Raw genomic sequence first — 143,005 nt, 5'->3', positions numbered from 1 at the left:
TGAAAAATGTCAACACGACAAATTTTCGCGATTTCAAAAGTAAACAACATATGTCGAAGTGCTGAAGTTGGTTTTTAAAGGTTGCTTCTGAAAAAGGTTTTAAAGGCTGGAGAAATATTTACAAATTTTTTAACATTATGTCATGTAATTACTGTAAATAAGATAAAAATTTATACTTTTTAAAAAATGAATTAATTAATTTGTCATGTTTACAAAAATATTGATTTGACAAAAATGCGAATATAAATTTAATATAATTTATTCAACAATAATTTTTCATTAATTTGCCTAATTCTTAATTAAAATTTGTTGACAATAAATAAATATATTAACATTTTTCCACATATAAAAATATGTTGAAATTCATGATGTTTTATCAGTAACGTTATTTGTAATTTCCCATATATTTAATAGCCAATAGACGCAGTTTTTTATGTATAAAAAAATATGTAATTAAAAACATTGTACTTTGGCAACATTGTTTTGTTATTTCCAAAAATATTTTGATACTAATATATTAACATTATATAATTTATTATTAAACAAAATGATTAAGTGAAGCCCCAGTGTATATATATACATACATATATATAAATAAATAAATATATAAACAAATAGATATTATAAAAGCATATATTTTACTTAATTGTTAATTTTACATCTCTATATTTATATTTGCAAAAATTTTAATTTTTATTTCAATTTTTTTTTAACTTTATTTTATTTATTTTTTTTTTTTTTTACATTTTTTTGTCAAAATTTTTGGACGAATCTTTACAGATGTAAAAAACCCAATGGCGGATTAAGTCGTTTACCTTCTACCACATCTTCTACTTTATCTTCTTCTTCTTGTTTAACAATGTCGCTTAGTAATTCTTCTTCACAAATTGCAGCGACAAATATTACTACTACTGTTTCATCTTTAAATCAAACATTGCAGTCTTCTTCAAATAATAATGATAACAAAAATAATAATAAGAATAATAATAATCAAAAATATCTTTCAAATTTAAATAAATGTACTTCTTCTTTAGCAAGTACTATATATCAAATAAATTCACATTCAATTGCGAACAACAGTAACACTAATAATAATATAAATTGTTACAATACTAGTAGTAGTAATATTGTTAACAATAGTAGTGGTAGCAATTACAAAAATATTATTAATCATTCTAATAATAATAATAATAGTAATAATAATAATAATAATAATAATAATAATAATAATAATAATAATAATAATAATAATAATAATAATAATAATAATAATAATAATAATAATAATAATAACAATAGTAATAATGTATTCAAACATGATCTTAATAAAAATTACCGATTTCATCGTATTCCATTTCATAAACGTGCAAACTATTTTAATATTAAACATAATATGAGTTATAAACGTAATATAAATAAAGATAATATGAATAATGATGGTAATAATCAACAAAATCGTCAAATAATACTACAAAAACAACATCATCAACAACAACAACAAAAACTGCAAGAACAACAGCAAGATTTTAATAAATATTATTCAAATAATAATAATAATAACAATTGTCAAGCAATATCAAATAAAGTAGTTATTGCAACCAATTTCAATCAATCAAATATGATTGTATCGAATATCAAAATTACTGGCAAAAACTCAAATTCTCTATCTTCTGATTTAAATCAATTGCAAATCAGGTTTGTTATCAAAAAAAACAAAATAAAAAAAGCAAAAAAAAAACTGCTTTAATATAAGTTTTTAAACACTATTTATGGATTTAATGTATTTCAAATTAAAATTTGATTATATATAAATAGTTCAATGTTCGAATATTGATTTATTTGTATTTATACATATATGTATATGTAAAACATATGCGACATACATATATTTGTTATATCTACATTATTATGTTTCTACGGCATTAAAATTAAGATTTAATTTTCTTTTGTTTTTTTTTTGTTTTGTTTAATTTTTTGATTATTTTTCAATTTATTTGGGCTTGAAGGTTCTTTTTTTTTTAACTTATATTTATTTATTGATAAATTAATATTACCAAAGAAATTCTTTAAATTTTTTATAATAATGTATGTAAACAATGTGTAAACACTGATTTATTTTAGAAATAGGTATGATAAAATAGCTTTAATTCAATTAAATGCTTAATTGAGACAGTCAAATAAAGATGTCACTGTACCAAATCATTTCTGTATTAAATTATACATGCTTTTTTTGTTTAGTTTACCCAATGACAATAATAAGATATTATTTAATAAAAAAATTGAAATTATTTTAAATTCTTTTTTATTTTGCAAATTTTTTCTAGAAATGCAAAATAAATACAAAATTGATGGTATTTCCATTATAGTATAGCACAAACTTTTTATTCTTATACAATTTCGCTATGTACATTATGTAGGCCTAAGAAACGAAACAAATATACGTATGTACATACTTTAATGTAGATGTTTTGAATAAAATGAAATAGAATTTTTTGGTAATTTTTATACAATTTTCTAAATAAATATAAAATTTTTAATTAAAACCTTAAAAACTTTGTATATACATATATATATATATATATATATATATATCATGTACTGTCATTTTTTTCATATTTTCAATATTGAACTATTTCATGATGTAATACATAGTTATGTTTATGCAATATAATACACAATATATGAAAAAAAATGTAGTATATCAAATATAAAATGGAATACCATAAAGCAATTGAACTACCATTTAAATTTTATTTTCTAAAACAATTTGAGCAGTTCTGGTGGATATTACATATAAACATATTATTTATTATAATAATCGAAGCTTATTTATTTTGAGCTCATTAATGGTTAATTGAACACATGATTTATTATTATTCATTATAATTTTTTTTTTTCATTTAATAATACGATTTAATCATTTCTAAAAATTGAAATAAAAAATATTTATGTAGTAGAAATATTTTTTCTTTACATTTATTATTGATTATATTGGATCAAAAGTATTATATAACACTTGGGTTTCAGAAATATTTGTTTTTTTTTTGTTTTTTTTTTTTTATACAAGTAATCGTTTTCTGTCATTTTTAATTGAACATTTTATAATTATGCATGATTGGTTGCCTTTCATTTAAAAGATTTTTAAGAACAAAATCATAAAATCATTTTGTGATTGTGGTTGTATTCAATTTTCATTTCTTTTCTTTAATTTTTTTTTACCTCTAATATATTTATATTTACATATAAGTTAATATTATAAGTTAATATTTGATCCTAGCAATTAAAATTTCAAAAAAATATATTTACTTAAAATATTAAAAAAATATTTGTGTGTTAACATTTTATAGATTATCAAATCAAGATTCTTTGGTTGATACTGGTGGAACATCAAGTTATTCCAGAAACTCAATCGGTGATTCAATGCCCATACCATCTGTTGGTTCTCCTTGTAGTGCAGCAATGTCACCACATCTCTCTAGTTCGCAACCAACATCTGTTCCACCGCCCGAGGTAAAAAAAAAATATTTTTTTGTTTTCTCTGAAAATTAATTTTATTAAAAATATGTAAATATTTTACAGTTGATGTCTGCTATATCACCAAGAGGACCAACATCCGTACCAAATTTACAGCCAAATACTCCACTCGAACATCATATAGATAAAAATACTCCGGCTCCAACACCAACAGATCAACATGATAATAAAAGCATAACTGCTTCACCATATATTCAACCGGCATCTAGTGTAGAACCACCATCATCTGTTGATAACATGTTATGTAGTACTAATGGGAATAATAATAATGGTAAGAGAGTAAAATAATCTAATTAAAAATATTATGCCGAATATATCTTTTTATATATACATACATACATATATGAATCATTATAAAAATATATAAACAACTTATGATATTTGTAATGTTTCAGATGATTGTAATAATCAAAACGTATCCAATAATAACAAAATTAAAAAACAGTTGCAGAATAACTTTATAAATAGTCTAAAAGCTGAATTCAATAATTGCGCTATTAATAATACCGTTAATAAAGCATCTGATGAGGAAAGCTTTTATTCTTTATTTAAACGACCAAAATTAACCATTAAAGAATTTGATAGTTCTCTAGATGATGATTACACTCATCAATTACTTTACGATTATACAACACTGAATGCATGGTATGTATATTTTATTAAAATTCAAGTTTAAAACTTTATTATATATTAAAATTTTTTTTGTTCAAAATTATTTTTAGGATGGATCATCCAGTAAAACGTTTTCGACCAAATTCAGATGATACTAAACCTAATAGAAAAAGAGGTCGGAACTTGTATGAATCACATACACATCAGCAACCGCCGCCAATGCTATCACCAAATTCATTATCTTATAATTACATTGCGAAAAATATTAAAAAGGAGATTACGAATGATTATGAAAACACCAACATGCATAACTATTCTGAAACTGAATCATTTTCAAATAATTTAATAGCATCGGGTAATTTACATCATCATCATGACACCAAAAAGAAAGGAATGACAGATTCAGTTGGAAAGAGCAAAAACTCTTCAACAGGAAATTTATATACTGAACAAGGACTTCAAGTTTCACCTGGTGACTTAGATGATTTATTTGATAACCCTGAAGATATTTCTGGAGAAAATTCAGGAATTGAAAACTCTGGGGAAAATTCAAATGATGAGACAACAATTCAAGTACATACTCCACCCGATTCTAATGCCTCAATGAATGGGTGCAACAATACTGAAGATATTAAACGTTCTTTGAATTCAAATACTGGTGCAGGAATCTTAAGACCGGAGGAACTTTCCAAAATGTTTCCTACCCCACCAAGCCACGAACATCATCCAAATTCTAGTCCTATGAGTGGTGGTGGTTTGATGGACATTCCTATAACAGATATAAACGATTCTGGACTTATTAACAATATGGTAGCTAATGTAACACTTTTAAGTACTATGATAACAACTACTGGTACGACCGGAAATTCTAGTATAATTCAGGGACAACAAAATTTAAGTATTAAGGTTAAACAAGATATATACTCGGATTTGGGTAGCCCAGCTGAAGAGCCAATTGAAGATTGGTCGTACGTATATATGCCTGATACTTTTTGTAAAATTGTTGGATCAACAAAATATGCGCCTTTAACAAATTTACCCAGTCAATCACTGCCTCCAATAAGCTCGTCAAATATTGTTTATAAACCATCTTGGTCACAACAACAAGCGCAAAGGCAACAACAACAAATGCACTTGCAACAACAGATGCAACAACAACAACAACAGCAGCAACAGTCCCAGCAAATTCAACAACAACAGCCACAACAACAGCCTCCGCTCCAACAAAACTTACAAACGCAACCACAAACAGATCATTTAGCGCAAGCTTTACAACAGCCTCGGACTCCGACGAACAGTATTATTGCAAGTGGTCAAATTAATAATCCAAATCCCAGCGTAAATTCATTGAATAATCTAAATCAAATAACTGATCCAAATCTATCTTCACCGGGAAAACTGACCCCAATACATCAAACCTCTAATGCTGTCGCCGCAAACCCTTTACTAGTGAATCAATTGAATTATAGACCTCCAACTCCAGTTAATATGCTCCGACCAGGAATGTCACCTATATCACCTGCTCCGCCAGGTGTACCTGCTAACTTTATATCAAATAGCCCGATGAGTCAACGTAGAACACCTATTCATCCCCCTCCACCATATGATGTAGCGATAGCCAGTCCTGCAACATCTACTTCATCTTATAAACAATTTAACTCACAAGAACCAAGAACTCCTATGTCACAAATGGAATGTGGTGGACCCACAATAGGTGGTGCTAATGAAAATGGTTTTAACAATAATTCAAACAACTCACCCGAGGCTAATTCTCTGTTAATAAATGTACTTTTGTACGACACTGCTTTAAATGTTTTTCGCGATCATAACTTTGATAGTTGCACACTTTGTGTTTGTAATGCAACTCAACAATGTGTTGGAAATATTCGTGGTTCTGATTCTGGAATATATGTAGCTCTTCCGGGATCGTCGTTTAATCCAGCAGCCGTTAATGGTGGAAATTCTTTAAGTGCAATTCTGAATTTAATGTCATCAAATAAATTACTTTTGGGAGCAATTAGTGGAAAAGGTTCTAATAATGATAATACTAAAACAAATGCATTGACAAGAAGTAGCAATAACTTAAGTGCCTTCGGTATTGATTCACCTTCATGTGGAACCAACAGCCAATCAAGTACCAATAGTAACAGCAGTGGAAACAATCAACATTTAACTGGTTATATAGACGAAGATCAAATAAGGTGTTCGTGTGGTTTTAGCGCCATAGTAAATCGACGTCTTGCTTATAGATCAGGTCTTTTTTATGAAGATGAAATGGAAATTACTGGATTAGCAGAAGATCCAATTAAATACAAAAAGAAATCTATTTTAAAATTATTTATCCAAAGTGGTACCAAAGAAAGTTCAGAAACTGCAATTAAAAAAGAAAATCCTAAAATACTGGAAATTTTACCGCAAACTGTTATGGATTTATTACGTGATCAGTGCTCTATTATACCTACTTCAACAAGTTCAATACAGCGTGCCCTACAAAGATGTTCACAAGAACAATATGTGCGGCGTAAAAAACAAGCAGTTAACAGAACCGATACTGGCACGGAAATAACAGATGCATTAAATATTTTGGAATTCGTTGATGCAAATGATGTTTGTTGTTTAGCTGTTGAACAAGGTCGGATGTTTTTCGAAAATTCAAATAGTGAAGGCAGTAATATGCTAGAACAATATCAATTAAGGCGCACAAGTGTTTTACAGAAAACCTCTATTACCGTTCATAAATGGCCTTACATTCTAGCGAATAGTTCAAAAAATAATCAAGATATTGTCCGTCTAATGAAATCTATGCAACCGTTACTACAAAATGCATTCCATAATTCAAAATGCCGCCCTAGAAGGGAAGCTGCTACTTATACGGTGAAAGGTCCATTGACATGGCGACAATTCCATCGATTAGCAGGGAGAGGAACCGGACAATGTGAACCACAACCGATTCCATCAATAGTAGTTGGACATGAAAAGGATTGGCTTGCTGTTGCTCCATATGCTATTCACTATTGGGATAAACTATTACTAGAACCATATTCATATTCAAGAGATGTTGTATATTTAGTTATAGCACCAGAGAACGATTTTATTTTCAATAAAACAAAAATTTGGTTTAAGGAATTGAGCACTACGTACGAAATGTGTAGATTAGGGCGGCATACGCCAATCAAAGGTAAATACGCAATACTTATATTATATAACAATTTTTTACATTGCTTTAAAATTTTTAGGCTGGGACGGAATTTTGCAAGTTGGCCAAAAAACACGAAATGAGAATTTTTCAAACACTTCGAACACTAATGCTTCAATAGAGGAATGGTTACAATCAATGTCTGATGTAAAATTGGCAGACCGTATTAGAATGTATTCACATGCATTGCAGAATTTAGTTGGACCATATTTACAAAGGGTTCCTGCTGATAAAACTCTTCTGGATCCACCAGAAAACGAAAGACACTCTCATACGCACAATCAAAGAGATCGACCCATGTCAAATCCAATGCCGCCACCGAATATGATAGATCCTGTACAATCGAGTACTAATTTAACTATGCAACCGTTAGCTCACCATGGGAGTAATATATCAGTGGATAGAGCATCAAATATTAAATTAGAAGAGTGTGATAGTACAAACAGTTCTTCTAACACTAATTTACCTTTAAGTGATCCACTTCGACATAGTTCATCATACAAGGCTGATGAAGATATTAATCCTCCAGTTATTGTTTTATATATTGTTGAACCTTTCACTTCTGGCAATGACTCTACAGATTTACAGCGCATAGCATGTCTAACACTTTTGCGTATTTATTCTGAGCTATTAAATACTTTACCTGAATCGATTAGACACAATATAAGTTTACAAATCGTTTCACTAGAAGCTATTTTAGAACTGGGAAGAAATCGAAATCGTTTAAAACTAAGTGATGAAATAAAAAATTTCGCCTTAAGTGTGTTTTCTCAATGCAAAAGATTCTTGCAACATTCAAATACAGCCAAAAGTTTAACGGGTTTTGGCACTGCTGCTAACATGGAAATATTTTTGAAAACGAAAGATGAAAGAAATAGAATTCCATACAAGATGTATACACCGCCATATGTATTGGCGTCAACACATGAAAAATCAGAAAAGTCTGATTCTTTTCGGTCCAAACAAACTGATCAGCAATATTCAGTTATGTATTGTAATTACTGTATATCAGAAGACCAATGCTGGCTATTAGCCACAGCAACAGATGATCGTGGAGAGTTGCTTGAAACTATAACTATTAATATTGACATTCCCAATAGAACGAAAAGAAAACGGGGAATAGAATCCGCAAGAAGATTGGGTTTGAAAAAATTAATGGACTTCATTGTGGGTGTTGTGTCGCAGACTACTATACCGTGGCGGCTTGTTATAGGGCGAATTGGTCGCATAGGTCATGGTGAACTGAAATCATGGTCGTGGTTGTTAAGCAAACAAAACTTACAAAAAGTATCAAAACAATTAAAAGATTTATGTAAGCAATGTAGTCTCATGTATCCGAATGCAGTTGCAAGTATTTTGAGTGCTTGTTTAGTTACATTGGAACCAGACTCGAAATTAAGAATAATGCCTGATCAATTTACCCCAGACGAACGTTTTAGTCAAATATCTATGCAAAATCCGTTATCTACTCCACAAGATGTAACTTGTACACATATATTGGTATTTCCGACAAGCGCCGTTTGTCAGGTAAACATTTTTTTTACAAATGCATATACATTATAATAAGAAATATGTTATTATCTTTTTTAACATTTTAGTCATTTCAAAAAGCATTTAATGAATTGAATGAATCTGAGGCTTTTGACAATGACAACAATTTTATTTTTGATTTTGGTGATGATCCGCAAGAAGATTTAGGTGAATTAGGTGGAGATTTCATGGACTGGGATCGTAAGTTTTTTTTATTTCTTAACATTTTAATATTTCTGTATCAACATTGTTGTAGTAGTATAAATTAATACTTAACTTTTATTTTGTAATAGAACTTCCTGAGAGAAACTCAAATCACGGAAGTCCTGGACGTATCGAAGATAATCGTAGTAGGCAGAGTCCAAGTGGTAACATGTTTAATTCTAATTGTAATATATTAGATGCACAAGACATGGAAGAGGTAATGCTTTTTATCGTGAAACTTTTTTTTTAATACTTATTAAATTAATAATTGTTAAAATTTTAGGTTGGTGCCGTGCTTCAACAACCCCTTGCAGTAGGTTATTTTGTATCAACAGCACCAACTGGACGTATGCCATCGTGGTTTTGGTCATCTTGTCCACATTTAGAAGATGTATGTCCAGTATTCTTAAAAACAGCTTTGCATTTACATGTTCCAAACGTACAAAACAATACAGAAGATCCATTAACACAAAATCATACTTCAGCAAACGACCATCCATTAGATTCAGGATTAACCGCTGATGTATTACGATATGTGCTAGAGGGTTATAATGTTCTATCTTGGCTAGCAATAGATTCAAATACACATGATAGATTATCATGTTTGCCCATACATGTGCAAGTTTTAATGCAATTATATCATATGACAGCTGCTTTAACTTAAACGTTTTCTGTAAAATGTAAAAGTTTTAAAAAAATTAAAATTTAAGAAAAATTCTTTTATATTTAATTGTTTTGTAAGGGGTTAATGAAAATGCTCAAAAATTTTATATTTAAAATATTATAAAAACAAATAATAGGCGCCAAATATAAATGAAATCGTTTATTTGCAATATTTATATATGTATATAGAAGATAAAATAACGTCATTTAAAAAATACAATAGAAACCTATATCGAAATAAAACTCTAAACTCTACCATGTCTGTGATATTAGAATTTGTACGTAAAATGTAAAAGATAAATATAAGAAATCAAAAATAACTAACTTTTTTTTAATAAATTAAAAGATGTTTTGTATATAAATAAAAAGTTTAAATTATTATTAGAGAATTATCAATAATTTAAATAGATCTATAAAACATAATAAAAACATTGAGATTAAAGAGCAACTTTTATATAAAATACATAGATGTATTAAAAAAAAAATATTATCAGATTTAAAAGGTTAAAAACTTTGTAGAAAAATAGAAGAATATAAAAGTTTTCCGTTGAATAGTAACGTTACATTAACAAAATATTGTAAATAATGTTTTGCTTAAGCACATTATGTAATTGTATTAAAAAAAAATCAGTTAAATAAAATACTTGTAAAGTTTTTTTTAGATTAGATTTTAAGCAAAATCAAAAAGATATTAAAATTTTCAAACTACGAGAATGAATATTCCCATTAAATTATACCACTTAAAATTTTTATTTAATTTTTTTTTTTCTTTTTTTTTTTCGTTGGACACGCATTTTATCAAAAAAAGAATTTCGTGTTATTACAAATTCAATATACACATTGAATAAAAGTTATTTTCTTTTTTTTTTATTGCTTTAAATATATCTAGTTCAAAATAATTATATTTCGTTTCATATATAATCGAATTTTCAAACATTCTTAAATAATTTCATATTAAATTTAATTAGATACTACAAAATTTTAAATTATTTTTTCATAATTTTTTTTTTTTTATTGCAAATCCAAATTAATTAAAAATAAAAGTAAACAAAAGTTTAAAAAGCTCAAAGAAAAAAAAAAGTACATAAAAATAAATCTAGTAAGTAAAATAGAATATTTGTTCTTACACATTTTTATCATTAAAATAAATTACATATAATATTATTATTTAATTTTAAATTGATATAATTTTATCTATATATATATATATATATATATATAAATTTAAAATCATACATAAACAATTTTTCATTACGTATTATGGAAAACAATTTAGTTCAATTAATTAGATAAAAATCTTTGTGTGTTTGTATAAATAAAAAAAACATAAATATTATAAACTTACAAAAAGTAAGTAAAAAATAACTTTTGATTGTTTGTACATTAGAATACAATTCACAAAAATAATACATATTTATATATATTTATATATATATATACCAAAATGTACATAGACAAATATTTATAAATATACAATATCATAATATTATATTTCTATACAAATAACATGTGTATATTATTATTTGAAACTAAATTACATAATAATAACTGAATTATCATATAATAGATAATAGTGAAAGAAAAAATAAATAAATAAAAATTTTCACAACTATAAATTATTTATATTTAAAAAAAAAATTTTTTTTTTTTAATTATTTCTCCTTCTTTATTGTAGTAGGACTTTTACACGTAAAACTAGAATTAAGAATAATTATGTAGATATAAATTAAATATATATATAAAAAATAAATTAGTAAATTATATATTAAATCTAAAATAAAATACAGCAGAAAGTTCATTAAGTATAATATTTATAAATTCATATATAAAATTAGTATTTTTAAAAGTATATATAAAAACAAAACAGTAATGATAAAAATAAAAAAAAAAAATAAAAAAAAAAAAAGTATCATAAGATGTTAGTATTTTTCCTGCAACTACAAAAATTCATAATTGTAAAAAAAGTATGCCCTGTATCAAGTGTTTGAGAAACTTCAAACAACAATTACAATCTTATGTACTTACATGCAAGTACTAAAACAAAAAAAAAATGTGCGAGCATAAAATGTTCAACATCAATTTGATAACAAGATTTTTATATCTTAAAAAAAAAAAAACAGGAGCTCAAAAATCAAAACAGCAAAAAAATAAACAAAACCCCATTTTATCATTATTGTATTATTATAATAATATAATGTACAAAATGTAAGAAGTGAACACACATTTAATTTATTTTATATTTCAAAATATACTTTTTTTTTTTTTTATATATACATACATATATTTCTTGACACATATACATATAATATATACATATACTTTTTTTTAAGATTATTTTTATTTTAATTAAAAAATTTTTGGTATTTGATAATTTGATTTGATATAATAATAAATTGATTCATTTCAAAATATTAATATAAATGATTATGCATATATACGTCTTTGTCAGTAACAAATTTATATATATAAAAACTATATAAATTATATTTTAATACAAGTATTATATAAGATTCGTTTTTTTTTTTTTAAATTTTATAGCAATATTTTTTTATTGGCTTTCATTATGCTCAAAATATTTGAAACCCTTAACATTTTAAAGTATAAAATTATATTTGGAAAATTATGCAAGGGCTAAAGCAATCATTTGTTATTATTATTAAATTGTTAGAAGAAAAAATATAATATTAGAAACAATTAAGTATATACAAAAAATTTGATTGAAACAAATTAAAAAAATTTTTATTATGAGAGTTATGATAAAATATAACAAAAACATTTATTTTTCTGAAATTAAACAAGTAATTCAAAACAAGAAAGATCAATACAAACAATAATTATAAAATTCAAAATAATAATATCGTTAATTATGTATAATAATTTCTAAAATACTTTCAGCAGACTCTTTTTTGAGATTATTCAAATATATAAGTTCCATTTATAAATTGAGCATTAATTTAATTATACATTAATAATATTATTATTATGCATAATATATAAAAAAATTTAATTTAATCCTAATTAAATGTATATAAACAATATATGCAAATATTTCTCTTTTTTTAAATCGTATATGTATATATATATATATATATATATATAATATCTTATGTATACATTAAAATCTGAAATTACCAAGTACCAAAGGTTTTTATTTTAAATTTAATTAATATTATACTTTAATTTTATAATAATTTAAGTAATCACATTCATGTAATATTTTAAGTTTAAAAAGAATATATAAAAATATATTATTTATTTAATTATTAATTATGCGATCAGAAATAATTATATAAAATATTATACACATATAAAAAAAAAAACAATATTTTTTTTTAGCAAAAATATTTTAAAATTGATTTTATTTCATATTTATAAGTATGTTATATAATATATTTTTGTGGCTTTATCATTTAGAATTCAATAAAAGTATATCATCATTTTAATTGGAATATATTATATATTTCTTACAAAACAAAAGTTTTTTTTTTTATATAAGTATATTTTGTACAAAGTTAATATGAGAAATTATTTTTTTTATCAAAATTATATATATTAAAATATAAATACAATTAATAGGTGATTACTATAATTTTATTATTAATTTAAAATGATTATTACTTTTTTGTATTATTTTTAATAAATTTATTATATAATTTAGTTTAATTTTTTTTTTCATTTTAAATAAGTAATAATAATAATAATAATAATAATAATAATAATTAAAAATGTATTGTATAATTATTATGTTACACATATAATATAAAATGATCTGTATTTGTTTTAATGTTAAATTAATATTTTTTTATTTTTGTAATAGTTTATTTAATAATATTATTTTATTTTTCCTAAATTATGTTATTTAAAATTTTTAAGGGTGTTTTAAGTTGTTGCAAGAAAAACTTTTTTCATTTTTTTTTTTTAGTTAAGTCGATTAGAGCTTATTTTAAAAAAATATTATTATAAATAATTGTATGATATAAATTAATAAAAAAAAAATTATCATTTTGAAAATATTGAGTTTTTATTTTTATTATTGTTTTTTAATACTTTTTTTATTTATTTTTTTTTTTGTTTTTAACTTTCTGTATTGGTATAGAAAATTATTTATTAGTATACGTCTATATGCATCTGAAATTTCATCCTTATTTCGTTATTTATGTAGATATTAAAAAATATACAATAATTCTTTACATAAAATTTCATTCGAGGTTTGTTTTAAAGTGGTTACGGGTTTCGGGTTCCGGTCGGCTTTTACTCCGAATTAGAATGAGACTTCGTCATTCTGTTTTTTTAACTCCCACGATCAATTTAATTTTCTAATTTTATTCTATTTTATTATATAGTGTGACTTGTAATTTATAATTTTATATTAATTTTTTTTATTTTGTGGTTATTATTTATATTATATTAATAATTACAAATACTAAAATATTATTATGCAATACTAATCACTAATTTAATTGTAACTATGTACTACATAATTCTAAATGAATTAAAACACTACAAATAAAAAAAAAATTAGTAACAATTCACAATTGATTTTAAATCAAAGATTCTCTTAATACTTTTTTTTTTATAGATTTAATAAATTTTAAGAATTAAGTATTTGACGGAAACAAAGGGAAGAGTTTCAAATCTTTTCTATTTACAACAAAATAATTAAGTCCCTATTTCAAAGAAGATATATTCATATTATTAATTAGAAAACCAAAAAAAAATCAAATGCAAAGTAAATTAGCGATGCTGTAGTGTCTTATAAAACATATTAGTCAAATACTTAAAATAAGTAATCCTCCATTAAATAAAAAATAAAAAAGTAAAATTAACTTTATACAAAATAAGTAATTTATCCTTGGAACAATTAACGATCTATGGTTTAAATAGATCCGGAAAACGAAATGTTTAAATTTTTAAATCTAACAAGATTTTTATTTTATTAAACCACAGGGTGTAAAAAAATATGATCTAAAAAAAAACAAAAAAAAAGTTATTATGTTATCTAGAAAATATGTCGCTAAAACTAATTTATACATTGTATATAAAATTCGTACATAATTATAATAATGTTTATAATAAATAGAAATATATATGTATAATTATTATATTATAATTATAATATAATATTGTTACAAATAAATTTGTATTACTTAGGTTATTATACTTATATAATATAAAATTTAATGTCTAAATTATTTATAAAAAAAAACAACACATAAGAAAATTCAATTAAATTGAAAATATATACTTATAAAAAAAAAAATAGTTTGATAAGAATAACCATGAAAATTTTTTAATTTCATACAAAAATAAAAAGTTTTTTTTTTGTAATTTTTCTTTTTTTTTTAAGACATTTAATTACTTAAAATCAGTTAGTAAATTAAAATTAGAAAAACCACTAAAAATGTTAATTTACTAAATAAATGTGGTAATAAAAAAAAAAGAAAAATAAATAGGGTTTCTACTAAAAAAAAAAAAAACAAGTAATAATAAATGAAATATTATTAATTTTGTCAAATTTTTACAATTTAATAAATTAAAATATAAAAAATTATCATCTAAAAATTATAAGTTTTAAAAAAAAAATTAAAATTCATTTAGAAAACCTATTCATATTTCAAAAAAAACAAAAAAATTATAATGTAAAAAATTTATATCAAGTTTTAATTTTCGGAAATGAAATTGTAAAAGAAAATTATAAATACATATATAAATAATGTAAAAAAAAAAATATTAATATTAATTTGCATAAAATTCATATATACAGAATATTTTGTAGAAATAGATAAAGTTATACAATATAACAAACTGATTCAAAAAATTATTCATATATGTATGTATTTAATATTAATTTTAAAAAATAAGAAATCATTATTATTTTGCACATATTATTAATAATAGGTATTATTATTATATAATCAAAATTAATTTAATTTTAATTATTAGAATTGTTATTAATAATTATTATTATGAAAATCAACCTAAATCATAAAATATGAATACAAATAAATGAAATATTTTGTCTTATTTATTAAAAATTATCAATTTGAATCATTTTGGAAGATTATATAAAAAATTAATTTGTATTTATCAATAATTTTTCTATTTCATTCAAATTATTTTCTATAACTTAAATTTTATTTTGAATACCTTATAGAACTATTAAAAATATAATAATTCAAAAAATTATTTATTTTTTTATCTATACAAAATAAGCATTAAATTTCATTAATCTTACTATTTTTTCATTAAAAGAAAAAAATTAATTTTTAACATTAAGTTATTTTTTTTTTGTATTAAAAATTTATTATTGAATTAATTGTAAAATCATATTTATGTAAAATACATGTGAAAGTCCGTTTACTATTTAAGAATATTTAAAAAAGGAAAGAACAAAAACAAAGCTAAATTTATAATAATTTTTAATATATAAAATACAAAAAAAAAAAAAAATAAAAAAATATTTTTTGTTTTTCTACCTTCATAAGACAAAAAATTTATAAATATTTAAAATGAAAATAATAATAAAAAAAAAAAAATTATTTGAATTTTTTAATTTAATTTTATTCAATGTAAAATTAGAATTCGTAAAATTCAAAATTGAAGATGAAAAAAAAAAAAAAATAAAAAAATAAAAAATTAAAATTTATATAAAATGAAAAAACATAAATGCATACATATATTAAATACATTAAATCATAAATAATTATATTCTCACTATGGACCCAGCAAAAAAAAAAAAAACAAAAATTAAAATAAAAATATTTGGAAATATTTTACATAACTAATATTTAAGAGTTTTTAAATTAAGAAACCAAAAAAAAAAACAAAAACAAATTATATACTTAAATATTAATTGATAAAAAAAAAAAATATTATATTATAAAATTATAAGTAACTATATAGATATAAGGGTTAATTTTTATGTTAATACAAAACAAAAACAAAAAAAAAAACTTAAAAAAATCGAAAAAAAAAAATTAGTATTATTGCAAAATTATTGAGGACAAATTTTATGTATATTTTAAAAAAATAAATATATATATATATATATATATCTATATATAAATAAAATTTTAATTATACATATATAATAGATATGTATATTAAAAAGAAAACAAAATTAAAAATGAAATCACAATACAAAAAAAAAAAAAAAATAAATATGATAATTCAAATAATGTTGAATTATACAAGAGAAAATTATTTATAAAATTAAAAGTAAGTAGTCTACATTATATAATATAATAATGTTTATATAAAATATTTACATATTTATTTGTTTGTACAGAATGTCAAGAATTATTAAAAATATTTCATAAAAATTTATTTTACTTTAAAATAAAAAAAAAAATTCCTTAATAAGCGTTCTTGCATAATTAAATTTTGCGTTTTTGAATATTTTAGTGTTTTAAAAAATTTTCTTATTTAAAAAGCAAAGAACGCCTAATTCGCTTTTATCAGGATCAAATACATATACATATAACTAAAACTTTCCGAAACAAAAAAAAACTTCCATATAAGCCTTCCGATTTTATCAGAAACTAAAATACATATATCATATATTTTAATAAATTTATTTTATTTTTGATTAAGTGAGATTATTTATTATTTTTTGTATTTTTTTTTAATTAAACAATTTAAAATCAATTAAATAAAATATATAAAATTTCATTTTTGTTTTTTTTAATGGCATCCTGTATAAATGATACAAATTATAAATATTAATATAAAATTATATGTGTATATGAATGTATATATATTATATATGTAAATATATAAAAATTATAGATTGGCAATAAGTATGCATAATATATTTAATTATACAATAATATATATTATTACATTTATACATACAACATACATTTAAAATGTATGTATGTAAAATATACTTTCATATAAGAATAATAATATTATTATATATTAAGTACAATATATGATTCATATTATTTTATAATTTAATGAAATTGTAATTAATATACTTACTTATCTATATATGTATATAAATTTGTATATATATATATATATATATATATATAAAAGTCATATAATATATATACAAATATATACATGTTATATACATAAATGTATTAATTTGATAAGTTATATTATATAAATATTACAAAAAAAAAAAAAAAAAAAATAAAAAAAAAATAAAAATAAAACAAAATGAGAAAAATAGGCCAAATTGTCAAAAAAAAAGGTAAACAAAAAAAAAAATTACTATATAAAGAGAAAACATTTAAAATATTGCAAAAAAAAAAAAATATTTGATTGTAAAAAAAAAAATTTATTGTAAGAAATAAAAGCAGCAACAAAAACAAAAAAAAAAAACAGAATGAAATATAATGAAACAAAGATAAAATGTTGTTTACTATTTATTTTTATTTTTTAAGAAATAAATTTAATTTTTCTTTTTAATATTTCAGACTCTTTTCCTGTGTAAATTTTCACTTTATTAGAGGCGCACAGAACTTTATTAGCAGTGTTTGGTGTCACTCAAATTCAAATAATGACAAATTTATTTTATGAATTTGGATCCTCTTATTAAAATCTACTTGGTAAATAAATTAAATTTATGAAATTTCAAAATCATATCTCTTGTGCGTTGCAATAGTGACATAACTTATTACTTAAAATGCAGTCTCCGAGTTATTTATTACAGAAATAAACACTGAAAACATTTCTTTTTTTGTGCAAAAGCACCATTTATTTAGCTTGAAAATTGTAGCTTACCATACGCAGCGAGAAAATATAATATATTAACACCAAAAAACTTCAGTTTTCTCAACGGTGCAAATTTTGAGTTATGTTAGTGCTTCAGTAAGAAACAGTTTCTATTTAATTGGACGTCAGAAATGTTGATTTTACTGAATACTGATTGACTTTTTTTTGTATATTTCTCTGTTTATAAATTGAAATGAAATGATTATCGCAAGAAGAATCGCAAGAAGAAAATAAATTTTCGTTTAAAACATTTTTAAGAATTTGAATCCTTTATCATAGCATAACGAGTTATAATTAACGAGCTTGTTTTGAGTATTTTAATTAAATTAAAAATTATTCTGTAAAGTCAAAACAGTTTATACGATTTTACCTAAGTTCATACTAGCAATATTTTTGAACCAATTATAGGTTACCAGCATTTCTCTATGAACATGAATATAACGCAGTTTTCACCATGCGTTTGTGAAAAGTCCTATTAAACTTACAAAAATAATTAAAAAACATAATTTTCCCTTATATCCTTTTCCTTATAAATAAGGTCCAATACATACAATCTTTTTTTTTTGAATTGAGCTTTAGCTGAAATACTTGTGTGAATAAGTATATAAAAAAAAAAATGCAAAAAAAAGGCACACGTGATTTTTTACATTTGCCGCCGTAAAAATAACTGAATTTTTTATGGAGAGGAGAGTTTAAGGTTTGGATGGGCACTATGCAAAAATTTTCGAGAAATTTCGAGTTTTGTAAAAAAAAATTTCAAAAAAAAAAAACCTAAAAATTCTGACCTTGTCGAGCTGTATCTTAAAAGCTATGGCTCAAATTAAATTAAATTTAAGACCAAAAATAAAGAAGAATCAAACACCTGTAAGACAAGCTTCTAATAATAACTCTATGTTGTATAATTCTGAAGTTATAAGCCATATTTTTTCCATTATACCATTTTTTTTCAACAGGTTGTAGCTTGAAAGCGAGTATATCTGCACCTTCCCTACCCATACAATTTTTTGCTGGAAATTGATCAAAGAATCATCTCTAAAATTATTTACCATCTTGTGCGAAACACCCTGTACACATACATACATAATGTAATTTTAATCATCCTATAATTATGCAAAACGTTATAAGGTTTCCTTAATACATTCATACATACGAGTACGTTCACATATTATAGTCATAATGCTTTGAAATTTTTAAAGGAAATTAGAGTTCAAGGATACAAAAACAGTGCTTAAAGTACCTATATATAAATTTGAGAAAAAAAAATTAAAGTCAATTTACAAATTTATTTATATTAAATTTAATATAAAAAATTTACTTATATTAAAATTTCAAAATCATTTTACTAACTGCTCCCTGAACTATAAAGAGGGTTCAATAATGGAATATTAAAATATTATTTCTTTTTTTATTGCAAATATAATTAAATTTTTAATAAAAAGTTTCGTGCAACTAATTACTATAAACTCTTAAATTGATTTGATAAAAACTTTCAACAAGGTTTTTGTTTTTTCCCTTTTTTTATTTTTTATTATTAAGCCAAATAAGACCACGCAAATAAAATATTTAATATACTTAGTCTGGATTCGTTTTGTGTTTCATTTTAGTTTTCGTTTGTAAAGGGTTAAAAACCTTTTAATTATTGTTTTCTTCTTATATAAATATATTATAATTTTGAATTATAAATTAGAGTTGATTTGAGTTAATCGGATAAAATGTGATGTATAACACTTTGCTGGATAATTATGCATATTTTGAACAATACTCGTAGTAATTTAATAGAATTTTTAGAACTGCAAAAAATTTAATAAAAATTTTCAAAAATTTAATTTCGTAATTTATTTCTTTTAGCAAATTTTATTAAATTTCATAGTTTGAGCGAAAAACTTTTTTAATAATTTCTTAAATTATGAAAATTTTATTCAATCCTATAATATTGTTGATTTTACAGTTCAATTATTAATATTGAATAAAAACTTTTACATATTTAAAATTCCCTATTGTTATTTGCCTCGATTGAACAATTCTCGATTAAAAATTTTAAGATAGTTGTGAATGCTAATTAGAGAATGTATTTTTTTTTTTTTTTTTTTATTGGTGTGAAAAGAAAACTTCCTTTTTAACAACTAAGGAAACACAATATTCGGACATCGGAAACCATTAGTAAATATCAACTTGGGAGTTTGTTAAATTCGGCTAAGGATAAATTGAAGATACATGAAAGATGCGGTGTGTACAAAATCAATTGTAATAATTGCGATAAATTTTACATAGGACAAACGAAGAGACCCGTTACAACAAGACTTAAGGAACATTTAAGTGAAATAAAACGTGCAAGGAGAGTAGGATCTAACCGGATTTTCGATTCTATGGTTGCAAAACACATTTATGAAACGGACCACACAATCACGAAAGATAACTTAAAGGTAATAAAAGAGGTAAAAGGAAAACACAGGAGAGAAGTTCATGAAAGCATGCAGATATACAAATCAAACAAGGACTGCCTACTAAACGCGGACGAAGGTAACGCGGCTACTTGGCTCTTTAAATTAATTATTTGACCAGTTTTAAGGTTTAAAACAGGTATAAATTTAGTTTGTAAATAATAAAAAAAAAAAAAAAAAAAAAAAAATAAATAATCAAATTCTAGATTAAGTCAGGTAGATTATATTAAGTCAGGTATAATATTCCTAATTTTAATAGATTTCAATTTTTATTGTTTGTTGTCTTAATTAGAAGAAAATCAGCTTTGATAAAGTGCGTATGTAGCGCACGAAATATATTAGCGAAAAATAAAAGTATTTTATTCCGAATAAAAGGAAGTTTTCTTTTCACACCAATAAAAAAAAAAAAAAAAAAATTATATTTCGGAAAAATTATCAACCATTGAAAAAAAAAAATTTTTGAATAGAGAATGTATATTGAATAGCTTAACAGAATTAACTTGAACCTGATTGTGTATGAATAATGTTTGATGCAAAATCATTTTCGAATTTGTGCTTTAAAGTTTGTGCTATTACTAAAAACTAATCACTTATGTTTATTTTTGTAGATAGAATTATAAATTTTGAAATTGATTTAATTCTAAAAATTATAAGATTTTTAAAATATTCCCGTTAAATAATGGTACAGAATTAGTAGAATACATATAATAATATTTAGAATCACGATACTCAATGCCTAGTGGAAATAAGGTTTAAGTGAGCTATTTGAGAAAATTTAATTTTCTGAACTATTAATGTGCCCTTTGTATTGATTATAGTATATAAGGATTCCGCGTAGAAAAGGTTACTCTAATTTTTCTTTGATGTTTTTTTTTTTCAAAAAGTTTATAGAATATAGAGTTATATAAGAAAATTTTCACTGCCATATCAAAGGGCATTTGAATTTTAAGTCATTTGAATTTTAAAAATATCTAAAAAAAATTTTTATATAAATAAATTTTGGAGTTTTATTTTGATATTTACAAAAAGAAATTGCAAAAGCCCTGAAGTTTTCTTAAAAACACGTTTCCTAAAACGTATAGTGTTTGCCTATGAAATCTATTAAATTTTTGTTATACATATATATATATGTATATAGCTGTACTTTTTAAATATATTTAAAGTACAGCTGGAACTAAAGAAGTATTGATTTCTTCTTAGGAAAACATAAAAATTAATTCAAAAATTTTAAATTATAGCAAAGGTTTTAGGAAAATATTATAAATCTAATAGTTAAAATTCATATAATTGCGTGACTTTTTTTCGATATTCTTATCAATAGACCTTGATCTATATTATTGCAGCATAGACTCATCATAATTGAGGCTTATACGTATTCAAAAATATGATTTTTTTCAATAGAAAATTAGTATAGTGGAACTTAAATTGGTCGTGTCCTCTAAATCAAAAATTTTATTAATAATTTTTTATATTTATAAAAGTATAACAATATTAAATTGGAATTGTTATTTTTCTTATTAGTTTTAATGAAATCAACATTTAGAGTTTTATTAAAAAAATAACAATTTTTATTTTTTACAATTCTCTATTATATTAAAATATATATATATGTATATATATTTCAATTAACCTTTATAAAAATATTTCGTGTAATATAAAATATAGTTTAAAAATAATATAAAAAAAAAGGATATTAAATAAAAAAACAGAAAAATAACAAACATAAAAACAAAGAAAGCATTAAAAATAATTGTTACTTCTAAACTAACTGAAATTTAAATGGTTGGTTATAAAGGTAAGTAATTTTTATTTTCATTTATATACAAAAATAATATAACAATATTATGTATATTGTATATATATATAGTTATATTTGTGTATATATGTATATGTATCAATATTTTTTTATATTTGCGTTTAAATAAATTTGAAATTAATCTTTATTTTTATTGTTATATTTTCTTATCGTTTTTCTTTTTTTTTGCTAATTTTTTGAGTAAGACATTTAATGTCCTTGTACTTATTGGTCAGTTTGCGAGAACACTTCATTCAATAACGCGCACGTTTAAAAAATACTTTTATAATATTTATATTTAAAGAATGAATTTTATATAATTTAAAAAATAAATAAAAAAAAAATTATTATTTTAAAAACTATGTGAAAAATATTAATTAAATTGTAAAATTTAAAATACTCATAAATTTAGAAATCCAAGTTAAAAATGTTGTATTATTAAAAAAGTTTTTGGTATTGATAAAAAAAAAAAAATTAAATAAATAACAATATGGGATGTGCAAGTAGTTCGCCATTTATTACTACTGTTGATAGTGATAAAGCTGTTGGTAAAATAAAAGAATCATTATCAAGTGATTTAAAACAGGAAGAAATCAATGGTAAACAGTGTTATTTTTTTAATTTAACATAATTGCATTCCAATTTGTAAATGGCCATTATAAACTAAAAGATTTGACTGTATGTATGGTTCTTATACGGATATTAGAAGCATCTATAGCTTTAATATTAGTTCAGTATAACAAATATTTTCTGAGATATAGCTAAATAACTATTGAAGTTGTACGGGAACTACCCAGAAGGAGCTAAGTAATTTCAACGACTTTTATCAAGCAAATTGACCCTACTAATATATTCGTTTGTCTGAAATTTCAATACCATATGTTCTATAGTATCTGAGATATAGCAAAATAAATTTGGTAGTTGTATGGCAGGTATCTGAACCAGTACCACGATCACAACCAATTTAAATAGGATTCCGGCATTTACTATAATAAATCATTTATGAAAATTTGGTGAACTTAGCTCAATTGGTTTTTGAGTTATTGTTGGAACGGGCTGACGGACGGATAGACAGACAGACAGAGTTACATCGACTCAAAATTCGACACTGATCAAACACATATACTTGTGTCTAAATCTGAGACCATTTTTTCTTAGCGTTACAAACGGTAAGTCAAATTTAGTATATTTTTCGAACATATCCGTTCGTACGGATATAAAAACAAAAATTCGCTATTACGATATAGCACTTGATATTTTACAAGATCTAAGCAAGATCTAATTTTATATTTAATTACATTAGATATAGTAAACGACTGCAATTAAATTGATCAATATAAATTAGTACATATAACTGAGAGGTGTACGGATTAGAATTAAAATAATTAAGAATAAACGAGAAATTACAAATTCTTTATAATAGTATAGTGGGACAATTAACGAAAATAATTGTTAATAGAATTTTTTTAGGATGTTGATGTTGTTTGTAAGTTTATTGATCGTGTTAAGTTTAAGTTTACGACAACACTTCAGCTCTTATGAGATTTATAAAAAAAAAAAAATATTTAAGGAAATTTTATTAGAATATCTGCCTTATTACCACACTCGTTTATTCAACATTTAAATACTATAAGCTTTAATGAGTGATTAACTGATAGTTGTATGGCAGTTACTCGAACTATCGATAAAAAAATTCAATTCTTCCGCTATAGGAGATACGCTAATTAAAAAACATATAAGTAGTTATGTCTATATTTTAAATTGTCAAATCTGAGCTTCAAAAAGGGAACGATAAATTCATAATAAAACCCTTCGAACATTCATTATCGTGCAAGTACATAAAAATCCAAAAAAAAATGTAAACATTAAATAATTTCAGTACTGAAACTGGGTTTAAATAAACATAAAACTAATTGAAAATTCTTACTAAAACTAATAAAATTAAAAAATTCATTTCAAAATTTATAGAAATCTCGTTAAACCTTTAACAACGTACCCTATATGTGCGTATAATTTATGTCTAAGTTGCTGTTGCTTTTATAATTGGGGTCAAGTTTACAAGTTTATAAAGGCGTGCGTGCATCTTAAATCCGTTATTTTCAATTACGCATTTTTTTATATATTTTTTAAAGAAATATATGAAAAAATAATTAATATTATTTCTAAATATAAAATGAAGGTAAAACAAATTATTTACATGATAAAAAAAAGAAAACAAATTATTAAGAAATAATTATATTTATAAATATAGTTAAAAAATAAAAACAAATATTTATGATTGTACAACTATATTATTATTGGAGAGTCATTTTATTTTTTGATATAATCAACTTAAACAATTCAATTACTAAACATAAATGTAATAGCTGATTGCTTAAGAGTTTGTTTTAAGAAATAAAAAAAAAGAAAATCACAGAATAGTTTGTAAATTTCCGTATAATTTTTATTTTATTTGAAAAAATCTAAGAAGATGGATTTTTTTTTTTAAATTATATGAATAATTTCCAGTTAACATTGGCAACAGTTACGTTTCAGATATTTTTTTAAAATTTCTAATTTTGAGTAAGTTCTTTGTATATTTTGATGGAGTCTATATCGTTATTTCGAGCGTATGAGCACCAATCATTGCCGAGTATAGTTGATATAAGCAGGAGTTTTCAAATACTTTTAAACAAAATAATCTAGAGGCATCTAGAGCTCGTAATGTTGTACAAAACGGGATATTTTCTCAGAAGAGACCCGCTCAACTAATATTTCTTATAAAACGAACTAGACAAGACAAGAAGTAATTACTCGTTATATGTATGTACATGCACAAACGCTTAAAACGTTGAGTAATTTAAGGTAACATTTTGTTAATTTTCTAGTTCATTTCTTAAATGAAAAAATCATTTCTCACGTATTTTACCATTATAAACCCACTATATTTTTTTATGTATATATGTTTAAATAAATAAGTATTACAAGTTTTATTTTTGATAAAAATAATATAATCGCAAAAGTAAATCGAAAATATGTAGCTTAAAGTTAGGGTATAAAAATTTGCATAAATCCATTAATAATAATAATGGTGCCAGGAATGGTGAAGTGGGGGTATTCTAATTTTATACTTATATTTGTTTTGGACACGCTATATCCTTTTTTATAATTACATAAAATTGTTATATGACATTTTTCTTTTTTTCTATTTGTGCATAATACAAATAAATGATGTATTTGTTTATTTGTTTTGGCACAAAATCTTTATTTCATACCCTCATTTATTGTCCAAACTGATTTTTTATTTGTTACTTAAGTATAGTAAAGTGTCAAGTGTAGATTATGTTCTATATAATTATGCTCTAGCATAGTCTTCCACTTTTTTTGAATCAAAATTTGTAATAATTTAAAGTAAACTTGAAAACCTTAATTTTTGCATTATTCAATTCATTTACTAGTTGGAAATTTGCTCTGTATAGAGTCTGGACCAATATATGTGCATAAGCGCTGTAGGCCAGATACTATGTTTATCTTTCATATTAAGTTTTTGTTTTATTGTTTTTAATATTTTGCAACAATTGAATATTTTTCGCCTTTTCAAAGATTTTGCTGTTTTCTACACTATTAAAATTTAAAAATTTTATTGTTGAAACTTATATATTTTATATGGGGTATAAATGTTCCTTCATTTTAGTGCCAATTTAGAATTTTCTTGATTTCTACTTGATTTAAAATTTTTTTATCTCTTACAGATATAAATACCAAAATTAAAAAATTTCTAAAATCTAATATTTAATTACAGATATAAAAGCTCCTTTTGATAATAAAATTGATTATGCTAGAGAAACAATTTTGGATTCAACACAAAATGTTAGCGAAGTAATTGGTAATTCATTAAATTTAACAAAAAAGGAAATTTATGAAAATGGAAAAATAGCTGATGAAAAAATTATGAATGAAACTGATTGTAAAATAATTCCATTAAAAGATCCAAATGATAAATTAATTGAAGATGCATTAGATGAATTAGCTAGTACAATGGATGAAACAACAGCTGAAATGAAAGATGAATCAGATAAAATAACTGAAATTAATAAAGAAATTAATAAAGATAATGAAAATAAAATTATATCAAAAAATATAATAAGTAGTGATAATACTGATAATCAATCAATTGATAGTTTAAAAACAACATCACCTGAACCAGAAATTGAACGTGCATTTGCAAATGATTTAGAAAGTAATCCACCGACGCCAAAACCTACTTTCTTAGAATTAGAAAAATTACGTAATATGGAAATAAAAACTGGTGCCGATTTAGATCATCGAACACTTAAAGAAATGACAGATAATTTTACTAAAAATTTATCTAAAAATGTACTAAAGAATAATGAGTGAGTACTTGGAAAATTTTTTTTTGCCAGATTATTTTTGGCATATTATCTAAATCTTATTTTGAATAATAATGTCGTAAGTATTTTATCAGCATGATAGCATGATAATATTTATTATTGCATCCGAAACAAGAAGATTAAGAAATGGAATGTGTATAAAATTATAAAAAAGTTAATATTATGTGCATATGAAATTTTTTTAAATTATTTTTACAATAATTGTCATTTCACAATTTTCGTACATTTTTTATTATAATTTTTTTTTTAACCTGGAATATTAATCTATTTTTCCTCCGTTAAAACTAAAGATTATAGTCGTTAACATGCTCTTTATATTGCAGAAAATAAAATTCGTATATATGATTTTTATTTTTGAAAATCAGGAAGAAAAACGTAAGGAAAACACAATTTTTTATAACTAATATTAAAATTTATTGGTTTATCCAAAATTTTTAATTTAAAAAATATGATTAACTGCCACTTATATTATACAAGTATATATACAATAACTATGAAAATTAGCGAGGCTTTAATAGAAATGAGTTGTATTTTGTTGACAATGAAGCTTACGCCCGCATTTCTAACTGACAACTAATTTAAGAGTAAAAATATTACTCATACTTTCAAGTATTTAGTTATCAGTTTACTGCTGTAGGTTTTCGAGAAATTTACTCTTAAATTTTTATGAATTTTCAAAAAACGTCCTATATTTTAAGATTAATTTATATTGTTATAATGAGCTAGACAAAAAACATATAAAAGAAAATTTAACGTGTTAGATTCTTAATATAAATTATTAAATTCTTAATATAAGAAATTTTATTTTATCATATTCAGAAAATCTATATTTCATCCCACTACAATTATATACCCACTCTAATTTGAATTTTTGAAATTTTCTATTTTAAATTTTATTTCATCTGAATTTCAAATAGAATAATATATATTTTATTATTAATATTAATCAATGCAGAAATGAATAAATATTTAATTATAATCTATTGTATTAATTATTAGAATCTATAGATTATTCTATAGTGTTTGTTTAGAACATTTATTTTTTAAATTAAGATTTTTTATTTTTGACAAATTTCAAAATATATTTAAAATTAATGGCACAAAAAACATTATTCTTAATAATATTAATTAATTTTTAAATTAATAGGCTATAATATCAAATAAAATTATAAAATTATTTAATAATTAAATATGCATATACTGTTAAAATTAATTGTTATATTTTGTATACGTGCTCATATAGACGCATTATTTAAGAAATGTAATACGAATATTAAGCAAATGAATTGTGATTGAAAACTGAAAAGTATGTACATATATTATGTAATTAAAATATTCATTTATATTATTTTGATAATAAATTTTTATAAAAATATAATTATAATTTTTTTTTATTGTATAAAATTTAATTATTATCAATTTTTGTTAAAAAAACATTTATGTATTTGGTTAAATGAAAATCTCACATTTCAAAATCTTCCAAATCTATTTAATATAAGAAGTTGATTTAAAACTAGTATTATCAATACATCTGCATAATTTTCGTTCGTTGTATACATACATACATATAAAAAATAATCGATAATTATTTCATAACATGTAAAACAAATTTATTGATTTTTAAAAGAATGCTGGCAATACAATTTAAGTCTTTTCGTTCGTTCTTCCGTTTATGCGTTTCTTTTCAGAAATCCGAAATGGAATGCAAAAATTTTACAATTTAAATATATAGATCATACTTTAAAAATAATTTTTCTAGAACAATATTTTCTCGATCAATTTTGCATCACTCAAAATTTATAAATAACCTTTAATTTATAACATCAGTTTATTCTGCTAAAACCATGTACGTATACGTTAAACGAATATTTGAAATCTCTTTTTTCACCTCTTGTATCTGAAAGAAATGTCAATTTACAACAAGCAGTCTGGCAACAATTATATATGATATTATTTTTTTTATTATAAAAGGAAAATTAAATTAAGGCACAACAAACTGCTTCATTTCGTCATTCCTTCCAGATTTATATGCAATACCGCTGAGAGCATTATTATAAAATTTTATTCGATAATAAAACTAACAATAATGCACTATTAATTTTTTTTTTTTCATTTTAAATTTAAATTTTGTTTTCTCGAAATGCATGTAGATATTTTTCAATGGTGGTTCAAAGGATTATTTAAAGAAATTGCATGAATTGTAACACTAAATTTATATTTTAGCCTTCTTCAAAGGATATTCCAATTATAATGTAAGTATATATATATAAGTCTTTATTTTATTAGCAATACAAATGTAATTAAATTGATAAAAAGATTTTTATAAAAATATAAAAATTCAATTAATATGTTCGTTCTTTATTATCTATTGTAGGAAAGGTAAAAAACTGAAAAAATGGAAAAATAAAAAAAAAACTTTAAAAAAAAAATTACAATCAACTCCAATTCCAATAAAACCTACAAAATGGGAGAAACAACATGATCGTTTAAGTAAAGGTATTAAGAAACTAGAAAGAAGAAAATCTTCTATATCAATTTATAGCGATGATTCAACTATGTTTAAGAAACCACATACACTTTATTTAGTATTTGGTAATAATTTCTTAAGAACACCAAAAATAAAAATAATCGAAAGTCAAAAAGGTTCGAGATGGATGCTAAAACCTAAGCAAACCATTTCAGAACTTAATGTTTATACAGGTGTAAAAACTGTAATTGGTGAAGAAGATATACCACCAAATTCTATAATAAAACCGATACAAACTGATATTTCTAAACCTCGTTGGAATACTTCATCCAAAACTATATCGAATGAGAAAAATATTGAAAGGACAAAACCTAATTTATTGAAAACACGTATACCAGCTTCAACGTCTGCAAATAAAAATATCAATTCAATTAATTCATCACAATCTTATGACGAGGAAAAAGGAGATGATGATGATAATGAAAACTATAATGAAATCAATGAAAACGAAGATAATAATGAAGATGAAAAACAAATAGATGATATAAATGAAAAAATTTTTAAAAATCTTAAAACACAAAAAATTCCTGTTAATCCATTTAGTCGATCAGCAAATCCGCGTTCACAAATTAAAAATATAAGGCAAAAAAGTAATTTAACTGATATAGGTAATTTAACCGTGAAAAATCGATCAAAAATCAATAATACTTTAGGGGATGCAAAAAAAATAAATACTGTCGAGCATATAAAACAAAAAACAGAACCAACTATAACTATAAATCATTCTCAAAGAGCAAAAATAAATGCTGCCGCGAAATTACGAACACCGAAAAAAATCAAACCTATTAATAATGTTAATAATAACAAAAGTTCTGCAACAACGAGAAAAAATTTGGGAACCAGTATTCCACGACCAATATTTAATATAGTAAAAAATAAAGATTCTACAAAATTAAATGTCAGTCGCCAGAAATCTAAAATAAATATGTCAGAGTCCACATCAAAAGTAAATAAACCAATTAAAATTAAGAAAGAAGAACAACCGGCAAAAGAAGAAACCTTTAAATTCATTGATAATAAACTTTATGAAACAAATGATAAAGATCAAATACCAAAGAATTTTTCTATTGCAGATATTGTTAATAAGGCAATGAAAATGAAAGAAAATGAAAATGAAGATGAAACGAATTCAGATAAAATTCGTAAAGAGAAAGCAACATTATGGCTTCAAAGTATTGAAAAAAATAAAAAACTAAATAATAGTACTGAACTTAAAAATCAAGAATATGATGAAAACAACAAAATCACAACAATCCATAATGATAATGAAACATTAAAAAAAAATATTAATTTAGAAAAAGAAATTGTTGGAGAAACTAAAGAAATTCGAAAATCATTTTTTAGTAATTCACAAGATCTTATTGGAGATTTTGATAACGATGACTTTTATCTTGACGAATTTGAATATAACAAAGATTTTATGAAGAATGCAATGTTGTACTTAAAATTATATTGAATACATGACATACATATAATATAATTTATAATTTTTATGTATAAATTACATAATTTGAAAATTAATTATTTCTTTTTGCTAACAGTAAATATAGCTTTGTAAACGTTATACATGTACGAATTTAAATTTTAAAGAAAAGCTTTTTATAGCGAAAAGCTTTTAACGTAAAAAAGTTTCTATTTGTAGTTCTACATTTTTGAAAACACTGTTTTACAGTTTAAGCAATTCTAATTGTACATGTAATGATATAACTAAAACCTGCAGGTCTAAGCACTAAGCTAAAAGAAAAGTCAACCGATTCATACTTTGTGACATCATAGTCTACTCTATATAATAGTACAATAATTGATAAGCTTTTGTTTTACTATCTTGCGTTTTTAGAAAAGGGGTCTCAAAAACAAAACCTACATATACATATATTAAATTGTAAAAATAAGTATGTATATAATATTAATTACAGTAATATTCTCCTTAATGCTTTAATTGAAAATTTTTGTATGTATTTTTGAGGCAAAAATCTAAATGTATAATATAAATACAGACTTTTAAAAATTAATAAAATTACTTTCGAAATAAGCTAAGAAAAACCTAATACTTTTATATCAGTATAAAGAAGAAATCTTCGAATTACAATCTTCATCTGACAAATTACTGGACTGCTTAAAAATTAAAAACACTTTTAAGTATACATACGAGTATACAAAGCAACACGAATTTACAAACATGTGTTGGTGTTGTTATATAAAGTTTATAGTATAAATAAAATTTTTGTAAATAATTTTGTATTTATATAGTACATTGTGCTAAAGATTTTTATATGGGGATGTAGCTCAGATGGTAGAGCGCTCGCTTAGCATGTGAGAGGTACGGGGATCGATGCCCCGCATCTCCAACTTTTTTTTTTTTTTAATTAATTTTTTTTTATTTTAAACCTATTTTGTATTTTAAAACTAATATATTAAATCAGATAATTAAGATAAAATTTAACAATAAATCAGGTACAAAAATTTATATATGTATGAACATAATACATATATGTACATAATATTATGGACTACTTCATTAAAACACAAATTTTCAACTTTAATTTCATTTGCTATCATTTATTAATATTCTTCATTATAGACTACATATTATGCGCATAGGCTAAAATTAAATCACATTGAATTATGATTTAAAAATTTTACAGTTTTGATGAACGGCAATTGTCATTATTACTTTCATTGTCGGTTAGTCAATCCGATATTGTTTCCGTTTTCACTTTACCAGTCAATGCAATACTTTCGATCTCAACCAAGGCATCCATAGGTAAACGAGCTACTTGAACACATGATCGTGCCGGAAAGTGTGAAGTGAATACTAAAAGATAAGATAAACATACATATAAACTTAATTTCAAATTTTATGTTGCCATATAAATACATTTATTCATATACCTACATATTAACATCAATTTATTTATTAAAAATTTTAAAATATGATTAAAAAGCAATAAATTGCTTTTTGTGGGAGCTGTTTGTTTTTGAAATTAGACATTTTAATATTTTATTTTTTAAACTAAATAAATATTTAGAATACACAAATCAATTTGTTTAGCATCAATTCATTTTTAATGACCTTAGAAACATAATTGTGTATAGATAAAGGATTTTATAACTTATATAAATAAATGTATGTATATATATGTAATCATATACAAACAACAATGATTATATTAGTGAACTTTGCATGTTCCATTAAAACTTTCTATCAATTTTAATGATAAGATTAATATAAATTTTTAATTTATTATGATGCCTGAAAAAGACTATACAAATATTTGTTTATGTACATTAATAATTTAAATAGGTGTACATGTAGTTATCAAAAAAATTGTTCAGTATCAAATGAATATGTGTAAACATAATCTTGATTTTTTGGTTTAAAAATATTTAAAAAATAATATGTATAGATAAGTAAAATCTAACCTTTTTTGTATTCATCATTAACAGTTCCAAAATCATTTAAATCCTTAACGAAAATTGTATTTTTGATAATTTTATCAACACCTGATCCAGCAGCTTCTAATGTAACAATTAAATTTTGTAAGGCTTGCCGGGTTTGCTCTGCTGCGCCACCAACAACTAATTGCTTAGTTTCCTTATCTAAACCTAAACATCCCGATACATAAACTGTTCGATCAACAACAACAGCTTGACTTTACAATTATAAAAGAAAAAAATAAAGCAAATAACAAATAAATATATTTATATTTTGAATTAATATTTATATAATATACTTATAAGGCGCAACAGGCTTTGCTGCTTTAGAAGTACTAATAAGTTTTCTAATAATTTCAGCCATTTCGGTCTATCACTTGTCACCTACTAATACTTAAAATAAAAATTTTGTTATTTATTTACAAAATTGACTTAATCATACCCAAAAAAAAATCTATACTTCACTCAATTTTAATCCTACTCTACATTTACAGTACAATGTAAGCCGGTTTCTTTTACAAGTCGGCTTTTAAATTTAGTAAAATCATTTTAAAACGAGTATCGATCCAATATTTTGCAGTTATTGTAAATTGCTAAAAATTGTACTATATTATTTTTATAATATTGTACTTTTTGTTCGGAAAATATATGTATGTATTTATAAATAAGTTATTTTTTGATATGAAATTTTTGAGTTTTGAGAGATGAGTTTAGAAATTGTGAAAATGTGTAAAAAAAATAAAAAATATTCCTTTTAGTCAATTCGGTTACAGCAATTGCGTTAATCAATGAAATTGTATTATGGTAATAACTCTTCATTTCACCCATGTTTGCAACTTGTCTTGAAGTGATTGGATATATTTATTTTTTATTATGGAAATTTTAAGTTTCAAAATGCGACTGATCAACAATAACTGGTGCAATAGATCAAGTCATGCGATTAACGGAATTCAGTTGGTTCATATTCTTCTATGCAAAAATGGATTTACAAACAGCTCTAGAAACATAATTCAAAAACTGTCGCTTATACTGCAATTGTAATACAAAATTATTTTCTAATTTTTCCACTTATTAATTAAAAAATATTTAAATTTAAAAACAGTTTCAATTATTATCATTTGAAATTTAAAATTTAATTTAAAACTTGAAAAAGAAAAAGACTAGGTTATTTTATAAATAGTGAATTTATTTCTGTCCTGATATTGCAAATTTATTTATTAAAACTATTTTCAAATAGACACTGCTCAAAACAAAATATGTACTTATGTATGTGTATCATATGAATATACTTTTAAGTTTCCAATTGTAAATTTTATGCCAAAAAAACAACACAATAAATACAATCAAAAACTTAATAAAATATTAAATAAAAAAAAGTGTTTGTAATAAAAATTTAAATATAATTTTGGATTTAATTTTTAATGCTAAACATTCTATAAAAAATTAAGAAGAGAAAATTGAAAATTATTAAAAAATTTACATCTTCAATTAAATAAAGTATTAAATAATAAAAATTAACTAAATTGATTTTATTCATTTGAATAATTATTTAGGAATAAAGCTGTTTTTATTTAACATATTTGTTTTTTTTTTATTTAGTACAAAAATAATTATATTTAAATTATATAATGTACATAATAATATATGTATATAATATGTTTATTTGAAAATATTATAAATTTACGTATGTATGTAAACATTGACTTCTTTAATATTTTTTATACGCATTTTATATATATATATATGTATATATATTTTAAATTCACGAATTTATTTAGTGTCTCGAAAATCAAATCTAATTAATTAATATTTTATAATATTTCTATTTTTACTACTTTCTGTGAAAATTAATTAAGTTTGAGTACTAAAAAACTTTAGTCACACAAAAAAAAAAACAGAAATAAAAATATAAAATATATATTTTCCTTTTTATAAATATTTAATCTTGATTTTAAATAAAATATTGTTATATTATAAAAGAGTTAATTAGACTAAGTATTTAACAAAGTATTTAAGTTTTTTTTTTAATAGATAATTTTAAAATAAAAAATTTATTTTAATCGAAATAGTTATACTTTCTAGGAATCGACCACAAAAAAAAATACATATGCTTGCTTACACAATAAAATTACAAAGCGATTGATTTTTTTATTTTCAGATATTAGTGTGAATACCAGATAATATTCTTAAACAATTGATTTTGTTACTTAACTGACACTGTCATTATTTTAAAAAAAATTTCTTTTAGCTTTTGATGTTTAATTACGAATATTATTCAACAATTTAAATTTATTTTTTAAAATTTCAAATTTAGCAATAAATATATTCTTTGTACAAAAAAAAAAAATTAAACATTCACACAAAAAATAAATACATATTATTACTTTTTTTTTTACTGCATTATTCTAACAATGAATAATCTGTGAATTTTTTTTTGTTAGCAAAACTATTTATAAAAATAAAGAATACAAAAATCTTTATAATACAAAAAATTAGTAAAATTTAAAAAATATAAGAAGAATGTTTCTTGAAAACTATTGTCTATGCTATGACATCAAAATTGTAATAATACTGTATTCCTACATAATTCAGCATTAACAAATCATTAGCTGAATTGTGTTCTAAAACTCAATATTACTGCAATTTTGAAATAAAGGTGTACAATTTTAATAATACATTATAATACAAATGTATTATACATTATTTATAACATAATATAAAAAAACATATAAAATATTTAATATAATTTTAAGTTTAAAAATTATTAAATACTTAAAATGCATATATATTTTTTAACGGGTACTCTCTGCATCATACATTATACTGATATACAAAATTATGTATAAAAATAATTTATGATAATTACATAATATTATATTATAAAAATCTCCTAACAAAATGAAATCGGAAATAAAAACTTATTTTTCAATTTTCAAAGGCAATAAATGAAGTTTTATTTTTTCTTATTATGAATACTTATATTCTCCAAAATGGAATGCATTTATTATATATTTAACTTTACTTATATGTATTGTGTTGAACCTATACGTGTTACGGTGTATTTTACAATATTTAATATATTACTATAAATATATATATATATAAATATTCATATTTATTTGATTTATGAATATTTATTCTTTAAATTTAATGCAATATATATCTACATGATGTATTCTAAATTCCTTATATTTCTTTATTCATATTATTAAACACTTGAAATCAAATAGATTTTATAATATTGCAAATTAAATAAATGTAACAAGCGTATTTAACTTTTATTTAATTATTTGAAATTTCAGCAATATAAAATAAAAAACCCTTACGCTTATTTCACAGTTTATTTTTTTTCTTTTAATTTTCAAAATTTATTTTTTTAGAAGTTATTAGAATTTACAAAATTTTATAATCACTATCACTTCTTACATCTGGCCAAAACTTTACTAGGCCATCCATTTTTTTTAATCTAAGAGACAAAAATTGGTTAAAAAATTTTGTAAATTGAAATAAATAAAAAAAAATAAAACTCGAAATAAATAATAAAAAAAATGGAATAACAAAAACAAGTGTTTTTTACTTTACATTACTGTAAATAAAAATTTTCAATGAAGTGCCTACTTTTGTAGTATTTGTTGATTTTACAATAAAAAAATTCTGTTAAGGTTTTGAAATTGTTATTATAGATAAATCTAAATATTTTAATTTATTTACGTTTTTATTTAATCGTTTATTAAATTATAATCGAAAAATATTTTAATAAATCACAAGAACAAAAGTAATGATTTTGTAAAGTATATTTTCTTGAAAAATTTGATTTCGAGTTTTAAATGTACTTATGAGTCAAATGTTTACAAATATTAATTCCAAAAGCTAGAAAAAAATGCAATGTTATATTACACTTAATTTATAATTCTGGGATGTTTCGACTAAAAAATTTTTTTCTCAAAAATAAAAGAAAAATATATTTTTTTTACACTTTACATTATGTAGAAAAAGTGATTTTAATTTTGTTTCTAATTTTTTTTTTATCTAAATTCTTTACCTTATTTTTTGTTTTTGTATATAAAATTTCTCTATCAGTCTACAGCTTTTTTTTTTTTATTTTAAATATCTTATGACAAAAAATATTATTTTTTTTTATTAAATTTCCCCAAAACTTGTTCAAATTTAATTATTAAAGTTAACTATTGTAAGTGAAAATAAATTAGAAATTTATACAAAAATTAAAAAAAAAAGCTACTGCAAAAATACAATTATTATTTTTATCGAACGAATTAAAGTAATTTATTTATTGCAGATACAAATAGTAAAAATAAATATATTTTTACTTATTTTGCTTAAAAGTTTTTCGGACTAACGAATAAATATTTAAAACATCAAAATTTTATTACTTTTCATTTTGTTACCAATAGTTTAATAGTGGTATGCATATTGAGTATGAAAGCACGAAATCCTAAAAAACGCAAACACAATTTTATTAAATATTTTCGCAAATTTTTGAATAAATATAGAATTTTAATTTCACTGGAACTTACAAATTTTAAATCGTAAACTAGAAGTTAACATTTTTTTAAATGAAGTGAAATGTTGAATTGTAAAACATGTGCCGAAAATTTCATTTATATTATTATTAGCGATAATATTGTTGTTCATTAAAAAAAAAGACAATTCTTTAATTACGGAGAGTTAAAAAGAAAAATAATAAGAATGAAGTAATAAAATTATGATGTCTCACAGCATAAATTATACGCATAATCAAATGTTATATTTTATAAGGATGTTAACTAAATTAAAATCATAATAAATATGTTTCTAATTATTTTATTTTCTTAAATATAAATTTAGTAATCATAATATAGATACATATATATGTATATATATAAATATATATTAATACATATATATAAATATACATGAATTATATACCTTATAAAATAAAACAAGTATGTATAAAACGTAAACTAATTTTTCTCTTACACATATTAAATGTAAAATTCAAATATTACGTCTGTTTAATTTTATAAGTTTATTTGAGCTGCTTAGAAACTTATAGTAACCCAAATATATTTAACTATCAGCAGCTATTACATTTCTTATTATGATGTATATATATGTATATATATATGCATATACATTATGCTTGTAATGTATACTTTGTGAACAATTTTACAATCTTTGAATATTATACGTTTTCATAAATATTCGGATATAAATTTATTATGATTTAAATTTTAAATAAAAAAATAGAGAATTTACTTTCTGTTTATTTTAATGTTCGCTTAAAAAATTATTTATTTTTTAATTACACTTATTTATTTTTTTTTTCCTTTTTTTCATTTATTTGGGATTTAACCAAATTTCGTGTAAGCATATACACATAAAACTCCAACAATCACTCCAGCTGCTAAGAATCTTACTATTGATCTTCGCTTTTTCGACGCCTCCGTTTCAGCCTCGATTTCTCGTTGTTTTCTTTTGATTTCATTTACTTTATTTGCAATATTCTCTTGGCGTTCAATATGTCGCCTTCTTATTTCTGAATTTTCTGAACTAAAAATACATAAAAAGTGTATTGTATATTCGATTCAAATATTTTTTAAGGAAAAAAAAATCTATGTTTGATACACTTAACTATAAAATTTAAGAAACGGTTATTGCAAAAAATAATTTTTAGATTAATTGAGATATAATTAAAAATTATTTATTTATAAATGCAAGCGTCAATACTATAATGCGTAAAAAGCAATTAAATAATATTTCTTTTTTAATATAAACTTAACTTTATTATTTATTATTACAAATTTTAAAGTTTAATAGTGCAATTTATTTGATTGTTAGAAATAAATTATCTTTTGCATTTCACTAACATCATTTTATTTTCTCTAAAGTAAATGTACCTAAATTATATAAAAAATTACGATCGAAAATTATGCGTTATAAAACTGTTCAAAAAGCGTCAAGTAAATATTTTTCAACAAAATGCATTTTAACATTAATTATGACATCATAATAATTCTGACATCCTAAATTATTTTAAATTACCTTAAGATTTTTATTACTGAAAATCAAGATAATCACATATACTTAAAAATATTAAACTTTTAACCTTTAATATAATTTTCCTCTTTATCAAAAATGACAAATTTTTTAATAAAAACAAAAATTTAATTTTTTTTTTTTTAATTTTTATTAGGATTTCAATTTTTTCACTGTGTTTTGCATCTTATGTTTTTTACGACAAAATTTTTAAATTTTTCTATTTTTCATTTATTAAGAACATATATGTAAATATGTATAAAATTATTAGGCAAAAGATTTTTATTTTTAATGTGTAGTATTTTGATTTAGATTTAAACATTTAATTTACGCTATTTAAAATCAAATCTTTTACGATTTTGAATTCAATATTATAAAGACTTTTAACGAATTAGCTATAACACAACATTTTACACATTTAGTATATAATTAACAAAAAATATGGTCAAAATGTAAGAAACACGAATTAATTTAATATAATTGGTTAAAGTTCATTTTTTTTTTCAAAAATGTAAATTGGCACAGCTATTATTATAAAAGTACAAGTACAAAAAGTAATACGACTTTTCCACAATACTTTATATATGTATATAATATAATCATATATATATATATACGCATATGTATGTATAAATATATTGATTAGTGATGACGATACAAGCATTTTAAATTTTCTTCACATGCCTTCCTAGGCGATATAAGAAATAATTGGTTCTAGTGTCAATCAAAACCAGCAGTTTCTAAAAATTTAAACAACAAACAAAAACAGAAAAAAAAAGATTTAGTTCTTTTTACTTTTTATCGATTCGATTTTTATTTATAATTTGGGATTTCATCAATTTGAAATAAGAAATATGAGATTTGAATAAAAAAAAAAACTCGAGACATCAGAATATTGAAAACTTAAATATCAATATAATGCACCCGAAAATTAAAGGTGTTCTTTTCGTTTTGAAATACAGTAACAGAAATATAAAAATTATTAATAATGATTATTTCAATATTTTATAAAATAAAAATCTATATTAAAGATTATGTTTTTTCACTAATTGATTTGAATAATTCAGTAATTTAAATCCTAATTATTTTTTATCAAAATTATTGAATTTTTTTAAACATTTATGTATGTATATATTTTTTTACAATATGAATTTCATACTACTAACATTATAGAAGAATATATATATATATAAAATCCTAACTAGTTTATGTTGTACATGTTTTTTTATAATGATTTTAAACGTTATAATGTTTAAGTCGAGAACAGAATAATTTTTTAGTGAAAACACTTACTTTCTATCACTAATTCCGTTAGGAATATTGGTAGAATCAATTGCCTCATTATCATTACCCAATTTAATACGTTTTGCTGTAGTTTCATCATCAACATTTTCAGAGTTAGTTTCAGTTATTTGTTTATCGGTAGGTTCATGTTTATTATTATAATATTGTTTGTTATCTTCATTATAACCATCATTGATACTGTCGTCATCACTTTTATGACATTTCATTTCTTCTAATTCTTCGTCAGTATTAATTTCATTAATAAACTCCTTATCAATACCAGAACTTTCTTCGTCATCGCTTTTTGATTCTAAATCATTTGTAGGTGGTACAGGAAGAGGTGGCAAAGGCCTATCTGCTGGTGATATTCTTAATATTCCAGTAGTTCCATTTTTTGTTTGATTTGCATTGTCTGTCGTCGCTGACGCTAATCCTATACCTTGAATAACCGAAGTACTTGTATTGTTACCATTTTGTTGTGGTCCCCCCAAAGACCCATATCGTACTGGTGGGATTGGAGGCAGTTCCTCTCCTTGGTCCTTTAAATCTTTTGGCACTTCCTCATAACCCAAAAATTCCTACAAGTGCTGAAGTTTATTAAAATAATTTTAGATAGAAAATTGTATAATTTAAATTTACTGGATCTTTCAGTTGTTTCATTCCTTCTATTATAGCTTGATATGAAAAATATAACTGATCAGCCGTTTGAATTAACCCCATACGATACCTTCTTAATTCATACAAAATTTCCCTTACAGAAACATTGTTTTCTCCTTCTCTCTCAATCTATGTAAAAGATAATATATTTATGTAAAAAACAAATATGTTTATTTACTTATTTATAATGTACTAATATTGAAAATGCGTCAATTTCAAAGTGTAACAATTAGAAAATATATTTTAAAATCATAATGTTTAAAAAAAGGTTACATTACTCATGGTTGTATTTTCCTTTAAAGCTAATGGATTTTTATAAAAAAAAACTTTTTTTTTTTAATTCTTACCAACACTAAACAACAATCGACTAAGCAAAACGTTCCAGATCTTCCAATACCCGCACTGCAATGTACTACTGCTGGACCAACTTCTGGACTAAGCGCTCCAGAATCTCTTACTTTTTTTAAAAATTGTAAAAATGCAACAGGCGAACTTGGAATCCCGAAATCTGGCCATGTAGTATAATGAAATTGAATTACTTCCCGCGACTGCCTAGTTTTTGTGTCAGTAACTCTGCAAATAACAAATGTTGACAAAATTTAATTTTTTTTTTAAACAAATTTCAGTATATTTACTTGAACCATCTTTTACAGTAATTTGTGTATTCCTCGCCCTTTACGTACTCAATGTTTAACCCTACATCTTTCAAAGACATTAAATGCTCTTCACCAGTTTGTTCTGGCCAGTATAAATGACATTTCACCTGCTTTTTTTCAATAAGTTTATTTAACATTAATATTGCTTTTGATTGCTGTTCCCAAATCATTAACCAAAAGTGACCAACTGTTTCGCGTAAAGGTCCTTGTGTAAGTATATATTTTCTATCGGCCCTTTCCATCTAATTAAAACAAAAATATGTATTTATTACTGGATTATTATATTTCTTAAAGTTGATAATCAGAAATTCGTGTTACACTTATTAAAAAAATAAAATATAAAAAAAAACATTATATTATTTTTACCTTAACCAAGTTGGCATTAATATAGTCAGTTTTGCTTCTATTCAATATTATCCGAGAATGATCATATGGATTCACATCGCGATACCTGTTCATTGAGCGATTTTCTCCTCTGCTCGATTCATTATGGGTAAAATGTTTGTCTTTTGCTTCCTTTTCCGATTTTTCTCGGATTTCCTAATTTAGAATTGATACAAAATATTATACATTTCAAAAAAATATACTTCAAGAATCAATTTATGAATTTTGTTTATATAATAGTATGTATTGTCCATAATTTAATCGATTTATATTTAACTTTTTTTATTTTAAAATGGATAATCGTTTCTTACAATGATTATCAACAAAGATTATTAACTAAATTTTCCAAGAATTTAGTTACTAGTGACTCCAGGTTTTTTATACATATTTAAACCAATTTCTTGGAAATGCTTTTTTTGAAAAAAATATTAACGTACATTTTTCTATAAAATGTACCAATATTTTTGTTTATTCTTTTTTCGAAATCAAAACGCGAACATTTTTTAATTTTCACAAAACTTCCACTATGAAAATTTAATTGGTTATCTGACATATATATTTTAGCCATTTTTACCTGGAACAAACTATGCCAGCCGTCATTTCTAACAATTTCGTTGTACTCAGCTTCGATACTAGATAATGTGGTCATTGCAAAACTATCAAATTTTAAAATATTAAAATTATTTTTCTCAATATTTCCAATAAATTAACTTTAGCATTTGCACGCGAAAAATAATATTTTTTTTCTCAACAAATTTTAGAGCTTCAAAATAAGTTCTTCGCCTTTGTGTGCCAGTAATCCAGTTTCATTGGCTGAATTTGAAAGTAAAAAAAGGAATGTAAAAAAAGTACTGAAATATACTTGAAGTCTTATATTGCGCCAAATTCAGTTATAGAACACGCAAAAGTACAATTTATAAAAAATTATTTTAATAATATAGCATTTTTTTAAAGTACTGCTCTATAATAAAATAAAAGTTTTTATGTATTTATTAAAGATATTTATTCTACTTTATTTATTTGCGTATATTGTTTGCACATTCATGAAAAATTTCACAGTAACTTTCAGTCTTGATTCTTTGACATATTAAATCGAATTTTCAATATTGATATACAACTGAAGAAAAAACGAGGTTCAACACAAGGAAACTCATGAGTCATGAAGAGTGAGTATCAGTTGACTCAAAAAGTTTGACGTAATTCAGCTATTGCTTGTTCGATGAAGGTTGACGTAAGTGTTATACATTTTTTGATTTAAACGTATTTTTGTTTAGTTGTGATTATACACAAAAAAAGTTCTGGTTAATTTTTAAGCTAACATATTAAGAATCAAGAAAAACTTGAAAGATTTTTTTTTTAAATAATTTTTATATAAAGTTCTACTACTATTAAATTTTTGTATTTATTTAAAAGGCTTGACATTTAAGATAAACATATAAAACACCAAAAATGAATATGTTCTTTGTGCATATTTACCTTTCAATCATCATTATTATAATAATATTGCTTATACATAATATATTTATAATACTAACAAATATATGATATAATAAATATATAACACTAACATTAATCTGAAATTATCTGATGAAATTATGACTTTAAATCAACATGTAACAATTTGGTAACAAAATTATAAACAAATTAAAAATCTGTTGATCGCTGTTAGAAAAACGAAGATCTGATGACAAATAATGTACAACTTTCATCAGACTCAAATTAAAGTTTAGATTGTGTCGTATGGATAAAAATTTATTGAAAAAATTAGGACAAGTAACATAAAAAATAGATGGAACATACGTAAAAATATAGAATGGAACATAAAATAAAGAGATATTGTAAATCTAGACTTTAACTTATTTAGCAATTTTATTTTCAAAGCAATTATATTAAAATTATGTACATAAAACAAAAATAGAAAATTCTGAATCCGAAAAATATTTTCTGTTCTGCCAATATAGGCTACCTACATATGTTTGTTACAAAGAAAAACATAATGTTTGAGATTTCTGATTCTTTACAAAAATTTTGAACGCAACCTAAATTTTCTTAATATTTTCTGAACTGTTTCCAAATTGTAATTGAGCTAATTTCGTTTTATATTTTTAGGTTAGATAATAATAATTTTTGGTGACGCTTTCAATAAAACTATTTTTATAAGGTGAGGAAAATATTTAATTCTAAAATAACAAAAATAATATACCATTAAATAAAATTAACGTAATATAAATACTTAATAAGTTATGTTTTTTTAACTTTAAAAAAAAAAGAGTGCCGGAATTTTCAAAGTAGTTTATAAAAGTGTATTGATTTCTATAATTTCGGATAAATTAACTATTTGGTTCTTTTTCTCTTAATAGTTAAGTAATAATAATGGCTGATTCTGACGATGAATATGACCGGAAAAGAAGAGATAAATTTAGGGGCGAAAGGAGCGCTGGAAGCGATAATTACCGTTCTGAGCGTAGAGAAGAAAGGCGTCGTGAAGATTGGCCTGAAAGGTAAGAATATCTGTTTCGATAATATTGTGATCTCTAACCTTTGGTTTTAGAAATCCGTTCAGGGGTGGTCGCTCAAGGCCGGACTATACATCTGGTGGAAGAGGAAGTGGACGATACTCACCACCACCAAAGCGAATGAGACCAGACTGGGGTGATGATGTTAGACCCAGATATGGTATTTCATTTTGTTTGAAGAACATGAAAAAATTAAATTACAATATTTATTAAATTACAGTGCACGAGGCATATGGTATGTATGCTTGGGGTCCGGATCATTATCCAATACATGGTTTACATCCATACGGAATGCCATCGCAGGCACCTCATATGAGAGCAGCAGCAGCAGCTGCTGCCGCCTCGGAAGCTCAAGCTAATAATGATTTGCAAACTCAGCCACCAATGTTAACTTTAAAGCAGTATCTCGACACTCAAGATGACAGTATCTCTGATTCTGAAGTATTAAAAAAGTATGGAGAATACAAATTAGAGTTTAAAAGACAGCAGTTGAATGAATTTTTTGTAGCTCATAAAGATGAAGAATGGTAAGAAATTCTTTTCGAGAATAGGTGAAGGAAGAATAACTATAAAAATTCTACCTTTAAATGTAAATCTGAAATTTTTGAGTAATTTTATTTATTTTGTTATAAAATTATTTTTATTCTTCTTTCATTTCAAATAATAGTCAAAGGTATATTTCATTAATTTTACAGATATAATTTGCATTAATTTTTGTAAAATTTGAACATTAATTAATATTAAAATTAAATAAGTGTTTTCTCCAACAGCTCTTCATAGAGAAGTTCAAAACTATTATTTGTTTTCGAATATAGCAAGAAATAATAACTGCAAATTTTATATTTAAATACTCGAAAACTCTTAATTAACTTTATACTTACATATATTCATATTCATATTTGGATATGCATTATCGCGGTACTTTTTTGTTTTTTTTTACACTTGGCGAGCAATGCCAAAGTGTGTTTTAAATATAATTCCGCGTTTTAATCGTTCAAATTATATTTATGAATAAAATATAAAACTTAGATGTATACGAAGGTAAGATTTGAGGTTGAATTTCAAATAATTTTTTAAAAATAATGTAAATTGAAATATGTAATAAATTGACTTAGCGATAATTTTCACGAATTTAAGTTTAGTATCTAAATGTGTTTAGATATTTTTGTCTTTTTATCGTGGATTTTTCCAGGATCAGCTTGGGGAATAACAACAATAAAGTTATTTTAGACAATATATTTAATGGATTTTTTTGTAAATTAAGAAAGCTCATATTTAGATTTAATTTTGTTACGTAATTCATTGATTTGTATTTTAAAATCTAAATAAATTTTTACCAGGTTTAAAAATAAATACCATCCTGAAGAATCGTCCAAGCGAAAAGATGAACAACTTGGCTTTTTAAATGTTAGTAGCATTTTTACGATATTACTTAAACTAATTGCTAATTATTTTCAGCGTCGTGTTGAAGTTTTCACGGAACTGTTAGAACAAGGTTCAATAACAAACGTAACAGTTGATGCCAATCAAGCAGATCCTTTGTTAAGATTGCTGGATACCGTAGTAATCAAATTGGAAGGTGGTACAGAAGAAGATCTTAAAGCTTTAGATGAAAAACCTCAAGAAATTAAACCAGAAATCTTAAACAAAAAAGCGGAAGATGATGACGTTATTGAAGTAAAGGTTAAAAAAGAAAAAGACGAAACTGAAAAGGGAGAGACCGATTGGGATGAAGAAGCTGAGAAAAGGCCGATAGTAGCAGTATCGAAGCCACCAAAAGCTTCTGGCGATTCGGATTGGGATGAGTCGGAAACAGAAGAAAAAACGGAGGAACAACCGAAAGCAAATGAATCAAAGAAGAGGAAGCGAAGTCATTCTGCATCAAGTTCCAGCAGCAGCAGTTCTTCTTCCAGCTCGTCTTCTTCTAGTGACGATGAGTCCAAAAAGCGTGAAGACAAGAGAGAAGACTATAGGAAATATGAAATTGATAAAGAAGTTGAAGAAAATAAAACTGAAGAAAATGAAAAAGACAATTCTGAAAAAGTAGAAAATGAAACAGATGATACGGAGAAAGAAAAAAATGAATCTACTTTAGAAGAAGTTACAGATAAAGGTGAGAAATTTTTTATTATACTTGTGTAGTTAATAAAAAAATTGTTTCAGTCTATAAAGAAGTTACGCCAGAAGTTGTTCAAAATGGGCAAACTAAGCCGGAAGAAAGTCTTGAAGAAAACAATGATGAAAAATTGATAGAAAAAGCAAGTGTAGTACTTCCTGATGAAGATAAAGAAAAATCATCATCCGAAATTGCTGAGATTAAAGAAAACCAAATAACTCCTCGACATTTACATCGAACTAGCTCTATATTTTTAAGAAATCTAGCTCCCAGTATAACAAAAGCTGAAATTGAAGCTATATGTAAGCGTTATGATGGTTTTCTTAGAGTTGCCATTGCGGATCCCTTAGTTGAGAGAAGGTGGTTTAGACGCGGTTGGGTAACATTTAAGCGAGATGTCAACATTAAAGAAATATGTTGGAACCTGAATAATATTCGTTTGAGAGATTGTGAAATGGGTGCCATTGTTAATAGAGACCTCAGCAGACGAGTACGCCCTGTAAATGGAATCACTGCGCACAAAACAATTGTTCGGAGTGATATAAAACTATGCGCAAAAATTATTTTAAACTTAGATGAAAAATTCAATTTATGGTTAAATAAACTTGATGGAATTGAGCAGGCAGTTTTCGTCAACAAAGGTGACGAAAATATTTTGGAAAAGGACGTTGCAACATTTGGATTCAAATCGAATAACCCAGTTTTGCAAAATATAACAGATTATTTGATTGAAGAAGCTTCTGCCGAAGAAGAAGAACTTTTAGGTTTATCATCTGGGAGCACTTCGGAAAATAAAGATAATAATGAGGTAGAACAGCTAGAACGTGATCAGCAATTATTATCTGTTTTGGATAAACTAATTTTGTATCTTCGAATTGTTCATTCAGTTGATTTTTATAATCACTGTGAATATCCATATGAAGATGAAATGCCTAATCGTTGTGGTATTATACATGCTCGCGGTCCAGCTCCACAAAATAAAGTTACGCAATCCGATATGCAAGATTATATTAAAAATTTTGAAGGCAAAATGTCTTCATTTTTTGCAAAGAGTACACCCATTGAACCTGATGAAATGAAAAATTTGGGAGCAAAAGATCCAGAAGCAGAAGTTGAAAAATTTATTCAAGCTAATACTCAAGAGCTGGCTAAAGACAAATGGTTGTGTCCATTATCGGGCAAAAAGTTCAGAGGCCCTGAGTTTATACGCAAGCATATATTTAATAAACATGCGGAAAAAGTTGAAGAAGTACGAAAAGAAGTGGAATACTTTAATAATTATTTAAAAGATCCAAAACGACCTCAATTGCCTGAGCATCCTGGTAACAATAAGAGACAGCCAACTGCCGACATACCTCCACATCCCGGGTATTTATTTTAAATTATTAATAAAAAAACAGTTTCCAAAAATTTTAAAAATTTTAGTTTTAGACCAAGCTATGCTCTTCCAACTTATGCTCCTCCATATGCAGCTTATGCACCCCCAATGGTGGCTCCTCCTAGGAGAGGCTTTGGAGGAAGACGGTAATATTTACATCTTTTTTATATTAGTATAATTTTTTTTTTTGTTTTTTAATAAAAGATCTTTAACTCTTAATATTAAATGTAAAAGAATTAAGATTGTTGTTTATTGATTTTAGCTCACTAAATTTAATACTAATATTAGTATACTTATATTATTAAAAATTATAATTGAAGAAAAAAAATTATTTTTTTGAGCTAAACTTAACGAATTGCTACAGATTTATATTGTGTTGCAAAGTTATGTATTTATTTATATGAAAAAAACATTTTATATATAATTTGCATCACAATGTTGTTTATAAATGAAAAAATAAGCAAGCATTTTATAAAGATATATATATAAATATTTTTTAAAATTGTAGTTACTAAATGAATTAAATACCTTCAAACGAACTATAAATATAAGAATCGAATTTTTGAAAACATTTTTTACAGCGAATTGCCAGGAGGACATGAACGACGTATTATAGGTTATCATGATTTGGATGCTCCACCAAATTTCGATATGTTCGATTAAATTTAAATAGTAACGGCCAATTCGCTATTATAATTTTCAATAATAAATGAATTTTTAATATATGAAGCAAATAATATTTCTATTATATAAATAAACGTAATGCATAAAAGATATGCAATAGAAAACTCGCTTTGTGTTGAAAAATTTATTTCGCAGTTTAAATTAAAAAGAATTAGCGGAAAATTGACAAAAGAAAATTTTGTATTTTTAATTCGTGTAATTATAAATTTTAATTTTACGTAGATATTTGTATTGATAAAATGGTTATTTTAACAATAATTAATTTATAATATTTTGCAAGATTGAATAAAAGTTAATTTGTTTTTTTTTTTTTTTTGTTTGCATATTGGAAAAGAAAATATGTAGTAAGAAAAAACTATATAAAATAAATGCTCTTATGGAAAGAATCGATCAAAACAAAAGCCAATGAAAATTATAAAAACTTTAATAGCTATAAAAATAAAAGAAAAATTACAAAAAAAAAAGAATTTCATTAGACTCTTTTATATTATCTATGTTTACAGAAGACCTGGTGGCGATTACCGTTCAGTAATACACTACAGAGATTTGGACGCCCCTTATGAACCAGTTGATATATTATAGATATTTTGTCTTGTTCAATTTTAATTTTAATCGTTCAAAATTGTATATATAAAATGCATTCACACACACAATATATATATATAATTGAAAAAAAAATCCATTTTATTAGTTCTTGAAAAAAAATGTAATCAAATGTATGTAAAATTGTTTTTTTTTTTTTTTGCGTTTTTGGCTTTTGGTGATTTTATGGCAGAAGTCAACAAATATATGTTTAAAAACTCTTCGGCATTAATAAAAACTATTTCGTTTCATTTATATTCTTGAAATTTCAGTAAATCATTATACAAAAGGGAAAATTTCCCTAAAATTTTATAAGGAATAAGTTGTATATATTCAATATTAATAACTTGCTATTAATAAGATTTGTTTCTTTTCAAACCACTTAAAAACATAAATTTAAATAATAAATATTGTGTTTGTAAGGTCGAAAAATTAATAATAATGAGAAATTTTTATTTAATAAAACTCATCTTTAATCAAGGATTTTTTTAAAAGAAAGAGTAAATATTTTTGCAGTGAAACTTAGAGAATTTTCGATAGTTGAAATATGCACTTAAAGTTCTGAATTAATCTTTAACAGTTATTTTTTTTCTTAATTGCAAATCTGCAAAAACTTAATAGTTTGGAGATTCGTAAAAACCTCAAAACTTCACATTTTTCTGTATATAGTATTTTCCATATTTTATATATGTGTTGCTTTAATTTAGAACCGAATTATTGAAAATCTACCAAATTCTTTCTCCATGTTCATTCAATGAAATTTTTACTTAAAAAATGGTAATATTTTTTAATTGTGTTGCAAATTCAGAGTTGCACTTTAAAAGTTATGCAAAGCTTTTTGCAAAATTAAAACCTTAAATATGTGAGGCTCTGATAATATCAACATAGAAATAACCTGCGTTTAATTTACCTATGAAATTTATATTTAAATATATATATATTATTTATTTAAGTAACGAGGATAATGCAACTGCTTTAAATATGTACTCTTATTAATCACTATTCAACAAAGTGACAAAGAATATGACAAATGTGCCCTTTTCCAAGTTTAAGGGATAAGGATCTGAGCGTTACTTTTACTTTGCTAGAAAATAAAATGTATATTATGTATATTTAGATCAGATTGTTTTTAAAAACAAAAATTAACAAGTTTCTAATAGTGTTCTATTTTTAGTAAAACATTTCACATAGTTATTTTTAAGAATAGTTAAATAAATTTTAATCTATTTACTGAAAAATAATTTAAGTTTCAAACCTCTTTCGGCATAATTTTGAATAGATTTATAGACTTACAAAATAAAATAAAGAACTCTGTTAAATTGATAAAAAAGGTATGTTTTTTAAAAATTCAAATTTATTTGCAATTTATATTCTCTATATATATATATATATATACATATATGTAATTTTAAAATATTAATTTCATTTTTGTTGTGTTCAAATAATGTGATTTTTTAATATATATTTTAATCTGTTGAATATAATTTCTATAATTAATTCCATAATTAATATACACGCAAATATATTAAGTTCTTATTTAATAAATTTCACACATTTTTTAAAGATTTTTTATTCCAAAATATACATATTTTCAAAATATATCATTATTTTGAATTAATATCTATAATAGTTAATTAATAAAAGAAATAAATATAAATTAATTTTTTAAATTTTTCTTTATTTATTATAATATATTAGAAATATTCTTTCTAATTACTTAATTAAAATTGTATATAATATAGCTTTATAAAATTATTTAGACATTAAATCTTGATCATTTAGAAATAAAATTCAACTTTTATAATATAATTTTAGTTGGTTGAATACTTTACATAAAATAACATTTTCGTTTCTTAAGCTTACTATTTATTATATTGTGTCGTTTATCTTATATTTAATATTAATAAATCAAAATTTACAACAAATTTTTATGTAATATTTATGTACATGTGAAATTTTATTTACTTCAATATCATGAATTTTTCCTAGTTAGCATAGTATTTTTTAATTATAATCTATATATTTATTACTTTATTTTTCAATTTTCAAATTATTGAAGTATTTAGCATCAAGAAACTTTTAAAATCTAATTATTTTCTTAATCAATCAAAATTAAACCAAAAAGGCACTTTAAATTTCTAATCTAAATTTAAATAAGATTTCTATTTTTAAAAATGTATGATTATTAATAATACACTTTTGTAAAATTTTTGAAATATTACAATTACTGTGCAGGTTTTTATAAAAAATATTTTGAATGTAAATTAAGAGGCCTTTTTGTTTTAAAAGTACGAATTATTAATTTAAAATGGATTTTAAATCTTATAATAGTGTCAATGTTATGAATTTTTTATCAATACTATTGAATAATAAATATATTGCTTTTTATTTATTATTTCATGATTGTTTATTTAATTTCTTTTTTAATATTGATGAATTCGTCATTACTATTGAACACAAATTAAATCTGCTTTATTTAATTTTTTCTTTTTTATCAAATATCCATAAATCTTTAAAGCTAATTAATAAATTAATTTTTATATACATAGAATTTGTTAATTATTACTATTAGCACTCAAAAAGCATAGTTATTTATTTGCAATTAAATATTAGTTAAATTTATTTTCGAAATAACAAAAATAAAATACAATCTTTGCATTAGAAGTGCTACACATTTTTTATATTTAAATATTATCTAGTTTCTATTTTTAAATATGATAGTAAATCTTATTCTATACAACATTTTATATTAAATGTTCGGAACAATAATATGTAATTTCTTTTAAATTAATATGTATGTATGATAAAATAATTTCTTCAATTTTAATTTACGTATTCATTGTACAAAAATTTTACTATGACTATATTTATTATGTACTTTCTTACAAAATTTTTCAAATAATAAATTTTAAATTTTAAATAATATTTTCTTTATGTACATATACATATATGTAATTTGTAAGTAATATCGAAGTCTATTTATAATATGAATATAATATTTTGTACCAAATAAATTAATTTTCACTGAAATGATATTGTGGTATGATCATTTAATTTTTTGAAATTTGTTACAAATAAAATAGGGGATTCATACCACAAAGTTTTTCATTCGGAAAATAAGAGAAAGTATAAAAAAGTTATTATCATTTACAGAATAATAAATTAATGAATAAATAGAGAATAAAAATTCGCTAATTATGTAAATGAAATTATATTCTAACAATAATTTATATAGAAATTGATATTGAAGTATTTAATACAGGTTTTCTGTAAACTCTAGTTTACAGAAATTTTAATTGTGTACAATTAATTAAAACTGGAGATTTGCAATTGATTAAAATTAGAGATTTACAATTAATTAAAATTAAAAAATACCAAAATTACACTTTCAATGATTACATATTTATTTATTTTTTAAAAATGTTTGAAATTTGTTTTGAAAAATTTTCGGGTAAATAAAATTTTCGAAAATAAACACAAAAAATATGATTTTTTTAGTTTCAACACAGTATTTACGTATACATTGTAATTCATTTTTCTTACATTCTTTCACTATTCATTAAATAGATAGACCTTTAGTTTAGATAAACATTAGTATTATACTTATTTTTTTATTAATTTGAATTTAGTATTTGATTTATTTCAAACATAGAAACGTTTCGAGACTATCGTTTCAGTATTAGTACTAGTAAATAGGCATATATATATATATTAATTAAATTTAGTACAAATGCTGATAATGAAACAATAGAAAAAATAAAAATATTAAATATTAAAAACTATAAATAAAAACAAAAAAAATTCCCTAAAAGATTACATTAACATGTAAACATATTAAGAATGTTTATCTAAACCTTATGTATACAATTGCAGATCACAAAACATTTTAATTTTGATTTATCTCTTAACAAAATTTGAGACAAATTTGAGGTGTGTTGACAAAATTGTTTGCCAAAAACTTAATTGTACATAAAAAATAAATCTTTTTAAATGGTATATCAGTAACATATTTATATATTATACTATTATTGTTTTTTTTTGAAATTTAAATCTCATGTGTTTTTAAATAGTTTCAATGAAACTTTCTATAACTATGTTTAAAAAAAAACTACTAATCAAAACATGAAAATAAATTTTTCGAATATGAAATTAAAAATAAAGCAATAATTTATAATTATATATTATGTAACAATGATTTACATATAAAAATGAATTACATATTAAAATAAACTTAAATAATTATATTTTTTGAGGTAAACTTTATGACTGTTTAATTTTGTTTTTTCTTTAAACTAAACATTATTTATTTTTTAATTCTTAAAAATTATATACTCTTATATACAGGTTTAAAACTTGCGATAATTTAAAAAAAAATTATTTCTTAACATGGTTAGAAACGTAATATTATTTTATATTCAATAGGTACCTAAAATGATATTATAATTTTAATTAGATTTTCAAAATGGAGAATAGGCTGCGTCAATTTACCTTTTTGAAATCATTTTTCTTAACTGTGTGCATTAAACTTTGTTCCGTCCTATAAAAAGATTTTATTCTGAAGAATAGTTCCTTTAAAAACCATTATGTTTACCAAAAATGAAATTCATTGCTGAATTTCTTATCAAAATTCTATTTTCATTTCCAGGTAATTGAAAAATATTCTTTAGTAAATGAATACATATATTGTAAAGTTAAAAAAATTGATTTCATAAAAAAAGAGAAGGAATCACTTAAAGTGATGTATTAAATCAATTGGAAATTTATTTAAGTTTGGGTGAAAAATGCTAATTTCGATTAAGTTTTGTTAGTTTAATTACAATTTTGTTTTACAAATCAATTTGTCTTTGAATTAAAATTTTAGAACATAATCATAGTATCCAAAAAGTCTTTACCTAAATTGTTCCGAAGTATGCACATATGTACATGCATGTGTATGTAAAAACATGTGAATAAACAAAATATATTGAACTATGCGAAAGAAATCATTTTTTTAGAGTTTCAGGAAAATTTAAAAGAATTTTTGTTTACACTTACATAGTCACAATTTTAGAAAATTTAATGAATTATTTACATATGCCAAAGAACTGCATACACGATTCAATCTGATTTGCAAAACCATAATTATCACAACTTTAATAATAACATTAAATTCTTTGATTGACGTAAAATAAAGTATGAAAATTTTATTCCTTCCAATTATCTATGACATTTTTATCAAAAGATACCCGTTTTTTTATTTTAGTCCCGTTAGACAAGTATCTAAATGTGGCTATTGTAGAAGTCAATAACGCTGGTTTTAAAATTGAAATGGGGGACGACGTTGATGATGTTGTTTCTGGTTCCGAAAATTTCGGTAAAGAAGAACTTATGCACTTCTTACGACCTTGTGGAAAACTTTGCTGTTTTTTTTTAGAAATATCCTCATTTGCTGCTTGTAAAAATTCATCGAATGTATTAACACCATCTAATGCATCGGTCGACGATGTTAATTTATTACCCTTATGCTATAATGGTGATTTATACAGCGACTGTGATCCTTTAGTATTCGCTGTTGGTACTGTATTAGTAAAACAGTCAGATGTTTTTTCAACTATAAATATGCCAGATGTTTGATGTTTGTCAATTTTATTGTTAAACATTACTAATGGATGATTATCCCTTGAAATTTTTTCCTTTGATTTTATAATTTCTGTTGAAGGTCTTTTTAATATTCCAGGTTTGAAGCTTAATGAACCGGTTTTTAAAAATTGATTTTGTTGTAGTGCACTTTTTTTAGTTGAAGGTAACGAGCAAGGAGGCGGTATTATTTGTTGGTTTATAACAATTGAATTTGGTTTTTTATCTGGCAATAGTTTAGGTTTTATTATTTTTTGCTGTTGTATTAATAAATTATCAGCAGTTTGTCTAAGACTTGACTCTTGGAAATCGGTGGATGTAGCAAATTGTTCATACGAACTCTGAAAATTGTGAAAATTTGTAGCAATCGGACGTACTGTTGGTGTAAAAGTTTTCGTTTGAGCCTTTTTTGGAATAACTGTAGTAGGATTCTGGTTCATGACTTTCTGAGCTTGATTAAAATTGTTTGAAGTAGCTTTTTCAACAGTTTCACTGACTTCATTTAAATCACACATTTCGTTAAACTGTGGTACTTTTTTTGGCAATTGTAAACCAACCAACTTTTCATTAATTGAACGTTTTGTTTTATCCTTACTAATAAACTCTAGCGTGTTGTCGTTATTAATTTGAATTGAATCGTCTAAAAGGGGCATATGGGGTAAATTACTCTTATCATTCTGAATTTTTTCTACAGGAATAGATTGCTGAATACTTTGAGTTATGTTATCCAATTTACTGGGTGATATTAAAATTTGCCTCTCTCTATGTTCTTTAACGCCTGATGGTGTATGAAAATGTGCGACAGTTTTTTGATTAGGATTACTTACGCTACTGTTCTCACATCTCTCTCGATCTCTTTTGATTGGATATTTAATACGCACTGGCACAGATGGTTTTTTGTCTAAATGATTACTTAGCTCTATGTCAGGTTTTTTGTCGTGCTTAAAAGGTTTTGTTTCATTTCGTTTAATATCACATTTCTCTTCGGTAGTGGGTGGTTTGAAGTCATTTGGTTCTTTTAAAGATGTAAATTTGGAATTTTTTAAATGATTTGGATTTTTAATATCTTTTAAAGGTTTAAAACATTTCATATCTTTAGTTTGTTTTGTATCTTTTGCATCCCTTGTATCTTTGAAATTACTAACAGAAAAGCTTTTAGTCTCCTCTAAATTCTTATTGGTTTTTGATGAAACACCGTTACTGTTTTGTACTGCAGTACCAAATTCATGGTCAACTTTTATTGAAGTCGAAATTGTGTTTCCTTCTTCGTTTACTACTTTCTCTAAGAAATCTGAATTTGCCCTTTGACGATCTGGTGTTGAATGAATCATAGAACTTTTATCATCTGGAATTATATTAGAAAAATCAAAAGCATCGGATAAATCCAAATCTATAGGGAAAATAGATGAGCAATGCATAGTATCTCCTAAACGATTATTTATCGCCGTTTCATTCGGAAACGCAAAATATGTTAATTCATTTTCATTTGCATTATGGTTTGTATTATTATGAAGTTGTTTTGTAACAATTAAGTCGCTAGAACTGATGTTATTGGCTTGCGTGGGATTATCAGTTATACTAAATGAAGAACTCGAAGAGGTTGAAATGCATTTCTTCATAAAAACATACTGATTGTTCATAATAGGTGGAGAGTTGACTTGACAATCAGAGCTTTTTTTTGTATCTGCAATTAAACTTGTCGTTGGCGTTGATACGTTTTCAGTAAATTTATTAGAATTTAAAAGTTTATTAAAATTATTTATTGAAGAAATAACCGACTTCAAACTATTTTCTTCGTCACTGCAATGTTCATTTAGAGACAAAACGTCGTCGCCATGTTGTTGTCTTCTCATTTTTCTTTTTGAAAATTTTTTTAATTTGATAAAGCAGTTTTTTAATTTTTTTGATTTGCTGGAAATATTTAAAAAACACAATTTTTGGGCTTCTGTATTCGAATCAATAGCGTTATCTTGCAAATTATCACAACTGGAATTGTCAAACAAATCTCTTTCTGGTGGACTTGACAACGTTCTTTTAAATATAGCACTTAAAACTTTTTCCTTTTCATTTTTTTCATGAATATCTGATTTATTTCCTAAAATTGTCACTCTAACATCGGTTTCCTTTATTATTTTGTGATCTTTGGAATTTAAGGTTTCGGAAATATTTGAATCTGTTCTACTACTCATTTCCAATTTTGTTGAAAGCTCTATAACATCTTGTAAAACCGCCTTCAATTCTTTCTCTCCTATTTCCTTTTCATTTGAAGAGTCAATTTTATCATCATTGATCATGTCTTCTTTAATTTTTTTTTCTTCTAATTTTTCATGTCTGTTTTCATTTTTCTCTCTATGTTCTTCATATTTTAATTTTTTACTATTATTTTTTTCAATGTTCTTTATATTATCATTTTCAATGATCAATTCACTTCCGGATTGAATATTGTCATCTGTGGTAACCGAACTTGAATCATCAATTTTTGGTCGTCCCCTCTTTCTGCATTTATTGTTAACAAAATTTTTATGTTTTCTTGCCCCTTTTATATAACTTTTGTCGCTATTGATGTCATCGTCACTGAAACTAAGTTTGCTAGAAACTGATTCAGTTTCAATGTCATCCAAATTGCTTGAACATTCCTTTTCTTCGAAAGTGCTTGCAATCTTTCCTTTTTTGTAACGTCCTTTCTTTTTTTCATTATCATAAATTGATTGAGGTTCACTATTATGTTTTGGTTCTATTACTTCATTGGTGGTGGATTCAACTTTGACTTCGTTTAACTTCTCTTTAGAATTCGTAGGCGAAGAAAATTTTTGATCTGTGTTGTTTATACAATTATCCAAAGTAAATTGAGTTTTGTCATTTTCGCTGGAGGTTTTTTGTAAATTAAAAAATTCTATCGAATTTGACTTATTATTTTCTGTATGATCAATACTCCGACTTAAACGTTTCATTCTTAACTTTATTGGTGTATTTTTGTCATCAGAATTCATATTGTCGAAAGTGGTTGTCACATAACAGACTGTCAAAGGAGGTTTTTCAATTAATGATTCGCTTAAATCATTGCTTTCTTTATTCGTTTGCTGATTTTTACTGCCACCTCGTTTTTTCGATTTACCTTGTTTGCCAGCTTTTTTCCTTTTCGATTCTGGAGGTTTAATATCTTCGACTTCATTTTTTTCTTCAAAATCTTTTAAATGACAAGGATTTCTGTAAATATTTCTTTTCTCATCTATATAGGGTCGATCATCTACTTTTGAAGAACTCAAAGAAGATTCAGTTTCAGCACGTTCTAAAATATTTGCCATTTCTGTATAAGTTATGGGGGTTTTACTATTGCATGTGTATCCTTCGCTTTCAATATTTTTTGGAGCTGATGCTTTCTGCTCTAAATTTTTTTCTATGTTATGTACGGAATCCATTTCTTTTCGATTATCTTTTATTTCTTTTTTTGCTTTACTTTCAAAAATTTTTCGTACTACGTTTGATTTATTATCTTTAACATCACATTTACCATGCTCAATTTTTTCATAAGTAGGTGATAAAATGTCATCGTCATCATCATTGAATTCGTAAACATCAAACTTTTGCTTTTTTATATCAGTTACAGAAACTATCTTAGGAAATTTTAAGTCAACTGATTTCTGTAAAACCTCTTTATTTTCTGTTTTTATAGCTTGTATATTTTGATCAGATTTATTTTGTTCGTTATTTAGCTTAACATTTTGGCAATTTTTCAAAGTTACGTGATCTTTCAGTTTTATTTTAGAAACATCAGTTTTAGTATCAATACATGTAGTTGTTTGTAAAAATGAAGTATCTTTTTTAGAAATTTTCGCGGCAGGTTCTTTCGTAATAGAATTAGAGTTGTCATAATGCCTCTTCTTTGGAATATCAGTTACGGATGAAATATTTAATATTTTATTCTTTTCATCTTTTATTGTATTTTTTAAACTTTCTGAACTGCTTGAAAATTTTTGATTCTTACAAATTTTATTTAGTTTATTTTTATCCTCTTCCTTATTTTGAAGCTTATTTACAGGTTCAGAAATTGAAGTATCTTTCGTAACTTTTAAAATTGCAGTTTCTTTAAAGTTTTTAATTTCTTTAGGATTAGAATTCAGTTCTAAACTAAATAAATCGTTGTTTTTTGGAATTTCAATTAAATCGTTAATGGTTTTTGTTGGTACTAATTTTTTCGTCTGTCTCGTATCCTTCACTTTTAATGAATTCTTATTTTCTGATGAAAGTTTTTCGGAAGTCACCGATTTGCTCATATGATTTTTACTTTTCGATTTGATTTTTAGTTCAAGTTCCAACCTATTTCCGTCCCTTTTACTTTCTGGTATTTCATCAAGTTTTATAACACTTCCTTTGAAACTCATTTCCTTTTCTGAAGTTTGTTTATTACTATCTGTACAATGTTTCCCATTAACTTTAGAAGTTGTTGTTGTTTCTCTACTAGATTGTTTCTTGTTCATGTCATATTCTTTTTTAAGTTCTTTCATTTCTTTTCGGCTATCTTTCTTATGCTTACATTCTTTACTTTTCACATCATTTTCCGACTTAGTTTGCAAATTATTTTTTTCTGATTTGACATCATCTTTGCCTTTTAAGTCTTTAGCTCCCAAACTTTCATCAGAAATTTTTTGCATTTTAATTTTATTTGTACTCTTATTTTCTGCCTCTTTTTGCAAAATACTTTGTAATTTTCCAGAGGAAGTTTTGATTTCATCTTTTCGATTAGATTTTATACCTTCATCATTTAATAGTTTACAAACACTTATATTTTCATGAGTTCCAACCTTTTGACAAGAGTCTTTGCTTGAACTATTTCTTTTAAAAGATTCGGAAATTTTATTATTTTTTGAATTTGATTCACTTTTATCTTCTTTTTTAACTTGTTTCACACTTTTTGTGAAAACAGTATCATTTGGTTTTTTATCAGAAGTTTTAGCTTTAATGGATTCAAGATTTTGTGTGGAATTAATTCCTTTTTTCGTAGTGTCAGACGATTTTTCACATGAATATTTTTCGCTACCTTTTTGACTTCTTACAATTGTTTCTTTTGTAGTAGATATTGATTTTTCTTTCTGAACAATTTCAGATTTTTTTCTAATGATTTCATTCGAACTTTTGTCTAAATCCCTAGTCATTTTTTCAGCAACTCTTAATGTTTTTTCTGTAACACCTTCATGGCTAACAAAATGTTTATTTGTTGTTTTCTGAATTTTATTTTCTTTGGTACAAATAATATTGTTTTTTGTGTTCCCACTTCGTTTTTCCATATCTCTAACTTTTTTCTGTTCTTTTATAGTTACGCTCTTTGATGAAGAATTTTTTTCAATAGATTTCTTTTTCTCATTTTTACTTTCTAATGAAGATTTATTTTTGATTCCTTCTAAATTATTTTCAGTTTTTAAAATTTTAGACTTATTTTCGTTTTTCAAATTTTCCAAATTTGGGGAATTAATAGACTGTATATTTTTAGTTTTCACATCATTAGTAAATATTTTACTGGACTTATTATTATTAGAGTCGAAAGTTACATGGTCAAACGATTTAACACATTTTTCTTTGTTATCAACCACAATATCAGTTAAGGTTGAATCATTATTTGTCGTTATAATACTATTGGTAATGTTATCTATATTTACATCTTTTTTTATACTTCCAATTGCTTCTACAAAGTAATTTGATTTATCTTTCTTATCTTTAACAGTGATTGGTTTCATTTTAGAATCATTTTCGGAAAATTCGACAGCATTTTGAATTTTTTCAGAATTTATGTTCGCAGGATCTTTATTTAAGGTGAGCGAAAATTTGTCATTGTCATTTTGAATTTCTAAATTATTTATCCTAGTTGAAAGTTGCTCATTTTTCACATTCAATTGTAAGAATCCTGAATTATCATTAGAGACACGTTCATCCTCACAGTTTTTCAAATTTGAAACTGAATGATCTGGACCAATATTTGAATTGTGGGTTTTACTTTTAAAGCTTTGATCACTTATTGTACTTACACTTGATTCGTTTTTCACATAAGTTTCAACAGTGTTTTTAATTGTATTCAGTTCAATAACTTTTTCTTGTTCAACCGTTAAAGTATTTTGATCTTTCTTTTTGCTTTCAAATTTAGATTCTTTGATTAAATTTGACTCAAAATTAGTTTGGCTATCTGAGTTTACAACAGGTTTAACATTTTCAAATGTATTTTTATTTTCGAGATTTTGTTTAGAATGCTCAGGCTCTACAAATATTTGTGTATTTTCTTTAAATACTTTATTTACCGATAAATTCAACATATTTGGGGTTTCAAAATTAATTCCGTGAACATGTACATTCAAATTTTTTTCGATTAAATTCTCAGTATTAGGCTTCAAATTGAGCTCGATTTTGTTGTTAGTTTTGTATTCTTTTCTTTTATTTAAAATTGTTTTAATTTCTTGTTTCGAATCATTTATATTCACTATATTTTTTTCTTTTGTTTCATTTGAAAAGCTGCTACAATTTTTAATTACATTCTTAAGTTTTGATTTTTCTACAGCCAGAGCCACGATTTCATTATTGCCTTTTATTTCTTTGTCAGCATAATTTTGTTGATCCGAAATTACAGTAACTATAGGCAAGCTGTCTATAACTTTACTATCCACAACTGACTTTTCTTCTACAATTCCAGAAATACTTTGATTTACAAAATTATCGTCTATTTTTTTAACATTTAATTGTGAAAAATTACCATCTTTCAATTCACTTTTTTCTTCATTATCGTCGCTTTGTATGACATTTTGTTTTGAATTTGAAGACGCCTCCACCACTCCTTTTTTGAATGATGAACTTTCTAATGATTTTTGAATATTACCGGTATCACCTAATGAATCTGCATTTATATTATTTTCAATTTTTTTATCAATAAATTTAAATTGGTCAGCATCCATTTCAATTAAATCATCTTTAACATTTCTTTTTTCATCTTTGCTTAATATACTTTCGTTACAAATTTTTGAAACTTTTGAGCATTTTTCTCCAACTTCAACTTTGTCAAATGGAAGGGAAACTTTTGGCGTGTTTACAATTTCTCTGGAACCTTTCCTTTCTATCTCCTTAAATGAATCAATACAATCTGCGACATTAAGTTTATTAACAGTGTTTTCGTGATTTTTGTTACTTTCCTCTACCAAAGTGTTAATTTCCGATAGATTTGTAAATGAACATTTTTCTACGTGTTCTGAGCTTTCAATTTTAGTATCAAGTTTTTGTATTGAGATTTCAGGAGGCTTTTCTCGTGGTACACAATGTGAATTTTCCACACATTTGATTTCTTTAAAATTGATTTCAGTAATCGTTTCATTTGCTTTATTCGCTGATTTTTCTATAGGGTTAACTACAGATGTCTCCATTTCAGTTCCAATTTCTTTAAAAGCAGAAATATCATTTTCTATATTTTGACTTTTAATTTTTTCTGTACCTTGCTTCTTCGTTTCATCTTCTTTAAGTGCAATATCAAATGAATCACTGCTAGTTCCCGAAATTGAAACTTTTTCGGGAACATCTTGATCATCATGACTTTTGTACGGGTAAAGACTATGACTTTTCGTGCTTGAATTTTTAAAATTTTCAATGTTTTCCAAAATATTGGTTTTAGTTTCCATGTGTTTTGTTTTTGAAATTTCATGCGTTTCCCGTTTTTTTACAGTGGTGTTCTGAACTGGTGTTGGACAATTACTGCTATTTTCTAGTAAAAGTTTTTCGTGTGTAACAGTTCTGTTGTTGTTATCAAGATTATTAATGGTGTTTTCGTGATTCTTGTAACTCTCTACTGCTAAAGTTTCATCTTCCGATAGTTTTGTAAATGAATGTTTTTCTACGTATTTTGAGCTTTCACTTTTTGCATCAAGTTCTAATATCGGAACTTCAACAGACTTTTCTCGTGGGACACTATGTGATTTTTGCACACATTTAATTTCAGTAATCGTTTCATTTGCTTCATTCCCTGATTTTTCTATAAGTTCAACTGCTGATGTTTCTTTTTCAGTTCCCATTTCTTTAAAAGCAGAAATATCATTTTCTATATTTTGACTTTTAATTTTTTCTGTACCTTGCTTCTTCGTTTCATCTTCTTTAAGTGCAATATCAAATGAATCACTGCTAGTTCCCAAAATTGAAATTTTTTCGGGAACATCATGATCATCATGACTTTTGTACGGGTAAAGACTATGACTTTTCGTGCTTGAATTTATCAAAGTTTCAATGTTTTCCAAAATATTGGTTTTAGTTTCCAGGTGTTTTATTTTGGAAATCTCGTGCGTTTCCCGTTTTTTTGCAGTGGTGTTCTGAACTGGTGTTGGACGATTATTGCTATTTTTTAGCAAAAGTTTTTCGTGTTTAACAGTTCTGTTGTTGTTATCAAGATCATTAACGGTGCTTTCGTGATTCTTGTAACTCTCTACTGCTAAAGTCTCAACTTCCGATAGATTTGTAAATGAATGTTTTTCTACGTATTTTGAGCTTTCACTTTTTGCATCTAGTTCTAATATCGGAACTTCAACAGGCTTTTCTCGTGGGACACTATGTGACTTTTCTACACATTTAATTTCAGTAATCGTTTCATTTGCTTCATTCCCTGATTTTTCTATAGGTTTAACAACAGATGTTTCTTTTTCAGTTTCAATTTCTTTAAAAGTAGAAATATCATTTTCTACATTTTGGTTTTTAATCTTTTCTGTAGCTTGCTTTTTCCTTTCATCATTTTTAAATGCAATATCAAATGAATCACTGCTAGTTCCCGAAATTGAAACTTTTTCGGGAACATCTTGATCATCTTGACTTTTATATGGGTAAAGGCTATAACTTTCCGTGCTTGAATTTATCAAATTTTCACTGTTTTCCAAAATACTAGTTTTAGTTTCCAGGTCTTTTATTTTTGAAATATTGTGCGGTGTTATACGATTACTGCAATTTTCTAGCAAAAATTTTTCATGTTTAACATGCTGATTAGAGGTACTAATTTGACTAATAGCCCCTCCGATAAATGTTTTTACATTATTGTCCAATTCTGCAGTTTTAGTTTTTTCATTTAAAACATCATTACCCTTTGCCGCAACTTTAACAGAAGTATTTGAAACTTTGTTGTCGTTATCATCACAATTTACGTTATCATTTGGTTTTATTTCATTTATTTCCCTATCGGAATGCTCAATTTTACAAGATTCGATGTTTCCACCCGCTGCAATTTTTTCTTTTTTTTTTAATTTTTGATCTACACTGATATCGCTTTTAGCAAACGTTTCCTGTACTTTGAAATTGCCAGTATTATTTACTTGTTTTCTGTTACATTCAATAGATTTATTGTCACTGACAACATTGCAGTTAATTAACGCTTCATTACTTTTCTTTTCAATTTTAGAATTTTCTTCATTAATTTGCTCGGGCTCCGTAATATCTTTTGCAATATAATTTTCAGCAAAATTTTCGATATTCTTTGCGATTTGCTTTATTTTCTCGTCAGCGCTGGTTCGTTTACAAATTACAGTGGTTTTCGTTGTTTCGAAAGTTTTACTATCCTTACATTTTCTGCTGGTTTCTTCAGAAGTAGAAATCTCCTTTATTTGTTCAAGTTTAGTACTAGTGTTTGAAACGTTCTCAACTGAATCGACTTTTTTTGTTTGATCAGAAGAAGTGTTAAGGTTTCGATCTTTATCATTTAGGATTGCTTCATCTTGAATAAGATTTCTTTCTGTCATTACTTTATTTTGTTCCGATAAATCAATGTTATTATTGAATTTTTCACTCATTAGTTTTTCTTGTGCGTGAATATCTAAAACTATGATATCCATATCAGTTTTTTTCTCTGTCTCAACAGTTGTTGTGTCGTTTACCTCCTTTTGTATTTGTGAATTTATAACAGGAGATTTAATTTCACATTCATCATTTTCTACTTTATTTAAAGTTAAGAGATTCTTAGTTTGTGATTCCATATATTTTTTTGAAATTTTATCGACTATTTCATTGATTTTTTGACCACTTTTTGGTTTCACAACAGAACTTTTATCAAGTTTTAATTTGTCGTTTTTAAAACTTCCCCCAAATTTAGATTTATTATCAATCTTTGTGCTATTATTCAAAGAAATATTGAACTGATCTGTTATATTCTTATTAATTTTCATGTCCGTTTTACCGAGATTTTCTGGTTTTTCAACAATTTCTGCGGTTTCGCGATTTTTTCCAAATTCTAACATAATAGAAGTGTTTCCAGTTTTTGTTTTACTGGGATTATCATACATTTCAACGCTTTTCCCTTCATTATTGCAATCGTGATGTTCCTTGCTGATTTGTTTACATAAAGCTATTTTCTCATTATCTTGAGTTTTTATATTTTGTTTAGTGTTGTCAGCAACATCTCCACAAACCTTTATGTTTTGTGTTTTTTGAGCCTCATCTGCACTTAATTTTAATTTTAGACTTTCTGAACTATTGCATACCAATTTTAAACTTTCATGCATGCTTTTTGAATCATTTTTTTTCCCAATTAAAATGCTTTTAGATATTTCGCTGGGTTTAACCAACATAGTTGTATTGAGACATGAATTATCCAAATCTGGCAAATCAAATTTGCAGTTATTTATATCTTTGTCATTGTTCTCTGAAAAATTATAATCATTTAATTCGGCCTCTGAAATATTATTAATTTCCACTGCATTTTTAATTAGAGTATCCTTGTTTTCTAAACTTTTATTAAACTCCTTTAAATTAATTGATCCCGGTTGTTCATTTTCAGTTGAAATAGTTCTAACATTATCTGCAACCCCAGACTCAACAGGTATTGTCATATTTGATTTCGGTATGTTCTTAATTTCCAATTCCGCAGTAATTTGTCTAGAACACCTTTTTTCCTGTTTGGCATATGGAGCAATATTTAAGGTATCACATTCTTTTAGAAAATTACTATTTTCATTTGTATTTTTTGAAAATCGGTGGCTTAACCCCAAATCGAGTGACTTTGCTTTGAGGTTAGAACATTTGACATTTCCTGTTGATCCAGATTTAGCCGAAGTTAAAGATTTAAAGTTCTTTACTTTATCCATTAAACCTTTGGATTGGTTTTTGGCTGTGCAATTTACTTCGTATGAAGTACCAATGCTACCAGAATTACTAGAAAAAACAACTTTGTTTAATCTGTTGTCTTCTAATATTTCATCGTTTGGAGAAGATGTTAATGAAGGTGCTGAGGACGAAAATGTTAAATTCACTGAAAAAACAACATTTTCGTTATTTGAACCTTTATCAGTACTTTTAGTTTTTTCCGAATGTTCACTTTTATTATCTTTTTCATCTCGCGAAAACTTTTTCAATTGTACTGTGTTTATTCCACTACCAATAATTTCTTTATTATTAATAGAAGTACAGCTTTCAATATCTTCGACTTTTCCGTTTAGTAATTCACTACTACAACTGACTTTATTTATAACAGCATTAATAACAGTTGTTGTTTCTGTTCCGTGCTCATCATTTTTTTTAGATTCTAATGACAAATTTAAATTCTTCTCGTTTGGATTTGTGGTCCTTGCAGTTAAAGCAAACGAATTTAAACTTATTGAATATGGCAACAAAGCTTTTTTATCTAATTTCAACTTTTGTGATGATGATTGCGTTTGCGAGTTACACGTAATATTAGTGGAGTCATTTAATTGAGTTTCGTCTTTTTTTCTTACACTGCCTTCTTCTTGCAGCGAATTCAAAACAGATGAAGAACATTGTAATGGAGAAAGAGTTGACACACTGGACTTCGGTTTCTCTTCGTGTTGTACATTATTAAGCGATTCTGAAGAGCTTTTATCCTTTGCGTCTTGTAGGAGTGAGGATTGTAATTTTGAATCGTGATTTTGTGTATTGTTACTCAAATTGTTTTGATTAAAGGAGGAACTTTTTCTAACGTCACTGATTTTATTAAGAGATTTTTCAATACGATTATTAACACCTAAGGGTTGACTAGAAAATTCCAAAAAAGATCCTAAATTTTCGTTACCACTAGAAGTTGAAGATGTTGCTTCATCAACTTCTCGCATAATACTACTATCGTCACTTCTCCTATTTCTAAATATTTCTAAATCATTATCACTTTCAGTTGTACTAGATACTTCGCCCGGGATACAATCTTTTAGCTTTTTTGATGGTCCTGATAACATTTGGGGTCTACGCATCGAAAATTGGAAACGATTGCTTGAACACGGTTGCTTGGGAATCAATGCGAGATTATTTGGAGTATTTGCTTTTTTAACTCGTGTTTTATTACCTTCGATAACAGGAGGTTTTGCAGAATTTTTCAGTGGTGTTTGGCTTATAGGTTTAGGTAGAGTTTGCGCTTGCAAAAGACTTTTTTGTTCGACAAATTTTTTAGTAACAAAGATTCTTACCTCTTCATCTTCTGAATCAGAATCTAATAATATTGCGTTATTATTAATGTTAGTATTACTAGTCTTGTTGGTGGTGTTAGAGGTGGTTGCGGTTACAGTATTTTCATTATTAATATTTAACTTCTTAGCTATAGAATTATTATCGCAAGTCTTATAATGATTACTAAAATTAATATTACTACTACTATTATCACAATTTAAATGCCGATTCGTCATTGCATTAAATGATGTCTTCTTTGAAAAATCAAGATGGGCTGTATTTGCTGCTGATTTTAACACTCTTGGCAACATTTGATCATATTCGGGATCAAAATTTGGTAATGCTGACACTGGATGTTGATCTAAGTTGAAACGTGTTATAGGAGTTTGTATATAATTCTATATTTATGGCAAAAAAAAGAAAAATAAAAATAAAGATAAATATTAAAATACCTTATTTTTTGAGAAAAAATTAAGGAAGTTGGATTCCTTGTTTTCAAAATTTCGATTTTGCTTATCAGTTTTCTTTATATAACTCAAAAAAACTTTAATAAATCTAAATTAAATATTAATTTAAATAAATATTTAAAAAATCTATATAAATATCAAAATTTAAAATAAAAGAGATAAATAATTAGTATCGCTGTTATGAGCTAATTATTTAAAAAATATTAATTTAATTAAAGAGAATATTAAGTAAGTTGCTATAAGTCAAAATTCTAGTTGAAGACATTATTGAATAATGATATTGTTGATTGTAGACAATTAATAATCTTGGACATAGAGTTGATTGAAGACAATTAATAGGATATAGAGTTGATTGAAGACAATTAATATTATATAGAGTTGATTGAAGAAAATTAATTAGATATAGAGTTGATTGAAGACAATGTTGATTGAAGATAGTGTGTTGATTGAAGATCACATTAATTGTGGATGATTCGTTCAAAATTGATTCAGTTGAAGACAAGCATGGTTGATTGAAGAAACATTTGATGTCATATTTCAAATAAATATAAAAAGTTGATTGATACCCTAAATTTGAGATTTATTAAAGATTTTTCATTTCAAAAGATGTGCTTCCTCCTTTTGAAATATCTTTTTTAAAGTGTCTTATCTTCATTGTTCTGATGATGTCGCCTTTCATTGTTTTGAAACCCATCGCACTTTAGTTTAATTAATTAAATTTAATTCATTGTTGGATTTATGAAATGGAATAATGAAATAATTTTATTTTGCTTACGCATATTTGAAAAACAATAAATTTTTATTTTTATTTTGTTTTCCAATTTTGTACAGAACTCAATTTTTCATTTTAAGGAATAATGTGCGTGTAACATTTTCCAAAAATTGACTAGAAATTCTAAGTGTGTATTGATTAATTTTATCGTGTATTGGTTGAATGAGCTACCATTTCCCATGTATTTATTTTTGTTCCACTGAATATGTAACTTTTTCTGTATAAATTTTTTCTGCTATAGTTTTTTTTAAATATCATATGAGAAAGCCATTTATTTTATAATTTAGTTAGTTTTTGCGCTTCATTATATTCAACAAAATGTGTTCTTATTTAATAACATTTTTAAAAACATATCCTACAGGAATCTTGATATAAAATTGGGTCTTAGATTTTTGTTTTTTCTTTACTTTTTTTGGCTTTCCTTTTATTAATATTGAATTTAAATTTAAATTCAAAATTTTTTCTACCATCTTATAATTGTTTTTTAGTGTTGATTGCTGATTTTATTATTACAACTACAATGTTGTACATTTATACTTACCAAAAATTTGCAACCAATTAAATTCCTGAACATTTCAATTGCTAAATATGAATACACAAATGAAAATATCAACTGCATATCCTTATAATTTTTATCAATACACAATTTAATTTCTTTACAGTCACACCGTACTGAGCTTTCTTGTCTAGAAAAAGTTTTATATTAGGAGCTGTATTAATGAAATGATTTCATTAGTTTCATATAATTTCTCCTCATTGTAACAATTGCTTCAACTATTTATTGTTGACATTCGTGTTATGCAATATTAAACACACTTGATGTGATTGTGTTCCATTGTGATGTTTTCAATATTTTCATGTATTTTCAATCTACTAAGAACCCAGTTGAACACAATTTGAGCCGATATACTTTTATGTTAAACGTTTAATATGACTTATAGGCTTATTTACCGGTTATTTTATCAGCAACAGTGTTGATTGAAGATAATAAGGTAATTGTAATTATTACTTCATGTTATATAAAATAATTTTTCTATTAATTAGTTCACAATTTGTGTAAAAACTTTTAACTTTTACAAAAAGGTCTAAGAAAAAAAAAATTTAAAACTATTTTAAATATCATTCCCACGTATTGTTTCTACTAATCAATGTAAAAAGACAATACATGATAAATTTATACTTAAATTTAAAAAATTTAAATCCAACAAAATTTTAAAAATGGAACTTTTATATTGATTGTTAACAATATGGTATTCTGCAAAAAAAAATTTTTGTGTAAAGTATTGATATTAGTTCACTTACAGACTAAATTGGACATTCATATAAAACTAAAAATGAAAATATTGATTTTAACATCCTTAAAAAAGGACAAGATTTGTGCTTTTAATTAAGTAAAAATGTTTCAGAATTGTAATAAGACAATTGGATATCTCTTAAGAAAACCTATCAGACAAGTTGCTCAATAAAATATCGTTTAAAATTCACTTAATACAATCGTTATAACAATTACCAAATTTGAACTAGTATAATCGTAGTCCTTATCATCTAAGCTGTAAGCTTGGAAATCCACCCAACTTATATAGCGTTCAAGTTGTTTAAAATATCTTTCAATAGCTTCTTTAAGATTTAACGATTTATTAATTAATAATATTCTGAAAGATTTAATAAAAAAAAACTTTTATAACAACTCCGTTTTAAAATTGAGTTTAATGTTACCTGGTTCCAAAATTTCCTTTATCCATAGCAAATTTAATTAAATCACTTATAGATGGAAATGAATTATTTAATTCATTTACTGGTGGAACATATTTGGGTAACACAGTATCTGATACTAAATCTATTGTATTACTACTTCTCAAAGCTTTTTTGGACAGTCCTACAGCTAAGATATTAATTTTTTCTTTCTCCTCTTTTGTGCTACAAAGATTTTTCCACTGCCTAAAATAAAATATGACTCGCAAATATGATATAAGATCTTCATTAACTGGATGTTCTTCATCTGACATGCATTTTCTAAAAAAAAAATACCATTTTTTTATAAATTCCATTGATTACGTTAATTAAATTAATACTTACAAAAATATAGGATTTAAAATGTCATGATATTTTGGAATAATTGCAACTTTTAACATCGTCATCTGTATAAATGAAATATTTCTGCTGAATACCATACTCAATATACGGATAATACAATTAGCAGAGTTTTCGGTTTCAGCTTTATCATTCGATAATTTCAACGTTATATTACACTTAAACATCACGTATTCAGCCATTATATCAGTGAGTAAAATATTCAATTTTAGATCCTCTTTCAACTAAAAAATTCAAGCGAACATATTAAAATTCTATGCAAATATAATTAACAAAATAAACAGCTCACATCTCCGACATTTCCAGTAAATGCCATTTTAATTGCCATTACCCATTGTATAATGGTTTTCCAAAAAAATTTCATCTTTGGAATAGAGCTTTTATCTAAGAGTTTAAGAACCTTTTGAAATTCTCCGACAAATTCTCGAAGTTTATCGTAGGGAAAAATACCAAAGCCACCAGAGTTGTACTGAAATAATATTTCTATCACTTTACGCCTTAGTACTTGCAACGGAACATTCATTGATATTCCCCTTTCTGAAAGATGACCAAAACAAAATATAAATATATTAGTTGGTAAAACCCTTTTTAGTTTTACAATAACTTTTAAACTGATAAGTAAACTTAAAACATATATTCCTAACCTATGTAAACTGAAGCTAAATTAGCATCTTAAAAGAAATAATATTTAAAAATTAAAAAAACTAGCTTATTTTAGTTTTTTAGATTCTAGTATTTTAATATAATTAAGTGAGAGTGTACACACATTAGGCATATAACAATACATCAAAATTTTGGTCAAAAAATAATCGAAATTTTCAATAAAAATAACTAAGAACTATAAAACTAATTATGTTACAGAAACTTCAAATTGCAATCCTAGTATGCGTGTAATCTTAACATTGCCCTTAATCACTTGAATATGCTTCATAATTTTAGCATTAATTTGACTGATACATATATGTATATATGAGCTGTTTTTTTGAAAGTGGTATAAGTCTATTTCTTTATATATTCATATATTTAAGGGCTTGCTTTTGAATCCATTTAAAAATATTGCTCATAATAACATAATGTTTTTCTTTCATGTCTGCATAGAACTCTGTTCAAATTGTGATTTTAAATAGTGGAGAGAAGGTGTCTATAACTCACTAAAATTACCATTAACTCAGCCTTTTTAAAAAGTGGACTTATACCACTTTCAAAAAAACCAGTTCATATGTGCAATTTGTTTTAGTATATTTCCAATGAAATATGGCGTGTATCACGGCACGGCTTGTATAAGTTCTGTTCATTCTTGAAATTAATTTTTGTTAAAGAAATACATCTAATTACCTATACAAAAAAAGAAACTTTTCCAACCGAGTGAAATGAAAACATATAAACAATAAAAATGTCTAATAACCTACCTGAAGGTCTAAAAAAATTGATTTAATTTAAATAAACATACTTTAGGTACTCTAGAAAATTATTTATGATACCTTATAATAGCTACATATTCAAATATAATAACAGAAGTGATTAATATATGAAAAAAAACTAAACTAAACTTTTCTATCTACCTGACGATCCTTAAAATATATAATCAAAGTTGTTAAAGTATGATATGGAAGTTTTCTGATAAAACAAAATATAGGTAGGTAGCTAGGTAGCTACGTACATATGTTTATTTGCCTGATCATCTAAATTATATTAAAAAACATTTTTAGCTTAAATATTATTTAGCTAGATATTTTATTATAATAGGTAGGTGCGTACCAATATGTTGGTCCAACAATCTACCAACGTGTAGATATAAAAATGGTTTTTAACTTTCTACAAAAAGATGTACATTTCTTTAATAAGTACTTAATTACATTTAAGTATTTGTTAATTTTTTGTTTAAAAGCACAATGGATTAAACAGCGAACTGTTTAATATCCATATTATGCCTATATTACCTATGTATAATAAAATTTTATTTAAATTTAGTCGTTTGTAATAATGTCAACAGAAAAAATTAAAGAATGTTCTATACCTTTCATTTAAAAATTGCTAACAGATTCATAACGTCTTGAGTTACCCAAGCATTTCAAATTGATTTGTGTGTGCAACATTTTTTCGAAAATATACAATTCCAAAAAAATGTTGCAAATATTCAACATTTTATACTTGCCTACATGCATAAATTATTTAATTTTCTATTTATCAATAAGAACTATTAAAATTACATAAATATTTAAAAAAAATCCTTTCGAAGTACATACCCCATTTCGAAGCATTATGCTCTGAGTCTTCTTCATCAGAGCTAAGGACTATTACTGTATCTGCCATTTTCAAAATTTCTTTATACTGAACTATAAAGTTTTTCGCAAATATTTATGTTTTCTGCACTCCATAAAATAAAAATATTTACAATTTCACTTTTAATTTGTTAATTCCAAAACAATATTTAAATATTTAGTAAAATGGTTTACTTTCTTCTTCCTCATGCGAAATTTAATTTTGTCAGTCTTTAAATAAAATAAGACGATTATTTTATAATACTAATAGAAATTTCAAATTTCAGACACAATTATTTAGGAAAATTAATTTTTTTTTTTCTTATAATACACTCTTCAAATTTTAGAAATTTATTCTTAACCCATGTACATATTATTACATATTTTGATACATTTTTAGATTTTATTTAATACAAATTACAATATATATGTAGGTATGTATATTTATATATATTATGTGTATCTGATTATGATAAATATAATATGGCCTACAAAGCGAGACCGATGCGTATTTTAGTGAGACACTTCAAGTAGAGAAAATTTATAATCTTCAATACCAAATTATATTTCAAAGTCTTATCTATCTTAATTTAAAATTTTTAATTTTATTAGAATTTTTTTTAATTAATTTCTATTTTGCTTTAAAAATATCAACAAATTTCTCCTAATATCTACTTTTTAAAATTTTTTTACTCTCAAACTGTGTGGTCGAGTTGAATGAAAATGTATTTATTTTCATTTATTTATAATTATAACCTTCTTTCTTCTTTTCATAAACTCTCGGTTAGGTAATATGTCTTTCTCGTTTCGTTTGACTTTGGCAAGTGGCAATGGCACCCAGTAATGCCAATTTCATAGTTTTGTCGAAAATACAGTTTCAACAATTATTAATTTAAAAAGCAGGTTGCGTTTTAGGGTTTCTTATTTTGTAATATAACACTTAAAATTATTTACAACTAAAAAATTATCGTAACGTCTTCAATATTCAAGAATTGTTCATCAATACATCGAGATAACGCCTTATATTCCATATATCTATTAGGCCACCAAACTTAGAGACTACCTCAAAAACAGATTCCAAATTTATATGGAGTCTAAGTGGAAGGGATGCCGGAAATTGATTAATATTTTCAGGTCTACTGATTTTATATATTTTTAAAATATTTAGAATTGTAACTTTTTCCGATTGCAAAATTTTAGAAAATAATTTCAACTTGGCGGATAGTATTACATCAAGAAATCAAAAATAGAAATGGAATTTAGAACGGTTCTATTTGTGAAATCAAATCGTAAAATAATTTTAAATATAATGAATATTTAATTAATTAATTTCTATCTTTTTATTATAAAACATAAATCCAAAATACTGATGTCGATAACCCAGCATTTACACGTACAAGTTACTTGCAAGAAAGTTGCAATACATACAAAAATTTTACTAACACATTGAAATATTTCTACTTGCTTGTTTACTTGCAGTTCAACTTGCAAGAAAATTTTGCTGCCAGTAATTTGAGCAAGTAATTTGACATATTGAGAAATTCACAAAAAAAAATTTGTTGTTTTGATTTTTTTTTTTTTTAAATTAAAATTTTTGAATTTTGTTTTGAAAAAATTAAACTTAGCAAACTTATGGTTTCTAAAATTTATAAACAATTATATATATTGCTAGTTGTTTTCTTCTCAAAGACATTTTCAAAAATTAACTTGCTAAACGCCTACGTCATAATAGCAAGTAATTTGACATTTCGAACAACTAATTGACAATTAATATTATACAAACTTGCATGCAAGTAACTTGTATGTGTAAATGCTGGGTAAAGTAACATTCAGTAAAAAATGCCACGATACCACAGCGAGGAAGAACACCACCTTAAGTTGGCAACAGACAAGACCGATTTTTGCGGCGAATTTCAAAACTTATATAGAATACGCATATTTAAATGCGACAATCTAGAATCAAGCAAAATTATCGCCACGAATTTCATCGCTGGCGGTGAAATAGCCTTGATTCCACTTTATGACATTATCTGCTTCCATGAGTGTGTGATATTACTATATGCAAAATATTGTTTAATTTATTTTGCCATTCCGCTCCCGTTCTAGGTTCATAACGCAAAGGTTGCCAAAACAAAAAGTGTTTTCTGTCCAAAACATAAGCAGGGTTGAATTCCTGTTTTTAGATTGTTCTAGAATACTTCATTGCTAAAAGAAATATTTCCCGCTAAAAAAATGCCGCCCACCACAGTCGACGCAAGCATATCGAAACTTCATAATAAAATCAAGGGAAATGTCACGTCAATCATCACATCATAATGCAATACTAAAAATTGTCAAAGGCGTTGCTAAGTATGCTTACTTTGTAGTCATCCTATATTCCTTTTGCCCAATTGTTTTTATATATGTAGAATATTTACAAAATACGTATCAAAGCTACAGAAAACATTTTCTATTTTAGTTTTTGTTGGTTGTATGTTATTAATTTAAATTATGTTCACGCTCTGGACGTTAGTTGAAGCATCACTATTATGTCTCAATGCCATTTGTGTTTTACATGAAGAAAGGTTTTTGGCAAAATGTAAGATTACTTTTTGGTTTAATAACATGTTTCAACATTTGTTTTATAATGGCAGTTGGATGGGGTTCTAACTCAAGTGTACAAGGATTTGGGGAGCCTCCTACATTCAAATCACAAGCCCTGAATTTAATCAGATCGATCAGAACTGTAGCTAAAAGTAAGGAAAAACTTGAAATCTTTAAATTTTATGTGTCATTTACATTATTTATGTTTCAGTTCCCTTAATATTTCTTAATATTGTTGCCATTGGTATTAAATTAATTCTTGGATAAATAAATAACAATGTATATTGAACATGGATAATCACTTATTGTGAACTCTTATAAATCATTGTTTTAATTTTATTTTCTAAGGCTACTGAGTATGCGTCCAATTTGTAAGCTGCAGCTTCCAATTTGTCCACAGTATCTTCAATTTCGTCAATATAATTAAGTTGAGACCTCTAAAAAATAATTTTTTATAAAAATAATGTTATTTTGTAAATATATTATACTTACCAATTCATCAAATTTATTTTTTAAGTCTAACGTTGAAATAGCTAGAGAATTTGCCGTATGTGTCATTTCTGTATACTTCTCTAAACTAACTCGATTCATATCTTCCAATAACTTGTAATCATCAATTGGAGCTGAAAGCGAAATTGAAATTTAGATCTTGTAGTTAATTAGATTTACTAACCATTAAGCTCATTCGAAATGTACTCTTCCGTTTTTTTAAACATTTTTGTTGCCAATTTACTTAAATTGGGATCATGTGGGTCCATTGCTTCAAAACTACTAGAAAATTTATTTTCAAATGTGAGAATTCCACTAATAATTCAAATCGAAATTTGATAGTTATACCTCGATGTCGAAGTTGATAATGTTGGACCTCGAACAGGACTTTCCTCCATTGTATTTCTTTGCTATCACAGGTTGTTTCTTTAATTTAAAAAATTATTAACATTTAGAGAAACCCAAGCTCCATATGCTATTGATTAGCAATTTTTTCACAAGTTTTTTTTTTAATATTAGAATCTTGTATAATTAAGAAATATTTCTTTTTCTTCCTTTTTTTCCAATTTTTAATGTTTTCAAAAATTTTTGAAAATTTCACCTAGTTAAAGCAACATTGTGGTTGACATTTAGTATATGTCAATTGTTAAGAAACTATTTGAACATAACAAACATACAGGCGTGGACTTTATTTTTGAGTCGGATAATAATAATTTTGAAATGATTTCTGATTTCTGTAAAAATCGTATTGACTATTTTAATCCATTTCACTGAAAATTCATCTAAACTTGACATTGAAATTTATTTGTTAGTGAACTGAAATGTTATTTAGTTATTGCAATTGAATTTGAACCATGAAATTGGATAAGACAATAAAAAATTTAGTCTAAAAATCGGCAGCGGAGAAGGATTACCTTAAAAAAGGCTGAGGGTTTTTTATTTCATTTTATTTTTTTATTTCATTCGGCAGTAAAAGCTATTGATAATCCGACCTTAATTTAAAAAGCCTCTAGCAAAAAAAAGTACAAAATTTTACAAAGTTATTTACATATGTATGTATGCATGCAAAAATATATAAATTTGATTTTAAGATACATACATACGTATGTAAGTATTATATTATAATGTAGTACATTATTAATTTTATTTTTAACAATAAAAAATATTATTCGTAAAAAAAGCTACATAAAATAAAGACGATTTTAAATGCCTCTTGTATCACGTATGTAGTATATAGTTTTGAATAAGATATTCATGTAAGTATGCATGTATATGCATCTATATGCATGTTCTGTTTAGTTTACGGTTTTATAGCTGCCCCATTTTCTTCAAATTATCGGATATATTTATGTGACATCCGGTTGCAGCTCTAATATCATCAGTTGAATACTTTTCATCAATTTCAATTAAAGTTAAGCCAGTTTCCTTATTAACAGTGAATACGCCCTAAAAAATCTTTAATTAGATTAACAATAAAAATTTAATAAATAATTAACAACCTTTTCTGTAATTATCATATCGATACAGTTTCTGCCTGTTAGTGGTAAGGAACACTTTTCTAATATTTTATGAGCCCCATTTTTTGCGTTATGTTCCATTGTCACAATTACTTTAGTACCTGTAGTGCATGAAAAATTCAGTTATACATATGTTTGTATTTATGTATGTATATACATATGTACACATATGTATATGTATAAAATAATTATATAAATATTATAATAGAACATTATATGTACATATGTTATCGATCATAATTTGTAATATGAAACGGCATCACTTTACTTACCTGGAGCTGCAACTAAGTCCATAGCTCCACCCATGCCTTTAACCATTTTGCCCTTAAAAAAATAAATCAAAATTATGTGCATAAGTACATATTATGCATATTATCATGCATACATAATATTATGTTTATGCACAAGCATAGCTAGATTTTTTAATTTTTAGAACCGATTTCTTTTAACTATGTGCATATTTATGTTTACATATGTATGTATTGTATGTAAATCTTTTTTCTTACCGGAATCATCCAGTTAGCTAAGTCACCATATTGCGAAACTTCCATAGCACCTAATATTGTTAAATCAACATGACCCCCACGTATCATTGAGAAACTATCATCTGAAGCAAAATAAGAGGCGCCAGGTATAATTGTAACAGTTTCTTTACCAGCCTACTTTTTCATTGAAAAAAATATGTGTCACTTAAGTATTTGTATAGTGAATGGTATTAATTTTATAAAATGTGATCGATAATGTCAGATGCAATTACAAACTGCAGAGGGTTTAAAGCTTTATGTATAAAAATTAAATGAAAGGCTTTCAAAATTCTACAGTTAGCAGTTGCATCTGATATAATTGATAACAGCTGTATAGTTAATATCAACTTTGAAAAATTTAATCTTACATTAATTAGATCAGGATCAACTTCATTTTTCTTCGGAAAGGGTCCTAAACCTAAAATTCCATTTTCTGATTGTAAAAATACATTCATTCCTTTCGGTATGTAATTTGCTGACAAAACTGGTATTCCAATTCCCAAATTTGCGTACATTCCATCTTTAAATTCCATAGCTACTCGACGAGCAATCTTTTCTCTTAATGAAGCTCCTGAGCTTTGTTCTTGTGATTTTGGTTTTTCATCATTTTCTTCACTTATCCTTAATTTTTCTATTCTTTTTACATATTTATCTCCTTTAATTATTCTTTGAACGTATATTCCCGGGACATGTATTTCATCTGGATTTAATGAACCGACTGGGACAATTTCTTCTACTTCAGCAATAGTTATTTTAGCTGCACGACACATTGGCGCATTAAAATTCCTTGCTGCCTTATTAAAAACTAGAACGAAATTAAAACAAAATATAATAGGATGGTATAGATATAGATAACAATATTTCTTAAATAGAAATTTAAGAAATTTAAATATTGATTAACTTGTTAGCTAATGATTATACTATGTATTCCAACAAGACTTAATCGACTTTACCTAAATTTCCAAAAGGATCTCCTTTATGCGCTTTAACTATAGCAAAATCACCTAATATTGCTTCTTCCATTATGTAATTTTTCCCAGAAAAAGTCTGTGATTTTCTTGGAGTACTTGCAATTTCTATTTTACCATCTTTTGAATATTTAATTGGGGAGCCGCCCTCTTGAATCAATGTCCCAAAGCCAGTGGGAGTAAAAAATGCAGGAATTCCAGCTCCTCCTGCTCTAATTCGTTCAGCCAAAGTTCCTTGGGGTGTCAGTTCAATTTCTAATTCACCTGCTAAAAATTGTCGAACCAATTCTGTATTTTCTCCAACATAACTTGAAATCATACGTTTAATTTGCCTTTCTTTTATTAATAATCCTAGACCAAAATTGTCAACACCTAAAATTAAAAAGGAATTAAATGTGTATGCAATAGAAGGAAAAATCAAGTAAACCAATAAAATTGGACATTATGGAGATACATATTTACTTATTAATGAATTTTTTATTATTGAAATGAAAAATAGGTACCTACCCCCATTATTTGAGACAGCAGTAATATTATTAATTTTTTTCCTTAAAAGTGCGCCAATAATATTTTCTGGAATACCACACAGACCAAATCCGCCAAACAATATTTTTGAGCCACTTGGTATATCAGCAATGATTTCGTCAACATTATTGTAAACTTTTTTTGATTTTTTAATATTAGTTGAATAGTTACATGAAACAATCTAGTTGAAATAAAATTAAGTTATTAAAATTCAAAAAAATTTAATTTTTAAAATAATAATTTTAAATGCTTTTTTTAGGTATTTTTAAAGGCTGCTATCTTGAGTTAAGAGTTACAAATCAAAATTTTACCGTTTAAAGATTGTTGACACATTTAATTTCAAAATAATTTGAATTAACGACTTAGGTGCTAATTCTTGCCATTTCACTCTTGCATAAATGATCCCAAAAATTTTGAAAATACCTTTTTTTTTTCTTTGAAATTTAATAGTTAAAACAAACCGAATTGTATTTATGTTTAACTAATTGTAACAATTACCATGCCATTTTTACTACGGATAACCATGTTCATGTATATACATAATTCCATACATATTATATATGTATATACATATAAACAAAAGCATATGCATATCACTGAGATAGGGGGTATATTTTGAAATAATTGTGGGGACTAAGTGTAGGCGACTCTTTTTAGTAGTGTTGTACGAATAATTTTAATACTAAAAAATTATTTTCCAGATTAAATGCATCATTTTTATATAATTACCACTCTTTTTATCAAATTTAAATAGATATTGTATTGAAATTAATTTTTCCAAACACTTTTCTAAACTTTGCATATTATTCTCACAAAATCTTATGCAAAAAGTTGACCTTCACGTTGTTTTCATTTTATAAATTTTATATAGACTCACACTTTTGATATAAATAAATAATGTTACATACAAACGTACATATTTATACGCATATAATATTCCTATATGTATGAACATATATACATACATATCACATATAAACAATCTTAGAGAACAAATTCTTCCAGGTTTTTCATATTTCTCTTTCATTAGATTATTATAGCAATATATGTACATTGTGTTAACATATTTTCTTATGTATATATAAATACAGTAGTTATATGTACATATACATATATATATACATATTGTGCATATATATGTATCAATTAATTAGTAAATAAATTTATTATTTTGCTTACCTTTATGAACTGGTTTGAAATAAAACCACGTTTTTGAAAAATATTTTTTATAGCTATTACGGACATTTTTATTAAAATTTTGTTTTTCTTTTGTATCTGTTAGATAAAATTGAATATTTTTTTTATTATCAGTATAAAAACATTCTACCTATACGAAAATAAAATAAAAAATCCGATTTGATAAACTTATTCAGTGCAAAGTCACAATTATACTAAAATAAGAATATTATTCTAGTTATAACAAAATAAAAAATGATGAGAGAATGATAAGCTAACCAACTCTAGGATAATTATTTTATTTCAGGAAGCTATAAAATTTTGAAGCGATTTGAAAGAGATTTATAATTTTAATCAACGCTTTCGTTAACTATTTGGTTTGTATAAAAAATTTTGGTACTACTACTATACATACATAATATGTAGTTACACGTTAATTTTATACAATAAAAAATAGCACTTAAATAATAACACTCTTTTTAATTTTTCGTGTGTGTACGCATGTATGTAGATTGCTCACAATTTATGAATGTAATGAAGTTCAATATGTTATTCAAATAAGTTTAATATGGTGATTCAATCAACAGGTCGCTTCGATTTTTTAGTGTAAAAAGGGAAATATGCATGTTGTATGTATGAAAACGATTTTGGTTAAGAAGTGCGTTATATTTTATTGTTGTATAAGTCGATAATGCGAAATTACTATTTCTGTTATAAATGTGATTTAATTTCTTCAATAGTTCATACATAATTTCAATTATTTTAATAATGACGACAGACATAGAATGTTCTAATACAATAAAAAATTCTCAATAAATATGTTTTTAATACACTCCTCTACTTATTTATAGGAAGTTTTTTTCTCTTACCGTACCATATGGTGAATAAAATATTTTCTTATTGTTTTGTTTTAAATGCCTACCTAATTCAATGGTCTACTGCTACAGTTTATAATATTTTTAAATGCTTTGAAATTTCGATAATATTATGTTCTTACGTACATACATACACGCAACCATATTTACGAGCGAAAAACCGTTTTTATTAAGAAAATTTTACTCTTTAAAAAAAGAAATGAAAAAAAGAATTTAATGAGTGACAAAAAGACGTCACTCTTTAAATTTACCAAAAAAAATTTTTTTTATAAAAATTTAGTAAAATTGGATGCTTGTTGTCCTTTATTCTGGATTCTTTAGATTTTTAAATAAAACAGGAAAATGACTTTTATTAAAATCTAGAAAATTTTATACGTTCATTAAGAAAACGCCATCTATACATATTTCTCGCTTTTATTCTTTGGTTTTTTAGTTTTTATTGTAAAAATCATATTGTTGAAAGCTCAGCACGAGCGGTTACTTTTGAAAATTTTTTTTTGAAAACAAAAAGACCCATTATAAACCAGATACAGGTTTATAATATGCCTCTTAAATAACTCACCTCTCATATAATATGACTCTTAAATAAACCAAATTTTCGAGTTTTAAATTCATACACATTGATATATACATACATGCATTACATAATAAAAATAAAGCGTATATGTATATAAAATCGTAAGAAATATTAAATTTGATCTAATTTATTTAAAATGAGTTTACGGACATACATACACATGTATTTAGAACATAATATTTTTTGAAATTATAATTTGTATAATAAAATGCAAAGTTAATGAAATAGATTTTAAAAAACATTTCAGATTTAAAAAAAAAACAGGAATTTTCGATAATTCAATTATAAACTTAAAAGTTCTAACTTAAATTTTATGCATCATTATTCAAATTTACAGGAACTAAACTAGTTTACTTTTTCAGACGTTAAATATGCTACAATTTTCGAACGTAGGATTTCCTTTTGTATAGCAAAGATTTATTGAACATGTCACATTTAAAAATTTTTGTAATTTTTGATTTATAAAATATGCTTTTTATTAAGATCTAAGTTATTACTAAATTTTCGAACCCCAAACTTTCAAAAAAAACTTACTAAAAAAATTTAATATACAAAAAAATTTTATGAAGAAAATAAGATTTAATGAAGGGGAAAAAACAAATTTTTTTTATAAGGAAAACTAAAAATAAATTATTAACTTGGATTTGAGCTTTTAAACTTTCTTGAAAGCTTGAATTCTTTAAAGTTGAATTCAAAAGTCTTATAAAAATGGAAAATTTACAAATAGGTACAAAAATATGTAAATTTTTTAACTATATTTGAGTTTATTATTTTGTTCAACATTTTTAAATTCATTTTCTGTTTTTCTGTTTTACATCTTCACATTTTCTTGTTTTCAAAACAAGTAAATTCTTAAATATTAAATTTTAAATTGTATTTTATTTTGGAGTATTTCATTTCCATTGAATTGAATATAGCTACCATATTTTTTTTTATTTTAAAGTTTACAGATTTTTGGCAATTTTATTTTTATTTACCATATTATTTATTTATTTATTTTATTTATTTGTAATTACTCCAATTATAATATTTCAATTTTTTTTTACATTTTATTTTAAAAAATGTTCTTACATTTATTTCAAAAATGTTTAATATATAAACGGTAATTGATCTATAAGCAAGAATTACATGATTTTTAAATATAATAATTATAACTAAAATTCATAATATATATTTTATTTTAAATATGTATTGGCATATATATTAATCTGATTTAATTCAAATTAATTTAATTTAAAATTTTATGTATATCTATAACAATATTTAATAATATGTTAATCCATTGTTTGAATGATGCAAATAACAAAATAATCTTATTTATTTTACCTTTTAATAAAAAAAATTATATATATAATAATATCAGCATAATAAGAACATAGTAAAACAATTTACTTTTATTTTTTTTTTTTACTTAAATAAAAATTACTATATTAATAAATAGACAATGATTATTCTTTTTCAGTTATAATTGTATAAATTTTGTAATGATTACAATTAAAAAAATTTATTAAAGGAAAATTTATAATAAAGATTGTTATTTATATCTCATTTACTAAAAATTGCTTCTTTCTTTTTAGAATTTTTTTACATATTTTAAAATTTTTCTCAAAGGAATTTTTTATTTTATATCTTATTCAAAACATTCACATTAATTTTTAAAAGAAATCATTGTCAGATACAATACAAGATTTTATTTTTTAATCGATTTTAGTGTTCATATCATCTTGATCATTTCTTTTTTGTATTAAATCTGAAAAAAATGAGAAATATATAAATCGTTTGTTATTTTTTAAACTGTTTATAATTTTTAAATCAAGTTCCAAATCGAAAATGCTGTCCCATTGTTTTGTGAACAAACAATTTTGTGACTTGATCTAATAAATGACACTATACAATATAAATTTATATTTAAGCACCTTCAGTGTTTGGAATATTTTCAAGATCAGTGTTTGGAATATTTTCAGCTTCCGATAATTTATCTGATTTATTATCCTTATCATCTTCATTTTCCTGTTCTTTAATATTGTCGTCTTTTTGAGCTGAATCCATATTCTCTTTTTCAGTTTCTTTTACGTCAATTTTTACAGACTCAACTAAAATTAAACACAATATTTTAAAATTTGTAATTATATCTGGTATACGCAATATGAAGTCACTTGCTATTTGAGCAAAAAATAATCTATACAACTACATATTATAATTTATATAGAACAGATTACCTTTTGAGTAAGTTTTTGATTCTTCGATTATATTTTCTATATCATTTTGAGATAATACGGATTGTCTGTCGTTATTATTATGATTCAGAAAACAATTTTCCTCCGGAAATGTAGAAGTCAAAGGTATTGTTGGCTCATTAACTTTGGAATTAAAATAATCATTATTATTATATTTGGTTTTTAAAAAATAATCGAAGCCATAATGATCTCCTCGCTTCTGATGGTAGTTCTGTGGCTGCTTTAGTATTGATTGATGATAATTATTTAATTTTGATTCTGATAATGTAGAATTTTTATTCGAGGATTTTAAAATTGGCCGACCTGTGGTTTGTTTGTATTTTTTTTAGTTTTATTTCTAGTTATTTTTATTCAATTTAATTTCTTATATGTACATACCCATATATTTCTTATTTGGAATGTAATGTGTTTGATCATTATTCCATTTGATATGTTTTCCACCAGTTTTTATATGAATTCCGCCATTTTCTGTATAGTTATCATTAAATTTATTTAAAATTGACGAAACTTTTACATTACAATTTTGTTGATTCAATGCTTGCTGATATTGATGATTTTGAGCTTGATAATTTTGAAAATTAAAATTATTAATCGATGTTTCACCTAAATTGTTTCCAACACTTGTCATAAGGTTAAAATTTTCTTTTTCGGATGATATTTTACGAAAACCCGATGTAGGTGTAAATTCAGGTGCATTTGGATTTATATTTGATTGTAATGCTTTTAATAAATAAGAATAAAAATAATGATATTTAAATATTTAACCTAACAATATATTAAACTTTATGTTTAATTTCAAGTTATCTAAAAATAAATAAAATTTATAGTTAATTTTACGACAAAAACATAAAATCTTAAATAATATTTTAAAATATTTTTAAGTTAAAAATTAAATAAATTTTCATTGTAGATTAATTGCAATCAAAAGTGATAAATGAATTTCGAATAAATTTTTTAAAATTATGAAAATTAATTTACAAATTAATTCCTGTAAACGAAGTTTCTGTTGTTCCTGTAAATGTTTTCGAAACAAAGCGTTTTGCACAATATTTCTTGTATGACATTCTAATTCTTGAGCAGATGGCATTCTTTTTTGAACTCCTCCTTAAAAATATGCATTTTGATAAACATGAAATTAACTACCCATTAAGTGAAAACAAAAATTGCGATCCTTACCGTTATTATTTAACATAAAAGGTTGAAAATTTAAAAAGGGTTTAGAAACTTGTGACAAAGCAGCAAGCTGATTAACTGAATTTATTTGCTCTAAAAATTGTCTAAAGGCTTCTGGATCTTGTGTTTGTTTTACTATTAAATTAGCTTGTGCTAACATTTGCTGATAAGCACATTGAGTAAAAGCGTTAACAGATGGTTTTATTGGTGATTCAGGTTGCTTCTTATTTTGATTTATACTACCGAAATTTGGCAAATTTTGATGTAGTATTCCAGTTTTAATATCATTGCCTTGATGTTGAAAATTTCTGTAATATCCAATTTTTCGCATTTGATCTTCCAAATCCTTCACATTAATTACTAAAATTTTGGAAAATATGTGTTAAACAAACACATAAACAAAGTATAACTGTAAAAGTAAATAAAATTTACCATTCTTTGGGAACTGTTCATGTTGTCTGTGATTTTTTTTTTCAAATACTGTATAATTTTGTTTATGTCTCGTATCATTATTAAATGAACCATTGTGATGATTTTTAAACCAATGATTTGATCTAGATTTAGAATTTCCCTGTATAATAAAAAACAATTAATGACAAATTTAAAAAAAAATTATTTGATATTTACCCCAAACATATTATTAAGGGTATCATAATCCAAGAAGTTGTCAAAACTAAATTGTAATGAATAATAATTTTTCTTATTATGGTCATTTGTAGCATTGCTTGAACTTGAATTATTTTGACGGTTCCATTTTTTATTATTATTATTTGAATATAAATTTAGAAGTTTTGTTGGTGTACTTCTAGCTGGAGGGGGCGATTGTGCTGTACTAGTGCAAACGGATTGAACTTCATCATTACAGGCAGATTTTAATGTCGTGGATGTTAAGCTGACATGATTTTTTGTTCTATTTTCAATTGTGCTACAATTACCCTCAGAAAATTTATGCATTTCAAAATTATCTTCTTTCTTTTCATTTTCTAATGCTATCTTTTTAATTTTCTGATTTGTTTCACAATTGTCATCTTCTTTATCGCTTGCCGGATCATCATCAAAACCTTTTAATTCAATAATATCATTTTGTGAAATTGGACCGCAATTAAGCCATTCTGGTTCTTCACTGTTACAAGAATGATTCGATGAAGAAAAACTTTCTTTTCTATAGCGACTGTAGTTATGATTATTTGCGTTAATTTTATAGTGATGATTTTGGTTGTAGCGATTTATTAAATTTGTTTGATTAATTTTGTCGGTAATATTATTAGAACTAATATTATTATAATCACTTTCATTATAGTTATAACGATTGTATTTATGAATATTATTATTATTATTACTTTTATTATCAGTCCAACTATTATTGTTATCTAAAAGTTTTCCAAACTTATTGTTCATATCATTTAATGAATCCGTATCAATATTGTTGGTCGTATAGTTCCAATTTTTATTTGGCAATGATATTCGGCCACTACCATAACGTTGATTTTCGTTGTGCTTTCCATTATACGAATGTGTTTTTGTAGTTGAAAACATTTCTTCATTGCAATCAACTTTATGTTCATTATCATTTCTTCTTGAGACATCCGAAAAAACACCTAAATTTATGTCCACATTATAAGATTTATTACCCGTAGTGAAATTTTCATTATTATTATCACACCCGTTTTGCATTATTGACTCATCTGATTTACGTTTGTTTATCCTGTCGTAGTTATTTTTAATAAAATTCGGTATCATATACGAATATTGACTATTTTTTTGTTCTGAATTTCCGGAAGAGTGGTCTTTGCGTTTTACAGAACTTTCGCAATCGTATTTTTCAATAAATCTACCTTCATGACAGTCAAATTTTAATTGAATATTTTCAGATTCATTACTGACTAAACTTCTGTTAGAAAATTTATGATTTTTATGCAAGAAATGTCGAGTGCTACTTTGATTACCAAAATTATTATTGTTATTGCTATTACTATTATAATTATAACTAGAAAAATTTCTGTTGCTGTAAGTATTATAAACATTTTTACTATTATAATTGAAGTAATCATTATTATTAATATAGTTGTTATTTTCATTATTTAAATTGATATTGTTATTATGTTTAATATTAATATTATTGTTGCTATTGTTGTTATGTTGACGGTATTTTGCAATGTAAGGATTATTATCATTACTTAATCTTGTTGTTTTCATTCTTAATTCTTCGGAAGTATTATGAATTTTATTATCCAATTTCCAAAAAGGGAATTTTAATAAGTGTGAAGAGTTTTTTATACAATTTGGTATTTCTTTTGATAGTTTGTCGTCTCGTAGCATCATTAGAGCAGATCGTGTGTAACGCCTGTGCGATAATGATCCTCGACTTAGTATTGATGGGTCCACGGCTTCCGGCGCCATGCGATACATTGTCTCATCTGAATTTTGGAAAGTAATATTTAATAAAATAAAGTAGACACACATGTAGACTACATATACAATTAACATAAAATAATTTTATGATTAAATTAATTTTATTACAGTATACAATAAAATACAATTAAGTTTACAGTGATTTCAGCACGACAACAAACCGTAATTAGGTTATTTGGGGCTAATTCAATTTTTTAATGGTACGTGTTTTAATTATGGATGTGTTAATATGAATTTGTGAAATATAAAAACTTTTCTGATCTTTCAATTAATTTAATAGTGAATAAAAAACTTGAATATGGGAAAAAAATTTATTCAAAACGTATAAGGCTCTTAAACTCTGATAATTTTTTTTATATGAAATTGATATCAGTCCTAGGGTTTATTTAATTTCTAGAGAATCTTTTTTGTATGTTCAGTGATTTGAAAATTTATAATAAATACTTGAATAAAATTGCTTATAATAATGAGAATATTTGGTAAAGATATATTTTTAACATTATAAAATTGAAATAAAATTTAAATTTTATTTAATAAAGTGAAGGAATGTTGTAAAAACAATTTTTTTTTAGTCTTAGCTTTCAAATTTGAGTAGATGTGGCGCCAAAAATATTTAAATGAATTCAGCATCGAAAAAATGTAATAATTCCCGCCATAACACGCGTTGTCTTTACTTGAAAGATTAATTTTTTTTTAAAGTTAAAATTTTAAAAAAAGGAAATACACGTAATACACATATTTAAAACTTTTTCTTAGTTCTTACTAGTAATATCAAGAACACCACTTTCTAACAATTGTTTTTTTAAAGAAATTGAATCACTAGACACTGGAAAATAATAACTTAATTTGACCATTTTGAATGCTTTTTTTAAATAATTTGTTAAAAAAAAATCGATTTTAAAAAAGTTTCTTATTTTAGTATAATTTGCAAAGTAAAATATTTAAATGTTTTGGTTTTCATATAATTTTTTTGAAAAATAATGAAAGTAAAATATTTATTTGCTGTTTGATTATTCAAAAAAGAAAAAAAAATTATCTGGACTTCACAAAGTTAAAATGAGTACTGAAAAGTAGCCAATTAAATAATTTGTAAATTGTTCTTCGAAATGTGATCACATATAGGGTTAGAAAATATTTACTGTAAAATTAACAGTTATTTTATTTTTATATTGCCTTCCCTTTCTCAAAAGAGTTTTTTAGAATTCAAAGTTAATTTAGCTTCTTAGTAAAGTGGCCAGACGACATAAATAAATTGAAATATTAATTTTTTAAAGAAGTTTTAGAAAAAGTGGGTACTGTTGACAGAAGTACTTGTAGATATAAATTTTAATTTGATTATGTACATATACACATATACAAATTCACACGTATACTTATACACATCAATATATTGAAACGGTTTAAATGCTGTTCGGAAACTGATTGCTTATTACACATAAAATATGATATTAAATGATTAGATAATAATCTTTGTCTTTATTTTATAAAATAAATATGTTCAGGGATATATAAAAAGTTTTATAACAGTAGATAATATAACAGATGTACAAAGAATACCAAGGTAAGTTGCTGTTAGAATACTATATTCGATTGCAAAACTTTTGTTCTTTTCTGTTCTTACAAGTATATAAAAGACCTCATATGGCAGTTTCTTCCATATCTCTTGCACATTTCTGTAGTTTATTTGTGACAGAACTATTTCTTAGATGACCTTTTAAATAAAATTGAATAGTTTTCTTTTTTGTCATACTTTCAAGGGAATTAAATTCGATTAAAATTAAGAATAAATCGAATCATACCTTTCCTTTTGTGACACATACAGTCTACGAAAATAATAATAAAAATGAAAGTCTCTCTGCATGTTTTTAACAAATTCGGTTTTATCATTTTGTATCAGTGCACATAGGATTTTCACAATATTATAAATTTTTTTAGTTTTTACTTTATTAAATATAATATATAGTAAAATGGTTAATACTTTTCCAGACGTTTTTTTTTTTTTTTAATTTATAATTTTCTATTTTTTTTTTTTCATATAATTCTAATTAATTTTATTTTTAGAACTTAATAATAGTTAATAAATAAACAATAAAGAATTTTTAAAACATTGTACAAATATTTTTTTAATTTTTTTTTTTTGTTAATAATTAGACAACATAATTTTTATATTTTATTTTCTAATTTAATTTTTGTTTGTTTTTAACATTAGAATGAGAAAAAATTGTTTCTTTTTTATGTTAATTAATGCCATTTTAGACATATTAAACAATATTTTTACTTCATTAAATTTTTATTTTGTCTTTTAAATCACCAAACAATTGAATTAAGCCATGCTATTAATTTATTTTTGGAAATAATATAGACATTTTAAATTTTTTTGTTTGTTTACGGATTTTATAATGATTTCTTTTGCAATAATTAAATGTAAATTTTGTGTACATAGCTTATACTTTGTGAATTATTTGTATATTTTATATAGATCATCGAAATTTCGGTAAACAGATTTAATTTTTTAAATGTTACTTTATATTGCAAAGTATTTACAGGTCAAAAATAACTGAATTTAATTAATAATTGTGATTAAAATATTTAAATTATAAAAAAAAACATATTACTGTTTTTAAATTTTACTATAAGACTGTAAATATTAATTTTTTGAAGAAATAGTAAAAAACATCAATTGTAATTGTATTCAATACGCAATAAAAATCACAAGTTTATTTATCGCACATTATTTCTTTTATTTTATTTTTAATGTTTTTAAAGTACATACAAAAAATTTTAACACAAAAACATTTAAAAACATTTTTGAAATAAATAACTTTTATTGTATTAATATAAAAAAGAAACTTACATAAGAAAATAAGGAATACTAATTGCAATATACATAATTTTTTTTTTTGGAAATGTTTCGAAAAGTTCAATATTGTTATCTTCCTTATAGTTACTGCTTTGACAAATAATTTTTTATACAAAAAACAATTAAGTAATATAATAAAGTGTAAAATTTTTTTAGGCTAAAAGTTCACCAGCCACCAATTTTTATATAAAATATTACATACAAATTCATACTTTCAAATACTTGATGTTACAAATGCTGATTAACACGAATATCAATGAGCATTTAAAGCTCATTAATAAAAATATTTATAAAATTGGTAAAATTTTCACTTTAAATTTGAGGACATTTTCAAAGAAGAAAAAATTTATAAAAATGTATAAAACAATGAACTAGCAATATAATTTCAAATCAATATATTGTAAGGTTGGTTGTAAAACTTTTGATATCAACAAAAAACTTTTATGAAAAGAAAACTTTATAAGCATTCAAGTACATTCGAAATACAAAAAAATTTTTATACATAATGAAGTACATTATGTATGTATAAATAATATTAAATTAGATAAATGAATATAAATAATATTTATGTAAACTTTTTGTATGAACTTACAATATGCAAAAAAGAATTCTTAACATTTCAAAGTACATATAAAAATTTCGTCACCCATAATAATATAAGTATGTAATACAAAACAGGTTCTGATCAATTTAAATATTTTAAACTTTTACATACTTTGTTGTTATACATGATTTTATATTTGTTATTTTATGAAAAACATAATATATATGTACCTAAATATAAATGAATTAATATAGCTGAAATATTTAGTTTCTTTGGTGGTTTATTAAATTTTACTTAAATAAAAAATGGTTTGAAACTGATTTAGGATTTTATTTTATTATTTATACAATTAAATAAACGTTTATACAATTTAGAAAATAAATTCGTAACACAAAAACTATGCATTAAGAATTTTAAAATTTATCTTTTTCCTTTACTTCGCAGTTGTGTATTTATATCAATATTATTGATGGTGTTGAAATTTATAAAATTTAAGATCAAAATTAAGATCAACAAAAATACAAGCAAAATTTTACTTTATAATACATAAATTTATATAATTTTTTTTCTTGTATTTAAAATCAATGAAAAATTCGAGACAATTATGCAAAAATTCAGTTATAACATTGATTGAGTTGAACAAAAATAATATACATAAGAATCTCCTGAAATCAAGGTCAAACCATTCTCGAATGTAGTGATTAATAAAATAATATAGCTTACATAATAAATTAAATAAAAATAACTATAACTAATTCTTTTAATTATTTTTTTACAATATATTTTGATTAATATTATTATCAATGGTAGTACAAACTACTCCAAAGAAACAATAATTCAGTACGTTTTAATTTAAAATAATTTGTTTTTATTAAATATTAGATTTTGTGGATTTGAATGTTTTTTTTGTTTTTTAATTTTGAAGATTGAACTTATTGAAGATTTTTAGAATTTTTTCATAATATTTCCTGTACTGTATTGGTATACTTTGCACTTAAATTTTTAAAGACTTGCTATTTCTGGATTATAATACATAATTTTAGTTATTTAGTATGTTTAAATAACATTATTATGGTTAATTATTTTAAATAATAAATATTTCTTAGTTTTAATTCTTCTTTATTTCATAACCTCAGCTTAATTTCTCTTTGTTTCAAATCAGCAACTAATGTTATTGCCTCAAAGTGCAAGTAAATTTTCATCATCTTTTTTCTTTTTTTGGCGATTTCCTTCCGTATCTTCATTTATATTATTTGTTGCGATTGACAAGGTTGGTAAATTTTCGGCAGCTGCGGCTCTTTCTGCTAAAAATTTATCGAACTCTGTACTTGTTAAAATTTCTTCGGTTCCTTCGATGTCTTTCTATTAAAAAAAAAATTAATTTGATTTTACTTTAATTTGAAAAACAAAAAAATTATTCTACTGTGAATAAATTAAACAGTTTTATAATAGAACGATATATTTTTTGTAATTTTTCTTGATACATATATTTATTATACTTAATGTAAAAAAAAACATAATATTATGTAAATATGTAAAATGAAATAAAAATTTAAATAATAATGTAGCTTAAAATAAAAAATTGAAATTGATTTGAAGAATGGGTGTTTAAAACAGACTATATGTTTCCGTTAAAATTAGTAAGGTGCAATTATTAAATAATAGCAAAATTAAAATAGATTAGTGTTTTCTTAAGATTTTTTCATATTAATCCAAAATAGTATTAATTTATTACACCTATCAAAACTTATCTTCAACGTTAAAAAAATTGAATTTGTAATGGTATACTTTCCATAAAAAATTATATTTAAATTATTAGTATAGATAATTTCTATCTGCCAATTAAAATATGCTTAAAGTAGGTAAATGAAACAATTACGAAAATAATGTTAATAATTGCAACCGTTGCTTTCTTTATTAAATAAAGAAGAACAACCTTTTTTCATTAGATTTAGTTTTAGAAAAAGTTACTTGTTATTAAGTTATTGTAAAAAATGTTAAACAACAAAGCTATAGGTACAAAATATATGTACAAAATTAAGAATAATTATTAAATAATAAAATTTTACACAAATATAAACATATTAAATATTACAGCTTATTACATATATACACAAATACCTGGTTAAATTTTAATTTGTTTAAAAAAAGCAACTTGTATACTAATGACAATATAAAAATTAATATTTTATAGTGAAATGAAAGACGGAAGGAAATATTTCATAAATTATAAAGATAAATATAGTCTTTTTATTTTCAGGATAGTTAAATTTTCGAATAGTTTACAAATTGAGTTTTCTGCAAAACTTTTATAAACCTACTTTTATAACCTGCTATATCAAGTTTCTTGAACAATTGATTCAAATGTTAATTAATTCATATTTCGCTTTATTAAGTATATTTATTTCGCAAAAATTAAACAAATTGTTTATTAAGTAAATATTGCGGCTAAATCAAAATTAACAGTTAAAGTAAAACCATTTCTAGAAAATTGGATTTTCTCTAACTCTTCACTTAATACGTAATATAAACTTTTCCTAACAAGATTAACTTCATTACAAATTCATTTTAATATAATAATGACTATGCATGAATTGTGTGTATTAGTATGAATTAATAGCCAAAATATTAAAACAACAAAAAAAAAACTTCAAAAATGCATGAAAATGTTTACTTGTAACCATTAACAAAAATTGATCAAATTTTGAAAGAATTTATGTAACGAATTATAATTTTACGTTTGTTTACTTACAGAATTATTTAACCACGCAGCCATTTCATCAAATTCACTTTCTTTTGTCGATTGCTTTATCAATTAAAAAGCGAAAAAAATAAATATGAAAAAAAAATTGTGAAAAAATTAAGAGTTATTATATAGAAAAATTAACCAAAAAAAGATTAAAAAAAAAAGTACGAAAATTAAATATAGAAAATTAACAAGGAAAATAAAATAAATAAATTAAAAATATAAAAGAATTTGAAATTTATAAAAATTATAATTAATTTGTGTTCATATTATATTATGTATGTATGTGTATTCCGTTTCACAATTAAGCAATTTAAAATAAATTTAAAAGGAAGTTTTTAATTGCAACTTAATTCTAATGTTAAAAATTATTTAAAGACCGTGAACAAGTAAAAATAATTACATTGAATATTAAATGTTATTTTTTTTTTCATTAATTACTTAATTTCTTTATTTAAGGAAATTACCTTATTTTGGTTTCCTACATTTGTTTCTACTATTGGAATGTCTTTAACGCTGTTAATTCTTAAAAAAAAAATAATGTCAAAGAAATTTTATTTGGGAAAAATTTTTTTAAAATATTACTTTGATGGATCTGTTGTTACATTTCTCGACTGGGCCAGCATGTCGAATTCATCAGCATCTTTGGAAATTTTGCCAACATTTGCCTGCACCCCATCTAGTTTCGATAATTGAGAAGATGCTGTCCCCATTCCTATAAGGGTGAAATTAATTTTATAGTTTTTTTTTTTATTATATATATTATATATTTAAAATTTTTACCTAGTCTACTGAATTGCGAGGAAATGTCTTCAGTTCCAGAACCACCTGTAGCACCATCGCTTAAATCAATTAATTCATCTTTTGGTTTTTCCTTTTCTTTACTTAATGGAACTCCTAACGCTGCTCCTAAGATTGCTGACGGAGTATTATTAGTTGAATTAGGATCACGATTTTTTTCATATCGCTGATGTCTTAAAAATAAGTTGTTAAGTTCATCATTCAGTCTCAACAACTCAGCTGTTATTTCATCGTTTGTTATACGCCCAATTAAATCAACTATACGGCCTTGCATTTCTCTACAAAAAAAAGTGTAAAAAATTACAGTACAATAAAATATTTCAAATCAATTTAAACATTATTTACTTGCAAGTCTGAACTAAATCATTTAACAATTTGTAATCACTTGGATCTTCTTGACCAGGTTTCATTTCATTTAACATTTCTCCTAGAATCGACATGTTCATCGACACTATGTCCAGTTCTGACTGTAATTTTGAAGTTTGTTCTGGTGATAAAGATGATGGTCCATTTGACTAATAATATTAAAATTTAAGTTAATTAAAATTGCAATATTAAAAATAAATTCTAATTACAATAGCAGCTGAAGCTGGACTTATTTGCACTCCATGTTGAGGTGATGACATGGGCGGCGGTTGAACTGGTGTTGTTTCCGGTACGCTCTTTAATAATAAAAAAAAAAAAAATAACATAAAATCTGAATATTTTTCATAGATAATTACTCTTTGTGGCGTATAAATCGGAGCCATTGACTCAACATCGTTTACTGGGAATTCGATTCCTTTATTTTTTAACTCTTGATATACTTGCACAACACCATTTAAATCTGGTTGATTCTTAAAAGCATCGGCCCATACTTGTATCAAATTCAAAACCTTTTCTTGCACAGCCTTTGGGGGATCATTTTTTGGTCCAATGATTTTTACTAATTCTTGAATAAATTCTTTATTGGCTACCAAAACATGAAAGGCTTTGCCACAATTTTTGACGCAAGTTTCTAAAACAATCAACGTATACATAATAACTTGATTATTTTTTCCAGCACTTTGTGTAAGACGTTTCCTTATCGCTTTCATAGCATCTCTTGCTGTATCCGAAGACTCATTTATCATATCGCATATTTCCATATTCAAAGCCCAATTTTCAGAAGCTAAACTTGCATCTGTTGCTTGCTCTAAAACCAAATATATATATTCTATATGTAGTATAAACTATATTTTAGTCATTAAAATAGCTTCAAAATCACTTTGTTTGCATAAACAAATCAGGTTTTATTACTTTAGAAATACAATAACATTCGTAGATACCATAAAAAAAATATAAGCAGTGGATTTGCTTCAGTAAATTTTAAAATTGCGCATATAATATTATTCAAAAGTTCATATACACATATATCCGAAGTTATCAAATAAAAAGACAGTAAATGATTTTGCTATATGTAATTATTTGCCACAGCTTATCTACTACAATCAATTAACGATTTATCATTATCATATATCTAGAATCATATATGCACATTGAATGTTATTCGTATTTTACACAAAGGAAAAATATATCATTTCAATATTTTTTTAAGAAGTTGCTGGCTTATTGCAATACAAATATTGAAAATGTTATTATCCATCTACATTTATTGAAATTGGAGACAATCAACCAAATATGCGTCTGCATACATGTATTTAGCTATAACGTGTAATCCGATATTTAACTTAAATTAACTATATATTGTGTTTATATATGTAACAATGCAGTGACATAATTTTAAACAAATTTCGTATTAAAATTTAATAATGAATGATGCGGCAAATATTCTTATTAGTAAAAATATATTTGTACAAATTTTAGATTGTAACATCACTTAATGTTATTTCTTACCAATTCTTTGTCCAATTTGACTAGCAAATGGATTACTCATTGAATTAAAAAATGAGGCCATTTTTTTTTCTAATAACGAATTAAAATAATTTTTTAATATTTTTAATTCTTTTTTCCTTTAATTAATACGAAAAATTAATGACATTTAGAATGTTTTGACTTTGACAACGAATGCCAAAAAAAAATTTAATTGGGTACGTACTTTTCGACTTTTGTTGCGTTTATGTTAGACCTAACATAAGTTATACTTATACCTTTAAAGCCCAACTTCAACATAGATTGCGTATAAAAATGTCAAGTAGCAAAATGAATTGGTCTGCCAGATATAAAAGTGCTTTGTAATATAGGAGCTGCCCATAATCGTTTAGAATTATTTGGAAAGAATTACGTAAAGTAAGCGAATTAATAAAATAGAGTAAATTTTATTTTTTTAATTATTAGATCTATTATTTTTCTATTTTAGCATAAAAATGATCAAGTAAATTTTTAAAAGAAAATTTACCTGAATCTTTCCTTTTTCATTACCACAATTTTGCAGAGTGAAGTAATAAAATAAATTAACACAATACGAAAAATATATATACTAAGTTCTCGAGATACGACATTTTTGGTTCCAGAAATTTATGTCGTAACTCGAATGTCGTTTGAGGAGGAAAAAAATGTATGCAAACAAAAAGATAATTAGACAAACTATTTTATAATAAAATTGACCTATTTTTTAAAAAAAGGTAACAAAGTTTAAAAAAAAAAACCAAATATAATAACGAAACCTAAAAAATTCAATTTTGTGACAAAAATAAATAAAATAAAATCTGATTAACTTTATATAAATCACTTCAATTCGTATTATTAACTACTGACTAGAATTTTTAACTAGGAAGAGTTCATTATTGAATTATGCATCATAACTAAATGCAGTATAGATTTTTATTCAAAAAACAGTAAAATCTGACAAAAAAAACAATTTTTTTTAATTTTAATGTAGTTAAAATAGTCCAAATTTATTTGTCATTTTAATATTTGTCATCCTTCTATATGTGGATCTAGTTGATCGAAGATCAAAACCAATTAAAATTATATTTCAAACATATCAGCAACATCCGTGTGGAAAATGGAATGTGTGAATGTAATATTAAAAAATAAATTGTCAACTTTGACAGTTTATAATAAAGACTGGTGCTATGTACAATGTACATTAAGATTTAGTGACAGCCAAAAATCAAAGATAGAAGTATTATTTAACCAGCTCCAGTTAAAATCTCTTCAACGTAAAATTCTCTTCGAAGTTTATTCAAAGGCAAGCTGAAATGGCAAGCTACGTTAATAAAACGCCTCTTATTCGACAAATTACAGTAAGTTTCAGAATAGAAAAGGTTAAACCAAAAAAAAAGTAAAATTCTGTAACCTCAACTTTAAGACTATTACGTAAATGCTTCGGAAAATAATGTGTATTAATTTTTTTAGAATAGAGGATATGCTGCTCAAGCAAGTCCGAGAGCAGCAGCTGGGGCTGCATCTGCTGGAATCAGAAGCACAGCATTGCCAAATAAATTAGTTGTAGCAACAGCTGACAGTCATTTGCCTGCTTCAAGAATTTCAATTGTTTTTCGGTAAAAACTAATAATTTTTTTCTTATATTTTAATTGATCTTTTGTTTTTTTTTCGTGAAAATCAAGAGCTGGATCTCGTTTCGAAAATTATGAAAATATGGGAGCATCTCATATGTTGCGAATTGCTGCTGGACTTTCAACTAAAAACTCCTCAGGATTTGCAATAACAAGAAATATTCAACAATCTGGAGGTAATTTGCATGTAACTTCCGATCGCGAAGTAGTTCAGTACACTGTTGAGGTAAATAATGAACACTTGGAAACTGGTTTGCGTTTTTTGAAAGATGTTGCTACCGCTCCTGCATTTAAACCTTGGGAATTAAGCGATAGCTCCCAAAGAATCCGAATTCAAGTTGCTTCAGTACCAAAAAATGTAATGTAAAACGTTAAAGAAAATTGTACATAATAAATTAATGTAGAAAAATTTTAGGTTCGCGCTTTAGAATTGTTACACAAAGCAGCCTTTGGAATTGGACTCGGTAATTCAATTTATTGTCCAAAATATCATATCGGAAAGTTATCACAAGAAACAATGCAGCACTTCTTTAACAAAACATGCACAACAAATCGTTGCGCAGTTGTAGGAGTTGGAGTTGACCATAATTTATTGACAGGCTTTGCTCAAAACCTTTCAATTGATTCTGGTGAGGGCATTACAAATCAAGCAAAATATCGTGGAAATGTTGAAATTCGTAAGGACAGAGCAAGCAATAAGGCTCATGTTGCAATTGGAGGCCAAGGTGCTGGACTCTCAAATCTTAAAGAAGCTTTAGCTTTTGCTATATTAAAAAGAGCACTTGGGGCTGAACCAGTTACAAAGCGCGGTAATTCTTCTGGACCTTTGGGAAAAATTTCTGACCATGGGGCTTCCGTTAGTGCCATAAATGCTTTGTACAATGACTCTGGATTATTTGGTATTCTCATTTCTTGTGATGGAAAAGTTGCACATAAGGTAAATTAAACATTTTTTGAATGGGGTTGGTTTTCTTTTATATATGTAAGAATTGTATATAGGTAGTTGAAGAGGCTGTTAAAGTTTTGAAGAGTGGCCAAATTTCATCCGGCGATGTGAAACGTGGAAAAGCGCTTTTGAAAAGGCACCTTGCTTCATTACACAATTGTGAAAGTTCTTTAATATCAGATATGGGTTATCAAGCTGCACTAATAGGAGAGGTACACTCCACATCCGCTTTGGGTGCTATTATTGATAGTATCACAGACTCAGATGTTTCCGCTGTAATATAAATATGTTTTGAATCTTCTAATTTTAACATTGAATTTTATTTCAGGCGGCAAGAAAAGTTGGTCAATCCCCATTAAGTTTAGGAGCTGTAGGAAATTTAGCTAATGTTCCATCTGTTTTAGACATTAATTAAAAAAGAAGCAAATATATAACTTTAATTATTTTTATTTGTATTATTACACGCTAAATTGAATTGGCATTCAAATAATGTAACGTTGGTTAATGTTTGGTAAATAAAACAACTTGCAAACAATTCAAGAATAAATCATGTTTTATCACAATTGATTGTAACTTACGTAAAATTGGTTTGCACCTTAGATAACATGGTATTAAGCCAATGCATATTTAAACTTTAATTTTAAGCATATTTAAACTTTTTTATTAAATCAAAAAATTATATTTTTAGTTAAAATTTATATATACAATAATCAAAAATGCAAGTTTTAAAATAATGGTATTAAATTATAGGTTTTTTTAGAAAACTAAAGCCATTACGCAAATGGCAATAAAGAGAATAATGATTATAATCCAGTAGCCTAAATGTAATAGAGTTATGAAAATTTGTATTTTTTTGAAAGAAAAGTTACTTACAACAGGTTGTATCTCTCTGGTTGATAGAACCTATATCTCTTGTAGCACTTATTACTCTAACATCTATTCCATCCATATTTTCTGCTATATTGTCGATTATATCTACAAAGAAATTTTATTAACATAACTACCAAGCACAATTTCAGTCAAATTACCATTTTGTACCCCTATTTCTTGGCCAAGTCTTGTAGATAATTGTTTTTGTCTTGAAATTGTGGCTGACAGAGCTTCAAGGCCTTTATTTTGGCTTTCTAAAATACTTTTTTGTTCCTGGCGAAAATCTTTATAACTGTAATTAGACGGTAAATTGCTTATAATTGGTTCATCGTCATCATCGTCGTCGCCATCGTCTCCTTGCCATACAGATCTTTTATTTCCCAAGAGCTGATTTCGTTCTTCAGTCATTTTAGAAGTACTCGTACCCTCTGATTTTAAAAACTTGGCCTGAACATGGTTAAAAGAAGATTGCAAAATCTCAAGTTGCCTTCGCCTGCGTTCTACTTCTTCTACAGTGCTTCAAGAAAGTTTATTTGGAAAATTATTAATTACTGATGTTAATTATACATATTCTTTATTGATTAAAGTTTACTTACATGGATTTTTTTTTATTAGCTGTATTTAATTTTAAAAATAATTCATTCAATTCTAGTTCAAATTGTCTTAGTCTTAGGCGAATGTTTGCAGATATATTAGAGTATTCAGTAGATAAAGGTTTTTGGCGATCACGTTCTACTAACTGGGCTGTAATAACATGGCCAAGACGTTCGCAAGAGTCATGTTCAGTAACCCTACAAAAAATTTCATTAATTTTTAATACAATGTTTCAATTAAAACAAGTACCAAGACTCAACATCTACTAGAGACATTTAATTTTTAGAGGCTGAACTATAAATCCTGCATATATATATATAATTAAAAAAGTGAAAATAACTGAAATATCGTTAATTGGAAGATTAATCGTTTTCTTATCTTAAAAATTTACAAGTTAGATTTGCTACTCATACTAGAGTTAATTAGCTTTGTTTAATTTTTGATAGTCAAATCAGACATTTAAAAAGTCATAAAGTGACAGTTTATTAGATATTAAAACTTACGGGCAATCCTTTATACAGAAATACGAAAGTAAGAGCATCGAAAATTATGACGGATGTGTTTTTCTATACAACATCCAAGAAAACTTTTTGTAGTAAAATAATTTTTTGTAACTCTATTGTAATGTGGTTCTTCATAAAATGTTGATAAGAAAGCTAGCACAGGTAACTTAAAAATATGGATGGAATAATATGGATTACAGCATATTAAATTAAATATATAATTTATTGATTGCGTTGTTGTGCTTAATAAAATAAAACACATTTTGCTGGGTTTATTTTTGTGTGTCCCGTTTTAGTATTTGAAGTATGCTATGACAAATCTTGCTATGACATTAACGAAAAGTCAATTATAGTAAAAAAACTTTTGTTTATTTATTTTATTGCGGATAAATTAAGTGCAAAAAATTTTAAGGATATAAGAACTAAAGAAATGTTAGGAAGAACCAAATTATGTCTTCAATTGATTCGCAAATTAAAAAACATCAGCATTTGTCCACGAATCCGATGTTTTCACGATAAACGTGAGGAAGATCAGATTATAAGGGAAAATCCTTTTTCAAGTTCAATTAAGGAAAAGGTATAGGTTATTTCGTAAAGAATTTTAATGCAATTTAATTTCAGAAATTCATAGATTGAAAAAATTAATTAAACTGTGTTCTTTCAACGATTTTAATAATTTTAGTATATTATTTACAAAGATGAGGATTCAGTTGAAATATTTGATTTCGAAGAAGAGAAAAATCAAGATGCAATAGATTTGCCAGAGGCACATGTTATCCAACGTAATGAAGAAGGATTAAATTTAAAACGTTAGTTTGAAGAAATTCGCAAAAGTAGATTATAGACGCATATGTAAATAAAAGTTACTTCATTAAAAATTTGAAAGAAGCCTTAAAGTCAGAATATGATGCCTCAAAAATAACGTATCTACTAAAAAACTAAATATTAATAGATTTATAATTTAGGTGGAATTACAGGAGTTTATGATATTGAAGACCTTGTGGATATATTAGAAAGAGAAAATGCACTGAATATATTTGTATGTCCAGTGTCAAAGGATTTAAACTATGTAGATTTTATGTGCATTGCAACAGGGAGAAGTTATAGACATATGTTAGCAATCGTTGAATACGTTAGAAAAATTTATAAAAGAAAAAGTGGACCTAATGACATTTTACCTAAAATAGAAGGAAAAAATTGCGAAAATTGGATGGCAATGGATTTAGGTAATTTTTTTTAATTACCATGTATTGTATGTTAAAGACCAATTTTCAATAGCATTTACTCCTTAAAGTTTGAATTATTCCAAATTATGCGATGAATATTGCAATATGCTCCAATGTTTATCTTAAATATGAAATTAATAATTGATTTTCATTTTTTAGGGAATATTGCTTTACATATTTTTAGTGAAGAAGCGAGAGAGAAATATGATCTGGAAACGTTGTGGACTTTAGGACCAGAATTTGATGACAAAGAAAAACATAACTATAAAGAAGATTATGTAGATTTATATGAACAATATACGAGGTATATCGACGAAGATGATAATAAAAATAAAACTAAGAAAATTGAAACCTAAAAAATACAAAAATTATTTCACTTTTTGTTAATAAAAATTTTACTTCGAAAATAAAGTTTTATTTAAAACAAATTCTATAAGATGAAAAAAAACATATTTTACCATGATATGAAGTCGTTAACCATTTTTTTATGTAAATCAAACAGACTGGAAAAACAATGATAATACATAATTTTTTCACCATATTTTTTAATTAAAAAATCCGGATCTTTTTCATGTACTAAAGCAGCAAACCAACCGCAATTGCGAGCTCCTAAATAATCAGTGATTGGTGTATCGCCTATATGAAGGCATTCATTTGGTTTTAGGTCCTGTAGTTCAGATGTTTTCATTGCCATATGAAAGATCTCTGGATTAGGTTTTTCACATCGGCAATCGTAAGAGTTTATAATAAAATCAAAAAAATGATCAATTTTCATATTGCGCAGTAATATATCTAATCTTGGGTCAAAATTTGATATTACGCCCAATTTAAGTGGCAATTCATTGTTTTTTCCCTTTGCTCTGAGTTGCTGTTGAATTTTTAAATAATTTAAAAATTCTGTTGCACCGTACTTAACTTGCCATGCTGCGCTTGTTTTATACCATTCGATTAATTCATCAGAAAATTTTATCATATCATCGTTCGAGGTTTTCAACCCACTATCACGAAAGGTTTCTTCAAAAAAAAGTAGAATAATGTTTTGTGTTGTATAAATTATAATATACATACTTGCAACAAGCTCCCTCCACCAATTTTGCCATCCAAGATTCGAATATCTGCCAAAATTGGGATGTGCACGGTTCATTTTAGACCTAAAATGAAAATCGATTTTTGGCTATATATGTATTTGAATTTCAATAAATTATCATCCTTAAATAAGTGACAGTATTTAATATTAAAATAAAAAAATGTGGTGAAAAAGGCGTAAGTATGTTTACATGCATACGTATGTACATATGTACATATGTAAGTACAAACATAATATTGTGATTTATTGGTTGTGATTTCAAGCGATTATTAAAAGTGTGCAATTGTATTTTATTACCAATTACTTTTAAAGTTTATAGCCAAATCATCAGTATCGCACCGGATTCCAAAATAGGCTCCAAGTTCTCCATATTGTTTACCAGGTGCAGAACGTAATCTTATTAGAGTATCGGTAACATCAAATGTTATTAAACGAAATCGCGCTAAACTCATTTTAACAAAATGCAATTTTTCTATTTTTGCTTCATATAATTCAATCTTGGAAATCTGCTAATTAGATAACTTTTTATTAAAATTTTATAAATGTATTTTTATATTGATAAAATATCATCTTTTATTGTATAAATATGTATAATATTTTTAAACGATTAATAGGCACTTCACATTCGAAATATCATGTTCCACCAATACGAAATTTTTTGGACGTTCTGTTTAAAATAAAAATATTCTTTTCTTATCAATTGACAATTATTGTTGACGTGCTTAAAACTCAATGTGTATATTTATTTATATATGTATGTAGTTATGTATGTACGAATATACATATACACATACTATGTATATCTACATATGCATATAAAAAACATTTAAGAATTATTTTTTAAGATACATGTGCAAATGTATATATATATATATACCTATGGGTATATGAATAATAATTAATTAATAGCTGTTCCACAACATTATATGGCATATTACATTATACATATTGTATAGATTTATGCGTAGATTCTTACTGAAATGTTTATAGCTATACGTACATACATATATATATCTACATTCTACATAAAATGATTCTATATTTTTTTAACATTACATTTTTTGTATGTACATATGTAAGTACATACAAATGTATGTACATTTAGTTTTATTAGTGCTTGAAACAGGGAACTTTTTTCTTGTTAATATTAAATTAGAAGTGAATTTACAAGCAAAATGAAAGTGAAAATTAATACAAACATTATTAAATCATATTTTTAGTACTTTTGTATTATTATTTATATAGTTAAGCAAATAGATGTAAATTTTATTTTCTAACAAAGGAACGTTATAATAATTTTTTAACAAGAGAAAAATTTTATAGGTAATATCGTTTTTTAATAACGTTAAAAAAGTTTGTTGTAATTATGCTTAAGTGTTGGAAAAGTCATTGCCTTAGGAATTAGGACACACAAAAATTCTGCACTTTTAACGGTAATTGCAACAAGTTAATTAATTACAACACGTTAATTACATACTTACTTAAATAAGAGATTATTTTGATAAAAATTTAAAACTAAGGAATGATCATTTTTTTATCATGATAAAATTGAGTCCATATACATATGTATGTATATAAGTATATGTATATGAATATAATGAAAATCCTTATACAAATGTATGCAGGAGATTTTCTATGGCGGTATATTAACATAATACCAGGGTATAGTGTATATTAACATAATACCTAACATATGTTGGGTGACCTTTTCTAACTTGGTTGCACATTAGGTTATTTAATAAGCATTCAATAAATTTCGTAACACTTTTAGTTCCGTAACCATTTTCGCATAAAACATTTGAATTTTTAAAAATTTAGAAATTTTCCCAAAAAGAGATTCCGCAAGTTTTAAGCTTTCTGTGGATATGGTATTCATAGTTGTAGCCCATCTAAAAAAACAAATACTTTAATTTAAATATTTATTTTGTTGAAGTCAATACTATTATTTGATAATAAAAAAAAATGTATGTTTTAGCATATACATATGTACTTACTGAATTACATTTTTTGCATGTTATTAAAATTTTATATGTATAAGATCTCAGTGGTAAAATTTTTTTAATCGAACTCCTAAATATATGCAAAACAAGATCTCATATAATTTTTTATTAATTTTAGTTTTTATATACAACATATGTATGTGCATGACGTGTAAATTCAGGTGTAATAACATAAATGAAAATATAAAAAAATAGCTAAATATAAATTTTACAATGGCATCAATATGGTTTTCAATTTGAAAAAATGCTCAATTATACATACAAACATATACATGAATATAAGCGAGTAAATAAATCAAACATTTAAGAAGAGAAATTTGATACATCAAAATTTTGTTGCTAAATAATGAGATATGTAGGTATGACCATTAAAATATTAAATTGGTAACAATAGTGCTTACCAATTCTGTTATGCATATATGTATGTACATATTTTTAGTTTTGCTACATGCAACCGAAAAAATAAAATTCTTAAAAAGAAAACTCTATTGTAAAAACAATGCACAAGTAGGCATACATATGTATGTATATATTATGTATATATGTACATTTAAACAAATATTAACGTACCTACTTACATTATACACACATACATTTATACGTACTGTATTTTAAAAAAAATGTTGATTTACCAGATTCCATCGGATTGCATGAAGTTCAAGAAAAAAGAAAAAAAATAAGAAAAATGATTTTGTTATTTTTCTTTTGCGTTAAAGGTCGTTTTATTTTAAAAGATATTTTCTCAAATTCTATATGATGTCCAAACCAGTAACTTTATTAAAAATTAAAAATATAAAAGAATAACAAAAATTAAAATTCTGGGATAAATAAGTAAGTAAAGGAAAATCTTTTTGAAGACTTTCTTTTATACTTATTTTACCGCTGATTTTGTATTAAGAAAAATGTTATTTTACACGAGTCTTTCGTGCATATTATTGCACAAAAGACTCGTTTAATTACTCTTTTTTTTTTTGGGTATGTGAAATCTGTTGGTTATATCGACCATTGGATTAAAATTATGCGTTACTGGGGAAAGGTAAATTCCCAAGAAAATTTTAACATATTAATCGCTGACGTTACGGTCGAAATGTGCAAAATTGTAACATCAAAACTTGACGTTTTCAAGAGACAATATAAAACGTAATCCATAAAACATTCCAAATTCTACAAAGGCAGGCAAATCACCTTAAATGTCTTTTCCCATATAAGAAAATCTAAATATTTTTCTTAACTCACCTAATTCGTCTATTATATATGCATACATACATACACATGTATTAATGTTCCTTTTATCCTTTTGTTTTGTTCTTAACTTTTTCATAAAACTGCTATTAGATAGAAGCCGTAACCTACATAAGCTACAAACCTACGTAAGCTACATTACAAAATACAAACTGAACTATTGGAAAGTGCAACATTAAAACGATGAGTTCAAATTATTTTTTAAATTGTAGCCGATAATTTTTGTAAAAGAACTTGTCAATTGTTGCACAAAATTTAAAAAAATGAAAAAAAAAAGAGTTATATAAAAAAAAATAAAAACAATAAAAAAGAGTACAAAAAATAAAAGTAAATTCCAAGAATGTGTGTGGCGGCGACAATTTTGACGACGGCTCTGCCTATAAAATTTTAAGTTTACGAAATATATAGTATGTACGTTTGTTTATTTGTATATATACAACTGCATAAAAGTTAGTGCATTAATATATATTCGGTTATAAATATGTACATATATGTATATGAAAAATAAACTACACAAAAAGAGTAGCTGAAAGTATATTGACATCGTAGACTTTAATTTTTTTTGACTTTGTTGTTGTTTTGTATTTTTTACTTTTGTTTTTGGAATTTTTCTTTATCTACTCTCCTTCTTAATTTTTGTTCATATACATACATATTTGGATTTTTTCTTAATCATTCAAGTTAAGTAAAACTGCAAAAGTTCATTGTTGCAATTTATTAGTGCTAATTTTTCATAGTGTTTATTTTTTTCTCTGATCATTTCGTTACACTCATTTAAGCCCGATTTACATTTTGCACTCGGCTATCAATGGCCACTCTTTGATGCATATAGCATAGGATTCTTTATTTTTTTTCCTAATGACTAATTTTATATAGACAATCGAGAAATTTCCGCCCGTTAAACGCAGCGCTGAATCGAATTTCGAATTCTTTTTTCAGTTACTAGTATACTGAATAGAATTTTGTATTCTTGATGAGATTTTGATAAGTATCCTATTGTTATGCAATTTAAAATATAAAAATTCCAATAAGCATTGATTAATAAAAACTTATTTTCAGAAATATATAAAAATAAAGGGATTGTTATTATTCTTTTGGGTCATTTTGAAATTATAATGTGTATACAGGTAAAAAAATCTTGTTAGTTGATATTTGTATATTTTATTTGTAATGCCTTTTTTTAATAAAATGAGGAAAGAGGTTTCCAATATTATGATATGAATTTAACCAAATTTCAAGTTGATCGCATTTGATTTCAATGCTTCATTCAGGGCATATAAATTTTTTATAAAGAGCTTGGAATTTATTAAACTTTCTTTTAAATCCTATTGATTTTGAATTGAAAATAAAGGTAACGCAAATAGAGATAGACTATGTTAATAAAATCTGAGAAAAAAACTTTATAAGAAATCATAAATCCTATACTGATAAGGGACAAAATTTAAAATTTATTCCTTTATGGATTTGAAAACCAACAAAATTACATTGGTCACTAAAAAATTTTGTACCAAGTTCGTACATTATTGTGGTTCCCCATTAAAATTAATAAAAATTAATTTGGTGGCAATTAAAAACATAACTATATCCTGCATTTTACTCAATAAATTATAAATAAATTGGATTAGATTGTGTTTTAGAATTTTTCACACAGTAAGCTCTAGAAACATATTGTTCTAAATTTTACCAAATTATTCTATAATATTTTTTCAATCTTTCTCAATCTTCAGTTTTCTTATGCATTATATACCGGGAGTATTAAATCCCATTTCCATTATGATGGGAAATATAAGTTAAAAATTAATTATATAAATAATATTTTCTCATTTATATATTAAGTTAAATTCAAAATAAAATATGCATAGTTAAATTTTGACAGAGCCATTGCATGTTAACATTATAACTCACACAATCAATACATGTGTGTATGTATGCATGAATATACAAGGTGAGATTTTCTATATCAACAAACAATATTCGAGAATTTCTTAAACTTATAATGTATTTTTTTACCTGCAAGAAATTCAATTATAACTAAAAGAAAAAATTTTATTTGCAGCAAAGAAAATACACTCATACATACAAATATAAATTTTCTCATTTTCAATTATTGCATTAAATCTTTGTTTTTTGTTAATTTTCTTTGAAATTTGAATTTTTGAAACCAAATTCTCTCATAGTTTTAAAATGTAATTATTTTAATATTCATAGTTTCCATATAATTGAGGCGCTCATCACATTAGTGGCCTATCCAACATTTTTGCAAAAATGAGTTATTATATATACAATAGAGCTATGGTGGCTTAAAGAATTGTTTTATATTTTCAAAATTGATTTACTGCTCTTCTCACTCCTCTTTTTACTCCTCTTTTGACACAAGTTCGTTTTCGCCTTTTAATTTTTTTTTTTTTAAAATTAATATTTAAATACTTCAATTGCAATTTATTCGAAATGTCATTTTTGCAAGTAGAGCACAAATGTGCTACGCGCCTCAATATATATATACATATGTACATATGTATATAAAATTTTCTTTTCTATATTGGGCTCTTCATACATTATAAATACAAACATGAATGCATATGGCAATGATCATTTTTCAATCACGGTTTTTATTTCCACTGTTATTATTTTTTTTTTATATCATATTCATAGTTCGTGTGTCTAGTGTATTAAATATTTTCTAATGTACACTTAACATCATGCATTAAAATTTGTTAGATATTATGTTAAATAGAAAAATTATTATATATGAATATAAGTATATTATATATATATATGAATATATATATACATATACTTACGTACATGCAATGTATATTTTTGAATTTAATATATGAGTGCATACACTCACATATTCATATACATACATATCTAATAATATTAAAAAATTTTTAGTCTCATATCTTTTTTCTCTCACATAAGAATACATGCATTTTTATTTTATTATGATAAATTTTTTGTTTTTTTTTTTAACAGAACCGTGTGAAATATCTAATGCACTGGTTCTTATGTGAGTTTAACGGCTTTTTAAGAAAGGAAAACTTAAAGAAAATATAAGAAACAAAAAAAGGAAAGAAAATTAATGTAAAAGCATTAAAAACGCGATAAAAAAATCTGCTAAATTTTTTTTTTTCGTGTAAACTTTGAAGATGTCTTGTGCATATGCACATTACAAATTCAATATAATAGTTAGTATACAGCCAAATATAAAATATCAATATAACAGTCTTATATGATTTATGATGAAATTTTTCGAATCAAATTATAGATTATGATAAAATTTCATAGTCAATATTTTGGTGATCACACCAAATTGGTGAAGTAAATTCAACTGCAAAACTACATTATATTCAACTGATTTTTAATAAAATTGTAGAAATATGTGGTTCGTCCATTTATAAAAATTCTACATAATATTTTATTTATACTTATTCTCTTTTAAGAATGATACACTCCTGAAGTACTCCTACAAAAGACACTTTTTTAGTGAATTTATTGTTTTGAAACTTCACAAATATTTTTTAAAAATCCATTGTCTTGGTTCCAATTTATTGTCTCGTGAAATTATAAAATTTCAATTAACCCAAATCTATGAAAATATAAATTAAATTAAAAATTTAGTACCCTGTTAGTGTTGTTACTCCTAGAACACTTTGGTGCTCATATATATGAGAATGGTGTTCATGAGAATGGTGGTTTGTAAAGTAGCTTATAAATTTTCCTTTAAAAATTTTAGTTGTTAATATTACTTAGTATATTTAAACCCTTTATTATTTACATAGGTCTACATAATGGAAAACATTTGTAAAATTTAAATAACTCTATAATTTTACATTAATTTAGGTGAAATCTTAAAGTGCTAGATTAGTTTCATATATAAGAGTCGATTTTGTTTACTACTCAATTTATTAAACCCGCATAAATGTATAATAATATAACATTTTTGTACTATTTTCGTGCTTTAATAAAATCTCTATGGAACTTTTATATATATAAGGTCGAATAAATGCGAAATCGAAATTTTACAAACTTTTGTGTGTAATAACTTAGATGTAGAAGGAGATGGTGTAAACAGAATTTGTTTTAAAAGGAAAATAAAAAAATTTTTGTATATAATAAAAACAAAATACAATATCAAAATTTATGATAAATCGGTTTGAAGAAAACGGTTAATGAATAAGTGATCAATTCGACATTCAAAGGTTGAATTCGAAAACCTATCATAACTTTTTATGTTTACTGAATCTTTGATTTGCCTTTGGTTTGGACCAAACTATACTTAAATATTTCACTATTCAGCATTATAACTTTGAAATTGTCAAAATTTTCTTTAAAATAAAATCTATTTTCGTAGTACTTAAATATCTTCCAAGTATGTATGTACACATATATGTATATTTCAATTTTAAACAAGTGAATTAAATTGCTGTAATGCATGTACTATACAACTTGAGTATTTTATACAGTAATTACAAAGAAAAAAGAATAAAACAAAATAATCATTTTCATTCAAAAAATGTCCCAGGGTTAATCTACAGACTTTATACATACATATTCAAGTATATATATATATATATATATATATATATATATATATATATATATATATATATATTTATAAGCATTTCTAATTAATATAAATGAAACGTTTTTACAAAATCATGTATGGTATATAATAAAAGTGCAATTTAATTTTTCACGTTCTTTTATGTCTATTAGATTATTTTTATATTTTGCATATTCGGCATTTTATATACTCGTATACATATATATATAATTGTGTTTTATAATGAAATATTATATAGGTAGCACATATATTCATTTTCACATATACATATACATGTATTTAATTGAATATAATGTTTGTGCCGTTCTTTATTTTTAATATCAATTTATTTTCATCATTATATAGTCTCGCTTCTTTTTCAAATTTTCTAATTCAGATGAAAATTTCTTTTTATATATATATAATATATATATATATATAAAACAAATATCTAAAAGAAAATAAGGTCTTTCACTTTTATAATTCTAAATTTTTTTTAGATTCTAATATATGCAATCTGTGATTTCATTTATCATTGAAAAATTAAGAAAAAATTGAAAGAAGTCTCTTTAAAGAACGTATTTTTTTTGTATATAAAATTACGATTATATACATGGCATTAATTGTTATACTGCATGTTCGTACCTCTGTGCATTTGTATATATAGGTATGTATAAATCGTCGTCTCGAAGTTATATTGTCGTTACTTACAAAATTATGAAAATTGAACTAAACTCCAAATTCAAGCTGAAAAAGGCAATCAAATGTAAACAATGGTTTTCCATATTCCACTTCCACGGGCGGATTAATTTTAGGAAAAACTATAAAACTATTTTCCTGCATTGATTCCTAAATAAGCTCTTTTTTACATTCCATACTGCTATAAAACGGCATTGCCATATAAAATAATATTTGACATATTAACTCCCACCTACTCAGGTGGGAGTTAATATGTCAAATATTAAACATATGAATATTTTGAAGCACTTATTATACAAATTTTTTATTTTAATTTATTATTTTTGAATTTGAATTTTTTTTTTTATTAAAATTCTTATATTTGCAAAAATATTTCTTAAACATTAAGAAATTTTAATTTCAAATTCATATATTAAAAATCACAAACGCTTATTTATTCAAAAAATTGCAAAAATAATTTATATACATACATACATATGTTTGTGAATGTATCAAATACAAACTATATAATCTTTAAATAAAAAAAAATTTTTAAAAATTATGTATGTATGTAGAGTTGTAAATGTAGGTACACATAGAATATGTTTTCTTTAATTTTCTCTATGGGAAACAATTGCAATTCTGTTTTTCATTTTTCCTTTTCATTATTACAATTTTTTTTGTGTTATATTTTATTTTCTTTATGAAACGGAAACTGTGACAACGACCGGTCGGTCATGTTGTCGCGCCGTCTAAAAAAAAAAATAAAATCATAATCAAAAAAAAAAACAGAAAAAGCGAAACGAAAAAGAGAAAAACACTTTTCTTTTTGTTTTTATTTTTCTTTTTGTTTTTTTTATCTTATAGCCAAAAATATGGGAGAGTAATTAAGGAAGTGTAAAAATATATTTTAGTTTTATTACTTTTCCTTTGATTTTACATACACAGGTACCTATACATACCTATATTATATAACTTCATTTTTATTTTAGAATTTTTTTTTAAAAAAGGGAAAATCCTGTGCCGCTTACAATATTTTCTTTTTATATTATAAAATTTACTTAATTTTATAAATAAAAATATATGTATATGTTAATGTATACGAGTATATAGGCAGACATATTGCGTGTATATATGAACAAATTGTTATATATAAATATATGTACGTATTTATGTAAGTATTTGATTTTCTGCATAGTGCTTATTTAAAACTTCCTTGATTTTTTTTTTAATTAAAAAAAAACCTTAATTTTTTTGGCAAAAATAAATTTAAATTTAGAAAATTTAATTGAGAATCAAAGTACATGCATACATATGTGTATAAAATACAATTTGTTTATTAAAAAAGAAAGTATAGCTATTTCTTTTTGCTCACTTTTTTGTAATTTTTAAAATTTCCTTGTATAATATACAGGTACATAAATTAATTATTGTAAGTGTTATATGATATTTATATAATTTACATATTAACATAATTTTCAAATTTAAAATTATAATGCGAATGTCGATAAAATTTGCGGTTTGCAAAATAGCACATTGGCCTGCATTAAGACTACATTATAAGTATGTGCTGTAGTTCTAGGCCTTATTTTTGTACATTCGAAACACTGTAAAATATAGATATATTCGGTTATATTCACAAAATTTTTTAAACAAGAAATGTCTCCATATACGCTTTTAGCTCGCTTCAAATCACAATTTACTAAAAAAAATTTAAAAAAAAACGACATCAACGACATCAACATAAGGGACATCAACTCAATTGAGTTAAGAATTATTCTTAAATGCAAGTATACTTTTTTAAGCAAAAGTTTTCAAATCTTTATGTACACATGTTCCATCCTTTGGTATTTTTTTTAAATACATATTTGTTTAGAATTTATTTAAATAGCTTTAAAACGTACAAATATTTTCCAAAAAAAATCCTATATGTAACTTATTCTCAATTTAATATCCCCAGAAATATCCCCAGAAATATCTATACATATATGTGTGTTTTTGTGTGTAATTCTAAAAATCATGAAGAGTTTATTATGCTTTTTATTAATACCAATACAATTTTAAGTTTTTACATATAAATTAATAAAATTCTTTAAATTTCTTTAAGGTTTCGTGAATTTTATTTGGTGCTATAATATTAAACAAAACAAAATGGCCAAATACTTTTAAATTTAATACGTTTAATTCAACCCTAAACTCACTTATTTTCACTTAATGTGAATTTTCACGAGCATCACCAAAAATTCTTGTATATTTTTTCATGTGATATTAAATGCATTGTATGAGAATTATTTAATAAAGTCTTTATTAAATAATTCTCTATTATTATGTAAAATTGCATACGTTAAGGATGATTTTTAATAAAAATTTCATAAATTCGATTGATTTATATGTAAAATAGCTTGGCGGATTGTGTCGAAAAAGTAAAAGAAAATAATTATTTCAAAAAAATTAACAATAAACTTAGTTTGAGATAACAGTTTAATTGAAGGGTTAATTTGACAACTTGCATAATATTCGCTTATATATAGTTTTCTACCTTGGATGGCATAGAAGTTTTTACATATAAAGGACAAACAGACAGAAAAGAAAAACTAATAAACATATGCGTATTTTCTTCACATTTTTTTCGGAAATGAGTCAAAATTAGCACAATATTTGGGTATACACGGCACAATCTCGACTTTATACGGGTAACATTGCAAGATTTAGGTAAACATCACTGATATTGCAATAAATAGAAAATATATTATTGCATACTAGATTGATACTATAAAATTAAGTGGTTATCTATATAGAGATGATTAACAGCTCTTCAATTTTTAACTTTTTGTTAAATTTTAAGATTTTGTTAAATTATTGTTTTTATTAGTTTCTTTTATATAGTCAGTCTGCCTGCTGACAAACTTACCGAACGTCAATTATAAACCATAACATCAGATTTTTAAATACATAATTATTTATTTTAAGTACTTAAGTCATTGATTAAAAATCTGTTATATATAATTATAACACTTTGATATATTTTAATACATGAGATTGCAAATGAATAGCATACTTTTTAAAATTATTTAATTTGTTAAATTATTTTAATTTTAGAAATTTTTATACTATTAAAATTTCATAAATAAAAAATTTATATAAATGAATTGTAAGAATTGTAAGGATTTTTTTTGTATTTTGCAAAATTGATACTTTTGTCATATTTTTATTAAACTCTATATTTCCTTTTTTTATGCAATTTAATTTCAAACAGTATTATGCAAGTGAACATAACTGGAAGAAAAACTGTAGATAGTACTCTATAACTGTAATATATTTAAAAATGCACAAAAACTTATATATAAAATATTTTATATACGGCAAAGATAAAAAATGAGAAAGATATGCTCGTATGTATATACATACATATATATACACATGTATATATTTGGGAGATTTTTTTAACTTTATATGAGACTGACTACATACACACATAAATATGCACATAACATAGGTACTTTTCGACATTGGAATGCTTGGGAATATTTTGAGTAAAGAATTTCAAAAGTGTAATAAAAATTAAAAAAAAAAGAAAAAATAACAGAAAATGAATAAATAAAAGGTATAAAACAACAGTAAAAATAAAAATAAAGCACAAGAATTATCGCTATCGCATATCATCACATAATACAACACACACAATGTATGCTATGCATGCACCTCATTTTTCCACTCTTCATATTGCTTGATCGTGTGTAAATAATGCGCCTCTCGGTCGTTTTTCTTTTTCGTTTGCATTTTTTTCTCCGTTTTATTTTACTTTAGCTTATCCATGTTTTAAACTCTAAAAAATTTTTGGCCTGCCAGCAAAGAAGTATACAGTGTGTGCGAGACTCGAATTTTATGATTTTTAAAATGAATACACTATATTGGCTGTATTTTGAGACGTTTATAAACTATGATTTGGCACTTTGTTACCGATTTTCCTGATGTCATTCCAATCGCTTCTGGTGCTACCCGAAAATGCTAAGACATATTACTAAAACCTCTAAAATATTTCCTAAAGTGCAACCCTTTATGCACTATAAAGAGCTTTATTACTTCAAATATTTAAAATTAGTAGTTAGGGTTGTATGGCAGTTGTCCAAATCTGTCAAGCTATTTTATAGAAACTTCCGAGACATACTTGAGCTGTGATTGAACACATGACTTTCATTAGTTTTATTAATTTGTGAAATATTTAAAATAATCTTCTTGAGTGGCATAGCAGTCAACCGAATCCATGGTTCGAGTTTTTTCCCTAAAATTAGAAACAGTCCCTGGCAGAAATTGGAAAAAAATTTTTTGAAAGTTTGGTGGTGTTTTCTCTTTCTTGCATAATTGTGCAAAGCATCAAAGGCACTTATCAATTTATTGTATGTAAATCAAATATTATATGTTTAAATGTTTATACAGCAGAAATCTCTTTCAAGTGATTACGAACTTCATACCGAATTATTAGTCTAATAAAAACCATTGTTCAAATTTTTTCAATCTAATTAGGTTAAATGTTCATAAACTTCTTCTTATAGCGATATAATTATTTTTTTAATGCAAGTATATGAAAAATAATGGGACATAGAGAACAATTTTTTTTTTTTTAAGTTTGTGCTGTTTGGATCTATATCCATGAACTTTTGATCCACGTCATACAAAGCGAACATTTTTGATCGAAAAAGTGGATATGGATCAAAATCGCACTGGACCTTCTCTAATTAATTTGCTATAAACTCTTAAAAATATAATAAAACTAATAACAAAAATTTAAGAAATCCCATCGCTTAGTTTTGAAACAAAGTGTTGTTACATTTCAAACGCGATTTTCTCGATTCCAAAGTCATGGTATATGGATTAAAATAGCACTAAGCCGACGATATGCCTGCGATATTTCTTGAGTTATAAATAAATATGTAAAAATTGAACGGTTTTCAGAAAGAATAATTTTGAAGCCTCATAACTGGTGAAGGAGGGCACAAAATAGAAAAAGTCTCTTGGCTATTATTCTTTTTCTGGAATAAAATCGATTCTCGGACAACCTGTACACATTTATTTATAATTATATATATAAGTTCATTAAGTGAACATATATATATATATACATAAATACTCGTATATGAATATAATGTTATATATTACATGTTATATAATTTGTTATAATGTTGTATGAGTTAGTATATGAATTCTTTCTGTTTTTAATTTATATATATGTACTCTAATTTAAGATAATGTTATACAGAATTTTTTTTGTTTTAATTTCAATGTTATTTATGTATAAGAATTATAAATCTTCCTATTTAATAAATTAATTTTTTTGGGTTTGAGATTTAGTTGAAAATATCCTAGAAATTAAGATGTAAAATAATCTTAAGGATTGCATTATATTGATTTTATTAACATATTGTTTGATTGATGGAATAGAATTGAATTACTTTATTGTATTAGTACAACGTGAAGTTGTTTAATTAATAAGTAATGTGCCTATTACACATCAGCTGCAGAACAGATGAATGACGTAATCAAAGTAACGAGTTAAAGGCAGAAAAATTAAAAAAATTTTCTTCTCGAACTGGACTCGAACCAGTGGCCTACCGCTTTCTAGGCGGGCGATTGTGAAAATTATTGCAGGATTATTAACTCACCTAAAAAACAGTAGTTGGGTGATTTAATTTTGACTCTCTGTAATTCTTATGAAAAGTATTTTAATAAACATATTAACAATTCTGAATCCTCTATATAAAAAGAGAAGGGTGAGAGATTTGTTGACAAAAGTATACATAATATACCATATAAAAAGTGCAATTGTACAGCTAAGTGTAATAGTATAAATAGTGCCTTCTACAATATTGTTTACTCTTGTTACTCATCACTGTTGGTTTTGCTTAAAAATGTATGTATTTATTTACATAAATATATATATATGTACGTTAGTAAGTAAAAATATTTTCTATATAATTTCTTAAATAATATGTATGTATTATGTAAAAAATGTACAAGTTTCAAATTATATTTTTCCAAAGAATACTTACTAAGCTAAACATTTAAACTTTAAGTTATCCATTTAATTGAAATCAATAGTAGTAGATGAGTTTCTCGACATCGATTTCAGTTTGTAAATCAGATTATTGTAAATATGTATTAATTTAACCAAAACCATAGTTGAAATCCACAACAGCACCTAATGCTTCTTAAACGCTTATTATACGATTTGATAATGACCATAATCTTTCAAATGTTTTCCAAATTGTGTCGGATTTCTTTCCAATGCATATGCCTTCATATTTCTATGTTACCATACATTTGTACATATATATACATAATATGTTTACTTATTATATTTAATGTATACAATATGCATGGTTGTACAAAATATCAATAAATTGTGAAAGTTAAGTGATCTCTAGTTGGCTTATTTCCCATAAATCGTATTATCAGTTTTAGACAGAAGTTATATACTTGTGTATTTTTTTCCTCCTTTGAGGTCTAAAATTAATATTGGGTCAATCGAGATATTGTTTTTGTCTTTTTTTTTTCTGTTTTGTAATTTGATTTTTGATATTTTAAATTTTTTCATATTCTTATGTTTTACTTTTTGTATTTTTGAAATAAAATCAAAATTTGATTGAAATGTAAAAGTTTGTATGTTTTAAAATATTCTCTTATATTCTTATATTTCAAAAATTTTGGTTGGGGTTCTTCAGTTTACATTAATATAAATTCTAATGAAATGTATAAAAGTGGAAATATATTTGTACAAATATGCATATATAAATATGTAAATTTTAATGTAAAATTTAAATTAAAGTGTAAAATTTTTGATACCGATGGCCTCCTGCAGTTTATGAGCTTTATTATTTATTTGAAAAATTTGGTTCGGTTCGGAGGTTATCCAGCAAAAAAAAAAATTAATTAATAGCCGTATAATTGAAATTAAGACGCCACAATAAAAAATAAAATAAACGTTCCATGTTTCCATGTTTATATTTTAAATCTTAAAAAAATGAATGCACTTAAATAGGCATTTACATATAAGCATTATTATAACATCCATACATGTATTTTTTGAATATATGAGTAATTTCAAATTATGCAGCTCTTTTCAGAAAAATAATTGTTGTCATTTGTTACGTGATTTAGTTGTTAATGCAAAATATCTAAAAGAACAATTAATTGAAATTCATTACTAGATTAGAAAGAGTATAAAATAGTGAGCTATTTATGATTCCAAAAAAATTCTTAAAATTTAACTTAATTGAGAGTGCAGTTAAATTCTAAGACTTAAACTTTATAAACTAAGACATTCTCCATTAGATTCAGTGAAAATTTTCAAAAAATTATCATAAAATATGTGATTACAAGCTACAATATTTAATTTATTCCTATGAAATTCTTAATTTTAATTGATATTTCGGGTGTTGAACTGAACGCCAACTGAATGTTCTTTGTCTTTTTATTAAAAAGTTATTACCAACTTTTTATTTCTTTATTGCAGGTTTTTCTAATTCATATTTTAAAATTAACAAATGGAAAATTACTTACGAATTTCTGTCAGAACCACAAGATGTTAAAAATGTTACAACACGGAAAGAAGACAAATTTTTGGTATTTCTACTATTCCGAATATTCGCATGCATATAGAAAAGACATGGATTGATAAACGTAGGTAAACACAAGTTAGAAAATTTATATAAAATTATTGCAGCTATCCAGAAGAATAAATAAGTTTAAAAATGTGAATTGAACTTTTAGATTAAAACATTATTGTTGCTTGGGATTTTAGGATTAAAATTATCGAAATCTGATTAGGACCAAGGACTTGTTAATTACTTGAAATTTATTTTTTTTGAAGTCATAGGCAATATTTTAGCCGCAAAAATTTTAAAACACCTATTCAAAAAAATACAAAATTCAAAAAATTAAATTATTACATGTTAACTACACTGCCTTTAATTGTAGACCCAGAAGCATAACTTCAAATAATAGTAGACAATATATTGTAGTATTGTACTATTTATATACTTTTTTACTGTGCTAATACTTGTATCCATTCTACTGTTTCTATTATTTTTTACAAAAGAGTCAATCTGCTCTCAGCCGGCCAAATTTAACTAAGAATGTCGTGTTGCAACTGATATCGTATGTATTCTTTGCCATGTATTCTTAGAACTCAATGGGTATAAAAAATTCCATTTCATATCCCTATACAACAATTAAAATATAAAATATTTTATTCATTTTTATTTTGAAAGCAAACTATGTTCTTATATATATGTATGTATATATATACAAAAGCATATATTATTAAAAGTTATAAATATAAAATTGAGACAATAAAATCTCCAATTAAATAAATCTTTTTTTATTAAAAATTCTTGAACACCTTGTGTTAATACAAAATTAAATTATGTATATGACACAATATAAATAATTCTCATTCATTAATTTTTACCTACTGCAATGCAAAGAACAAGGGAGGTTATGTGATAACATCAAATTTCGATTGTCGAATTTATGATTGTATTGCACTTTGCAATAAAATGTGAATAATTTTTTTTTTTAGAAAGATGTCTGTTTGTCTGCCAGTTTGTCTGTTCATTCCAGTATCTTAAGTTCAACTGAACCGATTTTCACTAAAATTTATATCTAAGAAAATTTTCTAAGAAAACAGGTTATAAGGGTGAACAATTATACTTTTACTTACGGCCCAATTAAGATTTACTGAAATACTGCAGAGAATTTCCTTGAATTTCTATATTGCATTTCTAATTGTTGAAAGCATAAACAGGGCTCGGGATCAAAACTTATACTAGGGATTTTATTCAACTTACTTTTTCAAATTTATAAAGAATTGAAAATCTAATGTTTCAGTTCTAGTTGTCAACGAAATTAATTAAGAAATTTTGTAGGGCCAAAATATATTATTATTGAAAATTAACTTCAATTAAGAAATAAATTTATATTTTTCTGCATTTGTAATCGAATTTTTAATAAGTGTATTTAAAAAAAAACTTCATAATGTCATGCAACATTTTAACAATGTGCTCGGTTATGTACTGTTCACATCAGAATATTTCATTCATAAAATATGTTAACCAATACTCTTTAATGAATTTTTAATTAATTATTATCCACAAATACTATTTACATAGTATACAACAGTACCATTCACCATAAATCAAGGTTAAATTTTGTATAAGAAAGAAATAACAAAAAAAAAAACAAAAATAAATGCAATTTTTACTATAATGATTCACAATTCATTTACAATCCCAATAATAACAATCATAATAATAACAATAATAATAAAAATAATTTTTTTTTTTTTAAATTCATTCATATTCTTATCAAATTAAATTCAACTGCAATGTTACGTCATTCCATATAAAAAGAACACACTCAAATATTCATAGGTACATTAAATTGCATTTCCATTTGTATATATTACGTGGATGTGTGTTAATATTTACATACATTATATATGTATATGCAATAAATGCATTGATTTTAATGTGTTAGGTATATGTTTTTTTCTTTCTTCAATTAAAATTAAAGCCCTCATTAAATATTTCCTGTAATAGTATTAAAAAAAAACAGCAAAAATAAAAAAAAAATTAAAATAAAAATTCTTTCGTTCATTCATAAAATATTTTTAAAAGAAAAACACAATAATAACAATCAAAATGGCAAATAAAAAAAAAGTGGAAAACTATAATAAAAAAAAATAATAAAATGTTTAAATTTCAGTGTAGACGTGGTGGTGTACCTACATGAAATTCACTTATATAAGATCAATTCTTTATACAGGCATGCATTATAGTTGAAAAATATTAAATAAACATACATACATTTACATACATATGCAATAAATTGATAATAATCGTATATAATATGTGATAACTTGTTGATTTAATGCATTTTATAATGTTATATACTATAGTAGTTATCTACTATAGAGGGCGTTGGATAACGACATTTGTATATAAGTATAATACATATACACGAGTATAAAAACAGAAGTTTAAAAAATTTCATCTCATAATAAAATTTCTTAATATAATTACATAATTTTCCATTATTACTATAAATGTTTTAACAATTTCATTTTAAATTGAAAGAAAAAAAAACCTATTATAGTTGTCAATTTTCGTTTATAATTTTTATAATTCTTAATAAAATTGAGCTTAATAATTTGCTAAGGGGTGTTAAAATTTATACTGTAAAGTTTAGTTTCATGACAATTATATATTCTAATTTCAATTTAACTTATTCAAAAATATATAAAATTTAAATTGCTGAATATACCTACTTGAAATGGAAATAATTGAAAATACTTAGTGTCCGCAGTTTTGCATTTCGGTGTCTTTATTCTAATTTTTGCTAATGCATTTTTACATTTCAAACGCAATTAAGCCGAAAATTTGTTTATAAAAATTCTACTAAACTTCGTTCTCTCATACATCAATCGAGAAAAGACAGAAATAAAGGATTTTTTTTTACTCTTTTTCACAAATTCTTACATCTTTAATTCAACAATTTGACATATAATGTGCGTATGAAAAGATAATAGTATATTAAAGCATCAGTCGATCCGGAATGTATTTTTAATGTATCGACCATGTATTTTTAATGTGCGAATACTCGTATTTATTTATTTTTAAATAAAATTAAATTAAACAAGTCTTATATAATTTGCAATACAAATATGTGGGGAATGTGTTCAAAGTTGAGCTTATTCTTATTTTGAGAATGCATTTTATCGAGGTCTATTAATTTCCGAAATACTGTATGTACTTGTTCATACATATGTATATTGAAGCTGAAATTCTTGCACCTTGAATTATAAAATTCTGCTACAATTGTTACATGAAATGTTACATGAATTGAATGAAACTAATTTCTGAAGTTTTAACACGTTGTGTATTTGGAACAAAATTAACAGTCAAACCTAAAAAAATATGTTCTTTAAATTTAAAATTCTATCAGTCTAGTGTTTGTTATAAGCATAAACATATAATCTTGTAAACTAAAATAAAAATTGCATTATGAGGTTGCCTTAGTTCGATACCTTAAGAAAAAAAAAAAAATCAATTTTGTTAGAAAAGGTAAGAGACCCAATGGAATTAATGAATGAAAACCACTTTTAAGCTGTATAACAGTTTAAAGACTGTAATTACCACTTTTAAAAGTAATACAAGGTTTCTGCAGCTTATTTTCATATTTTTTTATAGCAATTTTATTTTTATTAAAAATGATTTTTAATTTTCAGTCCTTGTCTCGTTCTTGATTAAAGGTGAAATAAAAAATTAATATTTAACATTTTTATTTTTATTTTTAATATTTAACATTTTTATTTATATTTTCAAATTACTTTCTCAGAATTAATAGGATCTCAGTTTGCTCTTATTTGATTGTACTTCACATTTCAAGTTAATTATTTGTTTATCTGAAGATTATTTAAAAATTCTGAAATATATTTTCGATTTTAATAAATATTTTAAATTTTTTAAAATTTTTTAAGATTAATTATCAATTTATTGTCATTACGGTATAAATATTTTTTAAATTCTAAAATTAACATTTTTTGATTCCCATAGTTGCTCAGTTAAACTCTTTTTTTTTTACTTATATTATTTCTTAATGTAGTTAATGAATGAAAATAATTATTGTTAAATGATAGTATGACAACAAAACCATATTATTATAAAATTAAATTCCATTATCTACTAAAAATATAAGATTAAAATAGAAAATGCATTACTCATTGTCATTTGACAGAAAAAATTTCAGGTGTTTTACCTTAGAAAATTTTTATTAAAATTGCATCATTTTGCTATATAAGTATTTAAAGTAATTAAATTTTATTATTATACAATAATCATGAATAATTAATTATTCTTTGTCTACAATTATCTATATATGTAAATAATTAAATTTTTTAAATAACATGAAAGTTTTATTAACAATAATAATTTTAAAAATTTACAATAATGAAATAAAATTTCTGGGATTTAGAATTTTTCTACAAAAAAAACTAAAAATGTCAATTTGTAAATTCAGTAAAACTTGTATTTTGATTCTAAATGTAACTGAAAATTTAAAATATTTTTTAATTAATCAAAATTTAGAATATGTCAAAGTCTATTAGAAGAATATGTCAAAATTTACAATAAAGTATAAATAAATTGAAATATTTCTTATTCATAAGTTTAAAAATTTCTTATTTGTCTGGATGTCCCATCTCTAGACGATGGAGGAGAAGAATAATCAGATTTCCAGTTAAAAATTTGTTCCGACAGAATATACATAAATATACATACATATGTATGTAGATATTTTACAATTCCTTAAAGTAACATTGCAGTTGAAACGACACAGGGAATATAAACATGGTCACCTTACCAAGAATGACGCACAAATTCATTCATGAAACATTCTTAATTTATAAGAAAAGGTAAGTTGTTTTATAGACTTGTTAAACAATTAAATCGGCTTTTTTCAACATGCATATGTACATACATATACATATACACAATTTTTAAAAAATCAGTTAAGAATTTTATTAATATATGTATGTAATTGTAACTTAAGCACGTTCAATATTTATTTTAGACTCTTGAATTTTCTTGGTGCAGATGAAAAAATTCGTTTTAAATTTATGGTTTTTCTTAGAAATCAATTGACATTAACTCTTCTTATTGTAGGAACTAATTTTTTACAAATCTTGGCAGGAATTTCAAAATTACAATCGACCTCGGATGTTATTTTCTTTTTTTGAGCACAAATCGTAAGATCTGAGTGGTCCAATTATTAATATTCCTTATATCTGTATTAATATAATTTGAAAACATTGTTCTAGCTTCAGTTTTGAAACGGGGAAATGACAAACCAAAAGAAGTTGATTAAATTTGACAACTGCAATGAATCACGCAAAAATATGTACATATACATATACGTAATATGTATGTCAAATAAAGAAACATGATAAATTATATACATATGTACATATGTATGTACATATATACATATGTACCCAAATTTAACCCGTTTTTACAATGAATTTTATACTAAGAAATTCGTATTTGTCAGCTAAGTTCATCAAAGGGTTTATGCCTTTCAGTCATACATACATATATTATGTACATGTAATGGACATACGTGTATATGTACATATATTGAATATTTATATATTATTTCCACGCGTAATTTTTGACATAAAGTTGTTTTTGTTTTTTTTTTATCAAAATCTTTTAATTACGTAGATTGTAAATATTTCTCTGTAGCCATATACATATGTATGTACATATGTAAGTATAATAATACTCCTTTATATGTGCAAATATAGACATACATACAAATGTATGTAAAAGCTACTTTTATAAATATACATGTATGTATGTTCATGTTAACATACATACATACATACATGATTTTCTAATAAAAATATTTTATTTTTTCTAAAAATAATAAAATTTTTACATACATACGTATGTAGATAATGTGTGTATGAAAACAATTCTACATAATATACATACATATGTTAGTTATGTATGTATGTACAAAAGATTGAGGCAGAAATTTGATAGTTAAGATGAAAAAACTAAAATATTCTTTTATTGTCACAAGAAAAACAAAAAAATAGAAAATAACAAATTTGGTGTTAATTTATTCTTTTGAAGAAGCTCATTCAAATTTATGATCTACGCACTATTATAATAAATTTGCACAAAAGAAAAAAAGCAAAAGTAGAAAAATTTAGAAAAAAAACAAAAATTCGCCATTTTGTAAAATTAAAAAATGGCGAATTATTATTTCCATATTAGTTTTGCTTATTAAATTGTTTGTTTTTTGTTGCTTTTTTAATTTATTTTAATAAACATAAAAGTACTTATAAATATGTATGTACACAAGTGTACAATATGAAAGCGTATGTACGTACATACTTATTACGTTCTGTGTTAATGCCAAATGTTCATATCGCACATATGAATATAATTATGTACGTACACATGTGGAATGTGAATAAAATTTTGTGTTTTTTTGAAAATTTACAAAATTCATTAGAATTTTCAATTCAACTTTTTAAACACATCAGTTTTTGGATGTCCATATATGTATGAAGGTCTACAGCAAATTTGATTTATTCAGCAAATTAACAACAACATTTAACCAGCATTTAGAGAACATCTGATTAGTTGAAGTATTATAATTTAGAGTATATTTTTAGGCTTTTTTAAATTAAACTTGTACAAAATTAGCAGAGCAGGGGACTCTGTACTTGCTCAGATTAGAAAAATAAAATTACAGCTGGATATAGTCTATTCTTCGAAGGGTAGCAAATAACATTTTACGATAAATTCATGAATATGAAATCTGCAAGGTTGCAGCCAAACTTACAGAAACGTGGCGTATATCAGAAGAACAAAACATAAGAGGCGCCTGAAAGACGTCTTGTCCGAAATGAAGTAACTAATGCAAACCAGTTTCAGATACATAGCTAAATTTTTCTGTTCTCAAAAAATGTAAAGAAATATTAGATAATGTAGCAATATTTTTATGTATGCATTAATAAACATATTAATATTGAGTCACATTTTCGCACATTTCAACCAGAATGTCACTAATTTCAGCTTTAATATGCATATCTTTTAAAAGTTATCAGTGAAGTCGGATATGGTCGATTTAAATAAAGACATTTTGTATATACATAAATACATACATACATACAACCTAAGAAAAAGTTCTATACAGAGGCCTCTGTAGTCAAGTGATAAATTCTAAACGAAAAATTAATTCATTACAAATTTTTAATTAATATTTTGTTTTTAATATTGGAAACGTTGCAGTTTAGTTATTTGCCTCTCTATGGCATAAAATCTCCATAGATCAAATTGGGTCGTATGTTCAAAACAGTTGTATAACAAATTCAAATTCAAGACTGTTTAAAGTGTCAAAATAGAAAATTAAAGGAAATTCTGGAACAAAAATAAAAAAGGTATTTTGAATTACATAAGAATGTTTAAGGGCTTATATACTGAGTATTTTAAATACGTTAAGAAATAAAAAATCATTAAAATTAATAGTAATATTATATTTTTTGTATATTACCAACATACATACATACATATACAAGATAACAAGAGCATGATGCGAATGTACATTACTATGTAATTTTGATTTTTTATAATCTTACGTTCTTTTTTCAGGGTATATAAAGTTACATATTTTGTCTCCATCAATATTTGTTTCATATTAAAGTTGGTATAATTATAGAAAAGGAGCACTGCTAGATTAAAATTTGGGTCTTACACTACTCCTTAAGAGTATTGCATCTATTTCAAGTATATATGTATGTATGTATATACATACATACATGTGTACTTATTCATAATTTTAAGATTTTTTGAATCTCGAAAATTATGAAGGATTTCAATAAAATAACTGTTTCATTTTCGTTTTAATAAATTATCGCATTTAATTTTAAAATTTATTCATATACAACGGCGTATATATAAATAGTTGTGTATTAATTACATACATACATTCTTCATATACATACATATGTATGTATTCACTTATTTCTTATTCTTTTGAAAAGCTTTTTCTATATAAAAAGAAAGAACAAAATAAAAAACATTTTTTTATTTGGTTCCCATTTTATAACAAAAAAAAAAACTGTAGGCATTTTAAAAATTTCAATTTTGCTATTTTTTCTATTTTTTTTATTATTTTTTATTGTTCTTTTAAATTTTACTCTACACTTTATTTATACACATTTTATTAATGTTTCGAGCGAATTCATATTTTTTTTTATTAAAGCTTTTTAAAAGTGTAGAACAATAAAAATGTGATCGAGTATCAAAAATATCTCTTTAAAAAAAAATAAGAAAAAAAAACATAACCAACACTTTGATATTAGGTAAAAAAAACAACGACACTTTTTTCATTTATTTGACTGAGAGATTTTAATGTTTTTTTTTATTTCTGTTGGTTTTTTTGACTTAAGCCCAACTATAATTTTTCTGTGTATTTTTGCTTTTATAAATATAATTGTGACTCTTTTCAAATACACAAAAAAAATATTAATTTACTAATATTGTAATACTTATTGGGTGATCATTCATATATTACATACAAGTACTAAATTGTGTGTATGTAGGTACGAAAAAAAAAAACACAAGAACAAAAATCCAAAACTAATCATCTATGAAAGATGAGAAAAATTTGTTTTTTTTTTCTGCGTATGCTCGTTTTTTCTTCTTCTATTTGTTTGTGTATTAGATGGTGAGCTTTAAATAAATAAGGAAAAAAAAAAGAAAGAAAAAGCATATAAAATTCGACAAAATTTTTTTCTAAAATTTTGTATGAATTGTACAGTAAGAAAAGCATATATGTGTGAGGTAAAATTAAGTAAATAGATTTTATATACTAATTTTTTTTTCCAAATTCAAATGCAAACGTGTGTGGTAATGAGAAATATATTTAAGCTTTGTATATAACAAAAATTGTTATACATAGTTGAGCTTTTATATAAGTATGTACTTACTTTATAATTATATACTTGCATACATACTTTATCATTTATATACGTTTAATTAAATGTTTGTAATTTTTTGTTTTTATTTTATGTGTGTGCCTTTTTTTCCTTTTTATTATTTTTGAATATACAATATTGCGTTTACGAGTGTGCCATATACTTACGTACAAACATGCATATATGTACTTATATAAATTTTGTAATATCCGTGTGAGAGAAAATTGCGATCTATTTTATTAAATAAAAAAAAATTTGGGGAAAAAAATTATTATAATTTTATTTGATTGTTTTTATTATTTTTATTTTCATGCATAACATACTTAAGTTTATTTGGAAGAGAGAATGATCGTGTGAGTATGTACATATGTTTGTATTCAAATTCAGCTATGCAGATTACGTTTATACAAATATATTCTACATTAATGTACGTTTAACAATAATTTTCGAATTAAAATATAAATATTTTATATGTATGTAGCAACAATTATAAATATTGCTTTAATACAATTAATATAATATTATTAATTATAATAAATATGTATATTTGTATGTAAATATGTATAATAGCTTCATATATTGTGTACATACAAAAAATATTTCAATTCATATTCATATGTATGTACATAATGGTATGTTGGTAATGTGGGGTATTATTAAAGTATACATTATATACATATGTACATAAGTATACACAAAAATTTGCGGCATGTGTTGCTAACAGTATGTACATACATATTTATGTACATACATATTTATATACATATCTCGATGACAAAAAAAAAATATAAAATATACTCCAGTAAATCATTAATTCAGATTATATTCAGAAATTTGATTTTAATTTTGAAATTTCAATTTGAACAATAATTGTCTTAACTGAAAAAAACTTTGATATATGTATGTACATATGTATGTACTCGTACATATGTACATATTTAATATTGTACAATATATTGGGAGACTAAGGTACATAAGTATGTATGAATATATTCTAATAATTTAAGTATATGTATGTACATACATATGTGGGTATGCGTATGTATAAATACATATGTACCGCTTATTTCTCAAATTTACGTCTTCATATTTAAAAGTAATGTACTCATATCATATTTTTACATACATATATGTATACCTATATGTATTTAAGTTTTATGTGTAAATACATATGTACGCATAGTGTTATAAATGTTTATTAAGTACATAAAAAAAAATATTTGAGAGAATAACATTTTTTTTAAGTATATAACTAATTATAATATGTATAATATTTAGATATATATGCCATATATACATTCATACATACAATAATTTTAAAATTATATAAATTATACATAAGAAAAATTTCATTCACATATGCAAATGGCAACGGCGGCGGCGAGTGGACGCTATAAGAATATTTATACATATTTAGGTATGCATATAAAAAAACACGATCAAGAAAAATTGTCTCTTAATCTTGAATAAATTTTTTTTCTAAAATATTTTTTAAAAGTATAAGTAATCGAATATAATGTATGTTTGTACATATATGCATATGCATATATGTAAATATTAACATACAGTCATACAAAAGAAATATGGCGGATAATATATTATTTAATAAGAAAAAATTTACATACAATCAATATAAATTATTTTTGTTATTAAAATAATTAAATTTTTAAATTAAAATTTTTTATTTATAATTATTATCAAATTTAAAATTTAAAATATTTTTATTTATATTTCCGAAATACATACATACATATGTACATAGTTGCAATATATTATTTTTCTGTGAACATTCTGACATTTATGTACATATATACATTGTATATACATACATATGTACATATTGTTTAGAATTTAATGAAAATCTCATGTCTTTTCTTGAAACAACCTACATACATACATATGTACATAAAAGTTTTTTAACAATGATTTTTGTTTTTTTTGTAAATTTTGCTTATTTTTAAATTAGAAATTTCGACCCTCGTGCGCTCCCAATATCCCTCATTTAAATTATATACACACAATATAAAAGTTTAAATGTGTGTGTTAAGTGGATGCGTGCAAATGTGTATGTATGAATACCCAAAATTAATATTATTTTAAAAAAATGTATAGATACCTACCTCTATATGGGGAACTTATTATACGAAAAACTGTAAGTTATATTTTGAAAAAATATGTATAAAAAAAAAAATTAAAAAAAAATTTAAATTAACTAAAAAAAAATTATTTTATTATTGAAATATATTTAATTGAAAAAACAATGTAGAAATTTAATATTTTTGAAATTAATTTTAAAATTAAAATAAAATTCTTATTTTGATTTTTGCACATACATATACGGACATAAATACACACATATGCATAAATTCGCCATTTTTTTTTTTCATATTTTATTAATTTATATTTCAAAATGTAATTATTCTTATAAAATTAAAATTTTTGAAATTTTATAAAATTTAATTTTAGGGGAAAAGAAAAAATTATTAAATTGAAAATTAGAGATTTTGATTTGAAGTCAAATTTATTCTAATAAATCTAATGTCATTTACTTATTAATATTGTATATGTATACATATGTACATACATACATACATAGCTCTGTATTCTACTTATAAGAAAATTTGAAAATATTTTGTGTTATTTAATTTAATTTATTTGAAATATTTTGTGATTAAAATTAATTTGAACTAATTTTAATTTTAATAATATCATTATTAATTTTTGTCATAAAATTTAAAAATTTTTCCAATATTTTCAGATAAATAATTAACTACATATGACGATAATAAAATTCGGTTTTAATTTAATTCTAAAATAATGATATAATAAATAATAATTATCGGTATAATTATTACCGATAATTCTAAAATATTCTAAAATATTCAATTTATTATTTAAATTTTAACAATCAAATGAAGTTTCATTTGTGATAATGTGAATTAAAAAATATATTTTGCATTTACATTAAAGAACTAATTTTGTTTTAGTATCAAAATATATGTACATATACTGTTTTTATTAGGTTTATATTTTAGCAGCTTGAAATCTTTGTTTGTTTGGATGGAATCTTGTAATTCAAATTTCATCTACACTACATCACCGGGGACCAATTCTTTTGAAACTTTACACACACATGCTTTTTGGATGACAGAGCATAATTTTAGTGCCAGTTTGTTGAATACTGTTATGTTGGCGCTAGAGTCGAACATCTCACGAATAAATTAAGTTACAGAACAAAAAAAACTACCCGCATAAGATCATATTCTTACGAAGCACTTACCTTGTTTAACGCGTTGTAATTTTAAATTCATAAAACCATTAATTTAGAATTTTAGCTAAAAATTATTAAACTTAACTTAAATTTAAGTTTGACATATGTCAGTAGATCGTATATTTCAAAAATGCAATTCGTAATTCCAATAACTTTTATGAGCAAGCATGATAATTTTATTTTCTTAAAATACAAAGGTGCGATTATTATTTAGGTTGTGTACTATAAAATGCAGGATAAAAAGTAAATCCAAAAAAAATGAGAATTTTCATTTATATGACTGGAGAGTGAAAACTAAGATGTAAAAGATATTGAAAGTGTCAAATATCTTCAGAATAGAATTCCAATTGAATTTTGAGATTTTTAAATATTTTAGTAGATTTATTCCATGGAAGTTTATTCGCATGACTTTCAATATTCTAAAAAGTAAGAATTAAGAGCTTAGTAGAATAAATTTGTCAACTTTGTTAACATCTTAAATAACGCTTAATTTTAACTTTTAACCGCTGATAAGCTTCAAAATTTTTTACATTTCAATAAATTTTGTCTCAAATAGCTATGTACATACAAATTTATAATTATTTGAATATCTTAAATTTCTTAAAATTAATTTTTTTTTTGTTTTTATTTCTCATAATATTCTACTACTTACCTACTTATTACCCAATTCTTGTGCGTTGGTGTTCATCAAATTAAGTTGCAATTTGAATGAAAGCAATATTTTTTGTATCTTTATTGTTATTTAAAAAATTCCAATGCATATTTGTACTTTATAGTATATAAATATATACATATAAACTTTTTCTTTCATTTTCTTTCATTTTAGGAATTTTATTTTGGTTATCTAGCATTGTGAAAGGGCCATACACATAAGTACATTACATATAGTAAAAAAAAAGAAAAAAAAAAATAAATTCCACATATTTTCCATGGCGATGAGAATGCCGTAACGAGTATGGAATTTTCAGCATTAATGAAAGGTAATCTTAATAAAATTTTTGTAGATATACAAACATATATACAACATTATACAGACTAAGTTAAAATGTACAACAAACCAAGTATTCGGTTTTATTTTTAATAATAATTATTAATTTACTATATATAATTTGTTTAAGCCTCATTAAAATTGTTTAATGAGTTAAATTAACGATTTTCGAATTACGAAAACTTCTCTTATAGCAAAATTCTCTTCTCTTATAGCAAAAAAGTTAGCCTTTTCTTAATCTTAAACTTAAAAATTTTTGTCCTTTACATTCAGTAGTTAGTTAATTTTTATTATTTTTTTATCTGAAACGACAATGTACTTAATATGTATAAGGTAAAAGGTTCTTTTATTAAATTAATTTTGGTAATTCAAACAAAATTTTTTCTCGATATTTATTTGGATCTTTCCTTTATGTTAGGTTATACTTTAGTCATCAAATTTTGTTAAGACGTGTTAATTAAAAAATACTTCACTTATCTTGTATAAGTTGGTTTAAAGAAGGAAATCCTGCATAGAATTTTTATCACTGAGTTTTGTTGATTCAAAATCCATTTCTTGATATTCTTACTTCTAATTTATGAAGTCGACAATTTTCTATTATATCCCCATTTTGAGCTCTTCTATTATGACAATCTCTAACTAAAAATTAATCTATATTATTATTTGTTATAATAAACTAATATAGTATAATAACTATTAAATATAATAATAAACTAATATAACAGTAAGTAACGAAAATGTGCCCATAAAGCCTCGAAAAAAGTGTTTTAAAATTTCCCAGGTCAATTTTACACAATTTTACATTTTTTTAGATTTTACAGAATAATTTTCAATAAATATTGATTTTAGTTCAATTTTTATTCTGTTTAAAATTAATGAATGAAATTTGATTTTAAATCAAAAAATATGAAATTTTTAATTACTATTATACTATTACTAAGATTAAAATCCTAATTACAATTAGCATTATTATATTTTGGGAAATTTTTTAATTCCATCAACGCTATAAATATAGTAAAATATAACAATCGTTTGCGGAAACACTGACATAACTCAAAATTTGCACATTTGAGAAAATCGAATTGTAAAGTTTTTCAGTAAATTTATTGTAAGCGACAATTTATAAGCAAGAGAAGTGGCGTTTTTTTACAAACAAGAAGTGTTTTAAGTGCTTATTTCTGAATAAATAACTTACACATCATATTTTTTTTAATTATGTCACTGATACAGCAAATGAGTGATAAGATAATATACTTTGGTGTTACACAATCGCAAATTAATTATTGAATTATTGAATATATTAATTATTTGTGAAAAATACTTTAATGCTAGAAAAATGTCTAATCCAAGCCTGGTATTGCACTATTATTATTATTGCCCTGATTTAATTTTATCTATAGTTTTATCAATATATATCGATCAATAGTATTTAGCAGATCAAATTAAAATTTTAAAGTTTAACAATTTTACTTACTCTGCTCCAAATGAAATGGAAATATTTATAATGTAATGTTTAAAAATAAAATTTATTTCAAATTAGTTTTGATGAAATTACTTCAGTATATTCAGTAAGTTATTGAATGAACTATTATTACTATAATGTTGTCTTCGTTAACATTTACAGTAAAACCTATCAAGTTGGACCATGTGGGATCCGAAAACCTCTTAAACATTTTCAATTTGGAAATTTCAGAATAGATTTTTGTTTTTTTTTTGAATAATAATCTTTTTCGAAAAAAAGGACCAAAATATTTTGAAATTGAAAAAAATTCGCAAATATTTCTTTGATTTATTGCTTTGATCTTTGGCGGAGAGAGTGTATAAGTATACTGTGTGTACTTTGAAAAAATTTCAGGCCTTTACAATTGCTGATTTTTGGAAATATTATTATATTTGCTTACAAATTTTTCTTGCAACAATTGCACTAAAAAACAGTGTTGTTATTATATTAAATATAAAAAATTTATATTAAATTCTTTTCTAATAAAAATATTTTTGAAATCAAATTAATTTAATCCAGTTTAAATTTGAATAAATTTATTATTTTTAAATAATTTATAATTTATTTAAATATTTAATTCCTTCTAGTGGAGGATAGTTTAGGTATTTTGAATTTAAAGAAAAAACGCAGAAAAATTAAAAATTTTTATGTAATTTTTGATTGTAATTGAATCAATAAATTAGGACTTATGTATTTAAATAGCTAAAATTGTAATTGAATCTAAAAGACTAAGTTGATGGTAATTTTAGTGAGTTATAGACAGCTTCTCTCCACTATTTTTAATTACAATTTCAGAGTTCAGTAGAAGAACAGAGTTCTATGTAGACATAAAACAAACAAATTATGTTATTATGGCCAATATTTTTAAATTGATTCAAACGCAAGCCCATAAATATCTGAATATATAAAGAAATGGACTTATACCACTTTCAAAAAAACCAGTTCAATTATCGAAGTTATCATTAGCTATTTAAATTTAATTCCAAGTAAACATTGAAAAAGATTACATTTTGGATAATTCTTTCGAAAAGTATAATTTTGAGCTACATTTTCACTCTTTCTCCACGGAATATAATCAATGATATGTTTAATATTGTTTTAGGTAAATTAATGCCTAATGAATGCAATTGTGTTTTTGCATCTTTGCCGAAAACCGATTTACGTCGATTGATTTGACGCAACACAGATAAAAAATTTATAGTTGACAAGTCGCTTAACATATGCGGTCAGCAAACTCAATATATTCAATTGACTTGTCATGTGTCGAAAAACCACTAAGTTCAGTAAATTTAAAATGCAAAGAAATCACCCGTTACTATTACCGTAGACTTTTGACTGCCCTATATGAAAAATTAATTTAAATTGTTTTTATTATTTTATGTATACTGTGTTACACCAAATCATTGCAATATTGCATTTGAATATCTTTGTTATATTCTGTATTGTAGAAGTATATTTGCATACATACTTACTTATGTATATTAAATAATAATTTGTAAAAAATACAACAAAATATCCTTTTGGAAGGTTATTTAATTTACTTACTTAATGTATAATTCTACGCTCACCTGAATTAAAATTTTAAAAGTAATATGAAAGAGAGTTGTAATATTTTTTAATTGACTCATTAAAGTTAAAAAATTACTGATTATTAAACTGAAAAAAAAAACTATTTAAGAAAAAATACTATGCGTTTCTTACAATATTACATTAATTTTTCTTACAATAAAAATTATCAAAAAAAAAAAATTATTTTTTAACTTACGAAATAAATTTGTACAAAATGACAAATAGTTTCGAATATTTTACTTTTTATAGCTGTACCTTAAAAAATTATTTTAATTACTAAATATTGATAATGCGAAATATTTTTATCTAATAATGAAAATGTTCTTTAAACTTTTATACATAACATTAAACTACATACTATGCCTTATACATTATATATGAATGTATGTATGTATATAACACGTCCAGCTATGAAAAAAACTTAAGTGTATATTCTTATATACAAAAAAAAAAATAAATAAATAAGAAGATGAGATTCGATTGAGTACTTACAATCATACACTCATATACCACATATTTATTTAAAAGTATGTCAATATAATATGTAAGTTTGTGTATGTAAAGCTTATTAAGGGGCAAATTATTAATTTCCTCTTTATTTCCTGCTTTTTCTTTGCTTGAATTGAGGGTTTTTTTTTTATTTTAGTGTAAGTGCACGTTTTGTTCAAATATTATGCTATTAGATTATAATTGAGGTTGATTGTGTGTGAGAATGAAATATAAAATTCATATTCAATTAAACATTATTAAAAAAATTTGGGGAAAAAAAAAATTCAACCACACATATTGATCTTTATAATATTTGAATACAACCATATATGTATACTTAACACTTGATAATACACACTATTAAAAAATTATTTCAATTCTCAAATACTCAAATACTTTTTTGTACAATATGAAAATTTTTTGCTTTTGGGGACAAATTCCTATTTAATTTTGGTGTGTTTGTTTGTAATATAAAAAAAAAGTAAGAGAAAATATGTATATAAATTGGGTGAAATTTCCTAAAAAGGTTTTTTTCTTATTATTTTATTTATTATATTTTGCTTTTCTTACAAAATTAATAAATTGAGTGAATTTTTATTTTCTCAAAGTCGAAAATTGAGCCCCCCTATTCTAATAAAGTTTCGTTATTTCTTGCTTTTTTTTTTTTTTTTTATTAATACTGTTAATTTCCCCTTTATAATCTCTTTACTTTATAAATAATAAATTTTCACCATTTTTCTAATTCTTTTCCAAATTTCGCTTTAGAATATAACAGTTTTATTATATTTCTCACTCTCATTTTTAAAATCATTTCATTTCCTAAATTATTTCTCTCTTTTTTTTACTCTCTCTCAATATATTTATAATTCACCACTTGATTATTGTTTCTTCTATATTCTCTTCTTTATTGGAAAAAGAAAAAAATGATCTTGTCAAATTTCTGACTTAACATGTATAACAGTTTTCTATTATTCATCAACACAATTATGAGAGCAATTCTTTATATTACTTTTCTTCTCTATAAATAAATATTTTCTCTTTTCTTCTCTTTATTTAATAGTGATAAAATTTTAAGGTATCGTTATTCTTGATCTTTTTTTGATACCTTATATATTGTTGAATTTAGTAGTGTTTTTGTGTTGTCTTTTCCCCAAAAAAAAAAAAAAATATAAAAGAAAGGAAGGCATTCAAATAATTAGAAAGAAAAGACCAAATATTTTTTAATTTTCTTTTTCTTTTCGTGAAGATATTATGTGTGCATGTATTGTGTATATATAAATTTTTTAATGTCACGATAATTTACGTCGTAGATATAATCCAATGTATAAAAGTTTGAACTCTTAAGTATATAAATTATAAGAAGGCGATAGAGAAACAAGAAAAACAAAAAGTACAAATAACTTTAAACTAGAAAGAAGCATTAGAGGAATTTTTATCGCAATTCGTTGGATGTTCGTTTGTTTTTTTTTTTTTTGATATTTTAAAATAATCGTGAATTTTACGATGTTAAATGTTAAGTATAAAATATTGAGTGAGAATTAAATTTATAGTATGTACATATGTACGTATAGTATTATAAAATATTCGAGAGAAAAGTTTTTTAAATTAATTCACAATTTTATTAAGTTTTGTTTTTTTTTTTGTTTTTGTTTCTTAATTTATTTCACAATTTCCTTAATATTTATACATACTTACGGTTTACTTAAGTACATACGTATGTACGTAAGTATGTATATATGTACCTGTTTTAAATTGTTTTTTTTTTTAAATATTTGCTTTATATATTGTAGAAATAATAGAAAACTTTTATATTAAGTTTGTTTTTTTTGTGTTAGTATCATCAAAGTATTTACTGTTTCAACATACATTCGAGTAAATTTTTTAATATTTTCAATTTCAAATTGTATATTTATAACACATAAGTATATGAAATATTTTAAGTATATAAAGTCTTATATGTATGCATTTAAATGATAAAATTAATAAAATAATAAGAACAAAAGCAAAATATGAAAATATAATAAAAGATAAATTTAAAAGAAATTCTCCGACCTTGTGCATATGTATTGTTAAATAATGTATGTATGTTTGAATGTATTACAAAAAAAATCATATATAATGAATTAAAAATGATATATTTGGAATATTATACTGAAAAATTGTGAATGAGAATATGAAAAATTTAAATTATGTATGTTTCATAATTATCATTAATTTACTTAAAATACAAGACTTGCCTAAAAATTTTTATAAAAAATAATGTTTTAACTTATTTAATTGATATCCACAATAATATTATTTTGACATTAAAGACATTAATTTTGAAATCAGACATTTTTATTGTGTTAGAAAGAGAAAATATAATTATTTGTTGTTTACAGTAAAATTAATATTGTTATACAAGTATTATAAAAGTTATTTGACATTCATGACAGTAAACTATTCCGATGAAGAATTCATAATAAATGTTTTTGTTTAATTTTATTGTGACTGACTGACATAAAAAAGAAGAATTTTCCTTCTTATTTTTATAACAATTTGCGCTGTTCTTACGTTTTAAACAATATGTAGTAGATTATACAAGAATACAAGACTATGTGTTGACTGAGTTGAGTATATGTATATGCGAGTGAATTTCTGTCATTATATATAAATTTTTTTTTTTTTTAATAAATTTCTTATTATTTTGTTATTTTTTATTACTTTATTATGATTTTTCTTTTCTCACCGTTATTTTTATAACTTTTTATGAATGTAGCCTTGTATCGTTTCATTTTGTTATATCGTTATTTTTCTACTGTGTGTTGTGTTGAGGGAGAGTATAGTATATGTACATATACACATATTGTATGAGCATATGCAATAATTATAGTTCCCTACTACTCGCCAGTTAAGTAATTTTAGTTATTAGTAGAAGATGAACTCTGATTTTATTCTGAGCCAAAAGAAAAAAAAAAACAAAAACCAAAAAGTAAAATAAATTTCTTATTTAAATAGGTTTATTATAATTTTTAATATGAATGTATGTATGGAAGTATGCAATAAATTTTATTTTGCTTGATTTTTTTTTTACTTTAAATATTTGCTTTAATTCTATCATAATACATAGTTCGGTTTCTGTTCTAAATATTTTTATTATAATATGATATTATTTATACATATGTATGTATAAATAATAAAATATTATGATGATGTTGATGATATACGAGTATGTATAACCGAACGTATTGTACAATATAAAATGGTGATCTGATACGAGCTGTATGATTATAACAAAAAAAAAAATAACAAAACAACAAAAAATGTTTAAAGGGAGCTGAGTCGTCGTATTTGTGCGATATTTTTTTTTTTATTTTCTTATTGTGTTCTCTTTTTGTGTCATAAATGTTATTTTTATTATTGTATTTATTTTAGAGTATTTATTAACATTTTATAAGAGTATTTACGTAAATTGTGTATATAAAAATTATGTATATAATAATTGTCTGGTATATAAAGACGTCTCTTATATTCGGTATTTGTTTTGTTTTTTTCTTATTTTTGAATTTTGTGACTTTAGGAAATTTTTATAATATTTTTATTTCTTCTCTTGCTTTTTTTTTATATAGTTATTTTATGTTATTTAAAAATTTTTTGCTTTTGATTCTCTATTCACACATTTACGATAATGTTATGTTATAAAAATTTTGTACGTTTATATGTATATGTTATATGTTATATGTTATAATATTTTAAGCTTTAAAATTTCTATGTTATATACATGTTGTTGGTGTTTTATTATTAATATTATTATACATATAATAATAAAAATGTAGATAACTTTTGTATATTTTGTAACAGAGCCACTGTGGGGAAAATATTTTTTTTTCCAGTTGTGTTTTTTTTTTTTTGTTATAAACACAATAATAATAAATAAGAAAATGTTTAATATAATAATAATGAAAATAAAAAGTATAACAAAAAGAAGTAAGAAAAACAAATGTAAAAGAAATAAAGAGAAAAATGACAACAAATGAAAACGAAAAGAACAGAAAAAAAATAGTTGCCTTAAGCTGCCAGCAAGTCAGCAAAATCACTCAGCCAGTCAGTTCAGTTAGCCAGCTCTCTACATTCTACAACAATGTGTGCTGTTATGTTAGTATAATTTGTTACGGATTGATTTTATTTAGTTGATGATGGAATTTTGTCGTGAAAATATTATAGCGTGATATATTAGCAAGGAAAAAAAAAAAAAAGAAATTGAAATTATTAAAAAAAAAAAAAAGGAAATAAAAATATCAGAAATGAAATATAAAAAAAAATTATTTTTCAATGTTAGTAGTGTTATTTAAATTACTTACATATAAGTACATTTAAAGTAAAATAAGTACATAAGTTAAAAAAAAATTATTTGTACATTCTTTGAACTTACGTATATAGCTATATACATATGTATGTATATAATTTCCACATATGTATGTAAGTATATTTTAATGTATTTAAAATTAATATCCAGACATTTATTAAAGAAGTACAAATGAAATAGGGTATACATATGTATATATATATATATATACATATATATATATATTAATTATATATTTATATATATATATATTCAAAATATATAAATAAATCCATACATATATGCATACATATATGCCAATTTTTATATACATATGTATGTATATACATATGTATGTTAATATTAAAAATAAACATTAATAATAAGTTCCGTATATTTTTGTGCTGATAATGAAAAATGAAATATAATTATGAACATACGTACACACGTATATACATACATATATTTAGATATATGTATGTATAAGTGTAAAATATAAAATGAGGACGTTTTCAATAATTGAATCTAATTAATATATAGAAAAACAAAAGAAATATAAAAAATTAAAAAGAAAAATACTTATTAAAAAGTTAATCAATTAAAATAAATAAATAAATTAATTAAAATAGGTCAGTTGATTTACATACAAATGTACATACATATGCGTGTATATATGCGTATATAAATATATCCATGTACATGCATATTTATATATAATAAACATATAGTTAAATATAATAATTTTTTATAAATTTTAAATTTAAAAAATTTATTTTATATATTATGTACGTTAGTACTTGCTATATACACATGTTTATATATTATATCATATACATCCATATATCTATTTTAAATTGACTGCATATATACTGTACATATGTACATATTTTACCTAACTGTCTCTCTAATTTAAAATTTAAACAATATTAAAAAAATTTGGAAAAAAAAGTTTGTTCACACTACTCGTATATATGAATGTAGTGCACGTATATACAATTGGATTTATATTGAATAGAGAATATGTACATGATGTATATATAGCGGTACTTATATTCTTATACATTATATATATATATGTATGTGTGTATAGCGGTATATTTGCTTATAATATCCACTTAAATATGAAATATTTTATATACTCATGTATATGGAGCGGAATTCATAATTCATATTCGAATACATAAACTATACACATATGCATATATATATATATATATTTATATATATATACATATACAAATATATGTATTTACTACATGTCAAAAGATGACTGAGCGACAATTAAAAATTTTTAGCAAAAAAAAATTAGCAAAACTAAAAAAAAAAAAAAAATTAGCAAAAAAAATTAAAATAGAACAGCGAAAAAAATTCGCGAAATAAAAAAAAAAAGAAAACAAAACAGAAAATAATGGAAAATTTAAGCTTTATTTTGCGAAGTAAAGAAGCAGCAACAACAAAAAAAATTTTTGTTTTTTTTTTTTTTTTTTTTTTTTTTATTTTATTTTTTGTTTTTTTTATAAACTCAATGATTATATAATGAACATTTGATATACATTTATATCCAGACATTGTATATATTCATATGCATGTAAGTATGTATGTATGTATTTATATATTTCCTTATAAACGATAAAAAAAACAGTAACAAGAAAAATACGAAAAAAAGAATTAAAATTCTTTTTTTTCCTTTTTGCTAAAAAACAAGAAAAAATATCAAAGAATTGAACAGACTTTTTTTATATACCTATATACATACATACATATGTATATATCTTAATTACATATATGAAATGCTGAAATTCATATATATGTGGATACGTGTATAACAGCAAAAAAAAAAAAAATAAAAAAGAAACGAAATCAAAACAAAAAAAAAATTAAGGTGTTTTAAGAGAAAGAAGAAAATTATCATATTGGTATGAACTTTTAATACATATATTGTAAATGGATATATATGTATGAATATGCATGTACATTGTATATATTAATAATCTTAATCTAGGCTAATTATAGCTTTCAGATTTTATCTATAGATACATAATTATTATTATATTGTTATAATAAATTTATAAATAAATATATATATATATATATTTATATATATTTATAAACATATATATATAAATATATATATAAATATATATATATATATATATATATATGTACTTATATA

At 24.1% G+C, this 143,005-nt stretch overlaps 16 protein-coding genes and 1 non-coding gene across 29 annotated transcripts in view; 6 read left to right on the top strand and 11 right to left on the bottom strand.

Annotated features, from left to right (window-relative positions):
- The window catches only part of LOC129609163 (MATH and LRR domain-containing protein PFE0570w), a 76,291-nt gene extending 65,981 nt beyond the window's left edge, over positions 1-10,310 (top strand). For all 7 annotated transcript variants that reach the window (XM_055521068.1, XM_055521070.1, XM_055521074.1 and 4 more), the window contains exons 8-15: positions 3,348-3,510; positions 3,580-3,805; positions 3,930-4,179; positions 4,257-7,324; positions 7,383-8,869; positions 8,941-9,073; positions 9,166-9,293; positions 9,360-10,310. In XM_055521068.1, coding sequence (XP_055377043.1) covers positions 3,348-3,510; positions 3,580-3,805; positions 3,930-4,179; positions 4,257-7,324; positions 7,383-8,869; positions 8,941-9,073; positions 9,166-9,293; positions 9,360-9,740 — 5,836 coding nt within the window. In that variant the 3' untranslated portion in view covers positions 9,741-10,310. The remainder of the gene's footprint in view (positions 1-3,347; positions 3,511-3,579; positions 3,806-3,929; positions 4,180-4,256; positions 7,325-7,382; positions 8,870-8,940; positions 9,074-9,165; positions 9,294-9,359) is intronic.
- A 21,582-nt stretch (positions 10,311-31,892) lies between these two features.
- Positions 31,893-31,965, top strand: Trnaa-agc (transfer RNA alanine (anticodon AGC)). The gene has a single exon. It is a non-coding gene; the product is annotated as a tRNA-Ala (tRNA).
- Positions 31,966-32,153: 188 nt separating this feature from the next.
- On the bottom strand, positions 32,154-33,500 carry LOC129609200 (rutC family protein UK114). The gene is made up of 3 exons (XM_055521125.1): positions 33,352-33,500; positions 33,041-33,270; positions 32,154-32,432 (listed from the first exon to the last, which is right to left on the bottom strand). The coding sequence occupies exons 1-3, from the start codon at positions 33,414-33,416 to the stop codon at positions 32,308-32,310; spliced, it is 420 nt and encodes a 139-aa protein (XP_055377100.1). The 5' UTR covers positions 33,417-33,500; the 3' UTR covers positions 32,154-32,307.
- A 4,559-nt stretch (positions 33,501-38,059) lies between these two features.
- On the bottom strand, positions 38,060-42,873 carry LOC129609042 (tyrosine-protein phosphatase non-receptor type 61F). Of its 2 annotated transcripts, none has more exons than XM_055520894.1 (7): positions 42,644-42,873; positions 42,052-42,225; positions 41,665-41,927; positions 41,377-41,602; positions 41,012-41,158; positions 40,382-40,950; positions 38,060-38,602 (listed from the first exon to the last, which is right to left on the bottom strand). In XM_055520894.1, the coding sequence occupies exons 1-7, from the start codon at positions 42,716-42,718 to the stop codon at positions 38,401-38,403; spliced, it is 1,656 nt and encodes a 551-aa protein (XP_055376869.1). In that variant the 5' UTR covers positions 42,719-42,873; the 3' UTR covers positions 38,060-38,400. The 2 variants fall into 2 exon arrangements, with proteins under 2 accessions (XP_055376869.1, XP_055376870.1); XM_055520895.1 differs by lacking the exon at positions 38,060-38,602 and adding an exon at positions 39,386-39,828.
- Positions 42,874-44,155: 1,282 nt separating this feature from the next.
- Positions 44,156-49,554, top strand: LOC129608923 (serrate RNA effector molecule homolog). Of its 2 annotated transcripts, none has more exons than XM_055520725.1 (9): positions 44,156-44,230; positions 44,430-44,570; positions 44,621-44,745; positions 44,806-45,112; positions 45,926-45,992; positions 46,044-46,698; positions 46,749-48,069; positions 48,127-48,225; positions 48,661-49,236. In XM_055520725.1, the coding sequence occupies exons 2-9, from the start codon at positions 44,443-44,445 to the stop codon at positions 48,740-48,742; spliced, it is 2,784 nt and encodes a 927-aa protein (XP_055376700.1). In that variant the 5' UTR covers positions 44,156-44,230; positions 44,430-44,442; the 3' UTR covers positions 48,743-49,236. The 2 variants fall into 2 exon arrangements, with proteins under 2 accessions (XP_055376700.1, XP_055376701.1); XM_055520726.1 differs by lacking the exon at positions 48,661-49,236 and adding an exon at positions 49,267-49,554 and having other exon boundaries at positions 44,179-44,230.
- A 4,047-nt stretch (positions 49,555-53,601) lies between these two features.
- LOC129609289 (uncharacterized) lies at positions 53,602-61,522 on the bottom strand. The gene is made up of 2 exons (XM_055521221.1): positions 53,834-61,522; positions 53,602-53,771 (listed from the first exon to the last, which is right to left on the bottom strand). The coding sequence occupies exon 1, from the start codon at positions 61,261-61,263 to the stop codon at positions 54,850-54,852; it is 6,414 nt and encodes a 2,137-aa protein (XP_055377196.1). The 5' UTR covers positions 61,264-61,522; the 3' UTR covers positions 53,602-53,771; positions 53,834-54,849.
- On the bottom strand, positions 61,361-69,209 carry LOC129608943 (homeobox-like protein HDP1). Its single transcript, XM_055520750.1, has 9 exons — positions 69,132-69,209; positions 64,983-67,749; positions 63,735-64,892; positions 62,636-63,632; positions 62,427-62,557; positions 61,947-62,372; positions 61,698-61,838; positions 61,480-61,625; positions 61,361-61,378 (listed from the first exon to the last, which is right to left on the bottom strand). Exons 1-9 carry the CDS (start codon positions 69,207-69,209, stop codon positions 61,361-61,363), a joined length of 5,862 nt encoding a protein of 1,953 aa, XP_055376725.1.
- LOC129609187 (uncharacterized) lies at positions 68,147-73,084 on the bottom strand. The gene is made up of 6 exons (XM_055521106.1): positions 72,928-73,084; positions 70,971-71,218; positions 70,667-70,905; positions 70,307-70,603; positions 70,101-70,242; positions 68,147-69,845 (listed from the first exon to the last, which is right to left on the bottom strand). The coding sequence occupies exons 1-6, from the start codon at positions 72,992-72,994 to the stop codon at positions 69,786-69,788; spliced, it is 1,053 nt and encodes a 350-aa protein (XP_055377081.1). The 5' UTR covers positions 72,995-73,084; the 3' UTR covers positions 68,147-69,785.
- A 2,170-nt stretch (positions 73,085-75,254) lies between these two features.
- Positions 75,255-76,029, top strand: LOC129609138 (immediate early response 3-interacting protein 1). Of its 2 annotated transcripts, none has more exons than XM_055521030.1 (4): positions 75,255-75,346; positions 75,401-75,520; positions 75,576-75,677; positions 75,737-76,029. In XM_055521030.1, exons 2-4 carry the CDS (start codon positions 75,433-75,435, stop codon positions 75,790-75,792), a joined length of 246 nt encoding a protein of 81 aa, XP_055377005.1. In that variant the 5' UTR covers positions 75,255-75,346; positions 75,401-75,432; the 3' UTR covers positions 75,793-76,029. The 2 variants fall into 2 exon arrangements, with proteins under 2 accessions (XP_055377005.1, XP_055377006.1); XM_055521031.1 differs by lacking the exon at positions 75,255-75,346 and having other exon boundaries at positions 75,355-75,520; positions 75,737-75,804; positions 75,874-76,029.
- LOC129609137 (biogenesis of lysosome-related organelles complex 1 subunit 2) lies at positions 75,806-76,629 on the bottom strand. 2 transcript variants are annotated; one of them, XM_055521027.1, is made up of 4 exons: positions 76,363-76,629; positions 76,199-76,296; positions 76,018-76,148; positions 75,806-75,962 (listed from the first exon to the last, which is right to left on the bottom strand). In XM_055521027.1, exons 1-4 carry the CDS (start codon positions 76,410-76,412, stop codon positions 75,828-75,830), a joined length of 414 nt encoding a protein of 137 aa, XP_055377002.1. In that variant the 5' UTR covers positions 76,413-76,629; the 3' UTR covers positions 75,806-75,827. The 2 variants fall into 2 exon arrangements, with proteins under 2 accessions (XP_055377002.1, XP_055377004.1); XM_055521029.1 differs by having other exon boundaries at positions 76,199-76,293.
- A 317-nt stretch (positions 76,630-76,946) lies between these two features.
- On the bottom strand, positions 76,947-80,913 carry LOC129609091 (succinyl-CoA:3-ketoacid-coenzyme A transferase, mitochondrial). The gene is made up of 8 exons (XM_055520959.1): positions 80,728-80,913; positions 79,531-79,729; positions 79,009-79,395; positions 78,424-78,860; positions 78,038-78,190; positions 77,804-77,855; positions 77,514-77,632; positions 76,947-77,460 (listed from the first exon to the last, which is right to left on the bottom strand). The coding sequence occupies exons 1-8, from the start codon at positions 80,791-80,793 to the stop codon at positions 77,323-77,325; spliced, it is 1,551 nt and encodes a 516-aa protein (XP_055376934.1). The 5' UTR covers positions 80,794-80,913; the 3' UTR covers positions 76,947-77,322.
- Positions 80,914-83,726: 2,813 nt separating this feature from the next.
- On the bottom strand, positions 83,727-89,034 carry LOC129609088 (putative uncharacterized protein DDB_G0286901). The gene is made up of 9 exons (XM_055520950.1): positions 88,762-89,034; positions 86,214-88,003; positions 86,019-86,157; positions 85,590-85,946; positions 85,392-85,517; positions 84,792-85,133; positions 84,396-84,716; positions 84,093-84,269; positions 83,727-83,926 (listed from the first exon to the last, which is right to left on the bottom strand). Exons 1-9 carry the CDS (start codon positions 88,850-88,852, stop codon positions 83,874-83,876), a joined length of 3,396 nt encoding a protein of 1,131 aa, XP_055376925.1. The 5' UTR covers positions 88,853-89,034; the 3' UTR covers positions 83,727-83,873.
- A 3,253-nt stretch (positions 89,035-92,287) lies between these two features.
- Positions 92,288-96,966, bottom strand: LOC129609035 (TOM1-like protein 2). Of its 2 annotated transcripts, XM_055520874.1 has the most exons (9): positions 96,825-96,966; positions 95,672-96,123; positions 95,525-95,611; positions 95,295-95,464; positions 94,932-95,227; positions 94,734-94,863; positions 94,616-94,673; positions 94,155-94,208; positions 92,290-92,764 (listed from the first exon to the last, which is right to left on the bottom strand). In XM_055520874.1, the coding sequence occupies exons 1-9, from the start codon at positions 96,883-96,885 to the stop codon at positions 92,582-92,584; spliced, it is 1,491 nt and encodes a 496-aa protein (XP_055376849.1). In that variant the 5' UTR covers positions 96,886-96,966; the 3' UTR covers positions 92,290-92,581. The 2 variants fall into 2 exon arrangements, with proteins under 2 accessions (XP_055376850.1, XP_055376849.1); XM_055520875.1 differs by lacking the exon at positions 94,155-94,208 and having other exon boundaries at positions 92,288-92,764.
- Positions 96,967-98,010: 1,044 nt separating this feature from the next.
- On the top strand, positions 98,011-99,942 carry LOC129609026 (cytochrome b-c1 complex subunit 2, mitochondrial). Its single transcript, XM_055520860.1, has 6 exons — positions 98,011-98,176; positions 98,289-98,434; positions 98,501-98,807; positions 98,865-99,386; positions 99,449-99,670; positions 99,724-99,942. The coding sequence occupies exons 1-6, from the start codon at positions 98,132-98,134 to the stop codon at positions 99,808-99,810; spliced, it is 1,329 nt and encodes a 442-aa protein (XP_055376835.1). The 5' UTR covers positions 98,011-98,131; the 3' UTR covers positions 99,811-99,942.
- On the bottom strand, positions 99,926-101,286 carry LOC129609027 (syntaxin-8). The gene is made up of 5 exons (XM_055520862.1): positions 101,109-101,286; positions 100,862-101,056; positions 100,424-100,782; positions 100,269-100,370; positions 99,926-100,213 (listed from the first exon to the last, which is right to left on the bottom strand). Exons 1-5 carry the CDS (start codon positions 101,132-101,134, stop codon positions 100,152-100,154), a joined length of 744 nt encoding a protein of 247 aa, XP_055376837.1. The 5' UTR covers positions 101,135-101,286; the 3' UTR covers positions 99,926-100,151.
- Positions 101,287-101,686: 400 nt separating this feature from the next.
- LOC129609076 (uncharacterized) lies at positions 101,687-103,017 on the top strand. Its single transcript, XM_055520937.1, has 4 exons — positions 101,687-101,939; positions 102,045-102,171; positions 102,328-102,588; positions 102,748-103,017. Exons 1-4 carry the CDS (start codon positions 101,793-101,795, stop codon positions 102,942-102,944), a joined length of 732 nt encoding a protein of 243 aa, XP_055376912.1. The 5' UTR covers positions 101,687-101,792; the 3' UTR covers positions 102,945-103,017.
- LOC129609074 (rhythmically expressed gene 2 protein) lies at positions 102,966-104,388 on the bottom strand. Of its 2 annotated transcripts, XM_055520936.1 has the most exons (4): positions 104,299-104,388; positions 103,973-104,181; positions 103,657-103,739; positions 102,966-103,602 (listed from the first exon to the last, which is right to left on the bottom strand). In XM_055520936.1, the coding sequence occupies exons 2-4, from the start codon at positions 104,125-104,127 to the stop codon at positions 103,043-103,045; spliced, it is 798 nt and encodes a 265-aa protein (XP_055376911.1). In that variant the 5' UTR covers positions 104,128-104,181; positions 104,299-104,388; the 3' UTR covers positions 102,966-103,042. The 2 variants fall into 2 exon arrangements, with proteins under 2 accessions (XP_055376911.1, XP_055376910.1); XM_055520935.1 differs by having other exon boundaries at positions 103,973-104,380.
- Between the last annotated feature and the right edge of the window lie 38,617 nt (positions 104,389-143,005).

The sequence above is a fragment of the Condylostylus longicornis genome, unplaced genomic scaffold (assembly GCF_029603195.1).
Source record: "Condylostylus longicornis isolate FDR11 unplaced genomic scaffold, ASM2960319v2 ptg000038l, whole genome shotgun sequence".
In the NCBI taxonomy this organism is placed as follows: domain Eukaryota; kingdom Metazoa; phylum Arthropoda; class Insecta; order Diptera; family Dolichopodidae; genus Condylostylus; species Condylostylus longicornis.
Note: the sequence above shows the minus strand (reverse complement) of the source record. Positions and strands in the feature narration are given on the sequence as shown.

Excerpts from the sequence above, each read along its gene's own strand:
- LOC129608943 (XM_055520750.1), bottom strand. The coding sequence starts at position 69,209 with ATGCAGTTGATATTTTCATTTGTGTATTCATATTTAGCAATTGAAATG. Across the intron at positions 67,750-69,131 it reads TAATTGGTTGCAAATTTTTG|AATTATATACAAACTCCTAT; the intron begins GTAAGTATAAAT and ends CCATAAATATAG. Across the intron at positions 63,633-63,734 it reads TTCAATTTCGGGAACTAGCA|AAATTGAAACTGAAAAAGAA; the intron begins GTGATTCATTTG and ends CTACTTTTAAAG.
- LOC129609027 (XM_055520862.1), bottom strand. The coding sequence starts at position 101,134 with ATGTCTCTAGTAGATGTTGAGTCTTG. Across the intron at positions 100,371-100,423 it reads AGAAATAGGGGTACAAAATG|ATATAATCGACAATATAGCA; the intron begins GTAATTTGACTG and ends ATTTCTTTGTAG. Across the intron at positions 100,214-100,268 it reads CCAGAGAGATACAACCTGTT|GCTACTGGATTATAATCATT; the intron begins GTAAGTAACTTT and ends TATTACATTTAG.
- LOC129609042 (XM_055520894.1), bottom strand. The coding sequence starts at position 42,718 with ATGACCACATTATCTAGTATCGAAGCTGAGTACAACGAAATTGTTAGA. Across the intron at positions 42,226-42,643 it reads GCTGGCATAGTTTGTTCCAG|GAAATCCGAGAAAAATCGGA; the intron begins GTAAAAATGGCT and ends ATTCTAAATTAG. Across the intron at positions 41,159-41,376 it reads TCGATTGTTGTTTAGTGTTG|ATTGAGAGAGAAGGAGAAAA; the intron begins GTAAGAATTAAA and ends TCTTTTACATAG.
- LOC129609200 (XM_055521125.1), bottom strand. The coding sequence starts at position 33,416 with ATGGCTGAAATTATTAGAAAACTTATTAGTACTTCTAAAGCAGCAAAG. Across the intron at positions 33,271-33,351 it reads AAGCCTGTTGCGCCTTATAA|TCAAGCTGTTGTTGTTGATC; the intron begins GTATATTATATA and ends ATAATTGTAAAG. Across the intron at positions 32,433-33,040 it reads TAATGATGAATACAAAAAAG|TATTCACTTCACACTTTCCG; the intron begins GTTAGATTTTAC and ends CTTATCTTTTAG.
- LOC129609137 (XM_055521027.1), bottom strand. The coding sequence starts at position 76,412 with ATGGAGGAAAGTCCTGTTCGAGGTCCAACATTATCAACTTCGACATCG. Across the intron at positions 76,149-76,198 it reads CATTTCGAATGAGCTTAATG|CTCCAATTGATGATTACAAG; the intron begins GTTAGTAAATCT and ends TTTCGCTTTCAG. Across the intron at positions 75,963-76,017 it reads AAAATAAATTTGATGAATTG|AGGTCTCAACTTAATTATAT; the intron begins GTAAGTATAATA and ends ATTATTTTTTAG.
- LOC129609076 (XM_055520937.1), top strand. The coding sequence starts at position 101,793 with ATGTTAGGAAGAACCAAATTATGTCTTCAATTGATTCGCAAATTAAAA. Across the intron at positions 102,172-102,327 it reads AGAAGGATTAAATTTAAAAC|GTGGAATTACAGGAGTTTAT; the intron begins GTTAGTTTGAAG and ends TTTATAATTTAG. Across the intron at positions 102,589-102,747 it reads TTGGATGGCAATGGATTTAG|GGAATATTGCTTTACATATT; the intron begins GTAATTTTTTTT and ends TTCATTTTTTAG.
- LOC129609074 (XM_055520936.1), bottom strand. The coding sequence starts at position 104,127 with ATGAGTTTAGCGCGATTTCGTTTAATAACATTTGATGTTACCGATACT. Across the intron at positions 103,740-103,972 it reads ATAAACTTTAAAAGTAATTG|GTCTAAAATGAACCGTGCAC; the intron begins GTAATAAAATAC and ends TTTTCATTTTAG. Across the intron at positions 103,603-103,656 it reads GTGGAGGGAGCTTGTTGCAA|AAACCTTTCGTGATAGTGGG; the intron begins GTATGTATATTA and ends TTTTTTTTGAAG.
- LOC129609091 (XM_055520959.1), bottom strand. The coding sequence starts at position 80,793 with ATGTCCGTAATAGCTATAAAAAATATTTTTCAAAAACGTGGTTTTATT. Across the intron at positions 78,191-78,423 it reads TTGATCCTGATCTAATTAAT|GCTGGTAAAGAAACTGTTAC; the intron begins GTAAGATTAAAT and ends ATGAAAAAGTAG. Across the intron at positions 77,633-77,803 it reads GGACTTAGTTGCAGCTCCAG|GTACTAAAGTAATTGTGACA; the intron begins GTAAGTAAAGTG and ends CATGCACTACAG.
- LOC129609289 (XM_055521221.1), bottom strand. The coding sequence starts at position 61,263 with ATGTTGAATTTATCGGTAAATAAAGTATTTAAAGAAAATACACAAATA.
- LOC129609088 (XM_055520950.1), bottom strand. The coding sequence starts at position 88,852 with ATGGTCAAATTAAGTTATTATTTTCCAGTGTCTAGTGATTCAATTTCT. Across the intron at positions 88,004-88,761 it reads TGGTGTTCTTGATATTACTA|ATGAGACAATGTATCGCATG; the intron begins GTAAGAACTAAG and ends TCCAAAATTCAG. Across the intron at positions 84,270-84,395 it reads ATCAAAAACTTACTCAAAAG|TTGAGTCTGTAAAAATTGAC; the intron begins GTAATCTGTTCT and ends GTTTAATTTTAG.
- LOC129609138 (XM_055521030.1), top strand. The coding sequence starts at position 75,433 with ATGTTCACGCTCTGGACGTTAGTTGAAGCATCACTATTATGTCTCAAT. Across the intron at positions 75,521-75,575 it reads AGAAAGGTTTTTGGCAAAAT|TTGGATGGGGTTCTAACTCA; the intron begins GTAAGATTACTT and ends TTATAATGGCAG. Across the intron at positions 75,678-75,736 it reads GATCAGAACTGTAGCTAAAA|TTCCCTTAATATTTCTTAAT; the intron begins GTAAGGAAAAAC and ends TTTATGTTTCAG.
- LOC129609035 (XM_055520874.1), bottom strand. The coding sequence starts at position 96,885 with ATGGCCTCATTTTTTAATTCAATGAGTAATCCATTTGCTAGTCAAATT. Across the intron at positions 96,124-96,824 it reads TCAAATTGGACAAAGAATTG|AGCAAGCAACAGATGCAAGT; the intron begins GTAAGAAATAAC and ends ATTTGGTTTTAG. Across the intron at positions 95,465-95,524 it reads GTCCAGCTTCAGCTGCTATT|TCAAATGGACCATCATCTTT; the intron begins GTAATTAGAATT and ends TAATATTATTAG.
- LOC129608923 (XM_055520725.1), top strand. The coding sequence starts at position 44,443 with ATGGCTGATTCTGACGATGAATATGACCGGAAAAGAAGAGATAAATTT. Across the intron at positions 44,746-44,805 it reads TGATGTTAGACCCAGATATG|TGCACGAGGCATATGGTATG; the intron begins GTATTTCATTTT and ends ATTAAATTACAG. Across the intron at positions 48,226-48,660 it reads AGAGGCTTTGGAGGAAGACG|CGAATTGCCAGGAGGACATG; the intron begins GTAATATTTACA and ends CATTTTTTACAG.
- LOC129609187 (XM_055521106.1), bottom strand. The coding sequence starts at position 72,994 with ATGGCAGATACAGTAATAGTCCTTAGCTCTGATGAAGAAGACTCAGAG. Across the intron at positions 71,219-72,927 it reads GCATAATGCTTCGAAATGGG|AAAGGGGAATATCAATGAAT; the intron begins GTATGTACTTCG and ends GTCATCTTTCAG. Across the intron at positions 70,604-70,666 it reads ATTTTAAATCCTATATTTTT|AAAATGCATGTCAGATGAAG; the intron begins GTAAGTATTAAT and ends TTTTTTTTTTAG.
- LOC129609026 (XM_055520860.1), top strand. The coding sequence starts at position 98,132 with ATGGCAAGCTACGTTAATAAAACGCCTCTTATTCGACAAATTACA. Across the intron at positions 98,435-98,500 it reads AGAATTTCAATTGTTTTTCG|AGCTGGATCTCGTTTCGAAA; the intron begins GTAAAAACTAAT and ends GTGAAAATCAAG. Across the intron at positions 99,671-99,723 it reads CAGACTCAGATGTTTCCGCT|GCGGCAAGAAAAGTTGGTCA; the intron begins GTAATATAAATA and ends ATTTTATTTCAG.